The sequence below is a fragment of the Ochotona curzoniae genome, unplaced genomic scaffold (assembly GCF_017591425.1).
Source record: "Ochotona curzoniae isolate NIBS_2020 unplaced genomic scaffold, NIBS_Ocur_1.0 contig_523, whole genome shotgun sequence".
In the NCBI taxonomy this organism is placed as follows: Eukaryota; Metazoa; Chordata; class Mammalia; order Lagomorpha; family Ochotonidae; genus Ochotona; species Ochotona curzoniae.
Window position 1 is genome coordinate 7,620,659 of NW_024466459.1, and position 140,889 is coordinate 7,761,547.

The 140,889-nt window shown below is 56.6% G+C and overlaps 1 protein-coding gene across 1 annotated transcript; it reads right to left on the minus strand.

Annotated features, from left to right (window-relative positions):
- Positions 1 to 248: 248 nt before the first annotated feature.
- On the minus strand, positions 249 to 106,431 carry SDK2 (sidekick cell adhesion molecule 2). The gene is made up of 43 exons (XM_040989410.1): positions 106,276 to 106,431; positions 84,706 to 84,812; positions 75,497 to 75,644; positions 70,267 to 70,400; positions 64,251 to 64,362; positions 63,412 to 63,602; positions 63,220 to 63,303; positions 61,975 to 62,169; positions 61,369 to 61,485; positions 60,583 to 60,750; positions 59,825 to 59,927; positions 51,875 to 52,051; positions 51,584 to 51,720; positions 50,883 to 51,030; positions 48,582 to 48,722; positions 47,439 to 47,620; positions 46,801 to 46,916; positions 39,887 to 40,082; positions 39,644 to 39,742; positions 39,056 to 39,247; positions 37,097 to 37,218; positions 36,094 to 36,203; positions 35,849 to 35,999; positions 33,425 to 33,662; positions 32,726 to 32,841; positions 30,132 to 30,321; positions 28,970 to 29,068; positions 28,125 to 28,319; positions 27,148 to 27,349; positions 26,320 to 26,423; positions 25,840 to 25,910; positions 23,924 to 24,059; positions 22,016 to 22,117; positions 21,809 to 21,924; positions 19,830 to 20,016; positions 18,138 to 18,275; positions 16,935 to 17,096; positions 15,043 to 15,168; positions 11,609 to 11,773; positions 10,841 to 10,981; positions 10,413 to 10,551; positions 8,915 to 9,041; positions 249 to 798 (listed from the first exon to the last, which is right to left on the minus strand). Exons 1-43 carry the CDS (start codon positions 106,353 to 106,355, stop codon positions 442 to 444), a joined length of 6,321 nt encoding a protein of 2,106 aa, XP_040845344.1. The 5' UTR covers positions 106,356 to 106,431; the 3' UTR covers positions 249 to 441.
- Between the last annotated feature and the right edge of the window lie 34,458 nt (positions 106,432 to 140,889).

Here is a 140,889-nt window from a genome sequence, read left to right on the forward strand (position 1 = left end):
ATTCTCATCCTATAGTCCCCCCCCCTTCTGTTTTCTTTCCAAATGAACCAAATGCCTGGTGGTGGAGAGGTTGAGCAAGAGGGTGGGCAGTGGATGTGGGTGAGGTTGGACAGGGGCTGGGCAAGGGCTTCATCGGGGCAAGGGGCCGGTGGGCACCCTCTGGGCCAGGGATCCCACATGTGTGGGAAGGGAACAGTCCTCTAGACATCTAGAAGCTTCCCAGCAAGCTCCAGGCTGGGAAATTAGCCCCACACACATCCCTTCAGCACCTGCGTCTTGGCCTCCTCCTGGACTCCCAGCTTGGCTGGCCCTGGGATCCCTGGAAAAATAAATTTGGGAGGTGAAAAGTCGACTTGGGTTCTTGGTTGATTTTGCTTTCCGGCAGGTGGTGCAGGAAGCAGTGGGTCCCAGCGTTGCTCCTCCTTCGTTCCTCTGCCGACATCAAACGAACGATGAAAACCCCGCGATGGGGGCCCGGGAGCCGGGGGCCAGGCTGCTCGGGGGGCGGTAGAGGGTGCTCTGCTGACTCGGGGGGTTCGGGGCGTTCTGGGGCGTTGGAGTCCGGCTGGCCTTGGGCCGGAAGAGGCTGCCCTGTTGGCCAGCGCTGTTGCTGTTGGCGACGGCGGTGTGGTCGGGCTCGCCGGAGTCGCTCTCGGTGTAGCTGTAAGCCTGGGCCCGCGAAATGTCCTTCCGCTGGCGCCGCCATGAATTATAATAGGTGGGGTCACTGATGTAGTGGTTGACGAAGGAGTGGGCTTTCTGGGGGTTCTGGTCGACCTCGTACTCGCTGTCGCTTCCCTGGGGGAGAGATCCGGGGGTGGGGCAGGTTAGCTGAATGCTTGGGACTGGAGCCCCAATGTGGTGGGAGTTACCTTCTAACCAGGTCCTGTCCACTTCCTTGCAGAGGGAATCCTGGGGGTGGAGGGTCTACCGTAGCTTTGGAAAAGACCTTGTAGACACGGCAGGCCCCTTGCCCATGGGGGACTCCCCCCAGACCTCCAGGGGGTGTGTGAGCCTGCTCAAGTCTCCAAGCCCACCCGAAGCATCTGGTGTTAGTTACTCCCTTAGCATAAAGTGTAACATCTAGACCAGGCTGAGGAAGGGAAAGTGATAACAAAGAAAGACAAAGTGGCCCTGAGTATTCTGAGGTACTATGTTGGCGGTTACAGGAGTGTGGGCTCTCCATTTATTTTGGGCGTTTTCCATCTAATCCTTTTACCGGTGTGGTGACTACAGGTAATGGAAGGTGGGGGAGGGCTAGCATAGTTGATGTGGCAGAAGCTGGCCCCAGGGCTCAGGCCCTTGCCATCTGGAGTTCCTGGCTTCAGTACAGCCCCACCTAGGCTGTGTGGGCACTTGGGGCACGAAGCAGCCGATGGAAGAGCTCTCTTGCTGGGTCTCTCCCAGTCACTCTGCCTTTCAAACATCTAAAATCAATATTAAGACTTTCTGGGGGCTAAAGCCAATGCAATGGTTCTGCTGGCTAATCCTCCGCCCCTCCGAGTGCTGGGATCCCATATGGGCACCGGCTTGTGTCCAGGCAGCTCCACTTCCCATCCAGCTCCCTGCCTGTGGCCTGGGAGAGTGGTTGAGGACGGCCCAAAGCCTTGGGACCCTGCACCTGTGTGGGAGACCCAGAAAAAACTCAGCTCTGGATTGGCTCAGCTCTCTCTGCAAATTTGTCTTTCCAGTAAAAATGTAATTAAAAAAAAAAAAAAGAACATTTGGAGGGGATGATTCTGTGGCGTAGCAGGTAAAGCCACTACCCCAGACTCCAGCATCCTGGATTAGCCTTGGTTTGCGTCCCAGCTGCTCCGCTTCTGATCCAGCTCCCTGCTAATGCGTCTGGGAAAGCAGTGGAGGACGGCCCAAGGGGTTCCTGCACTCCAGTGGGAAACTGGTTTTAGACTGGCCCAGGTCCTGTGGTTGTAACCTTTCCGGGGATGGGAGATCTTTTCCTCCACTCCCCTTCCCTGCCCCCTCCCCCCAAAAAAAGACATTCCCATGGTACTTCAGGGTCCTGGGTACACTCTTCCTCCGCCCACGGGGCGATCAGCCAGAATCTCTGTTCGCCCTGGAAGTAGAAGCCTGCATCTAAAAATAGCACAAGCCCCTCCCCCAGCCAGGCTCCCAGCTCTGTTTAGAGAGGGAGTTAAAGACACCAGATGGGAACTTTCTGGAAGACTCTGTGCTCTGAGTGGAAAGCAAACTTCTGCGCGACCCTCCCCAGGCTTCCTGCCCGACTCATGTAGGGGGCCGGCATTACTTGCAAGAGCCCTGGGAGCTCCAGGTGCAGGAGCCTGGGGGGAGAGCTGGTGCGAGGTGACCTTGGCCAAAAGGCCAACAACGGGCTCAGAGAGAGGTGAGAGCAGAGCGGAAAGGCCCCTGGCAGAGTGTGAAGCGCTGGTTTGCTTGAACACCTCTGAGCACAGCGGCCCAGGAGCTCGCAGGCCTGCCTGTGCATCCCAGGAACGCGGGAAGGAGGCGGCTGGGCCTGGCCTGCTCACCCCAGGCTCAGGGACCCTGAACTTCCTGGCCCCTGCTCTCCTGCTCCTCTCCCCAGTGCACACCCACCTCCCAGGACCTCACCCCTCCTCGGGCAGGGCAGGGCAGGGCAGGGCAGGGCTGGCCGCCCAAGACAATGGAAAGTCCCTGGGCCGGTTCTCCCATTATGTAATGCAGCACAATGCCAGCCCCTTTTGCAGCCTGCTGCCCAGCTGTTGGCCGGCCGGCCTCAGCACACAGGGGACCTGCGGCGGGTGGGCGGGCTCCATCTGCGGAGAGCTGGGCATCCGGCGGAAGCAGCCGCATTAAGGACCAGGAGGTAGGAGCAGGGTCCTACCCTCAGGGAGCTAAGGACTTCCCATGGTTTTCCCTAAAGGATAGGTCTCTCTGGCCACTCCCATAAACTGGCTTCAATAGCTGCTGACAGCACCTCCAGGGGTTCTAGAATTTCTGCCCAGCCCCTCCCCCCAGGCCTTGGACCTAAAGTCTATGGGGATCTCTCCGTGAGTGAACCAGTCTTGGGGTGAAAGGGGATGGAGGCCGAGGCTGGTGCTGATGTTGGAGGGGGCAATTTAAGAGCCTCTCTCGGCGTCAGCATCTTGGTCCGTGAAGTGGGCAGAGTCCCATGGGTCACAGGGGAGACGCGTTAATAGTGATGCTGTAAAAGGTATTAACAGGGGAAGACAGGGGCTCAGCCTGTGTCCCCTAACTCCTCACCCAGGAGTGGGGCCTGACCCTCTTCCCACTAAATGCGGCTCCTGCCGGGACTCCTCTTCCCGCCCTCCTCTGGCTGCTAGGCTGGCCGCCCCTCCCCCACTGGCCCTAGCCAAGGTGGTGGTGGTGGTGGGGGGGCGGGAGGATCTCTCCACTGGGGACCCCGCCTCCCTCTCCCTGAACATCTGTTTCTTTTCGGGATGGGGGTGGGGTGAGAAGAAAGCCAGCAAGGGGGGCCCAGGGGCTCCTATTGCAGCTTTCAACTCTCCCGCGGCCTGGGTAATTGAATGCAGCTTCCCAGGGCCGGGCCCAGCACAAAGCGGCCCTTTCAGGGACTGCTGGGCAGGTCGGCCAGGGGCTGCCTGGGCTGCTCAAAGCCACTCAGTCAGCAATTAACAGGGACGAGGCAGGGGAAGCGCAGCCTGCAGGTTTGAGGACCGGCATGGGGAGGGAGCAGGAGGACCACTCCCCATCTCCAAGAGAAGACAGCAACAAAAAGGGGCAGCAGCAAACAAAGCCAAGGCTTTTTGGTTCACATCCTGTCCCAGCTGGTAACTGCACCGAGGACAGGGGGTCCTTATCTTGCTGGATCTCCCAAAACTGTTGCCCCAGATGGCAGGAAAGCCACCCTGGGTCCGGAGCCTGGGCGGGAGGCCCCATCCCCCATGTGTGGCCCCAGTGGCTCCAGCTTGGAGTCCTGCGCGCGCCTGAGCCTGGTTCCCCTGTACCAGGTGGGATATGGGTGATGCATCTCTGAATGACCTGGCTTGCTGTCCCCGGGCTGGGCTGGAGGGCACAGGGGCCCTGGTTTGGCACTCCTTGGGCTGGGACAGCTGGAAATCGCTCAGCTCAGGCACAGTATCACATGTACTCCTGGAGCCCAGGTAGTGTGACTGTGGCCGTGTGTCCTCCTCTCGGCTGTGGGAGGCTTCTAGGTGGGGCTGTGGTCAGGGATGGCTTCTCCTGTCCACCTCTGCCCACTGAGGGAGGCCAAACCTACACCTGAACCCCAGTCCTCCTGAGGGCTTTTGTGAGCCTCAGTTATCCAAGCTATTAAATGGAAATTATCCTGAGCTTCTGTCTGGGGGTGTGGGTAAAATCACTGCCTGTCATGCTGGTATTCCATATGGACACCGGTTTGAGTCCTGGCTCCTCCACTTCCAGTCCAGCTGGCTGCTATTGCACTTGCAGAAGCTGGCCCAAGTGAGAGACCAGGTAAAGCACCTGGCTTTGGGTCTGGCACAGTGCTGGCTGTTGCAGCCACCTGGGGGTGGGAGCAGGTGCTCAGTGTGGATCTCCGCCCTCCCCGTCTCTCATTTGGAACGGCTTGGGTAGCCAGGATCCCTGTGGGCCAGGCTCAGGAGAAGCTGGAGGTGGGCACCTTGGCTCAGCCTGCAAGAACGAACAGAGAATAAAAGGCCAGAGACTACAGGAGGAGGACGCACACAGCACAGGATCTTCCTTGCAGCCAGCTCTGTGCAGAACCCTAGCTTGTTTACTGTCAGCTAAACGCCACCTCCCCCAGGCAGCCCTCTCAGTCTCCAGGGGGTGGCCGGGCTTTCCTGAAGACTTCTCCCAATGTTTTCTCTGCCCCAGTGCCACAAGGTGCAGAACAAAACCATGTGATGACCCACTGCCACGTGGCCTGACACACTGCAGTGTCACCGTGAGAAGGGTCTGCCCCTACTGGAGCCACAGCATGCAAATGGGGCCTGCTACCACTGCTTAGCTGGCGCACAGCAAGTGGCTGTGGAACTTGCCGAACCAACACTCCAAGGAATGAACAAATGAGCCCTACGCTGGGGGGACAGACCCAATGCTCACACTCCCAAGTGCCCTGCGGGGCCTGCCCATGCAAGGCACATAGAAGGTGGCAGGACACGCGTGATGGGGGGAGGGTATTGCAGGTGGCTCCGTCATTCACTCTTCCTTGTCATCAGTCTGAGAAAGGGGCCATGACAGCCCCAGTGCCTCAAACACCGCCACTCACAAACACCCCTGGGGGTCTGTCCTGGCTTGTTGTTGACTGGGTGATGGATAAGTCAGTGGGCGCCATCCACTTTGTCCCCTCTCATCTTCTGCTGCAGGCTGAATTCCATTCTAATGAGCTGCGAGGGGCCCCACATCTGACACTGCCAAGGGCTGAGTATGGAGAGGAGCTACGTGCTACATACATTTATTCCCCTTCCAAACTTGCACTCTTATTTTGCAAGTGGAATCCACAGGCTGCCACGCTGCATGTCTGCAAGGTTCCATCCCTTAGGCCATAGACTCGCCGCCTCTCCCGCCTCTTCCTCCCCTCTGTCGGCAGCCCCCTTCCCCGCTGTCCCTCCAGCAGCCCTGCTATGGCCTATCTCCTACAGTGTGCTGTGCGTGTTTGTTTTGAAGTTAGAGGGACTGTGTTTACAGCCACCACACAGGAAAACAGCTGCAGACGGCGTGAGCTTTGGGTGGTCTGACTTGCAACATAAAGCAAGCGACACAGGCAACCCTCACTCTTGGGAGATCTGGAGTGTGGGGCGGGGGTGGGGCCCTGGCTTTGGGGGGCTGCTGACTTCCAGGGCCACTTCGTGCAGATGCCTGGCCACCCCCACAGATGCTTTGTTGCACGTGCAGGATTGACCATGTGTGTTACGGGGGCATCAGAGGGAAAGCCAGGCTTGTCTCTTCCAGCCCTCGGGAACTCCTGGGGAACAGAAGCCCTTCTCTGTCCCATCTGGGAACTCAGTACACTCAAGGAATGAGCATTGTTGCACAGCCCAGTAGCTAAATCTTAGCCTTGCAAGCACTGGGATCACAAGAGAGCGCTGGTTCGTGTTCTGTCTGCCCCACTTCCCATCCAGCTTCCTGCTTGTGGCTTGGAAAAGCAGTTAAGGACTGCCCAAAGCCTTGGGACCCTGCACCGGTGTGGGAGACCCAGAAGAGGCTCCTGGATCCTTCCAATCAGCTCAGCTCTGGCCCTTGTGGCCACTTGGGGAGTGAACCAGTGGATGGAAAATCTTCTGTCTCTCCTTCTCTGTAAATCTGCCTTTCCAATAAAAATAAAAAATCTTTAAAAGGGGGAAAAAAATAAGCCCTATGGAGGGCCAGTGTGGTGGCCTTACATGCTAATCTACCTATAACACCAGCATCCCATATGGGCACCGGTTCAAGTCCTGGCTGCTCCAATTCCCTGCTAATGGCTTAGGAACACAACAGAGGGTGGCTCGAATCCTTGGGTCCCTGCACCCACATGGGTGACACGGAAAAAAGCTCTTGGTTCCCAGCTATGGACTGAGCCAAGTCCATCCATCTGTAGCCATTTGGGGAGTAAACCAGTGGTTAGGAGATTCTTTTTTTTCTCTCTCTGTACCTCTAACTTTCAAGTAAAAATATCTATATCTTTCAAAAAACAAAGGAGCTTGGAGGAACCAGCATCTGTCCCTTCCCCCTACACCTTAAGAAGACATCCAGGCCCTGTGAGCTGTTAAGACACAAATTCCCATCTATTGCCACAAGCCCAGGGCAAGCATATCCAGCTGCAGCGATGTCCCAAAGCAGAGCCCCAAAGTTGCTGGATGGTGGTGCAAGCTACCCGGGATCCTCTTGGTGACGCTTGAGGACTCAGGGCTGGGCTGTCAACAGATATATGCAAGTGATTTACTCTTTGGACAGTGGCCTCCAAATGACAGTGCCCTGGGGTTGGAGGATGGGGTGGTCGATGCCATACCTATAAGCTGATGCTGTCCCAAATAACCTCCCGGGACCAACAGCCCCAAGTTATCCTACCGATTCCTTTGCATGGCACCCCACGTAATGCACTGCTCAGATACCCCTTGGCACAGATGGGCTGGTGTGGAGAAAGGGCTGGGGCAGAGCTGAGACACAAACCTAAGCCTCTTGCCCCAACCCACAGCCACCCGCTGCTGTGCCAACGGTGTCTCCCGGTCCAAGCAGCCCTGTGAAGATGGTGGTGAGTCCCTGGACTCACACATGGCTGCTGGGGGGTGGGCTGGGGAGTTCTTCAACAACAACTTCACTGCCAGGATCACTGTCCTCTGAGTGTGTCTCTGCTCTGAACCAACCCCCACCCTTCTGGGCAGAGCCTGTCCTGCTGGGATGGTCAGTGACCCCAGCAAGGAGCAGGTTCTGTTCCAAGTTGCTATGGAAACAGTCTCTGAGGGATGGACTCCCTCCCATTACACCAGATCTATGGCTCAGCCAGGGTTCCTTGCCCTGGAGAGTAACTTCAGAAATAAGAGGGTCTTGCCCAGGAGGGTTCCTTTTCAAGGCTGGTAGGCTCTGGCACAGCCTCATGGCCATAGGACAACTCTGGGTGCTCCCTGCCCCTGCAAGGGACCAGATTCACGGGGAGAGGTAACATGGAGTTCCCTGAAGGAGACAGATGAGAACAAGGCCCAAGGAGCCTATGCCACAGCCTGGAGGTGTGGGGTACCTGAGACCTCTGTTGTCTATGTTGAGTAGTATCTGCATGCTGCTACTGGCCATCTTGGGGAGAAAGAAGCATGCTTCTAGAAAGGACCCCAAAGGTGATGGGCCTGCACCATGGACCCCCACGTCACGGTGGTGCCGAGGGTCACATGCCCGGAACAAGGGGCCACCAGTGAATCCTAAGGGGCCGCGGCAGCTGTGTCCCACACCAAGCTCCTGGATAAGCTAGGTTAGGGGTTCTGCACATTCCAATTTAGGGACACAGAGAGTTGGGGCGCGGCTGTCTGGCTCTGCCATGCCCATCAGTGACTCTGGAGCTGAGCCAAACCTTAGCCAGCCAAGTCCCTCAGTCCACAGGGCCCATAACCAGCTCTTCGGCTTCCTGATACCTGCTGCCCACCTCAGCAGCCCCACTTCCTGCTGGCACCTCTTCCCTTCCTCTCCCAGCGAATGGACACAGTTCCCTTTCATGGACCCCTTCTTCAGCAACAACCATCCGGCCAGGGCCGAGGGCGTGGTGACTCTGTCTCACTAGAAAGTTCTCAGGCCCTCCCATGTGTGACCGGGGACAGTGTCCTGCCTGAGCCACCCACGGCCACTCTCTCACGCTCTGTCTTCCTGAGGCCTTAGCCCCGCTCGCACTAGGAAAGCTGATGTTTGCAGATGGGTTGCAGCACGCCCGGCCCTCAGCTCAGCCCCACGGGCCTGACCTCCGAGAGCTGCTTCCACAGCCCCAGCGCCAAGCCTGATGGTGCTACAGAGACACCGAGGTGCCTGGGACTACACATACCCAGGACACCCCGGCTCCCAGCAAGCAAAGCCGGATGGACCCAGGACTTGCTTGTGGGGTCCCATTCTTGGGGGTCCGAGGAGCTCTGCCCTCCATCTCTGGAGTGTGTTCTGATCCCATGTAGCCCTCTGCACAAGGTTGATCAGGCCTTGTCCTTCGGTGCCTTCCCCTGCACGTGCAGCTGCTGGGTGGCTGAGCACACGAGGGTGGCTCTTGCAGGTTCCCAGGGCCTCAGTCATCCTGAGCTGAACGAGGCAGGTGGCCCCAGGGCCCTGTGACTGCTGGGGGTCTGTCTGGGCAGCCCCCCTGAATCTTCAGGGCCCCAGGAAGGCAAGGCAGGGAGGAAGGCTGTGTAACACAGCCACCCCCTTACCCCAGTAGGCCCATGATCAGCTCGGGAACCATGGTCTCCACTGCCTTCCTCAGGGCCGGGCCAGCTCCCCCTCCTGCTCTCCTCTCCTGCTCACACCTCACCTGAGAGTCGGAGATTTCCGAGGGTTTCTCGGTCAGGCTGCTGCTCTCGGCCGGGATGAGGTCATTGTACTTGGTGACGTCTTCATCTGAGTAGTGGAGGCTGCCGGGGCTGGGCCTGGGGGGGGACCTGTGCAGAGTGGAGAAGCAGGTCAGGGGCCGGGGTCGGGGGAACGCTGACTGGGGAGGCCATGGCGAGACAGGGAGAAGCACCGCTCACAGCATCTCTCCAGCCCGTCTTCCTCCTCCTTCCTGCTTCCGCTCTGGAACGCCTGGGCCCTGCAGAGAGGGGCCCGGAGGAGGAGGAAGGGGAGCAGGGACAGGAACAGGGGCTGGAGGGCCATGGAGGGGGCCCTGCGGCAGTGCCTGGGCCCGGGGCTGTGGAGCCACACAGAAATTTCTTTTTGGAATAGGGAGTTTGCACAACCCACACATAGTTTTCCTCAACATACATTTTCCATGAACTTGTGGAAACCTCCCGGTACATGGGGAGACACGCAGGAGCCTCGAGAGAGGGGGCGATGCACAGGGGCTGGGTGTGTATGCGTGTGTGTGTACACGCACGCGCACACACAAGCAGGGTAGGTCATACTGCCCCCTTGTTCCATGCGGCAGGGCCCTGGAGCCAGCCTGGCGGGGCTGTTGTGACCATGCTGGGCCCAGCTGGCTCTGCCACTGCTGTCTCAAATGGCTCTTTCTTTCCAGGCTAGATTTGGCGGGCAATGAGAGCAAGCGCCTGCCCCTCACTCCTCACCCCTCCCATGAACACACACATCGCTTCCTCCCTCCCCGACCAGACAGAGGGCAGCTTTGTGAGTTACCCGCGAAGGCTCTGCTCGCTGGGAATGTTAATCAATCTCAGGCTGGAGATGCGAGGCCCTCTGGCTGCTGTCCCCCTGGGCCTTTGCAAACCCCGGGTGCATCCCACTGCCACCTCTGATCAGCCAGGGCTGGGAGGTCCCGACAACTGCCCTGGGTCCTTGGGAGTGGGCAGCCTAGTGGCCACAGGGAAGGGGCCCTTAGCAGGGGTGGGAAGGTGGGGGCTGGGCTAGGAGAGAAGGCAGGAGCAAACACGGAGGCAAGCACCCACCAGCTCCAGCATTCTTTGGCAAGCTGTCTTTGAGAATGACCATGGCTGAGCTTGTCCCCGCTGAGTATAAACAAGGACTACGGTGGCTGGGCACTTCCTGTACACACAGGATGTAGGGAGGACACAGCAGCCACCGGCGAGCACTTGGCCATCTGACCTTGGTCCTGGACTGCAAAGTAGCCATATTCTGTCCTTGCAGGGACACCTAGGACCCACCTCTCAGTGAATTTGTCCTCACGGTGGCCGGGTCTGGCTCGACCCAACCCAAGCAACCACTGGGTTGTGCTGCCTGGGCCGTGCTGCCTGGGCCCTGCCCCGGCTTCTCCAGGACAGCTGAAGGTCAGGTGGCACTGCTAGGTGCACCCCAGGACCCCCCGGCTTCTGGCCGCCGTGCACAGGGCCCTTCGCTACCTGGTGTACAGGCCATTCTTCCGGCAGAAGGAGTTCTTGACAGACAGGCGTCGGTTGTTGAGTTCCAGGGCAGGGAAACTGCTTTCATCCAAGCTCATCATCTCCCCATGGCCCAGGGCTCCAGACTTGGCACTGTTCCCTGGCAAGGGCGAAGGGAGGAATCAATCATACCTTTAGACCATGTGGCCATCCCTGTTGGCCCCACAATTCCTTCCTTCCTTCCCCCAACCCTGCTGGACTCTGTCCATCTCTCTTAGTAGAGCTGAGACCAGGTTAAGAGGTGGGGACTCTGTAGGTCTCCTAGGCTGGCCCACCTGCCTGTGTGTAGGCACCCTAGGCTGGCCCACTTGTCAGCGCAGCTGCATTGCAAGGGACATTCCCTGCTCAGCAGGGAGGCAGGCAGCAGGACTAGGGACCAGTTCACTCACCTGAGTCCGTCTTCTTGGAGTACTTCTTGCTCTGGCCACGGATGATGAGCATGAAGACGAGAAGCAGGATGAAGATGAGGCCCACGAGGGCGATGACCACCAGGAACCACCACTCCTCGTAGAAGGGGTTAGCTTTCTGGGCTGAGACACACAGGCAGGTATCAGAGCCAGGGAGTTCAGCTCCCCCGGCCCCCCCCCCCAGGTCCCCATCCTAGGCAGGTGGGGCCAAAATAAAGGTGTTTTTCTGGCCTCCAGTGGCCTGAGAAAGCCTTCTCCCCAGGGTCTGCTTGGACTGGACCTGGTGATAAGTTGCAGGGGCAGCTGGGAGGAAAGCTGTGTCTTTAGAAGGCCTCCCGTCTTTCAAGCCCCCATTGCTGGGTTTTCTACACCCAGCACAGCTAATCCACGTGGTTGGCTCTTCCATATCAGTGCTGTTTGGGCCCATCAATCTGGGCATGGGGGTAGAGGGTAGGGAAGGGACCTGTTCAATGGAGCAGCTGTTTTAGAGTTGCACCTGTGCCTTGGTGGTGGGGCCCCAGTAGGCAGAGTTAGTGGTGGAATTTGGGGTCAAGGGTTTAGAGAAGTGAAGCCTCTGAGGTGTCAGGAGTCCTGGAAGGGACACCTCAAAGATCTGAGGTCCCCAGCTGGCTCTGGTCCCAACCTCAACACTCATTGCTTCTGAACATCGGGGAACACTGCATTGGTGCCCCAATGTCTCAGCTGCTCTGGGGCCACTCCTCTACCCGCTCCCCACAGAGGCTGGTATACCTGGCACGGACTGGGATGGGCTGCTGGGGGTGCCAAAGCCGTAGTCGTTGACGGCGATGACCCGGAAGTCGTAGCTCACCCCCGGCTTCAGGATGTCCATGCTGAACGTATAGGAGCTCACCTCCTTGGGGATGTCTTTGATGAGGATGTCCCACAGGCCTTCATCTGTCAGGTCACAGAAGTGGGGTCTCGAGTCGCACCCCAAGCTTGCCGTTCACTGACGGCAGTGCTGCTCAATGCTGCCCGGCAGGACACCTAAACACTCGCTAAGCCTCAGGTCAAAAGTCAACACTTCTGCATGGTCCACTTGAGGCTTTTTGAGTATCTGTGTTGTATTTAAAAATATGCACCGTGCAGAAGATGCTATAACCGCCAACCCAGTCAGGGCTGAGCCTATCTAGCCTAAACGTCTGAAAGGACCACGCTGCCAAACCCATGTAGGCACCAACAGCCAATGCCACGCCAACGAACCGATTTCTGCGCTGTGTAAAGGCTGATGACCCAATGCTGTGTCCCCTCGCTGAGACATCTCCCCACACCTGCACATACTCGAGTCCCAAAGACTGAAATTTCAGTCACTTTTGGACATGTCGCAATGTGTCACGTGTCCACCACCCAGGGCAGCGGACTCGACGCTTGAGCTGCGCATGGTCAGCTCCGTGCGTTCCGCTGCCTCCTGGTGTCACGGAGAACAAATGGGAGGCTAAGTGGCTCTTTGTCCATCCCTAGATCGCTGGGCCTTGTCTGGGGGTGAGGTGTTGGTTGTGCAAGAGAAGATGTAGCACCGTCATCAGGGCATAGTAGTGTTGCCATGGTGACAGCAAGGCTCGGAGGGAGGGACCCTAACCAGGTGCTCCAGGAGGATCCTGGAGAGCCCAGCCCTGGACCCTGACAGGGGTGGGACTTCCTGTTGGTGTCAGCGGAGTTTAGGGTCAGCCACTCTAGGCCTGGGTCAGGGGTCTTCTTCATGGGTCCCAGGAGACAGGGTCCCATGGGGGCTGCGCCTTCATCACCATGGAGGTCCTTTCCGTGGGCGGCTACCACCAGGGAACAGAAAGTCCCTACCACCCTGCAGGATACACCCTCCCACCCCTTCCCCAATATGAGCCCTTTCCTCCATGAGCCCTGGTTTGAGTCCTGGCTGCTCTACTTCTGATCAAGCTCCCTGCTAAAAGCCTGAGAAAGCAATGGGGGTTAGCCCAAGTGATTGGGCCCCTGCACCCACATAGAAGAAGCTCCTGGCTTCAGACGGACCCAGCTCTGGCTGTTGCAGTCACTTGGGAAATAAAGCAGTAGATGGAAGATTGCTCGCTCGCTCTGTAACTCTGCCTTTCAAATAAATGTATCTGTTTTTATATGCACAGTACACCTATTACATACACAGTGAAAGCAGGTGTTTCAAGTCAAGGATCTTCCCAGAACGAAATGACTCCAGGCCCAAAAAGAGAATCGTTCAGGGGGATGTTTAGCTCCAAAGGGCAGGAACATGAATGCATTAATAAATATCTTTCAATTGTATTATATTGACCTTGCAAAAACAATTGTTAAAAAAAAAGGGAGGAATTATTGTCCCCTCTTACAGATGAGAAAGCCAAGGTCCCAAGAGCACCTAATGTCTTCCCAGACTCACACTGCTCCAAGGGGCAGAGCCCGCGTCTCCAAGTAAGGCTGGCCGGCTCTCTGAACTCTTCCTGGGTGCTTGGTCCAGTGCTGTGTACAATTGGGAGCTGAACTGGAATTTTCCAGATGAGCTCAGCCCATTGAAGACCCTGCTGCTACTTTCCAGAAGCTAGGGACTCCCTGCCTGCTGTTTAACAAACACCTCCCTGCTCCCACACACCACCCACACTCATTCCACCCCCCACAAAGGGTGAAGCCGGGGCAAGAGCAGGGCTAGGCCAGAAGCTGCTGGAATGCCCCGCTGGGGCCCTGGGGTTAGCTGATGTGTGGGACAGTTTTCACGGACCTGCAAATCCCAGGCAGATCCCTGGCTGCACCCCAGAGGGCATGCTGAGTTTGCTTCACGCAGCACCAAGCACAAACAACGCAGAACATGGAGCTGGACCAGAGCTCCTCACCCAGACATGAGGCTATGCAGCCAGAGGGATGGGAGCAGCACAGAGGAAGTGGTGGGGGCCCAGAGGGGACGGCCCACAGGCCCACCGGCCCACCAGCCTCTCCTCACTGCCTTTCTTCCCTTGTCCTTGTCGCTAACTCCTGGCCCTTCCTGGCTTGGTCCTTCCTTCTATGCTGTCTTGATCCCGCCTGTGTAGACCAAGTCATGGTTCCCAAGCTTGTTGGCACACACTTGTTGGTCTCACGTGGTGATGTGGGCAGGGTGGGGGAGAATAGGGGGAAAAAAAAAAAATCAAGAGTGCTGTGGTCTGAGGCCAACATTCCACAGCCTGCCACCTGCTCGGCCAGCTCGGAGCACGGGCCTGGCTGGGAGAAGCATGCGGTGGTCTCCTGGCCAACTGGGCAGCCGGGCCTGGGAGCCTGGGCAGGGACCATCTGGAGAGGGCGCATGCCAACCCTGCCCACATACCTCCGGCCACAACGAGGCACTAGGTGGATGAGAGATTTGCAATGGCGGGGGTTAGAGCAAGGTGCCAACAACGGCCTCCAGGAGTGACTACAACCATGAACTGCCATGGCGACAAGCAGTCCACCCCCCCCCCCAACCCGGAGAATCAAGCTGACACACACGGTTCTCCATCAGAACCATGAACTACTCACTGTTTCCCATTACCATTATGGTTTGTTACGGGGATTAGAGACATAAAGTCTTCTTTTATCCCCGCTCTACATCTCAATTGCCTAACCACAGAGCCGTGGAACACACGGACCACGCCTCCAGCTCCTTGCTGTTGGAGTAAGCGGAGCTGGGGAACAGGTGTCAGGAAGACAGGCTGGGGTGTGGGAGCAGGAGTGGAGAGTGGCCTCTGAGTGACTTATCGGTCACCCGGCTGCTAATGGCCTTGGATCTCTAGCGATTAGATCCCAGCTGTGACAGGGAAGGCGGGTACAGTTATGGAACTGTGTGGACAGCCTGAAGGCAGCTCGAGGCCTAAAGAGGCGGCTGACAGGGCCGGCTGCTTTGGGCATCTTGAGCTGTGCCCCCACAGCGGATGCGGCATGTACCACTCCGGGGGTTCCCTCTGGCTTCCGGAGTGTCCTTCACTCCAGCTGGCCTTCACCTGGCCCCTCCGGGAGCCTTGTGGGTGTGTGGGTGTGCCTTGACCCCGACAGCAGCCCGGGCCCGTTTCTCACTGCCTGCTGGGACCTCTCCTCCCATCTGCAGTGTTACCAGGCTTGCTGAGGCAGCATGCTCCACCCCTCCCCCACTCCCGTGTGAGGACTTGGGAAGCAGCGGGGGTTGGAGGGTGGGGAGTGACCAGGGGAGTTGCTGCCTCGCCAGGGTGGGGCACACGCACCTGAGGGCCGGGCCTCTATGACGTAGCGGGTGATGGGCCCTTTGCCGGGGTCTCCGCTGGACCAGTGGATGGCAATGGCAGAGCTGTACCGCACGATGATGGGCACTCCCGGAGGTCCTGGGGCCCCTGCACACATGGGACACGGTGGGCAAGACATGGGTAGGGATCCAGGAAGGCCACACCGTCAGTCAGCCTGTTCCTGACACGCCCAGAAGTGAGTCTCAATGGAGCACGCCTGGAGCTGGCTGTTGCTTCCTCGGGTCAATCAACAGTCTTTCCCAGTCCCAGGGTAATGAAGTTTGGGGTGAGCCAGGGGACCTGGAGCCCTTTGCTCCGGGCATGGGGACTTCCAGTATATCACAGTGTCCCCAACTGGGAGGCCCACTGGGGTGGCAGGGCTTGAAGGATGCACCACAGGACAGTGAGGTGGCTGTGAGGATAGCAGCTGGGCCCACAGATGCGGGACAGATTATAGGGGCTGCTGAAGGGTCCCCCCAATCTCTCTCCTGTCCTAACTGCGAAGATGAAAGCAGGGCTCAGGCCCGGAGAGCCTCATGGGAGCGCAGGGAGGCAGGCCTGGGCTTCGGGCCAGCTAGGCCAGTGGGTGTGGAGGCACGTGCAGGTAGCAGCCTGGGCAGTGGGCCAGCAGGGGAGCTGGGCATCACAAGGGGGCAGCAGAGGAAGTTGTGACGCATTAGCCTGGTTCCTATCTACAGAGCGACCTGGTCCCTTCTACTCTATGGCGGCACCTGGCCAGTGCCAGCCTGGCACTCCCTCCCCAACCCTGAACTCTTGCTGCCCCCAGAGCTGCACTTGCATGCCATGTGCTGCTGTTCCCGCTTCCCAGGACACAGTGGACATTCCCAAGGCCCAGCGCAGCAGGCGCTTCTGGAGCCAGTGGCCAGGGAGCAGGCAACCAAGCTGCCTTCTGGGAAGACAAGCTGCCCTCTGGGCTCATGGCCTTGGGAGGACCTCAACCTCTTTCTTCTCTCAAGATTCCTGCCCACAGGCCTGGGGCAAAGGAGGGGTTGGGTATACAGGGAATCCTGGAGGGGAAGGGGTGGCCCATTGTACCCTGGACAAGGCTCAGAGCTGGGGGGAAGGGGTAGCTGCTATCTCCTCCGGGACCAGAAGCCTCCACGGTGTCCAGCTGCTGTAGACCCCGCCTGGCTACACTTGAATGCCCGCTACTTCTCCTTCCATGCTTCCTGCCCCCCTCTCTTCCTCCCTCATCGCCTCCAGCCCAGCCTGGGACACTGCCAGTCTGGAGTGAGAACAGCTTGTCCCCTCGGCAACCCTCTCCTGTGCCCCTAGGCGCTGCCAAGGGCCAGCTCTCTCTTCCTGCTTTTGTCTCACAGGGAAGTCAGCTCAGGTGAACTGCGCAGGGGCAGGTGCAGGGCAGGCCCGAGGCAAGTTTCCCCGGCTTTGTTTGTGTGGCTTCTGTGCTCAAGCAGAGGCTGGCGACAGAAAGTGAGCAGAAAGGGAAAGTGAGGTGTGGCCAGCCCGGGGAGCAGGTGGAGGCGAGGAGAGGCATTTGAACCGGAGCTGAGGGGGTGTGCCCTGTGCTGCACGAAGAACCAAGGCCTGGGACTCAGGCGGAGGGAGGACTGGGGAGGCGGAGGGAGGACTGGGGAGGCAGAGGGAGGACTGGGCAGGCAGAGGGAGGACTGGGCAGGCAGAGGGAGGACTGGGAGGCAGAGGGAGGACTGGGAGGCAGAGGGAGGACTGGGGAGGCAGAGGGAGGACTGGGCAGGCAGAGGGAGGACTGGGCAGGCAGAGGGAGGACTGGGCAGGCAGAGGGAGGGGTGAGCTTGGCACACTCCCACCCACACTGTGCCCACTGCTGCTCTGGATGCCTAGGCCATGCCCCCCCGACTCACAGCATCCCCTACCTTCTCCTGGGCCCGTGGTGACGTTGGCCTCGACTTCCGGCCCGTAGGTGAAGGTCTTGGCCCTGATGCGGAACCTGTAGGTCATGCCCTCTGCCAGGTCCTTCACCTTCAGCCACAGAGGGCCGTTTCCCTTCACGTCCACGGTCACGATCTTGCTGACCCCTGGGGCAAACACAGCGAGGGGGTCTGTAAGGGAGGGGTCCTGGGGGAGGGGCCTCCCTGCAGGAGCCCACATAGCCGAGTTGTCTACACCGAGTGCAGAACAGGGTCCCAGAAGCTGTTTACAGGGGCGAGATGAGGGTCCTGCTGGTTATAGGGCTGAGATGAGCTGTGTCCTGGACACTGTCCCCCCGCCACCCCAGCTGCCCCTTTGCCCTGCACAACCAAGCTTACTCAGGCAAAGTGGGGAGAATCCCAACACCCAGTGAGAGGGGATTACCTGGAGGGCTTCCAGGAGGTGGAGCTCGCACTGTGCCTCAGGATCCAAACCCATCTTACCACAACCTCCCCTGGGACCGGGCTCTGTGTCCCATATCTGCAGGGTGCACGTGCCACCAGGGACAGACACAGTCAGGCTGTGAGGGTTGGGGGCAGGGGTGCTGAGGGGTCTGGATCCCAGGGGGCTTCAAGCATGGCTCTTCCTTCACCTCTGGCAGGTGGCAGGAGCAAGGGCATGGGTGACAGAGATGCTGCAGAGGCAGGGTGCCTGGTCAGCAGGGACTCCGGGCACCTGCTCCTTTCTGTCTCATCTCTCAAGGCAGGGAGGTGTCCGGAACTCTGCCTTGCCTAGTGTCTCTGTGACCTTGGCCCGAGGCCCTGGACCTGTCCTACTGCTTCTCGGCATGGGGAACTGAGGGTCATTGTTTCCGTGGGCCCAGGACGATGGCCAGGACCCTGGGACTCCGCCCCTGCTCTTGGGGACAGACTGAGGAGGAGAGGAGAGTCCCTGTCCCCAAGGTCAGGTCATCTTTTGCCCTCAGGGCACCCCTTGGGGCCTGGCTGCACCCCAGTGCCTACAGCAGCTCATACCCGGTAGCTATGGCTGGGCAGCCCTTTGGAGTAGAAAGATGGGGAACGCCTGATGTCCCAGGCTGGGAGCCTGGACGTGGGGACGGCCTCGAGGAAGGGGGCTCAAGGAAGGGAAGCCCACTTGACAGCACCCTGCGTGAGAGCTTTGTGGCACAGTGAATGATGCCAACTCACCATCCACGGGGGTGCACGGTTCGTACACCAGCCTGTAGCCCTCCAGGATGCCATTGGGGAACTGCGGGGCCTCCCAGGACACGTTCACGGATGTGGTGGTCAGCTCACTGAACTTGACTGAGCTGGGAGCACTTGGGGCTGCAGAAACAGCGAGGGATTTTTGTTAGTCTCTCAAAGAAAGGCTGGTTCTGCGCCAAGGAGCCAGCAGGAGTGTCCGGGCCTAGGCCCAGAATGAACAAGAGAGCAGATTTTCCTATAAGAGGCCAGTGGGAGGGGTCACTGCAGTCACGGGGGTCCATTCCCCCACTCCCGTGGGGTCAGCACACTCATGTCACAGTCTGTAGAGCTGGGAGACAAGGATGTGGCATTTCTCCACGAGCTGCGGGATTCAGACTTCCCACTGCTCAGCGGCCCTGGCTGGTGGGACAAGCTGTTATACCCCCAGGGTCACGGTGGGTCAAGGCCATTTCCTGGCTAAGCTGGAGTCCATCTTTGGGCTCCCCTGTGTGGGCAGAGGGAAGGCGGGAGGTGTCTGGACCGCGGAATGTCAGGTGGGCATGAAAGGAGTTGCAGGGAACGTGGCCCACACGGGAGCCAGTCACAGGCAGCCAGAACCTGCTGGGTGGTGTGGGGAGAGAGGGCCCTGACACGTGGGACATGGGGCAGGACCCCTCCTCGGGGTCCCACTGAGAGGAAGGGGAGGCGGCGGCCTCTGGCAGGGAGGCTGGCCTGTTCCTGCCCAGTTTTGAGCCTCTGCAGGGGACAAAGACGATCCAGACCAGCTTCCGGCTCCAGCCTGGGGGCAGTGTTAGCTGACTTTGAAGACCCGGGGAAGTGGGGGTGGGGGGGGAGTTCTTTCCTGCCTCCCCTGAGCCCAGGATGTGGGACAGAACGCGCTGTCCTGTTGCCACAGCAACAGAAACTTTCCGACTCCCTTGGGCTCACGGCCAGGCACAGACATTGCCGGAGTGGGCTCCCGCCAGCCCCAGCAGGACCCTGGTGGATGGGTGGGTGGGTGGCCCAGGAAGCAGAACTTGCTCGGCACCCCTCCTCTGCCCTCCCCTCTCCCCTCCTGCTCTGTCTTCTGCCACCAGATCCAGCTACTGGGTCACTCACATTCCGTTTAACCCCAGGCCCTCGGTGACCCGACTCCTGTCCCCCTTGCAGGCTCCCCGCCACCCCCGGCTCCAACTGACCCCGCTAAGCTCCTCCAGCACCCAGGCCTTGGGCACCTCTTGGTCCCACTGTCCAGAACATTCCTCCACCTGCATGTCATTCTAAAACTTTCCACAGCCAGCCTCTCCTCCTCACTTAAACCTCAGCTCTGAAATCATGGTCTTGATGGGGTCTTTGTGGGTAAACCTACCCCGAGCCACCCACCACCCCTCCGCCCCACTCCCTTCCCCTTCTCCGACCGACCCCCATGCTCTCACCATCTGCCCATTCCTTACAGTGGGATGTTGCTCAGTGCTCTGTCCCCAGCGTGAAGCTGGGCGGGCTCTCAGAGGACCCTCAGTAGGGTCCTGAGTAGTCAGGGAGGAGGTGGGCTGGCGGGGGGGGCAGGGGGCTGGCGAGGCTGGCCTGCCCGGGTGCTCTCACGCGCTTGGCCGTCCTGCCAGCTGCACTGTCCCTCGCCTGGGGTCTTCAGTGTGTGGAGGTGTGGGGCAACCGGGACCCAGCACCCTACTGCACCTGCTTGCTGGGTCTGGCCCCGGGCAGGGGCGCTCAGCGGCCCGTCGCCCGCGGCGTTGAAGGCTGCCACGCTGACCATGTAGGTGGTGTAGCCGGTCAGATTCTTGAGCTTGACGCTGTTCTCGGCTAGGAAGAGCGTCTTCACCCGCTCTGTGAGGTTCCGCCGCTCAGCCTCCCAGAAGTAAATCTGTGGGGACAGAGGGCATGGGGGTGAGTGGCATGGAGACCCCCCCCTGTCCATTCCCTCTTCCCTCCTGCCTCTATGCAAGCTGGGTCTTGGAGTCATCGTTGATGCTGTGAGGTTTACAGGCCCTTCCAGAACCTTTCTTCCCCCAGCCAAGGCCATGGGGCGATGCTCGTGGGTCAGCACAGTATGGGGCGCCATCAGCCCTCACCCCGGAGCTCCTGGGGGAACCCATAGGTCCTGTCCCATAGGACAACTCAGGCTCTGAACACAAGAAACCTGTTGGTCCCAGACCCGGTAGGGGATGGGAGGTCATTTGGCGCCATCTGCTGGCCATGGAGGTTTCTGCACGTTACATGCTTTTCAGTTTCTCAGAAGATAACCAGGGTGAGAAGTAATCCACCTTGCTTTCTCTCACTAACCCTGTTAATGACAGACGGCTCCTGTGCGCAGATGAGAGCTGGGAGTAACGCACTCATTTCCTCCCTTGGCTTTGGTGCACAGGAGCAAGGTCAAGGCCAACCCAAAATCTGGATTTGAGGGCGAGTGCATTCATTGAAGTTGAGGAGAGGGTCCAGGGTGGAATCCTGGGATCTCCAGCATGAGGGGTTGGAGGGAGGATGGAGACCCACGTGTCAAACACTGCCTCAGGTCAGCGGGATGGGGCCTGGCACCTGATGGTGGGCAGGTAAAGGGCAACTGATGACCTGGGCAGAAGCGGCTTCCTGGGTTGGGTTTGAGAAGAGGATGGGAACTGGCGAGCACGGAGTCTGTTGAGGAGCCGACCGCAGACACGGGGACAGCGGGAGGATGGGTTAAGTGACAAGGCTTCTCTGCTATGCTCATGAGAGGAATCCTCCACCAGGGAGGGGTGTGGTCAGGCCCCAGGAACCAAGGCAGCAGGTACGTGAGCAAGATGCTGTTAGCAGGTGCATCCTGACTGTCCCGAGTCCAGGAGGCCTTTGTGAGATGGTCATCAGCAGTTAGGGGTTCTGTGCCAAGTGCATGGAGGGGCTGAGCCCAGACCCCAAGCTGCCAGGGCCCAGGGCCCTGCAGCATGGACACCCGCCTGGCACACTGTTGGTGCTGAAGAACTGAGTATTTGCTGGGAGAATGATGTCCTGCATAGCATTACAATCACTACGTGGCATCCACTGCTGTCCACCCGCTGCCCTTCTTCCAGGACTCCCACGTGGGTGCAGGGTCCCAAGCACTTGGGCCATCCTCCACTGCCGTCCCAGGAGCATCAGCAGGGGGCTGGATCATTAGTGGAGTGGCTAGGATTTGAACCTGTGCCCACATGGGTTGCCAGCATCGCATTTGGTGGCTTAACCTGCTACACCACAGCGCCGGCCCCTAGGAGGTTTGACTGACCGATCTTGTCCACTTAAGGAATACCCCTTGGTGTTTGACACACATGCACGGGCACCACAAAATGACAGTGTGAACAAACTTCAGCCCCCTTCAGTCAATGTCTCCCCCGGCCCCCCAGACCCCCAGGCCCTCAGCAACTACCCTTTCTGCTCTCTGCCAGTCTGACTAGTTTAGCCCTCGCATGTACATGTCATCACCCCCCAGCTGCCTCTCTGGGTCACGGATAGGGGAGCGGCTGGTGGGGGTGCGTTGCTCAGACACGGCCAGGTCTCTGTATCCAACAGCCCACCTTGGCGAGGCAGGGGTGAGGAGGGGTGGCAGTGTGGCTACAGGTGCAGTCCTTCTGTGCCTTGTGTTCCAACAGCCCAGCCCGTCACCCACGGGCTCCTGCGCTGCCCAGCACCCCTGCTGGGCCCCATACCTTATACCCCTGGATGTCTCCATTCTGGTTTTCCAGTGGCGGTGGCTCCCACGTCACATCTAGCTGTGTGGCTGTGGCACCGTGGACAGCCACGCTGCGGGGTGCTGCGGTGGGGACTGGAGGGTGGAAGGGTGACAGGTGACTGAGGGACCCAGGAGAGAGGTGTAGGGGGTGGGGTGGGACAAGGGTCTTTCCTGCAGGACTCACCGGCTTCCCCAACAAAGACCTCCTGGGGAGCACTGAGGGGTCCCTCGCCCACCGCATTGTACACACTCATCCGGATCTCATAGCGTTGGTGTTTGTTCAGGTCTGTGGGTGACAGCGGGCACACACACAGGTCACTGTCTCAGCCTGCTCAGGCGTGAGCAACAGCGGGACACACAGACCACTGTCCATGCTGGGCAGAGCCACCTGGGAGGGCAGAGGTATTTGCTACGCTTGGGCACACGTGTGAGGATGCTTGGCAAGACGTTGGAGCGGGCAGCTGCACACCCTGGAGGGGCAGGTGGCAAGGTCCCTCCCATCTCTGCTCGCCTCTCTGTGGGCCTCTTCCTGCTCCTTCCCCTGGCAGGAGGGAGTCCTAACTAGGGGGTGGGGAGTCCCACCCCAGCTTAATCAGAAGGCATGTGCAGGAGGCCAAATGAGATCCAGCCAGTACAGCTTCTACCTGCGCACAGGGCCACATCTGGGCGCCAGGAGAGCTGTGTCTCATAAGAACTGGCACCAGATCCCCTGGGACAGCCAGGCTGGCAAAAACGGGGAGCCAGAGCCAGCCTGTGGCCCGCCCACCTGTCCTGTGGCACCGCCCCTCTGCCATCATCCCCAGTGACCCCCCCAGCACAAGGCTGCACTCCCACACTCAGGACCCTGGTCACCACCTGCTTCTTCATGCCACTGGGCAAAGTCCCATGGGTTAAGGCACCGTGGGGTGAGAACAGCTGGGGCAAGAGGGGCAGGGCTTAGGCGTCCCGGTGCCCGCTCTCCAGCCACACAGCGGCGGTGGGGACCTGGGCCACCATGCAAGGAGACTTACTGTCTAGCTCGTACTGGGTGAGGCCGGGTCGGCTCAGGTTCCGTGTGGCGTACAGGGCTAAGGGGCCAGGGAGGCGGAGGGGCCGGGAGACAGCAGACAGAGGAGGTTAGTGTGACACCCTCCCCGGCCCCCCCAACAAAGACCCCCAAGTGGGGGGGAGGGGTAGGCAGAGGGAGGCCTGGGCAGGAGCGGGGGAGGGCAGGTTACGGGTGTCTGGAGGCCCTGGGGAGCCTGGCATCATTGGGGTCAGCTCTGGAGGACCACTTGTTTTGAGTGGCACTCCTGGGAAAAGCCACCATGTAACACCGGGGTTGTGAACATCCTCCAAGGAGTTAGAAACCTCAAGGAGATAGTAAAGCTGGCCGCACGACTCACAGGCGACAGCAAGCCACTAGCACGAGCAGGCATTGTAACGACGCAGCCTGTGGACCGCTCCTGGAGCTGGTCCTACGAGCCCGCTTTGCATCCCTGCTCTCGGCTGCCTGCCGGGAGACCAGGCCCAGGAGGCGGGGGTGGCCTGGGAGGAGGCGTCAGGGGTACAGGAACGACTCCCTCTCGTCCCTGGGCACCCCACCTTCCGGACCCTCCCTCCATCCTGCTTGCTACCCTCTCTCCTCCACAAACCAGCAGGACGATGCCCTCTCCTCCCATTCCCCCTCACTGCCCTGCAGCCATGCCACCTGTCACCTCTGCCCAAGTGGCCCTCCTGACACTGAGTCGCTAACTCCGCTGTGCAGCCTAACCCTGGGGCCTCCTCACCCTTCGCCTTGGGAGCACTGAGGCCAAGGCCAAGGCCACAGAGGCCTGTCCCGACCCTGGTCTGGACTGTGCTATATTTCCCTTCTCTCCCGCTGCCTAAGGCCATGGGGGTCTGTCCATGTATTTTAGGGTCCAAGAGGGCAGGCGGGGGTCCTCGGGTCCCTCAGTGACTTGGGGAACGAGGGCGGAGCTCAGGCAGCAGCACCCAAGGGAGAGGGGTACATACAGAGGTTCAGGTTAGAGAATTCCAGCAAGATCCAGAGCAGGGAGGGGAGAGTGTCTGTCCCCACCCCAAGCCCGCCTTCTCCCCCAGTGTCACTCACAGGTGAGCTCCGCCCACTTGGCTGCCGGGTTGTTGATGCCTCGAAGTGTGAAGCCCCTCAGACCCTCGTAGAGCAGCTCCCGATACCGGATCCGGAAGCCCAGGAGGATGCCGTTGATCTTGTCCTCGGCTGGCGGCTGTGGGAGAAGCAGCAGGGGATGGCGAGGGGCCCTGGCCCAGCCGCTCTCCATCCCTGCACGCCTCCCGCACGCACAGAGCTGTGTGTCATGGCCAAGGACAGGCATCACGACAGAGGAATTTGCAAAGCACGTGGAGCGAGTGTTTCATCCATTCAGTGGGTATTCAGAAGCCCCCAAGGCCATCGCCCTGTACCAGGGGCACAGAGAGGTTAAGGAGCCTGTGCAAGGTCACAGAGCCCTGTGGAGGCCTGAAGCCCCATCAGGACACACAGTGGCCCCAGGAGTTCTGTTCTCCTCACACCTGCCTCCTTGTCCGGGATCTCAGACTCCACAGACCCTGCGTCTGTTGGGGGGGGGGGGCTGCTGTTCCCAGCCCCCTCATCACTTTGCCCTTGACTTCAGCTTGCATCCCCGGCTAAGCGGGAGAGCCCACCGGCTCTTTCACAGCTCTGCAGGACCAGCGTAGCCTTTGATGAGCTCTCTGCCCGCTGCCAGCGGCACCTCCTTGCCAGTCTGGCCCTGATCTGCCCACAGCACGTCTGGGGCATTTTCTTTTTTTTTTTTCTAAATTTATTTTTATTATTTTTTTCATTGGAAAGGCGGATATACAGAGAGGAGAGACAGAGAGGAAGATCTTCCGTCCGATGATTCACTCCCCAAGTGAGCGCAACGGGCCGATACTATGCCGATCCGAAGCCAGGAGCCTCTTCCGGGTCTCCCACGCGGGTGCAGGTTCCCAAAGCTTTGGGCTGTCCTCGACTGCCTTCCCAGGCCACAGGCAGGGAGCTGGAAGGGAAGCGGGGCTGCCGGGATTAGAACCGGCGCCCATATGGGATCCCGGGCGTGCAAGGCGAGGACCTTTAACCACTTGCGCCACCGCGCCGGGCCCGTGGGGCATTTTCATAGCCTGGGGGAGGGCCAGGAAACTGCAAGTGACTAAAGGCACGCACCTGCCCCTGGTCCCCAAACATCAGATGTGGATAGGGTGGCCTGCAGAAGCCCAGGCTAGACTTTGGTGAGCACAGAAAGGTGCTGAAAGATGAGGGGCCGCCTGGCCTCTGAGGGCCCCCTGTGGTGGTCCCAGGGCCACAGCAGAACATCTGGAGGTGCCGGAGTATGGTATGGCTCCTGGTGAAGGATGCATGGACTTTATGGGGGTCCCGGAAACCCTGGAGGCCCCACACAGATCAGAAGTTAATAAGCTCGCCCTGCGGCCAGTGCTGTGGCTCAACGTTCTAATTCTCCACCCATCAGTATCAGCCTCCTGTGTGGGCGCCAGTTCACATCCTGGCTGTTCCAGCTCCCTGCTTGTGGCCCGGGAAAGCAGTCAAGGACGGCCCAAAGCATTGGGACCCTGTCTCCGCGTGGGAGACCCGAAAGAGGCTCCTGGCTCCTGGCTTTAGATCTGCTCAGCTCCGGCTTTTGTGGCTACTTGGGGAGTAAACTAGCAGATGGAAGACCTCTCTGTGTCTCCTTCTCTCTGTAAATCTGCCTTTCCAATAAAAATAAATAGGTCTTAAACAAAAAGTAAACTAGACCGTGGCGCTCACGAGCTGCATGGCCACTCTTCCTGGGGCTTGGGTCATCTCTGCAGGAAGTGGTCCCTGGTCAGTGGGATGAGGGATGAGCATGTGTGTGCCTGGAATGTTCTGTGACAAGCACATGTCTAGAGCCCCTGATCTGTCCCAGGTGCTTCCGGGGTCAGAGGCAGACCTGGGGGAGGCAGGCGGCCTTGCCCCCAGAGCGAAGCTTACTGGGGGACCTGTGGGGGTCCTACCTGCCAGCGGATTAGCACAGAGGTGGTGGTGTGTGGCATCACCGAAAGGATGGTGGGGGCTTCGTCAGGAGCTGTGGAGAGAGGCAGGCGGGTGGGCTCCGGGATCCCGGGGAGCTCACGGGGACGGAGCCTGCAGACGCTGGAAGGCAGGGCAGGTGCTGCCTCAGCCCCCCTCCACGCTCACTGCCTTGCTTCTGCAGGCCCCAGGGCTCCGACCTGACCCAGTCCAAACCCAAGAACTAGAGTCCCCTCTGCTGTCCCCAGAGCCGCAGGCCTGCTGAACTGCTGTGACCCTGCCCCGTCACAGCCCCGTTCACCTCTGTGGTCTCAGCCTGGAGGGGACTCTGCTGCCTGGGCCCAGCCTCCCCTCCCTACCCCCAGGATGCTGCCTGGGGAGCCAGAGGTGCCTGCAGGCCTGGCGCTCCCTCTGAAGAGAACACCCAGGGGCCCAGGAGTGAGCTCCCAGGGAGAAGGACTGACCGGCCTGCAGGGTGGTCAGCGACTCCGACTCCTCGCTGAACTCGCTGTCCCCAATGTCGTTGGTGGCCTTCACTCGGAACTTGTAGGAAGTGAAGGGCTTGAGCCTGGGTGGGGAGAGGACGGCAGTGGGGATGAGGGTTAAGAACCGAGTGTTCCCCGAGGACCTCTCCCCGTGCCTCCTCCACAGGGCCTCACGGTCCAGGTCCATCCTTGTGTCGGAAGAGACAAGGTGCCAACCCAACACACACACAGGAACATGGAGGCTCAGACAGGAACTCTGCAATGAAGGGGCCGTCTGGGACCAGGCCTCCCCGACTCGATCCCCGTGAGGTCCATGTCAGAGGGCCAAGAAGCATCCAAGGCTCCAGCCTGCCCCTTTCCCAGCACGCTGCCCGCCCACCCCTAGCTGCTGACCCTTGTCCTCCCTGCCTCCTCTTTTTTGATTTGCTGGAGGCAGGGGAGGGGAATGGAGAGCCAAGTCACAATCACAATGGACAGGGAGGGCCACAGGATTCTTCTCCAGCCCCGCTGTCCTGTTCAAGACGAGGAGGACCCTCGAGGGACAACAGACTGCACGCTGCTCAGGGGGGTGAGTGGGGGGCTTCTGGGCCCCAGAAATAGGTGAACAGAGGCAGCCCTGCCAGAGTTCCAGAGGGAGAGAAGGTAGGAGCGACAGAGCTGGAAGGGACCAGTGGACAGGAATCTCCTGTGCAGCACCAGCTCTGGAAGACAGCTCTGGGGTGTTCTGTCCCCGTCCCCCGGCACCCCACCTGGGACCCCTCGACGGAGCTGCCCCAGCTGCGAGGGGCCAGTGCAGACCTGCCTCACCTGTCCACGATGAAGGTGGAGGCATTGTGGCTCACGGAGGCCGAGTGCAGCGCCCAGGGGCCGCTGGGCAGCTCCCGCGTCTGGACGGTGTAGTAGCGTACAGGGGACAGCCCGTCGCTGCCCGGCTCCCATGACAGCAGCACGCTGCGTGCCCGGACGTTCTCCTGCTGCACCACGGGCTTGCTAGGAGGTTGTGGCCGGTCTAGAGGGGTGGTGGCAGGAGAAGGGGAGTCAGGACCCTCTCTTCCAGGGTGAGGAAGGGTTTGCGGAGTGGTGCTGGGGGGCAGGGGATGGGCTGGGTGCTGCACTTTCTCAAGAAGCGAGATGCTCCGGGCCTAGGCCTGGTGCCTTCTGTCTGCCCTGATCCCATACTGCTTAGAGGCTCAACCTGGCACTGCACCAAGGGGCACAGACACCAGGGCGCCAGTGCTCCTGCACAAGTGTGGCCCAGCCTTGATGGAGTGGGTGGCACCCCTGCTTTCCTCTGTGGGCAGGTCTCTACTTCACCCAACTCCACGCCCGGGTTTTCTCATCTCTCAGCCTCACTTTCCATCTGCTCTCCTGCAGGTTTCCAATCCCAGCCACACCTCTCTGTTGGGGGGAGGTCCCCGTTACGGCCTTGACCTCTGGTATCAGCGGCACCACCCCCTCTCCCTGCTGGCTGCTGTGCTGGGTGCAGGTTCTCAACAATCACTTTCACACCTGTCTGTTGGATGGAGTCAGACAGCGGGTTGCTCTGGGGCAAGAGGATTGGACAAGGTCAAGGGCTGGTGGGGTTGGGGAAACCAGAGTGGATCAGGGTCCTTAGGAGGGTCAGCTCGGCTCTGCCAGTCCACTCGACCCCTTGCTGCTGTGACTTCAACAGTGGATGCCGCCCAGGCAGTGTGCCTTGTGGCTACTGTTCCCCTGTACCCGTCATGCCTGGTTGCCTTGGGGGGCCCCTGCCCTGCCCCTCGTCCCCTCTGGCAGGCAGTCACCTCTCTTTTCCGTGGTCACCACCAGGGCCTCGGCGGCTTCCCCCCAGCCCTTGCGGGTCTGGGCCGTGATACGGAACAGGTAGACAGACTCGGGCTTGAGGCCGGTGGCCGTGTACTGGCGGGCGCTGGGGGCCAGCACCTCCACCGTGGCGGTGTTGGCCGTGGTGGTGTTGAGCCGGTGTGTGATTTGGTAAGCTGTGGGGAGGGGAAGCAGGTGGGAGTGCTGGAGGGCCGGGCAGGCTGCCCTCAGCATTCCGAGAAGGGGTTGCCCATTCCTCGGCCCACATGGTACCTGGGCCATCTTGGCTGCCCCAACCCCCTTGGTCACTCCCCAGACCTCAGCTGCCATCCGGCACTGAGGCCCAAGGGATCCCAGCACTAGCCCCATGTGAGGAAACAGGCAGGGAGAGGCCCAGGTTTGCCTGGTCCTAAGGTCTTGTCCTTCCCAGCTTTGCTGTGTCTTGGGATGCATGGTTGTTTGGGGTAGGTGGTGGATGGGGGCACATGGGTGGCCTGAAACTGGAACTGTCCAAGTCCCCATTTTCAAAGTCGGGGGGCTGAGGCCAAGTTCATGCAGCTGCTGTGAAGCCTGGATGTGAAAGGCAGCTTCCTGTTCCGATGTCCAGCAGCGAGCACAGCTGTGCTGAGCCGGCTCACGCGCCCTCACTTGGCCACACTATGAACAGCAGCTGAGGTCTACTAAGCAGCTCTTTGCAAGTACAAAGCCAATCAGGGGTCCTTGGGGGACCTAACCCTCCCTGGGCCTACTGTGCCTCTTGCTGACACTGCATTTGTCTCGTTCACAACCTCCTGCAGCCAGGCCTCGGGAGCAGGTGCAGGCTTACCAAGGATGATGCCGTTGGGCGCTGCCGGGGGCTGCCAGATCAGCCTCACCGATGTGGTCCTCACTTCCGGGAACAGGATGCCCATGGGGGGTCCTGGGACTGGAGGGGGACAGAAGAGAAGGAGACAGTGGTAAGGGAGCCACGTGGCCGTGAGCCAGGGCAGCCCGGTGGGTGAGGAGGACGACGGGGCCAGGCAGCTCAGGGAGTGAGCGTGCAGGACCTAGCACCCGGTTGGGTACCAGGGATAAGAAAATGTGATCCATGAGGTTCCTATTTGCAAACTGTGTCCTCTGGCAGGAGTTGTCTACCTCAAAGCAAGTGTCAGTAGCACAGCTCTCCTTGGTGCGGTGTCTGTGGGCTCTGGGCCTTTTCTGGGGAAGCTCCCGGCTTCCTCTGCCTAGGGGACAAGGAGCTTCCAGGCAACAGAAAGGATACCCAGAGGTGTTCCCCTGGCATCCTGGAGAATCCTGTCTGGAGTCACCTTTCCAAGGACAGACTGTATCCCTGGGCCCTCAGATGGCCAAGGGATAGCTGTTGTGCAGCTATGGGGCAGAGGATGGGATGGGGTGGACGTGTGTGTGTGTGTGTGTGTGTGGTGCAAATGCTGGGACCGAATGTTGAGAAACCTAGAGATTTCTGAACTTGAATTCGGTCTTACAGGCCATGGTGGGGGCTACTTGTCCAAGCAGGAGGATGGAATGTATTTAACTCCATTAGCTCAATTTCTAACTGGAGGAGGTACAGAACATGGTATGTGGTGGGCAGAGGATGGACTGGGTAGCTCTGGGTGGGGTAGCAGGGGTGGGGGCTGGGCCCGGATGGTGTCGCTGGCGCCTGCAGTTAGGGCCAGGAGGCTCTGGGGAACAGCAAGACCTCTTTCTAGAAGTTTGCTCAGAACACCCTAGGGCAAATGGGAACCAGAGTCCTATTCATTCGGATTAAGAGCAGGATAACAGATTGGACATCCTGTGGCCCTCAAGTGTCACTTCTCCCTCAGGGACACCCCGGACGTGACTAGCATCCTGGGCAAAGAGGGGTCTAGAGTGCCTCCCGACCCCAGGCCAGCTGAGGCCATGGCTGGCCTTGCAGCAGAGGGAGACCCCGGGGAGAGTGAGGCTGGGTGGGTGGGAGACAGGGAGCACCCCCGGAGGTACGGACTCACCGTCATCCAGTGTACGCTCCAGGATGGGAGGGTGGCTGGGGCTGCCGTCGCCGATGCGCGTGAAGGCCAGCACCTGCACCTGGTACAGCACGTACTTGCCCAGGCCTGTGAGCTGCGCGCTGCGCGACGAGTTGCCTTCCACCAGCCAGAACCGGGGCTGTGAGTCCGAGTCCTTCTCCTTATACATCACCTGCCGGCACAGGTGAGGGCTGTGGGCAGGACTGGGCCTCTGGGGCCAGCACAGGTGAGGGCTGTGGGCAGGATTGGGCCTCTGGGGGCCGGCACAGGTGAGGGCTGTGGGCAGGACTGGGCCTCTGGGGGTCAACGCAGGTGAGGGCTGTGGGCAGGACTGGGCCTCTGGGGTCAGCACAGGTGAGGGCTGTGGCCCTGGGCCTCTGGGGGCCGGCACAGGTGAGGGCTGTGGCCCTGGGCCTCTGGGGGCCGGCACAGGTGAGGGCTGTGGCCCTGGGCCTCTGGGGGCCAGCACAGGTGAGGGCTGTGGGCAGGATTGGGCCTCTGGGGGCCAGCACAGGTGAGGGCTGTGGCCCTGGGCTTCTTCGTCCCCAGGGGCAGGCAGGCAGGAATGGGATGGGTGGGCCTGGGATCCTGGGAGTGGCTTGACCCCTAAGGGGACACAGGGCAATGAACACAGCTCATGTTCCCCAGGGCTGGGCACCCCAAATATGGACTTGATCTCAGAACAGGGAGGGTCCTTCGAGAGGACAGGCCAAGTGAGGGACTGTGGCTTGCTCTGGGCCACACAGCTAGGAACGACAGAGACTAACCTAATTCCTGACAGTGAGGCAATGCCTAAAAGAAAAAGTCTTTGGGCCAGCACATTGGCTCAACTGGCTAATCCTCCACCTCCGAGCATCAGTATCCCATCCAGCTCCCTGCCTGTGGCCTGGGAAAGCAGTCGAGGACGGCCCAAGGCCTTGGGACCCTGCCCCCGCGTGGGAGACCTGGGGAAACGCTTGACTCCTGGCTTTTGATTGATTCACCTCCGGCCGTTGTGGCCATTTGGGGAGTGAACCAGCAGATGGAAGATCTTTTTCTCTATCTCCTCTCTGTAAATCTGCCTTTCCAATAAAAATAAAGTATATATTTAAAATAAAGAAAGAAAAAAGAGAGGGCCCGGTGTAGTAGCCTAGCAGCTAAAGTCTTCGCCTTGCAAGCACTGGGATCCCATGTGGATGCCGGTTCTAATTTCAGCACCCCTGTTTCCCATCCAGTGTGGGAAGCGGGGGTGCCGAAGCCACTCCCAGGAATAGGAAAGGCTATCACAGAATGGTGGCTGGCCCAGGGCCAGGAGGCGGGGTTGGTCTCGCCAGCAGGTAAACAGGAAGTCACAGGGATAGGCTGAAGGCTCGCTGATGCGATTATGTCATTGCTACTGGCCTATCAGGTAGCGCCAAGTGGACCCACGGGGAGAAGTGATTGGTGGAGAACAGTATAAAAGCAGCCGCTAAAAGCTAAGGCGGGGGCCAACAAGGAGAAAGATGGAGAGAGAGTGACGGGAAGAATGGGCAGCAGAGAGGGGCTACAGGGGCTAAGATCTTCGGGTGGGAAAACTAAGGCGCATGGGGAGGAAAAGCGGCAGAGAGGGGCACAAAAGTGGTACGGAAGCAGTAAGACCTATGTGCGGGGACAAGAATGGGGAAAAGCGGCAGAGAGGGGTACAAAAGCAGTACGGAAGCAATGTAGACCTACGACAGGAACGGGCAGAAGGGCGACGGAGAGAGGGCTGGAAAAGCGGGAAGGAAAGCTAAGACCAATGCGGAGAGGGGCAGCGGAGAGAAGGGTGTAAACGCAGCCGCTTTTGGCAGTGGGGGTCCGGCTGCGGCTTCGGCTTTTCCCAGACCCTCGTAGGTAGTGTCACTGCTGGGCGGCGACAAGTAAGACCTACAGGGACAAGAACAGGGAAAAGCAGCAGAGAGGGGTACAAAAGCAATAAGGTCTACGGGGAGAAGAATGGGAAGAGTAGTGGAGAGAGGGCTAGAGAAGCAGGGAGAAAAGCTATAGACCAACAGGGAAAAAGGCAGCCGCTTTTGGCAATAAGGGGTCCGGTTGCGGTTCCAGCTTTTCCAGACCCTCTAGAGTGTGCCACATGGGTAGTGTTGCTGTGGGTTGGTGACAATCCAGCTCCCTGCCTGTGGCCTGGGAAAGCAGTCGAGGATGGCCCAAAGCCTTAGGACCCTGCACCTGTGTGGGAGACCTGGAAGACGCTCCGGGCTCCTGGCTTTGGATTGGCGCAGCTCCGGCTGTTGCGGCCACTTGGGGTGTGAAACATCAAAGGAAAGATCTTCCTTTCTGTCTCTCCTCCTCTCTGTATATCTGACTTTCCAATAAAAGTAAGTCTTTAAAAGGGGGAGGGAAAGAGAAAGTCCAGGAGCTAATGGAAACCCAAACTGCAAGTTTGGCTGGGGTCACCTAGGTGGTCTCCTGGGAGAGGACCCTGGGACTGCCGGACACCCTTCCACTGGAGGAAGAGCAGGACTCCCTGGTTGCCAAGGTGACTGTGATAGGAAGTGAGGGAGACACCGAGGGGGTGACAGGAACAGGGTGCCTGGGGTGGACAAGGCAGTAGGTCTTACCTTGTAGCCCAGCACCAGCCCATTGCGGTCAGCCTCTGGGACTTGGCTCCAGCGCACCAGCATGCTGCTGGATGTGGTGGCCAGCGCAGACACATTGGTGGGGCCAGATGATGGGACTGGGGTGGGGGGAGGGGAGAGAAGGCACTCAGGACCTGATGTGAACCCCGCAGGGAAAACATACGGCAGGTTGTCCTGCATGGTACCCCTGATTTTGGAAGTTGGCACCTATGCTGTTTCTGGTGTCAGGTCTGTTGACATGGCAAAGGGGGTGAGATGAGAAGGGGGCCCCAGGGAGGTCCCAGAAGGCTGTCTGTCCTTTAAGAGCCAGCGGGTAGCGGATCATGTGTGAATAAGGGTTTCCTGCCAGCCAGGGTTCCTGTTCTGTGTACATCCCTCTTTGTCTAGCCCTGGGAAGCTTGTTGACTGTTTTTAGAATGTTCCTAAAGCTAACTCCTTCCCTGAGCCCCCACTGCAGGCTCTCTTGGGGTTCCAGCATCAAAGCTGAGGGCAGGGGCCTGGCCATTTTGGACAGCTGAGGCTGCTTAGCCCTCCCACCGTGGCGGGACTCCAGGGTCACCCTCTGCCCCAGTCACAGGGCAGGGCAGGTGCTAGGAGAGGGACGAGGCAATGTGGCAGGTGCACCGTGATGAGGCTGAGCACAGACAGGATGGCGGCCCCAGCCTGCTGCGGGCAGGGTACCTGACTCCCGGGTCCGGCCCAGCACCGGCTGGCTCCAAGGCCCGCTCCCGATGGCGTTGAAGGCCTGCACCTGGACGCGGTACTCGGTCCACTCCTCAAGGCCCTCGATGGTGTATTCCCGCTCCACACGGTCCTGCACCACGTGGCTCAGTGTCTTGCCGTGGCCATCCGACCTGCTGTACTTGATCTTGTATCCCACGGAATCGGCGTTCCCGTTGTATTCCATCTCTGGGAGGGGCTGTGGCAAAGCAGGGGCAGGCCAGGTGTGAGGCAGAACTGCATCCTCTTCCAGAGAGCCCACCAACCAAGCTCTGGGTGCCCACCCCTGGTGGTGGCCTTGCCTGTCTGTACATCTGAGGGTCCCCATGCCCCCGTGTATTCACTCCCAGATCTCAGCCCAGGAGGAGGAGGAGCAGTGGCCATTCTTGATGGCGTACCTGCTCTGCTGGGAACCCGCCAAGACTATACCGCCGATCTGCCCACGCACGTGCCATCTCTGGCTCTGATTATATGCCTTGCTCAGTGACATCCCACGCTCCATTTAACTGCCTGCCACTCCTGGTCTTGGCTCATGCCTGCCCTTGGGGAAGCGAGCAGGGGGATGGATGGGGCTGCGTCTCCTGTCTGCAAGCCCCTCTGTCTCCAGCTGCAGTCCCCACACTTCCTCTTCCTCTCTGGTCTTCACTGAAAAGACAGATTTCTTTCCTGAGCCTTAGGGCTCTAGGCTGGGGGCTGTGTGTGCTGGTTCAAGGTGGTTTGGATGAACTTAGGCAACAAGACGTACGCATGGCAAGGCAAGTGAGGGCAGCTGGTGTTGGAAGCAGGCGTGAACAGAGCCCTTTGATTCCTTTCATGAGGGGGCTGGAGCAGCTATGGCCCCCACCTCCCTGAGTTTGCCTCCCATGAGGGGCGGCCCACAGTCCACAGCTGACCACAAGTAATCCACTGCAGCTGGCTCGCTCTCCTTGAGCTCAGTGCATGCTATAATGGGATCTGACGCAGGTGTCTCGCCTGCTAAGCAAGCTAGCCAGCTACATACCATTAAGCAGGCCAGAGAGAGGAGGCGTTGGGGCCCTACCTGGCCTGGTCACAGCCTTCCCATTTCCTTCTGCAGTCCCACTGGACACTGCGTGTAGCCCTACCTGGCCTAACCACTGCCTTCCCCTTCCCTCTGTAGTCCCCCGGACACTGTGTCCTTTGACCTTTCTGGTTTGGAACCTTAAGATGTGATGTGCAAGGGGGGGGTGGCAACACAGGGACTGAAAGTTACTGGCCATGGGCCCTGGGCTGGAGAAGGCAGCAGGGAAGACAGCTCCGTGTTGGCGCCAGCCTCTGGGAGGAGAGTCCTAAGTAGCCACCAAAGTACACAGGGCTGACAGTGTCACCTGCTTTAAGGCAGCAAGGGACTTGCTGTGTGGGCGACACTTCGCAAGGTGCATTTGGCGCTAAGTTTTCTCCCAGGCAAAGGAAGGAGGAGTAAGGGTGGGTGGGCCTAGGGAAGTGTTGGAGCTGGTGTTTTCTGCCACGAGATGTGCAGGGCTGTTTCCCAGCAGGCACTTGGGTAAGAATTCAAGCTTACTCTATGCCTTCCTGAGTTTGCTGCCTGTGGCATCTGCACTGGGAAGCAGCACCCCGGAGGAGTGGGCTTGTCGACTCCCCAGAGGAGGAGGGGCTGGTGTGCTCAGCGGTTAGGGTGGATTTGAGGGAAGGTGAGAGCAGAAGATCCGAGGAGTCCTGGCACACTGAGCACTCTGCACCCTCTCATTGGGCAAACAGGGAGCAGGGGGGCTCCAGACCAGGGCTTTGAGAACATGCAGGTCTGACGCCTGCAGAAAAGCCTCAGACGAGAGCCTGGAGGCTGGAAAGATTTTGGTGGGAAAAATTGTGTGTGTGCGCTAAGCAGGGCTGGGCTTCTTACAGGTCACTATTCATCGAGCACTACAATTTCGCAGCTGTGTACACAGCACTTTGATGGATTAGGGTTTGTAAGGCACCTGTATCCGGGAGAGCGTACAGATATTATATGCAATACCATGGTGTCTTATAAAAGGGACGGGAGCATCGGGGGATTTGGGTTTCAGCAGGGAGGGGTGGGATGTCTGGAGGGAGGATGGCTTACAACCCCGACCTGTGGGGCAGGACCTGGAGGCCAACCGACCCCTCCCTTGCCCCCTAGCTGGTCCCTGAATCCTGCCAGTGAGCCACAGGACCAGGGGCAAGATCCTAAACTGGGGCCTCAGTTTTCTCAGCTGTAAATTGGGATGAAGATGAGTCCTGTGAGGTTACCCAGAGGATGAAACGGGATATGAATGCCAAATGCCTGCTGCTGCCTCCTCCCTGGCTGCTCCCCAGCCCCCTCAGTACAGAGCAGGACTTCAGGAGGGATGTGCTGTCGGTACTGAGACGAGCCCTGGGGAGGCTTACCATCCAACGGAGCCACAGGCTGGTCTCACTGGCTGTGCGCAGTGTCACGTTGGCCGGGGCCATGTCAGGAGGCGCCTGCAGAGTCTGGATCTTCCTAGAAGGCTGGCTGGGCGGGCTGGTGCCAACAATGTTGACCTGGCGCATGCGGAAGCTGGGGGTGGGGAAGAGCATGAGTGAGACCGTGAGGGGCTGTGCCCCTCCCCTGAGCTTGAGTGGCATCGCCCACCCCGAGCCCGTCTGGTTACCTGTAATAGGTGAAGGGGTTCAGGTCGGGCACCTCCATGGAACGGGCATCAGGCTCGTTGGCGAGCTGGTGGATCAGGAGCCACTCCTCTCCCTCCCCGATCACACCCACCTGGGAAAGGGAGGCACCCTTGGGCTCAAGCCCTTCCACGACTCCCGCAAGGCACCCCAGGGGGCCACCATCCATCCAGGCCCTTGACCTTGGCTCCAGGGAAGACTTGTAGACGGCTTGTGTTAGAATGCCACCTGAAGGCCCCCGGCCCTACCCTAGACCCTGCTGGGCTGAATAGTGGGGGTGGTGCCGAGCAGTGGGGCTCCTCCGGTGAGGCTCATGAACACCCCCGGGTGTGGCTAACGCCCCCTGCTGGCACCCAAATCAACAAAGCACCAATAAGCACTGTGGGTGGCTAGGCTGCCCTCAGCATCCAGGGTGCGGGCACAACTTAGAACCGGGGTTTGCAAAGGGCTGCAGACACGGCCCAGTTCTGGGGCAGCCATTCTCCCCCCCAGCCCCCGGGCTCAGGAAGGCATGAGGGGAGGGCCCCCCCCCCCCATGCACAAGAGGTGCAGGGGAGCAGGCATTGCAGACATAGCCGGTCCCCAGCTTCCAATGTGTTTTGATTAAAGGACTTCTCAGACTGTGAAAATGATATGCACTTGGATTTGATACCTTTTTAATATTGACACTCCCCACCCCCCAGCAATACTATCTTGAGATTCTCAGCGTAGGCCAACGTGCATATTTCTGAGCACGGCTAAGGGAGGGGAGGCTGGGCTGGCTAGCTTGGCAGGTTGGGTGTCCTAATGTGTTTTGGGTTTATGATATTTTCGACTTACACGAGTTTTTTTTTTTTTAACCAAGTGGCCCGCATGTACTCAGCCCTCGATAGTTGTGTGTGGAAATGCACAGACTGCAACACGCATGGGACTCCGCTCTGGAGCGCGTGGGGCTGCCCAAGGTCAGCCTGGTGCCGGCCCCCTCACTGCCCTCCAGAGGAGTCTTACCTGGGCTTCCACCAGCCAGCGGGAGATGGAGGTTTTCCCATCGTAGCCGGGCCTGAACTGCAAGGTCACGGAACGAGGACCGATGTTGGAAATGCCCAGGTTGGTGGGGGCCCCTGGGAGTTCTGGAAGAGAAGAGGGTGGGACAGGAGGTCGGAGGCGGGGCGGAGCTCAGGTGAGAGCAGGGGCTGGGTGAGAATGTCTCCCCCGCTATCAGTTGCAAAAGAAAGCCTGTGAACAACAAGGGCCCGAGAGACATGGGGCTAGGGAGGACCTCAAGGGCCAAGTAATGGGCCCTGATTTCCTTGGGACAGGTGGGGACCTGTGTGAGTCTCCTGACAGCGTAGGCTGCTCCAAACCAAGCAGGGCTCAGCAGACCTGGGTGGGATTCAATCTCCCCTCAGCACAGCCCCCCCGCCCACCAGAATTCAATCCCCCCTTCCCTGAGCACAGCCCCGCACGCCGATCCCCTGCCCACCAAGGCTGAGGGAGGCCACGGGGGCAGGGACAGGGAACAGTTTTTGCTTGCCAAGCAGCAACTTGGGGCTCCCAAAGGCAAGGCAAGCAGAAAGAGCAGAGATTCTGGGCTCAGAGTCAGAACCCTGTCCTGCCTCTCTGTGGCTCCAGACCTCTGAACGTCCACACCACAGTGTCCTCCTTGGGGAGATGGACACGACAGTGACCACACCTGCCTCGGGCTGGTGGTGAGGCCTCATGAGTCCCTGTCTGCGAGGCACTCAGCTCCAGGCCTGGTGGGCACTACAGCAACTTCAGAAGTTTCTAGAAAGTTTCTAGAAGGTGTGTATTGGGAATAAGCAATGTGCAGATTTGAAATCTTTCCACCCAAGTAAACTTTTTTTCCCCTAATTATTTTCATTTTATTTGAAAGGGAGGGGAGGTGAGAGAGGCTAGTGGAGTGGTGTAAGTAAAGCCACTGCTTAAAATGTTGGTGTCTCATGGACGCTGGTTCCAGTCCTGCCTGCTCTCTTTAAAGAAAATTTACTTTTATTGTAAAATCATACATACAGAAAGGAAGAGAGGAAGATCCTCCATCTGCTGATTCACTCCCCAAGTGGCCTGCAACATCTGGAGCTGAGCCAATCCGAAGCCAGGAACCAGGAGCCTCTTCTGGGTCTCCCATGTGGGTACAGAGTCCCAAGGCTTTGCGCTGCCCTCGACTGCTTCCCCAGGCCACAGGCAGGCAGCTGGATGGGAAGCAGGGCCACTGGGATTAGGACCGGCTCCTACATGAGATCCTGGCACACGCAAGGCGAGGACTTTAGCCACTAGAGTACTGTGGTAGGCCCTGCTCCACTTTTGATCCAGTTCCCTGCTAATGGTCCTGGGAAAGCAGTTGAGGATGGCCCAAGTGGTTGGGCCCAGCAAAAGCTCCTGGTTTGGGTTTGGCCCAGTCTTGGTCATTGTGGTCATCTGCAGAGTGAACTAGCAGATGGACGATCTTTGTGTCTCTAACCACTGTTCAAATGAATAAATAAAGCTTGAGATAGGAGAAAGAAGGGGGACCAATTCTCACTCCCCACATTCCTGGGATAGCTGGGGCTGGATCAGAATGAAGTCACAAGCCTGGAATTCAAGCCTGGTCTCACATTGGGAGTCAGGGACCCAAGTCCTCAAAGCTGGAGCTGGGGGTAGAATATTGGGGTCTTCAGTGGGAGCTCAGCCCATGTGAAAACCGCCTGCCCTTATACTTAGGACTTCAACATTTCTGAAGCCTCCCCGTGTTTATCCTGTGACAGACTGGTCAAGCTCAGGGTCCCGAAACCTCTCGAAGGCAGGAGGAGGGAGGCTGGCCAGGACCTTCTCGGGAGCACAGCCTGCATTGGGCTACATGGCTGTCCGACCCAACTCCCCACGGATGTGGATGGGGAAACGGAGACCCTATTGTCTGAGGTCAGAGGAGCACAGCTAGGCCAGGAGCCCCGTTCTGAGAGGGTCACGCACCTGGAGGCACCCCCGAGGAGATGGTGGAGGCAGACACCTGGCCCTGGCCTTTGGATGTCATGGCGGCCACCTCGATGGTGTACGTGGTGAGCGCTGTGAGGCCGGTGACGCGGTACTCCAGGGTCACATTGGGCAGGTAGTGGGTCACGCGGGTGTTGGTTCTGTTGTACTCCTCCCAGGAGATCCGGTACCCTGGTGAGAGGCACACCCCACCCCCGGAAGTGGCATGAGCTTGGCTGGGATCACGAGCTGGCCTTGACCCTTGCTCTACTTCTCACCTTTTCACCAAGGCAACAGGTGAGCACAGGGAGCCAGTGGCCAGGAGAAGTGAGACCTGCAGGTCATGCCAGGGCTGCAGGTGTAACCTCTGTGATACTGCCTGCCCGTGGGCATCCTGGCTAGAGACCCAGGGATGTGGCTCAGCACAGGTGCCACTGGCACCCCGACAAGGTGCCTAAGTAGGGGCTTGTTGGAGGGTTGGGATGACCCTTGCTGGAAGGCAGGGGAATGGGCCTTCCTGTTCCCACCCTGTCCCACCCTTGGCTAGGAGCAACACTGCAGGGCCTGCCTACCTGGGAGGGTGCCCACCTGTGAGGATGCCATTCTTCTCGCCTGGCTCCTGCCAGCTGACCTTCAGCGAGGTGTCCAGGATGTCACTGAAGCTCAGGTGTCCCACTGGCCCAGGCACTGTACCCCAAAAGGGCCCCACCCAACACCAGTTAGAGCCTCAGAGACAAAGACCACTGTCCACAAGGCAGCTTGGGGTGATCCTGGGATGACTGGGTGCGGGAACCAGCAGGCCAGGGGCAGGAGAGGCGGGGTGCTGCCTACCATCCTCGTGGGTGCGCACCAGCTGGGGGGTGCTGCGGGGCCCGTCTCCCGGGGTGGTGAAGCAGAGTACGGAGGTGAAGTACTCGGTGAACTTCTTCAGGCCGGACATGAAGCCCACGTGGATGCTGTCTTGGAAGTTGGGCCTGGCGGTCACTATGGTGGCCTCCTCTTCCTGTTCCGGTTCCCAGGCAATCAGCTAGGGGGAGGTCGGCAGTTCAGGTAGGGCAGTGAGAAAGTTCCAGAAGAGGTCACACTGCTTTCTGCTGGACCAGTGGGCAGACTCCTCCCAGGGACGGGGGAGGCAGTGCAGGTGACGCAGAGTCCCTCCTGCGGACCCTCTGGTGTATGCCACGAAATGGGCACTGCCTTGATTTCCAGTGACCCCAGGACTGGCTACAACCTGGCAGACCCAGTGTCCTATTCATTAAGGGATGACAAGAGATGTGCATTTGAGCAAGCCCAAGCTGTGAGGGAGTCGGGATGCTGGCCCTGTATTTGACAAATTAGGAAACTGGCTCAGGCCAAGCCGCCTCTATGTCACACAGCTAAGGGGAGGGCGACTTCAGCCGTTGTACTTCTCTCCCTAGGGGCGGGGCAGCTTCCTAAAGACCACTTCCTATCTGCGTGGGGAAGCTGCATCCATGTACACAGGCTAAGTTAGCGCTCCTGGCTCAAACATGACCTCACGGTGGGCATGTGCAGGAAACCCCCACGTGGAAACTCGCTCCTTTTTCATGCTCACCTCTGCACACTGCTTCTGCCTGGTGGTCCAAGCCCCGCGCCCCCACTAGAGTCTTCCTCCTCCTCCTCTTTCCTGCCCCCATCATCTGTCTCCAACAATGACAGCTGGTCGTGGCGATTTCCTCATTTATTTGAAGTTGATTAAATAGCAATTAATGGTGAAAAGCAACACTTGATGAGTTTTAATAAGCATGGATATTTATAGCTATAAAACAATGGCACGCCAATGTTCCCTGATTAACTCATGTCCCTAACAATGCTTAATCTTCTATTTCTCATGGCCGGGTGTTTATAACGGATGTTTTGAAATTTAATTGGTATTGTGAAAAGATAGCCTATAGCAAGTTAATTAGGCACTAATTAGACCCTCAAAAATACTAATCAGAAATACTAAGTGGCATTTAATAAGTATGTTAAATATCCTCCTTATTTTGGTTATCTTGTTTCACAGCAATTAAATTGCCCAACTTCTTTGCAGTAGATTAAGAAACAAGTTTCATGTTTTCATTTCGTTTAATTAATGTAAATTTGAATTAATTATGCTGTTAGAATTAATTGGTGTGTTCCCAACAAGTATAAAAATCTGGGTAAATATCAGTGGTGCTTGGCTTAGGCCAATGACAATTGCTACTTTGTTTTAAAAAGCAAGGAGAAAAGGTATCTTGGCAGGTAGAATAATGTCACTAGAGTTTGCTGAGATGAGAGAAGCCCCCAACAGCTTACAATGCCTAGATGGGCACACACAGGACTCTGGCCATGTCACGTGCAAGTGCTGGGCCACGCCCCTCCCAGGCCACACCCACGGCTCCCTGCAATGATCACTGGCTAGTAGTTGCTGCCTGCGATCTAACCAGAAGGGAAGCTGAGCTCTGCAAAGTGGGGCATTTCTGCACGCGCCTGCCAGGAGCCTGCTCTAGCTCCATGCCGATGCCCTTGGCTCCCTCTGCATGGTACTCACAGCATGGCGTGCCCTCTGCTTGATGTCACCTTTGCAAATCTGTCTTGGATTCTAAGCTGACAGGGCATCACGGGGGCTGAGGTTTGAGGTTCAGCTCCCCTGCGGACAGCACAGGAAAGATGACAGCAAGTGACCTGGGAAAGTCGCCAGTTCTCAGGCTGTCACCGGGAGCAGCGACAGCAACCTGGCTGGACAGAGGTAGCAATGTGCCTCTTCCAGGGCAGGTAGCACTCCCAGAGCGGCGAAGGATGTGTGTGGCTACGAAGCCTTTAGTTACGGCAGAGAAAAACCACACCGGAATTGGGAGGAGGACTTCCTCCCTGACCGGCTTCTCTCTGCCCGTGGGGCTGGGGGAACGGAGGTGGGGTGCAGGCTGCGTTTCTGCTGCACAATTATTTATTTATCTACTACATGGTTCTGCTCTTGACTCACATATGCACTTTCTCTTTAAACCTAAATAAATGGAGAGAATGTATCTCTCGGGATTTGGCAATGTATAAAAATGACATATACACATATTCTCTGAGCCAAGAATGCCATGGCTAAGCAACATCTACTCCAAACTGCGATGGTGAAAATACAAAGACGCATGAGCCACCTCCTAAACAAGACTGGAAGAATGGCAAAGGGGGCTGCCTGACGCCATGGCGGGAGGCCCCCAAAGTGAATTATGACATGGACTGCAAGCTCAGCCACTGCTCTCTTTCCAGAGCTGTTAAAGTGAGAAGTACAGAAGGTCTGTGTCATTTCATGTGTCAGAGAGGAGCCACTTACAGACATGCACGAGCTGGCTTGCGGGAGAGACCTGGCAGGGAAAAGCAGTACCCCAGGAAGCTACGGGGGCTACAAGGGGAGTGGAGGGTAGTGGGATGGAGGGGAAGTTTTTATTATTATTATTATTGGAATTTGCTTTGCAGATTTGGAGCTGTGTAAATATTCTATGTAATTACAGGCCAAAATTAAATTAAAAAAAAAATCAATCCCTAAAAATTGAAAGCAGACGAAGAAAATGAACCTAATTGTGCGTTGAGCTGTGGCAAAATTACACCAAGAGAGAATCTTTCAAAGACTTCGGAAGCCGGTCACTGGCAGTTCAGCCCCAGCGGGACAGACCCATGGAATAGAACCAACTGCAAGCAAGCCACAGTGGCTGCCGGCCACCAGCTATTGACACTGCCACCCCCAAACCGGTGTGTGGCTTGGTGGGATAAAGTCAACGGGTAATTCTGTTGGCGTTGTAGGAAGTGAATTTGGAGGGTACAGAAAACAGACCAACAGACACGGACCCCGTGGCGACACTTGCAGGTTTGAATGGCAAATACCAATCCACTGTTGTCTTCAGGAATAGTATTTCTGGGGCTGCTGGCTCGAGTCCCACCTGCTCCAAATCTGAGCCAGCTCCTTGCTCATGTGCCTGGGAGAGCTTGGGCTCCTGCACCCACGCGGGAGTCTAAAAGCTCCTGGCTTCAGCTTGGTCAAGCCCTGGCCATGGCAGCCATCTGGGGAGTAAACTAGCAAATGGAAGATCTCGACCACTCTCCCTTTCAAATAAATAAACTCATTAAAAATGATAATACTTCGGAGCTGTCCGTTACTGGGGCCTGGAAACACCCACTATTCCTGGAGTAAGGAGTTATCTCCCTGAGGCCAGGGTGGGCAGTTGAACTATCGCTTTTGACGAGCAGGAGCAAGGACTCCTTCAGGGAACGGCTGATCCAGGTGCCGCAAGGAAAAGGCACCCAGCCTGGGACATCTGGTCACTCCGATGGTCAGGAAGCTACGAGCACTGCTGAGCCACGTTAGTAAGAAACGTGGGGCAGTGGGATAAGCTGCTGCCTTCAAGGCTGGCACCCCATAGGAGTGTTGGTTTACGTCTTGGCTGCTCTGTTTCTGATCCAGCTCCCTGCTAATGTGCCTGGGAAAGCAGCAGATAATGGCCCAAGTGCTTGGGGCCCTCTTACCCACACTGGCGACCTAGATGAAGCTCCTGGTGCCTGGCTGTGGCCTGGTTCAGTCCTGGCTGTTGCAGCCATTTGGGAAGTGAACCTGTACATGGAAGATTCTTTCTCTGACTGCAACTCTGCCTTTCAAGTAAATAAATGTATCTTTAAAAATACAAGGAAACTTGCAACTCACCATATTAACAAATCCTTAAGCATATGGTATAATACTAGCAGAACCCAATCAAATCAACCCACATCACCAGATCTCCAACCTCCACTGAGCTGCTCAGGCATGACATGACAGCAGGTGTGTGGAGGCCAGCACTGTGGCTCAACAGGCTAATCCGCCATCTTCAAGCGCAGGTATCCCATATGGGCGCCAGTTCGAGTCCCAGCTGTTCCACTTCCCATCCAGCTCCCTGCTCGTGGTCTGGGAAAGTAGTAGAGGATGGCCCAAAGTCTTGGGCCTCTGTACCCATGAGGGGGACCTGAAAGAGGCTCCTGGCTCCTGGTTTGACTGGCCCAGCTCCAGGGTCATTAAAATGATTTGAGTAGTGAACCAGCAGATGGAAGATCTCTCTCAATCTGTGTGTATGTGTAACTCTGCCTTTCAAATAAAAATCTAAAAAAAGGTGCCGAAGAATCAATTCTTTGGACTAAAAATTGCGAAGCCATGGGAAAGAACTCGGCATTTACCTCAATTTCCTGGATAAACTGGAGTGTCAGGTGACACAAAGATTGACAAAAAGAAACTTTTTTTTAAAGCATCTCCGCTAATCAAGGTGGAATGAAGATGTTCAGCCACCACCATTTCCAAGTCCTGTGGTGACAACGGCACACAAGGACTGGTGGCACCTTGGGAAGTGTGAGAGCCAGACCTGGCACCTTCTGACGGGAAACCATAGCGCCATCCAGGAAGTGATCTTTTGAGAAAAAACAAAGACCTGCGTCTGAGCAGCCTTTAGTGCCAGGTTCGAATTCACTGCAAAGGCAAGTGTGAGCGGCGTTGACGGCGAAGAGCAGAATGACCCCACGGGAGTGCAGTCAGAAAAGGCAGAGTGTGCAACGGCCCGTGGGACGAATGATGCTACTGCTTCACAGGGGAAAGAGAGGAAGGGGCCAGAGCAGCTGCAGCTCAACTGAGACCTCGCACAGCCCCGATGGCAGCGTGCGTGGGGACTTCATCCAGATCCTGGGGCAGACGAACCCAGAGTCAGCGAGTCAGACCGGAAACTGAGGGGTGCCAGGAGGGACTGTTGGGAGAGCCATAGAAAGAATCTTCCATTTGCTAGTTTACTGCCCAGATGGCTGCCATGGCCAGGGCTTGGCTAAGCTGAAGCCAGGAGCCAGGAGCTTTCTCTTAGTCTCCCACGAGGGTGCCCAAACTCTCCCAGGCACATGAACAAGGAGCTGGCTTTGGTTTACAGAAACATGTACAGGATCAGCTATAGAATGTTCCATGGGAGAGACAGAGGGCCGGGGATGGATGGACGTGTCTGCGCTGTCCTTCCTGGCAGCTGACGATGAAGTTGGTGCTCGTCACCATCCTCCCTCCATTTCAGCAGACAACTGAACATCCTCACAGTTTAAACGGGAAGAGGTAGATATTGTAGGACGGTGCGTTAACGAGCGTTAGGAGCACGGGTTTGAGCCCTGTCTGCTCTATTTCTGATCCAGCTCCTTACTGCTCCACTTGGAAAACCAGCAGAAAATGGTTGGGCCCCTGGTACCCACATGGGAGATGTAGGTGGAGTTTCACGCTCCTGGAACCCAGGTCTCTGAGGGTCTGCACTGCTAGGCTAACACCTGCTCTGGTTTCTCTGTGATGCAAGAAGCAATGCAGTCCTGTTTAACCTTGAGCAAGTGCCCTCCCTCCAGCGCCTTGGTTTCGCCACTGTAAGATGGGGCGGTGACGGGGTCGTGTGCGGGCTGCATGGGAGGAATGTGCACGAGGCAGCTCACGTGCTGCCTGGCACCTGCAAAGAGCTCCACCCTTCCCTCCCACCCGCTGCCACGAACAGCATCTGCACAGCCCTTTCCCTCGGACCTGTGTAGGGGTTCAGGGGACCCTCCACAGCCTCCTGGTGCTCTGGGTCCCGTGGGCCATTGTTCTAGCTGTCTTGGCCACTGACTGGCTTTGTCCCCTGCCCCCAAACTGGGGGAGGACTGACTGCGTTTGAAGTCCAGAGTGTAGTCCTTGGCTAGGCAGGGCATAGAATTGCAGCAGGCAGCTAACTGATCCTGGCTCAGCTCTGCTGCTCAGCCAGGCAGGCATCCTGCAGTCCTCTTTGGCCTCCCCATAGAGACCCAATTAGGAGTTTTTCCTAGGCAACCAGTCAGCTGTAGCCTGCCCTCATCATATCCCTCCCATCCTCTCTGGGGAAAGCTCAGCTGGCCTTGGTTTCTCGGCTGTGGTCAGGGTGAAGCTGGCCTGGACCACCACCCACTCCTGCAACATCAGCAGGATTATTCCCTGTGCCCCCCCCAACACACAGGGGGTCTGGGAGATGGCTCTAAGGCCAGTGAGAGGGGCTGTGGGAGGGGTCAGGCTGGCTGGCACCTGGATCTGGGCCTTGTGTGACCCAGAAATGAGAGAAAATAAATGCCCGTGGCTAGGTCTCCTGGGCCACGGGGTGGAATCACATGTGCTGTGACAATGACGGAGCCCCTTCTCTGAGTCCTCACTGTGCACGTATCCTCATGTTCAGGAAATTGCACGGAAGGGCTCTCGCCCTCACACCAGCCTCAGGATGGGGCTGTCTCCCTGTGCAGCTGAGGAAACTGATGGGTTCAGCTCCCGCTGCAGCATCCAAAATGTCATTTATCGATGGACCACAGCTCTGACAGCGAAGAACATGTCCAGGGCAACAGGAGGCGGCGGCGCTGGGACTTTCCACCGAGTTCTATCCCCATGTCCATAACCTCTGTGGGGTCAAGGGCAAGTTGCCTAGCAAGCTGTCCCTGAAAGCCAGTGTCACATGGGCTGGGTATTTCACACGAGGCTGGGGCCATACCCGGGAATCCCTGAGTCTGAAATCAGCTTGGTGCTGTTTAGACCTCAGTGCCCGAGAATGGCCCCTGTACTGTCTGTGGTTCCAGGAGTTGGACGTGGCCTTGGGCGTGGCTGTGAGTCTGTCCCCTTCGTTGTATCCCCTCTGTGTGGCTGGAGTCCCTGCCTGCTCTGCTCGCCCATTTACCCCTCACCTTTCTGCCCTTGCCAGCCTCCGGCCTCCCTTGGGGACTTTCCTGGGGCAAGGGCAGGTCCGAGGTACCTTGTAGCCCTGGTTGATGCCATTGATGAACTGGGGGCTGGGGGCGTTCCAGGTGAAGCGGATGGTGGTGGAGTTGGTGGCTTCTGCATGCACGTTGCCGGGGGGTACCGTGGGCACTAGAGATGGAGAGAAGGGGAGGGGAGGGGTGAGGTGAGTGCATTTCATCCGGGTTGGTAGAGAAATCTGGATGCAGGGGTCCAGGGCCTGTGCTGGCCAGTGCCCCTCGACTCCACCCTCACTGCCTTCTGTGGTGCATCTAGGTTTCACGGACTTGCCTGCCTCACCTCACAGGACGTGGTACGTAAAAGCAGGTGGATACAAAAGAGGCTTTTGTCGGCAGGAGGGTTTCTGGCGGAGCACTCAGTGTGAACTGTTTCAGGACCCAGCTCATGTGAACATCGTAGAAGGTCCCTATGTCCCCAGCTCAGCATCCTCTTCCCTTCTGTCCTCCCACCCTGCAGGGGAGCCGAGTACATGGCAGGGATCCTGCCTCCAAGGGCAAGAGCAAAGGGTCTGGGCGACACAGCACAGGCTGAGCCTCCCAGGACAGGACGGGTATCCGACCTGACAGGTGCAGGGCCAGTGGGCAGGCAGGGGACCAGGAGAAAGGTCCTTCCATGGTCACAATCTCCACCCACCTCCTTGTAGCGTCCACTCGGTGACCTTGCTGCTGTAGACACCCAGGCCTGCGCTGTTGTAGGCAGCCACCTCGATCTCGTAGTTGGTCCAGATGATGAGGTCTTCCAGCAGCAGGTTGTTGACGTCGGCGTCCGTGATGTTCTTAAACTGGTACCCAACTGGCAGCCCCGCCAGGCAGTACCTGAGGGGGAAAACACAGGGACATGTTTTAAATTCTGCGTGCACTGGCTCAGCCTTGGCCTCTGGCCGGCTGTCCAGCTGGGGGAGTCCCCGGCACAGGGGCCTGCTTGAAGCAGGAGCTGATGTACTAAACTCAGCAGTCACAGGTGCTAGAGGCTGCCTCGCTGGATAGCACGGGCCCAGGGCGTGCATGATTTTAATAGAGAAATGGGATCCAAGCAGGCCAGCCCTGGGAGTTCTGTGGGAGGGAGGGGGTGTTGGGTAAGTCCCTGAAGAGTCGGGGAAACGCCAACTACACCTCGACACCCCACAGCAGCAGTAGCAATTTTCTAAAACCCTCCCATGCTCATTCAAGCCCAGGGGCACTGCAGCATCCGCCGGGAGTTTGATCCTGAAGAAGCTGCATTGCTCACGTGCGTACAGGTACTGCTGAGGACTCTGGTCCAGGGACCACACTTGGAGAAGCACTACCCTGCAGCATGAACCATCAGCCCAGCACAGAATGAGCTAATCAGGAAGTGACTTCAAGTCTGGGGTGACCCAGTGCGGTGAGGACGTTCAGGCAAGGTCACGTGGAGCTGTCCCCAGTGCTTCCCAGCCAGAATTCAGAGTCCCTGAGTCCCTGCTCATTCCAAACAGCACACTGCTCATCCTATCGCAAGCATACCAAGCTCTCCAGATGTCTCGGTGCCCTTAGCGACTTTCAGGCCAGCGTACACAAAGGCCTGTCCATGGGGCCTGAAGGAGCCGATGCTGCAGTCTTTCCAGGAAGCATTCCAAAAGTATGAGGCTCTCGTTGCTGGAAGTTCTGCTAGACGTCTAGCCTAAGTCCTTCCTACTGTGGCACAGGCATTTCCTGGTGCCTGGTCCTCATGAGGTGGAGAAAGGCTGGCCGTGCGTGGACCTGCCCTGTGCATCCTCCGCCATGCCTCCTGCCTTGGGTTCAGTTTCCCCAGGCTCACCTGATGATATAACCTTTGAGCAGCCCGTTCTGGTGGCTCTCGGGGGGCGGCTGCCACTGGATCATGATGGATTGGTTGGTCCGGCCGCTGGCGATGACGTTTTGGGGAGGTGCGGTGGGGGGCTCCTCAGGGAGGGAGACCCTGGATGGAAGAACACCAAGAGTGAGCAGATCTTTCATCCCTGCTCTCTCGAGCAAACACAGGGAGGGGCCCTGCCCTGGCTGTTTCTGGAAGGTTCTGCACAGTTGCTATGTGCCTCCAGGTAAGGCGCTTGTACTCTCTGAGCCTGTTTCTGAGATGAGCTTCACTTGGCGGCCTTGCAAAACTAAAGAGCAAATGAGTGTGTTTTGGGTGCATCTGAGGGTTGTGGGGCTCTGTCTCCCATTTTTTCCAAGAAGCGGCTGTTGGAGCTGATGCTTAAGCATTTGAGTTTTTCATTCAAGAGGCAGAAGAATGAGACGCAGGGAGAGAGAAGAGCTCTCATTCACGGATTCATCCCTTGTCTGCAATGACTGGGCCTGGGCCGGGAGCTGGGAACTCAGTCCAGCTCCCTGCCTTGAGTGGCGGGGAACCTGCCAGTTGGGCCATCAGTACTGCCTCTCGGGCTGGGCATTAGCAGGAAGCTGGAGTCAGAAGCTGGAAGTGAGAATCAAACCCAAACATTCGGCCTGGCCTCGGGCTGGGGAGGCGCGGGGGCGTGCTGGGGCATGCGGGGGCGTGCCTTCTCCCGCAGCCCAGAGCACGCTGCACTCCAGCGTCTAAGCCTACGTGTTCACATGACGGACAGGCGTCCAGCAGAAACCGGAGTTAATGATTTCTGATGGATGACTTTCCCTTTCAGTCTCTTTTCCTGGTGCGTCTTTTCTGATGGACAGCTTTCTAAAACACACAGCTCACTCCCTCGTGACTGCGAAGGAAGACCCGAGGGAGGCAGATGGCGCCCAGCTCACGGCGGTGACTCAGGCTCGTTGGGAAGATGAGTCAGCACCACACACGAGCACCCACCGCCCCCCCCCCCGCCAGGTCCTGGGGATTCAGGGGCTCGGTGCTCTCTGTATGGGGGTAAGCCATGACCCCCTCCCTGCTCCCCACGCTGCCCCTCTCCTCTTGCTGCTTCTGCCAAACCCAGTCAGGCTCTCACTAAACCAGCAACAAAATCACAACGATTGATTTCAGCCTGCAGCGTCTCCTTATGCATCACAGGGAGTCTTTTTAGAAAAGCCGATCGCACATCAGATCGGCGCTGTGAGGCAGCGGCACCTGCGAAGCCAACATCCCCCAGCAGGGCACGGGTTCAGATCCTGACCGTGTGTCCTGCTAATTTAGCTCCCTGTTAATGGAGCCCAGAAAGGCAGCGAAGGACGGCCTAAGTACCTGGGCCGCTGCCACCTGGGCGGGGGCCGGGCTGCAGCTCCTGTTTCCCAGCCTGGCATAGCTGTTAGGACCGTGTGGGGGAATACATCAGCAGATGGAGTCCCTCTTTCACTCTGTTCCTCCCTCTTCCTCAGCCACTCTGCCTTCCAAGTCAATAAGATAAATCTTAAACAATAATAAAAGGCTGACTATACAATGATCTGTGTGGAAGTTATCCCAGCCCCTGACCTCCCTCAACACCTGCTTCTGTACGAGAGATGCAGCTGCAGTGTGGCACGTCTGACATGAACGGGTGATGCCAGCTGATGCCTTAAAACACCTTTTGCTTTTATCCAAATCTCATTCCTTTTATACAAGCATGGTGGGGTGGGGCTGGCACAACTGGGTAATCTTTGCCCTGCAAGCGCCAGAATCCCGTATGAGTGCTGGTTCGTGTCCCGGCAGCCCTGCTTCCCTCATCCAGCTCCCTGCTTGTGGCCTGGGAAAGCAGTGGAGGATGGCCCAAAGCCTTGGGACTCTGTACCTGTGTGAGAGACCTAGAAAAAGCTCCTGGCTCGGCTCCGGTCATTATGGTTACTTGGGGAGTGAACGGTGGATGAAAAATCTTTTCCTCTTTCCTTCTCTCTATAAATCTGTCTTTCCAATAAAAGCCCTAACAGGGCCTGGTGGGGGAACACAAACCCTGTAGGCTCTGGATTCCTCCAGAACCCTGTACCTATTTAACAGTGACTGTGACCTTATATGGCTCATGGCTGGTGAGCAGTTAGTTCTGGCGAGTGGTGAGCGGTTGGGGCATTGGATCAGTCAGGCCCCGTACCTGGCTAATCCATTATTCACTCAGGTAGCCCTTGTGCCTTCTCTCAGAGGGGATAGCGCTGTTATGCCCATTCCACAGAAGTGGAGACTGAGGCAGCTGGTGTCACTCACCTTTCTGTGTCCCTGCTGAACTGGCCTTTTCCCACGTCATTGACGGCACACAGTCGGAACTGGTAGGAGCGAGCGGGAACCAAACCCTTGACGGTGACTGAGGTGGCTTCAGGGTCCACGTTGGCCAGGAGGACGGTCCAGGGGGCATCTGCAGGGACAGAAATGGACATCTGCACTTCCCCGAGCGGGGAGCCAGCTGGCCAGGGCTGGCAGAAGAGTGCCCCACCGTTGCCTCCAGTCCATCAGAGGCCTGTCTGATTTTCCCGGATTCCTGCGGCCCACAGGATGCTGGGAAGCTGGGGCGGGAGTCACTGGAAGGAAGCAAAGGCTCATGGGCACGGAGATGCTTTCTTTCCCTCCCTCCAACTGATGAGCTGGAAGCTAAATGTACTGAAAACGTCATCCCAACTGCACCTGCTAATTTTGAACTTCTCAGCATGGGGACTTGGAGAATGCAAATACGAAGGGAAATAAGAGCTCTTAGGGGCAGCTGCTATGCCAGGCTCAGAGGGCCACGCCCCTTGGGCATGACCATCTTCAGGTGTCCCGAGGGCTTGATGGGCAGGCAGGAGGCAGCTGAGGCTGCCTGTGGGGCAGGATGAGACCAGGTATGGGGGGCTCGTGCCCAGGCCTGGCTTGCACCCCCAAGTATGCACCTGCTCAGCTGTGGTGGAGGCGCAGGATGGTGCGGGGACACTCACTGTTCTCAGACATCTCCAGAACGTAGCGGAGCAGTGGGCTGTTGCCATCGAAGGGCTTGGCCCAGGTCAGGTTGACGGCCCGCTTCTCTGCTGTGCTGAGGGTGGCCACAGGCCGCTCAGGGGCATGTGGCAGTTGCCTGCGCGAGAGAAAGGTCCAGTGTGTGGGGCCCTGGGCTCCCAGGTGGCCTGGTGCCTTGATGGAAGGGGACAGAAGTCACCCCAGCCTTCTCATTGTCCCTGTGGCCTCCAGCCCCTTCCAGCGCCCAGGCAGGGCAGGTTGGCCACCCTTACCTGACACGCAGGTGGGCCCCACGGGAGTCGTTGCCCCCGGCCGAGAGCACCCGGCAGGTGTAGGTGCCGATGTCCCCCGACCAAGTCTGCGAGATGTGCAGGGAGCCATTTCTGTCCAGGCGGATCCGGGGGTTGTTGTCCGCAGCCAGCGTGGCTCCATCCTTCTCCCAGACATACCTGAGAATCAGAAATGCCAGTTAAGAGGAGAGAAGGGGCAGTGGGCAGAGGGGACAGTGGGCAGAGGGGATGGGCTCAGCCCAAAGCTTGTCCTGAGTGTCCCAGGTGGGCAGGGGCGACACCAGGCCCCAGCGGGCTTGTGCAAGGCTGGCTATCTAGGCGTCCAGCAGATGGCACATCAAGTCACAATGGCTCCTTTGTGGCCAGGGTTCAAGGTCGGGGCACAGCACTTGCTTCTGGCCAAAAGCCAGCACCAAAACCAGGCATTGCAAAAAGTGTGTTTTAAAAGGGGTGAGAAGACCTGGGTTGGGAAAGGAAGCTTCCAACACAGGCAACATCTCAGAGGTTCATGAAGGGAATGACTCGATCGATGCAGCGCTGTGACAAACTGACTTCGATGTCCAAAATAAATAAATAAATAAAATAAAGGTGGAGGGGCCTGGAGAGGTCAGGCACAGCTTGCTGTTTGGTGTAGCTAGAGGAAACACAGGTGTGTCATTGTGGTCCCCCCAGGGAGGGCTGGCCTGCGTGCCCATCCCCCCCGTCCACCAGGGTGGCAGGGGACAGGGCAGGAGCCCAGGCCCACGAGAAGCTCTTAGGACTGCCAGGAGTTACAGGTGGCGACTGTGTCAGGGAAAGGGGGTTGGCAGTGTTCCAGCCTAAACCTGGCAAGAAAAGCCAGCAGAAAGGTGGCAAGTACCGGTACGGCAGGAGAACGCAGGACAACGGGAAAGGAGGAGAAAATGCTATGCTCTCCCTACAATCCTGCCCTCCCTGCAAAGTCGGGGCCCGGCATGAGGGCAGACCCCGGCGGGGCGGGGCAAGAGGATCAATGTGGCCCCTGCAGCTTCAGGTTCCCAGTCAAGTTCATCTCGCTTGGCCTGGCCTCGGTTCCTCCTCTAACTTGGGTAGGTGATGGTACCCACTCCTAGGGTTGCAGGATGGGTGGTGCAAGCCAGCTCCTCAGCGCCTTACTCACGGGGTGGGCTCAGGCGTTCCCCGCCGGAGCTGACACACATGACGTCACAGACACCCCGTTCCGGCTTTTCAAGCTGTCCTTTCCATCCGACACAACACTATGCACTCTTCCTTTGAAAGGAGGATTTCTGACTTTTTTATTAAAGACACACACACACACAGAGGGATCTTTCATCTGCTGGTTCATTCCTCAGATGAACAACAGCTGGAGGGGAGCCAGCAGCCCCGAACTCCATCCAGGTCTGCCCTGTGGGTGACAGGGGTCCAAGCACCTGGAGGGGCATCGCCCCTGGCTTTCCCAGGTGCATCAGCAGGGAGCTGGATCAGAAGTAGAGTAGCCGGGATGGGAAGCAGCACTTTATTCTAACACGGGATGCCAGGGTTGCTGGCCGTGTCTTAGCCACAGTGCTGACCCCTGTACGGCTTTTATCAGGTGCATGGCGTGTGAACAGTTGCCTTGCAATTAGACTCCTGCTGTTCAGGTGTCTGGGTCAGTTTCTCATTTTCTAACACTATGGCTACTGCTGCGACCGACAGCCGGTAGCCAAGCGTTTTACCTATGTTCCCCACCACTTCCTCAAGGACAAATAAATTCTCGGCGGCAAGACTGCTGAGCTAATTTTCAAGGCTTCTGATGCCTGTTTACAAATCAAGCCCGGCAATCACTGTCAATTCATTGCGCTAACAGAGCCATCCCTGCCAGGACGCACGGGTGGGTAGAGTTTTTACTTAACAGCAAGTCTGGCTGCGGAAAGCTATTCTAGCAGCTAGCCTTTGCTTCCGGCCGCAGGGCTTTGGGAAGCAGGTAGTAGCTAAGCTCCTATCTAATTAGCAGGCACCCAGGGATAGAAGAACACGCTAACTGTAGGAGGACATTGCGCCCCTAGAAGGTCAGCGAGCACAGGATTACAGTTGATTGGACAATATTTGTATGATAAACAACTGAATGGGTGCCTTTTGTGTGACTGATTGGATATACTTTGCAGGAGAACAAGCGAATGACTGCCTTTTGTATACCTGACGGTATCAATTATATCAATTATATCTTATACAAATGATACAACTATATCATTTGTATAAGAAGAGTTGAGTGGAAAGTATGTGTATGAGAACACTTGGTGGAATATACAAGACAAAAGGACTTTCCAAAACAAAAGCATAAAGAAACAGTTGGTGGGTTTGTTGATGAGCTAAATACCTCCACCCTAATCCCTCAGTGTATAAAGTCTGCTGCCACTAATAAATTCTGGCTATTGATCATCAGTCAGCAGTCCATGCGTGTTATTATCCGCTCCGTGCACCAAGTCCATCGCTGCAGGACAGTGACACTAACGACACCGTGAGACAGCAGCTAGGCAAATCCAGAAGGGTGGGACCATCTCAGGCAGGACCAGCATACGGTCCACTGTCTGCTGGTGTGAATAAAGTTTTATTGAGACACACACATCCATCGGTTGACGCATTGTCTGTGGTCCCGTTGGCACTGCAGCAGCAGAGCCGAGTCACTCTGAAAATGACCAAAGCCTAAACAGCCTAAAACACTCATGCCCTGGCCCCTTTCAGAACCAGCTGGCAGGGGTGAGTGCCTTGCTTGGCACTGAAGAAGCCACTGGGGATCCGCACGTCCCAAATCGGGCTCCACCCCGGCTTCCCTTGCAATACAGCTTCATGTTAACACACCCCCTGGAGGCAGCAGATGGCTGGCATCTATTGAAGCTATTGAAGCTGCCATGTGAGCTGCCGGCAAGTGTACGGAGTTCTTGACGCCCAGACTCTCAGCTGTGGCTGGCCTAATGGGAGAGCTCTCTCCTCTCTCAGCCTCTCCAATAACTAAAACACAGCTTCTCCGCTTGACCAGTAACGGGAATGGAGAATGGCCCTCATGCTTGCTACCAGCCCAACACTGCTGGCCTAGCTACCATTACACTGTGGAAGGAGGCACAGCTGCCACAGCTGACCTGGTCACCACCACCACCATGAGCTGTGAACCAAGACCCAGCAGCCGCGCCCTGTCCCCGTCCAACTCTAAGCACTCCCAGAACCAAGCCCTGCACTATGGATAGCAGCACGCATAGAGCTGAGACCCAGGGCAACCTCATGGCAGCACCTGCCAGCAGGGCCAAGAAGGTCACGACCACGATGCAACTGGTTCAGTCTCAGAAATAGATACGGCTGCTTTAACAGTCACAGCACCAAGGAAGTCATGTTTGTATATCAGACGGCCACTAAATGAGCGATAACCCCACCGAGTGTCTTCACAGCGTGGGAGATGGAGAGATGAGGGAATGATGGCACAGAAGGAAAAAGGGGTGAGCAGGGAGCCAGCTGGCCCCAGGGGAGCTGCAGGGCAAGGCAGTGACCATTACAGGGGTGTCACCATTACAGATGCTGTCCACGTCCTAGGGGTCTTCCATGAATGACCAGAATCGCTAGCATAATGACAGTGGGGGAAGGAACTGGGGGCGGGTAGAGAGCACCCCCAAAGCCAGGCCTGACACGCTGGCCCTACCACAGGCAGGCAGTCCCACCTTACTACCTGTGGCAGTGACCACATTACCCCCAGCTTTCCTTGGCAGCACTGCCCACCGCTGCTCTCTGCAATCAGGGTGCCAGAGAGCAGGCAGAGACCCTACTGCCAAAGACAGCCTGGAGAGGAAGGAAAATCCAGGACATGAGCCCCCAGGTCGGCAGCCACCTCCACATGGGCACAGCCCAGAGGGACCCTAAACCACAGGCAAAGAGACAAGAGCAGCCGATCCAGCAGGGGAGCATCCGTCCATCCACTCCCAAGGCTGCGCAGGGCGGGGCCAGTCAGTGCTAGCTTAGCATCTCCACTGTCTCAAGCGGCTTAGTCATCCAGCAAGAAGAAATGAAGGCAGGATTGGAGCTGAAGGCCTTAAGCGCTCGCTTTTGCCGGCTGACCAGATCGCTAGAACCAGCCGCGTTCTCAATGCAGCGCTGGCCTCCGACTACTGTTATCAGAGATGCCTTTTTTCGGTAATATCAAACGTGTTTTATTTTTAAAGCCTGAGTTTTCTTAGTGTGCCTTTAAAGGTTTTAAAAGTTGTTTCATATCTGGTCAAGTTTTTTTAAACTTCCCATTTAAAATTTTTAATTAAAGTTTACAATTTGCTTCCCCCCCAAACAGTAGACAAACTCTACACACCTATACATAAAGATCTTTAATAATAACACTAAAACTACCTTTCTGACCTCAGTCTCCTAGAATCTGGGTTCTCTAAGAAATCTACTCTTGGAAATCAAGCAAAAAAGGAAACATGAACCAAACAGATGCTGTTTTCAACAAAGGATGCCAGGACAAGTGGGCATCCGGGAACAAAGAATCCAGCTACCGATCCTAAACCCACCGCAAAAATCAACCCAATGCGACCATAGGCTGAGAGGTGAAACTACAGAACTCCAGGAAGCCAGAGAGAGAATCAGAGTGACCAAGGCTCGGTGATAACTTCCATAACTTCCACGTGGCAACAGGTGCAGGCCTCACAGAGGAAAGAGAGGATAAAGCTGCATTTGATTAAGATTAAAAAAAATTCTTCTCTTTGATAAGATACTACCAAGAAAATAAACACAGAAGCCTCCGGCTGGGGAGAAATCTTTGCCAAAGAAATATCTGATATAGCACTGCTGTTCAAAATATACAAACAACTCTTAAAAGTCAAGCAGAAGAAAAGCAACCACCTGATTAAAACAGGGCCAAATCTTTGATAGACATTTCATGGAAGCAGGTGCACAGACTGCAAGGAGGCTCATGGGAAGATGGCCCACCTCCAGTCAGGGCAAGATGCTGTTGCACAGCTAAGAACACACTCAGATCCACGGCACCCAGCACCCAGGGTGCTGCCGCACACTCAGATCCACAGCACCCAGCACTCAGCGCTGCCCACACTCTGCTGGGGCCAACCCCACAATGGTACAATCTTCTGTCGAGGTGGTGATTTCTTATAAAACCAACACGCTTACCATTATTTTTCCTAACAGAAAGATAAAAAAAGAGTCCACTCAACTCAAGGTAGAGATTTTCTAAAATGACATAACCTGCATACTAATTGTTCTTTTGATAAACACGTATTTCTTTGAAAGGCAGATTTAACATATAGATACAGGAAGAGATGGAGAAAGTTGAGATCTTTATCTGCTGCTCCACTCCCTGGGTGGCTTAAATGACCGGGGCTGAAGCCAGGAGCCAGGACCTCCATCTGTGTCTCCCACGTGGGTGGCAGGGGCTTAAGGACCTGAGTCATTCTCTGCTCTTTTCCCAGGAGTATCTGCAGGGAGCTGGATTGGAAGTGGAGCAGTAGGGACCAGAGCCAGCACTGATGTGAAAGGCAGGAATTACAGGCGCACAGTTTAACCCACTGCACCACAACACCAGGCCTACAGGTAACTGATTAAGCAAATCTTGATGGGTAGTTTTCAAGGTTCCTCTCAGCTCTATTTAATGTTAGTTCACAGACGATCGATGCTGGCGTTGTGGCATAGTGGCTAAAGCTGCAACCTCTGATCCTCTACTTCCAATCTAGCTAATGCCAGGGAAGAGATGTGGAAGATGGCACAAGAGCTTGTGCCCCTGGCACTCAGATGAAGCTCCTGGATGGAGCCTGGCCACGCCTGGCTGCTGCGACCATGTGGGGAGTGAACCAGCAGGTGGACAATCTCTCTGTTACCCTCCCTTTGTAACTCTGACTTTGAAAATAATTCAATCTTCTTAAAAGATTTGCAACATCTAACTGCAAGGACATTCATAATATTTCCGTTTTTCCTAGAATGAAATACAGTTCTGGTTTTGGACAATACTTGAGAAAAAATTGGATAGTCAATTCTAGAGAACTGGTAACATAAATGATGTCACACCCACACAGGGGACAGGCCCGAGCAACTGTGTAACTAAGTGTACAGAAAGATACTCAGTGACAGGACAAAGAGCATCACGGGAAAAAGCCAAGCAGGAAACAGTTTGCTTTTTGCCTGGCACCCACCTTAATGCAGTGGTCTCTAACGAAGGCAAAGAGATCTGTCCACATCTTTTCTCTTCTACCCATTTTGCCCATTCGCACCTCCTATGTTTTTCTTCCCAAACAGAATGGATTGGTTGTTCAACAGTGTAACAATGTTTATTTTTCTTAGTCACAACTGGAGATGAACGCTCAGCCTCGGTCTAGGTCTGAGTTCCAGTACCAAACACACACTTCCTCTGCACCTGCTGCTGGGGCCTCACCCTGGGCCCCCTGCTCTATCCTGAGAACCTGCAGCTGCCCGTGTGGGGGCCTTAACTTCAACTCTTCAACTAATTATGTATTGGAGGGAGGGAGGGAGGGAGAGAGAGAGCCCATTGACAGGACAGGAGACCCCTGAGCCCCTCTGCTCCTCACAAAATGCCCAGGGAAGGAATCAAACGTACAAGTCTTTCCCAAAAAGTCGGCGGCATTTTAATGAACAACACACTACTTTAAACTGCTAGGAAACTTCTTAGCTTTCCAGCTAAGGAATGCAGAGCATATGATCTGAGAATCACCACAGGGCTTGCTTCCCTCGGAGGACGTTCTTTCTAGCTGGTATAATTTCATAATATATTTTTTTTCCAGAAGAATCTTTAAAAAGCCCAGAAATAAGGCTATATTCTGCATAATTCCAAGGCTCACACGCCGACCACTGCTCTGCACGTTTAACGAGGCATCTCTTAAAACCCAGGCCGGTGAAGTTGTCACCCACAACTGGTAGAGAGGCTACAGACTCCTAAGCTCACCTTGGCGGGAGGGGGGGGGGGCGGTCTCGCTTGGTAGGGGTGCGTGTATTGATGGGGTGGGGTGGGGTGGGGTAAAGACGGTCATATGCCCGGTGAACACCAGATGGCACCCCAGCCTGCCGCTAAGCCGGGGACAGAGGCGTGCCTGCCAGGGAGACAGCTCAAGAAAGCAGCTACCTGAGCACCTGGCACTCCTGCAGTCCAGCGGAAAGAGCGAGCGAAGGGAGACCTGTGCGAGTGGGGGGCGGGGTTCCCAGTCGTGGGAAGGGCTGTGCTCTCCTTACCTTCCCCTCTACTCCCACCTCCCTGGAGGGGCGGGCATTACCCCTGTCCCATTCCTGCGGCTGCTCTTGACTCACTTCACCCACGTTAAACCAAGAAGCCTGTTGGGCTTAAGTGAATTCTTAATCCAAGTATAAAATCAGTCCAAGGGAGAAGACTTGGGTGGGTTGGGATGAGGCCAGGGGTCCTATTGGGGTGCTGGAGAGCAACCCCAGTGCTTGCGCCTCCCTCCTCTTGCCTCCCAACCCCTCTCTCTCCTCCTCACCTTCCTTTCTCTTCCTCCCCTGCACCCCAGCTCACTGCCTGAGCCCTTATAACTTATTAAATCATTTAATACTTGCATTTAATACTCTCTCTCTCTCTCTCTCTCTCACACACACACACACACACAGTTTTCATCCACTGGTTCCTCTCCACCAAATGCCAACAGCCAGGGTTGAGCTTGAGGCCAATGACACAGTTCTGTTCTCCCACTGGATGCCCCAAGACTCAAACCATTTCACCATTTCGCCTGCTGCCTCCCAGGGTGCACACGAGCGGGGATTCAGACCCAGAAGTGGAGCCAGCATGGATGTGGGTGTCCTGAGTGGCAGCCCCATGAGGTCCCTCCCCAGGCATGGAGTCCACAGCATCCTCTATATGTCAGCCTGGACATGGCCCCCTCCCCCCAGGACACACCCCATCCCTCCACAGCACTGACACCTGCCCTGATGTCATCCGGCTGGGCACCAGGGCATTAGAGCCAGTACCTGATAGTCACGCGGGGGTCGTGGGTCACTCCGCACACCATGGACGCCTGGGTGCCCTTGATGACACTCTGGTCCTGAGGGGGCTTGGTGATACGGGTCCGGGCTGGAAGACACGGCGGGGAAAGCCTGGTGAGCAGGGAGGTGGGCCCAGGGGCCTAGATGCCCAGGTGTGCTGCAGGTGCAGGGGACAGGTGCATGTGTTGGTAATGGCTGCAGAACACAGAGCTGGGCAGTGGACGGGAGACCCAGGAGGCTCACAGAGATAAGGGGGCTTCCCTCTGACTTCCAGTCTGCCCGCCCACGTGTGTGAGCGAAGAGAGGGTGGGATCAGGATATGCTCTCATAGGTGGACAGAGGCACTTCTGCCTCCTGGTTTATTGTTCCACCCTTGAGCCGTGCACCCTTTCAGGCATGCCTTGGGCACCTGAGCAGTGGTTAGTGAGGCAGGGGCCTGTATGTGGCAGATGACTGTTTAAGCTCCATGGAAGCCCTGCCAGGCCTGTGAACTCCATCCTGCCTACAACCGCCTCCTCTACATGACACAAGTCGGCTAAATAACCTCATAAACCCCCAAATACCTTCTATGCCTGGCTGATGTCATTGTGGCCATGTAAGCCAGGTCCCTGGCCTCTGAATTCGGTTGCCATTGATTCTGTGCTAAGAAGAGCACCTGGCAGGGACAGACCCATGGATGGGCAGGCAGGTAGGCAATGGCCAGGTGACAGTGAGCTGGCACCTGCACAGCCTCGCACACTCACCCCATACCACCAGGTCGGCTGAGGCTTCATCAACACCCCGTGAGTTGGTGGCTAAGCAGGTGTAGGTCCCAGCGTCCGAGATGTGCGTGGGGCTGACGAGCAGGCTGCCCGACTCGAGCAGCGTGAAGCGGGGCAGCTGCACGGAGCCACTGGCTAGGATGCGCTCCCCTGTGGGTCACACAGGATGGGGAGGGACTCACCCTGCGGGCCACCACCATGCTGCCCGCCTGCAGCCACAGAAGGCCACGAGCTGTCTCCTGGCGGCTGTGAGTGGTGACCAGGTACAGCCCTTGGGACTAGGTAGTGACAGGCCAGTCACCTACAGGGGAGGACTGGGGCAAAGTGAAGGGAGGAGGGCAGGTGGGGGAGAGTGAGCGAGCATCACATAGGCACAGAGGCTGGGCAGGGTAGGTTTTCCTTGCTGCATTTATGTTAAAGGAGCCCCTGTCTCCATGCAGCGGGCTCCCCCCCAGCTGTCTGCAGGTCTGTGTGTCCATGTGCCTACACACCAAGAATGAGCCGAGTGGACTGGACTTGTGCCTACGGTCACCCCACATACATGTGCTGAGTGCCTAACGTGTGGCTAACTGGTTTAAGTGCTGCTCTGGTGGACAGATGGAAAGTGTAACTCGCTCAGGGCTGCAGGGCTTAGATACAGGGCTGGGCTTCAGGCCCAGGGAGGCTGCCGGCGGTCAAGGCCTGGCTTGCGCAGTGCACAGCCTCTGCAGCTGGACCTGGGAGCTCCCCACTCCTGGCCACGCCTCAGGGAGCGTTCCTCCTGCTTACCTTTCTGCCACGTGATGGCTGGCCGGGGTGCGCCCGAGGTCTCGCACGCCAGCACCACCGACATGCCGTCGATCACGGTGCTGTCAAGGGGCCCCCTGGTGATGTTGGGGGCAATGCCTGCAGACAGACACAGTGGAGCCCTTTGGCCTCAAACCGGGAGGTGCTGCGGTTGGGAGGCCCGAGCCGTTGAGCCAGCAGCCTCATCCTCCTGCCCTGGGGTGTCATGGGATGGGAAGATGCCAGGGCTAGGGCTCCCAAACACCTGCCCTGCGCAGGGACAGGTCACAGCTCAGAGATTGGTTGGAATTCGTTTGTCCCGCTTCTTAGAGGGACAAGCACGGATGACCAAGGGGATTAAGGCTTTCCCTCCCGGAGGGAGAATCCAGTCTGATGGCTGCAGGATGGGGGCCCACACGAAACAAGGACCTATAGCCAGGGGACCCAAGATACAAGTCATCCTTTTCTGCTTTAGAGTAGGGACAGCTGGAAACCAGTTTTGTAAGGCTCCTTTCCTCAAAGCACCTGTGGTTCCAGGACATGGGGGAGGACCAGCGACCCGGGTCACCCAGATGGTACATGCGCAATTCCCGAGGGGGGCCAGCTTACTGGTGACGGCCAGGTAGGTGGAGGTTTGCGCCTCGCCAGCCGCATTGCGGGCGAAGCATTGAAACATGCCAGTGTCGTCGGGCACCAGGCCGCTGATCTGCAGGCCCCCATCCCCGCGCTGCCTGAAGCGGGCCAGCTTTTCCACCTCCACCACAGCTGCATCCTTGTACCACGTGATTGAGGGTGATGGCACGCCTGTGGGTGACAGGAGAGCATCAGCCGCCTCCGACAGGTGCTAGGGACCTGCGTGCGCGTGCGTGGATGCTGCAGCAAGAGGTGCTAGGTTCCCGGTGGGCGAATCGCGAATGCTGTGGGTGCTGGGTGAGTGTTACCAGGGAGCAAAGCCCCCCAGCATCACTTAGGCTCAGATATGCAGGACTGGACAAACCAGCTGTGGATGCTTCTTGCTGTGAGCAGCAGTGTGTAAGTGGGAACCTGCAAGTTGGGCTGTCACCCAAATGCACATGGTTCCGGCACTGTGTAGAGTGGGCCACATTCTCGTCCTGAATGGGGTCTCCCTTCACCTTGGCCCTGCCTGGGCCACCCTCAGGCTGCCAGGCTCTTCTCAGAAGGGACTTTCTCCCCCTGCCAGGTGTCTGCCTCCCAGCATGACACGGGGCATGGAGTCTCATGCATTCTGTGACAAGGGCACTCTCCTGTTGTGATGTCCGGCAGTACCAGTGCATCCCTAACTCGGTGGGACAAATGACCAGGCTGCATCCTGCAGCCCCAGCATTTGAGAAGACGGGACGAGGGTTGGCATCTGTCTGTGGTTTGCTCTTTGCCCGAGAACACTGTGGGTCCTCAGGAAGCCGTAACGAGAACGACCTGGGGTAGGGCCATCACCCAGCCCATGGTGTCTTGGTGGTCCAAGCATTCTTCATCCCACTCCATGTACCCCACTCTTCCCCCACTGTCCTGCATGCTCAGGGCTATGTTGGGCACCTTGGCTCAGTGTCAGGCCATCGCCCACGGCGGTGCACGTCCTTCTCTGTCACCCTAGATTTCCCCCAGCTGTGGGCTGTCCTCGGCTCAGTTGCAGCAGGAGAGTGGGTGGGTGGGGACACATGCTCCTTTTTCAGGTGCAGTGCCCAAGGTGGTGGTTGAGCAGGAGGAGCCAGGCCCTCAGGTCTGGTGGCCCTGACCCTGCTGGTGGTGACCAGGTGCTGCTGGTGCCCCACACCCGACAGGCCATCTGGGACTGCTTCCTGTCCGTGACCCCCTCTGCCCACTTTGTGATGTTACCTTTAGCTCGGCAAGGGATGTCCACCACCTTCTCCATCTCTGCCGTGATGTGTCTCTCGGGCTCCTTGGTGAACTGAGGCGGTTCTGTGGGGAGGAGAGCCCGAGGTGGGGGGTGGTCAGAGCCCTGTGGTGCATGTAGGGGTGCAGTGGGGTTCTCCAGGGGTGGGCCCCAACCTGTGCACCCCGCCTCACCCAACACGGAGAGGTAGGCGCCCCGCACAACAGGAGCCACACTGCTGCTGCGCAGGACGGCCTCGCACTCGTAGTAGCCAGCATCGCGGCTGCTGGGGTTGGTGATGGTGAGCCGGCGGTTGTAGTCGCTGATGCCACCCGACACCAGCACCCCATCCTTCTTCCAGAGCAGGTGCAGCTTGATCAGGGGCCTGTAGGGTAGACAGGGAGGCAAGGGTTGGGTCATAGGTACTCTCGGGGTCCCCAGAGTGTGGGACGCAGACTCCTGGGTAACTCTGTTCTCTACTGTCTTCTCACATGTTGGCTCTGCCCAAGGGGGTCTGTGCTAACCCCAGGAGGAGTGTGGAGGGACCCCCGGCAAAAGGGGCTTTGTGGTTTCAAGCATCTGGGTAGCCTAGGGCTGTGTGTGTGTCTGCTCTGCCACCTGGTTAGCAGTGGCAGAAGGGGAGGGTGTGCCAGGAAGGGGAGGCAGTGGCACCTGATCCATCACTGTCCTGTGAAGATGCTCATGGCCACGGTGTGAATCATTTCCCACGCATCCTTCCCTCTTACCTGCCTGTGTACAAGGGGGCTGTGCTCTGGAAGGACTGCTCAGGGTGCCCAGGGCGAGTCCAAGTGTCCTGGGCTGGGATCTGTCTCTCTGTAATCCCGACACCCACACCCATCCAGGGCCATGCAGAGTGAGGCAGCCCTGCCCTACAAGCACAGTTGTGTGCCCGCATCTCTCCTCTGCTCTCCCAGCCCCCGGGCAGTGTGATTTCTGGGTCTTTCTGGATCCTGACCCCTCGCCCTCCTCAGAGCCAGGAGTATTAGGGCCAAGGGCGGGAGGTACCACCCACCTGGCATTGGCCACACACTCCATGGTCACCTCGGAGGTCCCGGCTACCACGCTGGTGTTCTTGGGAGGGATGATGATGGTGGGAGCGATGGGGTCGGCAGGGCCCCCCACATCTGGAGAGAATCAGAGGTTAGAGATCCCATTCCTGTCTGGCCCCACAGAGGCTAAGGCCACGAGAGATGTCTGCCCTCACAGTGTATAGCAGGCAGCCACTGGACATGGACAGGGAGTGAGTGCCCAGGAGGACACTGCTGACCGTAAGGGCCTTCCAGCCACCTCCTCTCCCCACCTCGTCCCATTCTAGCACCTTCGAAACCCAGCCGGATGCCTGCATTTACTTCACTGGCTTGTATGCTGTTGGCCTCCTGTTCCACAATACAGCTCTCCTGCTCGGTTGGGCAATGCTCCCAGCCCACCCCGAGATGCCTACATTCCTACTACCGAGCAGGTGACCTTGTCTGAAACCAGAGCCTTTGCCGATGTGTCTAGTTCAGGCGAGAACTGGATAGGGGTGGGCTCTAGACTCAAACAGACACAGACGCAGGACAGAAGGCCGTGGAACACTAAAGTGGGGAGAGGAGGGGTGGGGTCTTCGCTGGTGCGTCCCGAGGACAGGATCTGGACTTCTGGCCTCCGGGAAAGAAAGTGCCATTGTCTTGCACCTTGTGGTCAGTGTCCTGTCACTGGGCCACGGCAGGCCGACAGATCCCAGGCCGGTCCTACATGCCTGCATGGATCCCCGAGCTGGACATTCCACAGTGGGATTTGTATCACAAGAGGAAGCCATCACAACCTGCCTGCCTCCCCCTCCTCACAGTGAGGACCCACAAAGGAGGTAGCCTGGAGGCCAAGGAGATGGCTCTCACTAGAGCCCAACCTTGGAGTCCTCCCAGAACTTGGAGGACAAGGATGTCTGGTGCTGAAGTCCGTACTGTGGGTACCCACAGGGTGGCCATGGCTGACGTCTCCGGCATAAAGAATGAGTGCTTGGTACCCCGCAGGAGCTCACGGGCACCCATGAAAGGAACAAACAGAACGCCCGCCCGCAGTCAGTGACCCAAACCAGGGAGCTGCCCATGGCCGAGGTGGGGGTTCATCTTGAAAGAAACTTGGGGTTGGCATGGCACAGTGGGTTAAGCCACTGCTGTGACACCCGCACCCCATATGAGCTCTGGCCAGGTCCTGACTGCTGCACTTGCAATCCAGTTCCCTGATGATGCTCCTGGGAAAGCAGCAGATGATGGTTCAAGCACTTAAGCCCCTGCCACCTGCATGGGAGACCCTGGAGTTCTGGGTTCCAGCTTTCAGCCTGGCACAGCCTGGGCTCTCACAGCTCTTTGGAGAGTAAACCAGAGAATGCACAAAAGCTCTGTCTCTCTCCCTTCCTTTGTCACTCTTTCAGACAAATAAGAAATCTTAAAAAAAATAAACAACACCCTCTTCTCACAGAGGCGATCCATGGCCCCCCTTTCTTTTTCGGTGAGCTCTGTAAGAGTGGCTATAATTTCGCAGCAGTGGTCAGCATGTGCCCAGGACTGGCTCTTAGTGCACCTGCTCTCCGGCTCTTGAAAATACAACCTCTGAGGACTTTTTTTCTCATGCCACAAATCTAGCCAGTTGGCCCATTTCCGGGTGGTGCTGCAGGGAGCCAGCCCAAATGACAGGCATGACCCTGGGGTGACAGCCGTTGGACGTCCTTGAGAGGCCAGGAGTGGGGTGGGGGTGGAGAGAAGCCCCCTTGCCGCTCTGAGCTGCCAAGGCTGGCCTTGGACAGGTCTTCCTACTTGGCTCCAAGAAGAATGAGAGTCAAATGTGAAAAATAAAGGAAAATGAAGGCAGCAGGAAAGGAAGCATAAAAAGTAAAATAATTACAACAATATAAAGGCCTCGTGTAGATGCCATAAAGAGTGATCGGATTGAAAGCTGCTGATATAGCCGAATCCATAAAAGCGTGCTCTAAGTTGTTTATTACATGCTGGGGCGAGCAGGTAGCATGGCCCAGATTAATGGGGCGCGAGGCAGAGGCAGACATTTAAGGCCCAAGCAGGAGCTGGGCTCCAAGGAGCTACAGGGTCCACAGAGGGCCCTGGAGGAAGGCTGGAGCTCTGGGCACAGCGTGTGACAAGTGAGGGCTGCCAAGGCCAGGGACAGAGGGTGCCGAACGCCTTGCAATGTCCCAGCGAGGGTCCTTGGAGAAGCGGTCTGTGCTGGGGAGGGCCCCACGCTCCTGGGTGGATGCACCCAAGGCGGCATGGAGCCTGGATTGGTGGGGAGGGGTGGGTAGCTCTGAGCTGTGAGCAGGACAGCCTTGTTCAGCCACTTGGAGACCGAGCAAAGGTCGGTGCTTTGTGGGGGTGAGGGTGGTGAGCTGGAGGGGGATGGCATGAGAAGCAGGAAGGGGCTCTGGGACCGACGCAGTGGCAGAGTGGCCCTCAGGGTACTGGGTCACAGGAAGGAGGCAGCTTAGGGGAAACGGTTCGGATTTTGAACAGTAGGTTGCAAGGCTGGTCAAGAGAGGAGGTGGGGCCCCAAACAGGTACAGGTGTGCAGGCAACAGCAGGACATGGTAGGAGAATGGGCAGGGACCAAGGGCTGAGGCCTAGATGCTGGGCTTGGTCACCTCAGCGACAGGATGTGGACGGGACCTGCACTGTTAGAATGGCAGGTGCCAGAGGGGCTGGCGGAGTGGAGTGCCCAGCAGAAGGGACACAGGACAGAGATGGAGAGGAAGGGGAGGGACTAGTAGCCCTGCCTGAGACCATGATGGCAGTAGTTGCTGGTCGGGTCTCTGCAGCAGGGAGTCCGGGTTCCAGTGCTGGCTTTACCAGTTACCAGCAGAGGCTGCAGGCAGCGAGGACATAACCCTTCGGGCCCAGTTTTCCCAGCTTTCCTACCATGGCCCTCCCATCCCCTGCCTGCCTTGGTTATTGCAGAGGTGGCCCTCATAGGCTCCTCAGAGGGCTTGTCCCGTGGGACCTCGGGGTATGTGTTAGAGTGGGGTGAGGCCTGAGGGCAGAAAGACACAGGAGCTGGCCTGGGGATGTTACAGCACCAATGCGCCAGTTGCAGGACACACCAGGCTGTCAGGTGCTCTCCGCTGTGAGCTGTGCACAGCCACCCACTCCTCTACGTCTCCAGGACTGGCCACATGCGTAGTGCGTGTTGCCCTGCACCTGTGCTAGCACGCAGTCATGGTCCTTGGGGCTGCCAGGGCCAGGAGGATCCGGTGGGGATGAGGGGGGGAGTGTTCAGAGAGCCCAGCGGAGGGTCCTTCTCTCACTCCGCCCCCTGCCTTAGGGTCCCCACCACCAGTTGCTCTAGGCTGTGGCCCAGACCCAAGTCAGTGTGGCAGGTCTGCTAAGAACGTAGCTTGCTTCAGCCCAGCCAAGGGGGATTTAAGGGACAATGAATCCCCCCAGGGGTCAATGAAAACCACAGGAAGCCACAGTGAGGGAGAGGGACAGGAGGCAGAAGGGGACAGCCCCCTGCTCCCCTCAAATGCCCAGGGCAGCTTTCATAATGGCCAATCTAAGGGGCGCTCATAGGCATCCATCCCCGCCCCCCCAATCACCTGGCTGACTCCTCTGGGTCACTGACAGCACATGACAAGTGAGCAGGTGACGTACCTGGGCCACAGGTTGCATGGGTAGAGGCAGGGACGCCAGGGACTGAGCTGCGGGTGCTCAGGCCCTAACACACCCGCATCTCTCACACCCGGCCAGGGTCACACGTGCCTGCTGGGCTCCTGCTGCCCTTCTGATTGAGTGTCATTTAATTCCCGCTGATTCACATTTAATTAAAAACAGATCCCCAGTTTGGTTATTAGAAGATTTTTTAGCGTGTGTGGGATGGCTTGCACGCTACCTTTTCAGCTGTAAATTTCACGAAATCTAAACACAGATCACGTCTCTGACGGAAGCTGAGCAATCAGATTGGGCTGGATGGCAAGTGTAAAATGCACACAGATTTCAAAGACTTCATAAGTGAAAAACCAGCATAACAGATCTCGGGAATAGTTTTTTAGATGATGATATGTTAAAGGAATGCGATTTGGGACATAGGTTGGGTTAATCAGAATGTATGCATAAAATTAATCTCACTTCTTTGTTTTGACTTTGCAAAAATGGGGGGGCCCCTGGGAGACTGAACATGACTTCCGAGGTTCACATTGTATTTCTAAGGCACACTGGAGCTCCGACCCCCAAGGTGTGGCTTTGTGAAGTGTCCAGGGCCACCCTGGGGCCACTGGTCTTGCTCCCTCCTTCTCTGTTTCCCTGTTACACAGCAGATGAGGCTTGGGGAGGTGAGGCTGGAGTCTGGCTCGGGGGCGACCAGGGAAGGACCTGGGGCTGGTGGCGGCAGCAGCGGCGGGCGAGGCTGTGAGGCAGCTTGCGCTCAGTGGCAGCTTCGGGAACAGGGTTTTGAAGTGCAATCACTCGTGGGAGGAGAAATTAGCTCCCAATCAGTCGGTTCTGCTCTTAATCCAGCACAGATCAGGGGTGGGGGAGAAGGGGTGGGAGAGGCAGGTGGCAGAGGAGGAAGTCGGGGACTGGATGGGAGATGGCTGGAGGGCTGGGGGCTGTTGCCAGCCAGGAGGGCAGTGAGCCTCACTCCTCTGCCAAGGAGCCAGGTGCTAAAGGAGGGGGCATAGGTTAAAGGTACCCTGACCTCAACTCACAGGGTGAACTGAGTCAGCCAGGGAGATGCCCCCCTATAACCCAGACCACGGAGCGCCCTTAGATCTCTGGCTCTGCCTCTTGCTAAATGACCGGACCTACAAGGTTCTTGGACAGCCCCCCCGCCTCCTCCCAGGAGAGTTGTAGGAGAAAACGTCTCCCTCAGATGCTGCTGTAATTCCTCTTCTGGTAAGAAACAGCAGCCCCAAGCCTTGGGTTGTACCTTGGGCTGTGCCTTGGGCTGTGTTTGAGACCCTGAGTTGGGGTTGGGGTCAAAGGTTGCAGAGGGACCCCAGTGGGTCTTTCTCAGGGATAGAATCCTCCCAGCCATCCAAGTTTGGGCATGAGAAAGACTGGGAAGATGGCGGGGCCCTGTGGGAGCTTGGTCAGCCCAGAAACGGCATGGCAGGGGCTGGGATGTGCCAACTGTCTGGGCACTGGCAGATGAGGCCGGGATCAGAGGCAGGAGATGGGCTTGCTGCCGGTGAGTGTATACAGGTGTGACCATGGATGATGGATGAGACAGCTGTGCAAAGATATAAACATCTGTTTCCCCTCCCACAGGGTGGCTCAGCTGCTACAGGAAGCCTGGCATCTCAGCCTGTGCTCTGGGTGATGCCTGCCCTGGGCTGCCACATCCCCAACCCCAACTCTCTTTCCTAGCCATAGAACTGGAAGGAAGAGGACAATCTAGCCAAGAGGGACAAACAAGCAGCTCTGTTACTGCTAAGCTGGCTAGCTCCAGGCTGGCTGGTCAGTATCTGTACTAAAGGACACCCAGGGGTCACCTAGCCACCTGCTGCTTCCCAGCTCTGTGCTGTGTAGGTGGGGGACATTGGTCTGGGGAGGGCTGGGAGCCAGGGAGTAGAGGCCACTTCTCAGCGGGAGCCTGTGTCCCCATCAGTGAGGGCCACCTGGCTTGGGGTGGAAATCATGCTTTTTAGATGCCCACTGAGCAGAGGTGGGCAACTTCCTGTCCTGCAAGACTTCAGTCCCTGCACCCAGGAGTGTCTACAGCCGACACCCGGCTCCAAGGCACTGCCTCTTTCTCTAACTCCTTGTCCAGTCCACACCTGCACACTCCATCTCCCTGCCGTCACCCCTCTCCAGTGCTGGTGGCCCTGTTAACAGCCATGCTTAGCGTCCCCTCTCCTGCTGCATGCTCTCACAGGAGTAGGCTGCAGGCACTCCCACCCCCAGCCCTGCCTATCTCTTCCTCCTCCCCCTTGGGAGGCTGCCCCCAGCCCACGCGTTTCCCCATCCTCCCTGACCCCCCAGGAGCACCGTTCTGAGATTTAATGACCCACTCCATGACAGTCCTGGACCCTGCTGCCAACTCACTCCCAACAGCAAGCGTGATGGGTTGGCTGGTCTTGTTATCCCCGTTCTTGTCGTTAACCGCCTGCACATAGTAGCGACCGGCATCGGGAGCCACAGTGGACAGGATGACGAGGGTATTGTCCAGCGTGATGGCTCTGTAAGGTGGAAAAGGATTCTGTTGGCTGGGGGCCCCAGGAAGTGGGAGCAGGTACCTGGGACAAGGGCTGGCTTACCCCCTCCTTTGCCATGCTCGGAAAGAGGCTACCCAGCCCCAACCTGTGACTCCAACCCTTGAGGGCCTGGCCCCAACCACATTTGATTTGCTAAGATTCTAGCACCTGCTGGCAGCACCTGTCACAGACTCAGCTATGAGAAGTGCCAGAGGTCTCAGGAAGCTTCCCTGGCCCCTCAGCGTTGCAGCCCCCACAAGGGATCATGGGACAGATGAATGAGGATTACCCCAAGGATAAGTGAAGTGACAGATCCAGAAAGAAACTCAGAAATCCGCCCAGGCCAACTCCAGGGTCACAGTTGCCAGCCACACAGATTTCCCCGGGCAAGGTCCTGTCTGTTTTGGTTCCCCTGGCCTGAAGCTGGGCTGGATCAGAGGGACAAGAGGGCTGGTTGTGCTGTGGCGAGTGAGGCTGGGCCAATTGCCTCTGCCCCACCTCCTGCCAGCTGGTACTCCTTGCTGGGACCCTCATTCTGCAGCCTGGGGGGAGAGAAGGGCTTGTCCAAGCAGGAAGCAAGGGTGCCCTTGGATATGGGTGAGATGGTGCTGGGAGCCTTGCTCACACTGCCTGGCATGCCCCCGCAGGTTCCCCATTCTCCCGACGATAAACAAAACCATTAGTTTGTCAAGTGGATCTCGGGATTGTAATACAATGTGCCCGGGACAGCTGTTAAACATCCTTAATGTTAGTTTAACAAGGACAAATCCAGTTGAATTCTTTTCAAATTTTCCCATTAGGTGACTGTTACACAGTTTCAACAGGCACTCAAATGAACATCCGGCAGATGCTGCTGGCCAATGCCAGCCAACCTGGGTGTGGCCATCCCACGAGAGCTCCTGTAGCCGCTTGGCTCCCGCCCGGCCAGGCTGGCCTGGGCGCTTCCTCCTCCTCTTTGGTTTTGGGCTTCATTCTCCCCCTGACACCCTCAACATAGTCTGGTTAGGAGGAAGGTGGGCCCTTCTGCCCCCCCATTTTTGGGTATTCTAATGATGACCCCTTTCTCCTGGAGAATTAGTTCTTTTATTCTCCAACTAAGGCTGGGGGACAGGACCCAGGCTGGGACATTTAAAAGGGACTGGATGGAGTAGGTGTGGTGATTACTTGGGCAGTCTCCTGCAGGCTCCCTTGTCTTCAGGAGGAGGGGAGCCTGGGCTTCCCACTACACGTGCAGGGAGGGCTCTGCTTGGGGGAAGCCCCAGGATGGAGTGGCCCGGGATTTTTCTCCAGCTCTTAGGCTAAGGGATTCTGTCACCGCCTTTCCATTGGTCAGAGGCAGCCCAGCAGCTGCCATCTTCCCCTCGTCTCCATTGTGTCGTTCACCTGACACAATGCCAGCTTCAGGATGGACAGGTTCCCACGAGCAGCGAGCCTGGGGGCTGTGCAGCTGCCAGCTTGCCCACAGGGAGCTCAGGGTGGGGGGTCACAAGCCCCCAGGAGGCCCGTGGTCTGTTTCATGCCAGGCAGAGGCTCCTGGGTCCAGCCTCGTCTTGCCTTTGCTGATACTTCATCCATTCTCCTGCAGCAGTGGGTCCCAGCCAGGGGCAACTTTGCCCTCCAGGGGATGCTTGACAATCTCACGGCAACATCTGGTTGCCACACTCGCCTGGATCTTGTGACAGAGGCCGCAGCCGGGCACTGTGGCCAAGCGGGCATCTGACAGTGTGATGGGGCCCCAGCTGGTAACAGTGGGCAAGAAAATTGCCCTTGGGGGAGTGGACCCTGGGGCTGGCAAAGGTGTCAGTGGCCCATGTCCGTATTAGCATCTTCTAAACCGGGCTGCTGCTGGGAACCGGGGCCATGCTTTACGGCTCCCTGCATCCAGGTGTTACTGAGCTGGTGGGGGAGAAGCGGGGAGAAGCGGAGACGTGCTTGGCCTTCAGCAGTGGGCCCTGGGCATCCCCTGCAGGACGCCCTGCTCCTGCCCTCCCTTAGCCCATGGGATGTGGAGGGCAGCCTTCCTCCTACCCCTGGCCTGGCAAGGGGATTTGGTGGGTAAGCAGCCAGCCTCCTGGGTGTGCCATCAGCAGACCTGAAGGCTGACATTGCCCAGGGCCTGAACAGAAACACAGGGAGAGGCAGAGAGATCAGAAGGGAGAGTGTATGTGTGATGACTGCCCCTCTGGGTCGCAGACACGCCTGCACCCACATGCAGAGTGTACCCAGCTTTGTCTGCAACCCAGGAGGGCTCCCTGCCGGCGGCACCTACTGAACCTGCTTGGAAGAGGGATTCCTGGGTGGTGTGGGCAGCCGGGCTGGGGGCTGTGTCCCAGAAGCCTTTCTCACTCCTTCGATTCTCCCTCCCCACCTGCCACACATGCTCGCAGACATGCATGCGCAGTTCCTAGGCAGCCAGCCAGCCCCCTTCTCTGAGTTCCACAGGCCTCAATGGCTAATTCAATTACAAATAAAATGAATCACGCGCAAATGAGCCCAAAGGCCCCCAGCATGCATCTCTGTTAAGAATCTTGTCTCCTTCCCAACAATGAGCAGGAGGCCTGGGGGAGGTGTCGCTAATCTCCCCCACCCCGCCCGCTCCCCGCTCCAGCCTTCTCTACTGCTAGCGCTCAGCAGCAATTATGCAGCTCTGGCAAGCAAGCACACCGGGAATCTGCGTCCAGGGGTCCTTGCCATGCATATTAATGTGCTGTAGTTGCCGAGCTAAATCCACCCCAGAGTTCTAGTGTATATCGGAAGAGTGTGGCAGAGGTGTGTGTGTGTGTAAGAGACCGATCTGGGAGAGGTGCAGGTGTGTGTGGGTGAAAGACAGAAAGACAGACCTGGGAGGCGTGCAGGTGTATGCACGATGTACTGTTCTGTCCTGGAGCTAGACGCTGTTGGGAATGAGGGCAGAGGCTGGAGGTGAACAGAGGAAGGCAAAGGATTATGGGTGTGAAGCTGGGGCCAGGGTTTCAGCTGCCCCAGCTAATGCAGTAGGGAGATGCCAACTGGCCCCATCCTGCTCCATGGCAGGCATTGCTAATCGATCCTGGTGTTTTTCCCCCCTTGAGTCTAGATGAAGTGTCAATCCTTCTGAACACAGTGTTCTGGGCAGCCACTCTCAGTGATGACAACCCCAGAGGGAGTAGTTCGGGCCTCTCAGAGGTACGGCAGTCACCCTCTAGAACATTCTCAGTGTGCACGTGCAGGGGGCACACTCTGACTCCCACAGCCCGAGTCTCCCTGTTGGTCAGGGTGCCCCTGCCATCTTTCCATCCACTATGGGCTCACACCCTCCCTCCAGGAGCAGGCATGTTTCTCTGCCTGTTATTCTGCTTCTGCCGTGTCCTTGCTCTGGCCAGTGGGCTGCTAGCAGAGGCCTGACACACGCTTCTTCCCGTGTGGCAGGTGGATGGGGACATGGGGTGCCCAGCTGAGACACCCAGTCATGCAGCATGAGGCCACTCCCATCCGCCAACAACCAGGTGACCGCAGCCAGTCTAAATCCCCACCCTGCAGGCTCAGGAGCAGCCTAGCAGTTTCCTCTGGTAAGCTACTAGGATGTTTTGTTACGTGGCAGTGGGTCCCGACCATGACATGGCTGCATGTCAGAATCGCATCTGCTGTCGCAGACTTTGGGAATTAAAAAAAAAAAAAATCCTGATGCCCTGCAGGGGTGTCACGGCATAGTAGGCTAAGCCTCTGCCTGCAATGCCAGCATACCATATGGGCTCCTGTTACAGTCTTGCTACTGCATTCTGATCCAGCTCCCTGCTTATGGCCTGGGAAAGCAGCGAGTCCGATGCTTGGGCCCCTGCATCCACATGGAAGACCTCGAGGAAGCTCTTGGCTCCTGGCTTTGCATCAGCTTAGCTCTGGCTGTTGTGGCCATCTGGGGGGAAAAACTAGCAGACAGAAGGCTTCTCTCTGTCTCTCCTTTCTGTGTAACTCTGCCTTTAAATACATGTTTAAAAAACACCTAAATGTCTGCATCACGCCGATTTGAACAAGATGGGCACAACTTGGGATAGTCCAGGTCAGCATGTTTCAAAACTCCCAGCCAACGTTCAGCAGGTGAGAATCTGTCAGCAGAGCGAGCCACGGTATGCTCACCACGCCCCGCCTTGGTCTCCGCTCTCACAGATGGACAACAGCCTCACTGCTTTCCTGCCATTGTCTGTAAAATGGGCTGACCCCAGCCACCTCTCAGTTACCGTAAGGACTGCACAACGATGCTGTGAGCATGTGCTCTGGGGACAGGGAAGAAGGATACAACGAGTGTCTGTCCCCCTGGGTTGGGGGAGGGGACACGTATAGTGAGTCTGGGGCCTCTGGAGGACCCGGCAGCCCCTCTGTGCCAGCAACTCCCATCAGCACGATGTCTTTGTGCCAGAGCTACCACGTTCCTCTTGCCGCACTGAATGTGCCCAAAGGCCAGATCTGCCCATCTGCTCCTCCACTCCCTGTAGAGGCCAGGACAGACCCGGGCCAGCGTGCACGGCTGGTGGGACGAGTGGGTCGGTAGAAGGCTGGCCGGCTGGGGTCACAAAGAAAAAGCACTGGAGGGCTGGGGGTGTGGGCCGCTGGCTGCCTTGTTCCTGCCCACCAGCCAGCTCTTGCATGTCACACCCAGGGTCTTTGCACACAGGGTAAGGGGCTGTGTTTTTCTCATGCCTGTAGACCTCCCCTGGCCACATCTCCCTGTGGCTAAAACACGCATCCCTCACACCCCAATAGTCTCCGGGGTCTGTCCTGTCTACCTGAGTCTTCGGCTTGTCACCATGTGACAGTGCCCCTGTAGGTCCCTGTTGAGGTATTGGAGGTAGTATTAGTCTTTAGTGGAAAGCAGAAGCTGTGTCTCCTGGACTTCCCCAGAAAAGGGACCTAGCTACATGGCACTTGGCAAAGGAGCCCCTTATAAGCCCAACTTTGCACCCACTCTAGGACAGCTCCAGGCTGTCTGTGTCCCCAAAGAGCTGCAGGAGGCTTCTGCAGACAGGGCAGTGCCCTCCCGCTGTCCCGCCCAACCCCGTCCCACCCAGGGCAGGCCTCCCTCCGGTGTTCCCGGAGCTGGTGCTCACATGCGGCTGCTGGGAGGGATCTTGCGGCCATCCCGGAACCACGTCACCTGCGGCCGGGGGAAGCTGGCAATACGCGGGGCGCGGATGACGGCAGCTTCTCCGTGGGAGACACTTTGGTATTTCTCTCCTTCCTCGAAGCTCCCCATATCTGCAGGGGTGAGAGGGTGGGTAGGGCAGGGCAGGGGTGGTCAGCCTAGCTCCAGGCTGGGGTGTGGTGGCAGCTGATGGAGGAGGGAGGAGCAGACAGGGTGACCAAGGGGAGGGGCTGCCATGTCAGCCATCACCTACCCTCTGACCCGGCCCTCGGATCTGCCCAGTTTCAGGCTTTGGAGCCACTGACTCCAACAACCTCACACTTTACAATCAAAGCAGCTGCACACAGGTGCTCCAACAGGTTGTTTCACTTAGCCAGGAAGGGTCAGAATCAGGATTTGAACTCAGATCTCAAGCCAGGCAGGGCTGTTCCTCCTTTGCTGCCCTGTAGACACTACAGGGGTTTAAGTGTGAGGTCAGGGGCGCACCTTGGGTCCACGATGCTGTACCCTGAAGGAGAGGCCAGTGTTGGCATGCTGGAGAGAGGGGTGTCATGGGTACCTGCGAGCAGAGGGCCATTCCCTCCTGTGTGATTGCGCGGCTGCAGGTGGAGGAACGCAAAGCCCACCTGCCCCTCGCCCTGCCCTGCTCCAGGTAGAGCATGCCCACCCTTCGGCAGGTGGCTTTGATGTTTCGCCAGTTAGGGAGGTGGAAAGCCGGGCGGAAACTTGCAGGAAACCCTGTTGGCTGCCGGCCTGTGTGCTCGGCTGGAGTGGGGGGTGGGTCGGAGGAGGTTCTGAAGCCTAGAGCAGCAGCTTGGAGATGGGATTCAGGACGCAAACTTGCATTTCTTTCACAAAGGGTAACTGCACAAAATGAAGGTAGTTGCTGGCAGCACCCCTCAGGCAGTCTTGGGCCCAGACCACCCCAGATTTGCTAGATCAGAAACGGGGTTCCAGCAAGACACAGGGCACAGTTAGGTGTGTCCACGCGAGGCAGCCCTTGCTGCCAGCTTGGTTGGAATCCACTGAAGACTTAGTTCACATGTTAAGGCCTGGGACTTCACCAGTGCAGGTGTGGGGAAGGCAGACAGCATGTTCAGACCACTCCTCCTCTCACCTACTGCCCTGGGTGGGTCCAGAAGGCCCTAGGGCAGCGAGGCTCTGGGCCACTGACTCACAGGCCACAGTGTGCCCCCTGCCCAGAACACCTCTGCCACATCCTAGGCCACATGCACTCCACCGATAGCTGTGGCTCTCATGTTTCAACACTGGCACCCCCACATCTCCCCCTCCTTCCAGCAGGAGCCCTTAACCATCTGCATCTTGGGAATCCCTCAGGAGCCTTAACCCCTGCCCCCTCCCCACGGTGAGAGTGTTTCAGCTGGGGATGGAACCTGTCCTGTGTCTGTAAGGCTGCCCAGGATGCTCCAAGGGGGGAGCCCAGGTTGCAAGCTGCTACCTGCAGATGCCACGGCACACGGCCGCTATGCCTGAGCCCGTCTCGGGTTGTGCCCGGCCCCATCCCGGGTACAGCAAGGCCCTGCTTACACACACCTGCTCTCCCGACTTGGAGCTTCCCGTGCACACCCACTTTTAGACCCATGCACTGCCCTGAGGCCTGGGCTGGGTTCTTGTTTGGGTCATACTCTAACCCCATGGCCTTTGAACATAACCCTGCTACAAGGAAGCCTCATGGCTGCAGGGCTGGTCCTTCCCTGAGCTCCCAGAAACCACTTCCCATAACCTTTGAGGGGCGTTTCTGCCAGGGGGGACTCTGGTCGAGTCCTTGCCAGGTCCCCTTGATGACATTGCCATCCTGTCCCGACCATCTGAGCTCAAACCCTTGGGGTCTTTGTGGTACTCCCCTTCCTGTCCAGTGTTGTGGCTCTTGGGACTAACATGCTCCGTTATCAAGGGCTCTCTCCTCCCACAGCCCTATGCCAGTCCCCATGCCTGGGCTGCTGATGGCTTGCATGGTCTCTCGGCTTGGGTCCCACTCCATCATTCTCACACTGCTCGTGCGACCTTGCTGAGCCTGAATTTCCTGTCCTGCAAGATGGAGCAGGAAGAGAACCTTTCACTGCACCGGGCCGAGGGTTATCTGCATCTTCCAAGGATGTCAGGGTCACAGTTTCTTGCTCTGGTGCAATTGGCACTCCTCCCATGACAGCTCTCTATTTCTAAAGATTTATTTATTAGCAAGTTCTAGAAATGGAAAGACAGAGAGGAGAGGGAGGTAGGGAGGGAAGGAGAAAGCTCTCCCTCTTGAATCTGGGGAGCTTATGCCAACAGGACCAATAGAATATCCTAGAAGCTATGCCATGACAAGGTAGATCATCAAAGGGACGCAGCTACCCTTCGGCTCTCCTCCAGATTTGGGAGGAAGCCCAGTGCAGCTCAGGCAGAGAGGGGAGCAGCCTCCCGCAGGCAGGAACTAAGGCTCCCGCCAGGTGACAGCCAGGCCCAATCCAAGACAGACATGTGTGCGTGATGGAGCACCCGAGTCGCCAGCTCCCACGGGGTCTTCCCCTGAGACCTCAGCCCAGACATACTCTCTCTCCATGCCCTGGGCAGTTTCTAAAACCACAGGGTCTGAGAGCACAGACCCTGCACTCCACTGTGCTTTGGGGGTGCTCTATAGCTACAGAACCCAGAGGAGCACACGGGAGTGCCGAAAATTCTAGTAGTTGCAGTCTTAAAGCACTGGGATGGTGCACATTTTTCACCGTTTAGTTTAAATATCACCTCCTCAGCCAAGATTACCTCAGACCATCCAAACGGAGCTAAGGAAACAAAGATTTGTTGAAAATTGACTGCAGCCTTCCCGCCTATTATCTCACTTAATCCTCGTCATAACACAGCGAGCTCAGTTTTCATGAATACACATTTTTCATTGTTTATTAATTTCTATTACTTGGCTCTGTCTATAAAAAATTACATCAATAAATCACCTGGGTTTCGGTCCTTACAATAATTTTTATCTATTTCAAAGATTTCTTTCCACAGAAGTCAGAAGATGTATTTGAACAATTTAAAGCAATTTCATGGCAATCGTGTTTATTTCTCCCCTCTCTAGTTTTATTAGTTTCATTTTGCTGGGGAGGAAATTAAGGCTCATGAAGACAGAGCGGCATAGCTGATGCTAAGCAGCTAGGGCTGGCCCTACACGCGACCTTGCTCCGCCTTCCTCCCACCCTCTTCCCAACCTAGGCCTTGAATGAAAATTACCTCCTGCTAGGCAGTAGGCCTTCGGAGGCGATGCCGTTCAGTTCTGTAAGACACCTGCTGTCAGGAGGTCCCCTCTGAACCTGCACAATGCCACCACCATTGCTTAGCTCCCTGTTGAAGCCCGTCCATGGAGCAGGCACTGAAGACAGACCTGGTCTCTGTCCCCTTGGGAACTGGAGTCTGGCCAGGGGACAGGCAAACAATGAGCATGGGAACGCTCCGTGACGTCTGGAGGCACCTGCTGAGGAGGCCAGAACAGGGTTTTCCCCGGAGAAGCAGCCAGCACAAGGGGCTGCAGCCTGGGAGGTGGGGAGGCCTCCTGTCAGCGCCCACGAGCGAGATCTGTGTGGAGTTCTGGCTGCTGGCTCTGAACTGGCTCAGCCCTGGCTAGGGGGAGTGAATCAACAGGTGGAATACATACGACCAGGTCTGTCTTCAGTACCTATTCCAGAGCCTGCCTGCCCATGGTGGGGCTTCAATAAAGAGCTGCGGGGCCCCATGCAGTGGCCTAGTGGCTAAAGTTCTCACCTTGGACATGCCAGGATCCCATATGGGTGCCAGTTCTAATCTCGGTGGCCCTGCTTCCCATCCAGCTCCCTGCTTGTGGCCTGGGAAAGCAGTGGAGGACGGGCCAAAGCCTTGGGACCCTGCACCCGTGTGGGAGACCTGGAGGAAGCTCCTGGCTTGGATTGGCACAGCACCAGCTGTTGCGGTCACTTGGGGAGTGAATCATCGGATGGAAGATCTTCCTCTCTGTCTCTCCTCCTCTCTGTATATCTGACTTTGCAATTAATAATGATAAATCTTTAAAAAAAACAACAACAAAGATTTGCGAAATGGTGGTGCTCCTGGGTGGACTCAAAGAGGTCTTGCTGCGTGCAGGTTTCTCGCAAGGAGCTGCTGGGTCTGTGTGGGGTGTCAGGGCCGTAGGGAGGAGCACATGTGAAGGCCGGTGGGTAGGAGAGAAGGGATGGTCAGAGGAAACAGAAGTCCTTCAGGGCAGTTGGGAAGGGTCGTGGGTGTGCCTGGTGGGCGGCGGGAGGGATGGGTTGTGGAGGGAGGGGTAGTTGTTGATGAACCTCGGTGGTTTCTGCTTTTGTGGTTTCTGCCTTGCTTGCTTGGCTAGGGGCTGTGTGAACCCCAGGCCTGACGGCCGACGTGACACCCGGCAGGTCAGGAAGGAGAGCCCTGGTGTGCTTGCTAGATAAGTGGTTCACTGCCCTATAGCCCACCAGCTTGTACTTTTTGAAAGTACAAACCCACCAATAGGAGCCTGCCAAGTTGTTCTTTTTAAAAAGTTAACAGTTAAACTGGCCAATCATGACTGTATAATTATATGGAATTGGCCTGAAATGTGTAAGAACCCTGTGCTGTTCGGCCTGGCTCTTTTTCTGTTCTGCCCCTGCTGTTTCTGCTGCAGCCTCCGCTGCAGCCGCGCCCCACCCCTGCCCAGCCCTGCTGGGCTGGAGTGGTGGCGCTGAGTGATGGTGGTGGGTGACGGCTGGGAGCCTGGGTTAACCTGAATAAACTGCCCTTATACGTATGCACTGACTTCAGACTCCTGATGATTTTCTGGGGATTGCAAAATCTGGGCACAGATTGTGTGTCCTTGAATGTTTATGCGGAGACTGCCTGATGGGATCCACGGGGAAAGCAGGCAGAGACGGCCTCGGTCCAGTCTCTAACTGATCTCCTCCCCCTTTGCAGTGTGGCTCTGAGGTCCCCAGTGCTGTCCACTCTCTCTGTTCTTTGTCCCAGGGCTCTCTGGGTGTTCCCAGGGAACACAGTCTGTACTGCCTGTACTGCGTGGTGAGCAGCTGCTAAGAGGGAGCCCCTGCTGCCAGATGACACAGGGAGGCCCGTGGTGCCAGGGGGTCCCGGGCGCCCTGGGGAAACTCAATCGTACTGCAGCAGCAGAAAGAGATGAGAGTTCACTCTGACACTGACAGGTGCATGCTTTGTTTCATGCGCCAGGATATGGCCCAAGGACCGAGACAGCTTTTCGAAGAAAATTCGACCTGGAAACCAAGAAGGCTGGGCCTGGGGGCAGAGTGGTGGCTTAGAGAGGCCCGGTGTCTGTGTCGTGCCCTGAAGGTCTCATTCCACTTCTGGATGGAAAGCATTTAGCAATGAGGGGAGGTGTAACACATGCAAAAGAGCAAACATAAATTACCCAAAGATGACAACGAGCATTCTTGCACTTGCCAGCCAGCCAAGGCCCGGGCACCTCCCACCCCGTGCCCTCCCTGTGGCTCCTCTCTCCCCCTGCAGTCAATTTCCCTCCTGGACGCTGGGGGTGGGGGGACTGTGCCACTGTTCCTCCACTAACTCTCCTTTTGCATAGATGCAGCTCTGCAGGATTGGGGGACCTTTAGTCTGTGGGGGCCTTCCGACCTAGGCCTGCTTATTCTTCAATGCTTCTTTTTTTTCCCTGTGCAGCTTCATCCAGGTATGGCTCGTCATTTAGGCGCTCTCGGGGCTGTGTAGAAGGTTCTGGATGTAACAGCACAGGGCTGCCGACATGGGGGTCTGTTCTCTGTCCCTCGGTATCCTGCCGAGAACAGCCTCCCGAGGACCTCCTGACACACAAGGCTAAGAGTCCCACCCAGGGCTTGTGCTGAAAACGCAATTGCTGGGGGGCTGGCACCACGATGTAGCAGGTTAGGCTGCTGCCTGTGGTGCCAGCAGCCCATAAGGGCGCTGGTTCACGTTCTGGTTGTTCTACTTCTGATTCAGCTCCCTGCTCATGTGCCTGGGAAGGCAGCAGAAGATGGTCCAAGTGCACTAGGATGGAGTTCTAAGCTTGTGGTTTCATCCTGGCAGAGGGGAGACCCTTCCTTCCTCCCTCTCTCCTGCCCTTCTTTCTCTTTCTTGCTTGTCTCTCCTGTATTCTGTCAAATAAACCTATTTTTAAGAAAAGGCAATTGGGGGGGAGGTTCCTGAGCCGCAGGTTATGCACATTAATTTTGACTAAGATGCCAGCCATTTCCAAAATCTGGACCAGTTTCCTGTTTTTGCTTCCATCAGCAGGGATCTGGGCCCCACCAGCACATGATCTGGTTACCCCGTTGGTTCCAGCCACTCTAGGAGGTTTGGAAAGGCATGTCTTATGTCTTCTTACCGTGACAACAAGGCCTCTCCCCAGTCCCCGACAAGCTCATAGTGACCCTGGCCCACCTGTGACTTCTGTCGTATTAGGAGTAACATCCAAAGTGCCCACTCCACGGTCCTACCTCCCGACCCACCTCTTCCACTGTCTACTTCCCTCTTGCTGCCCCAGTCGCCCTGGCCTCAGACACCCAAGTCCAATCAGCAGTCCTGGCCCACGTACCTGGGGCCCTGCACCCACGTGGAAGACCCAGAAGAAGCTCTTAGCTTCTGGTTTAACCATGTGCCCAGCTGCGGAGTGGACCAGCGGATGGAACATCTCCCTGGGTCTCTCCTGCTCTTTCACTGTAACTCTGACTTTCAAATAAATAAGAAATAAAAATCTTTGAAAAAGAAACCAGCACTCATTAACACCCCACACTGTTGTCCTGAACAAGCCTACACTTGCTCTCCTATTCCAGGACTGGAGAAAGCCACTCTCACTGCTAGCCTCTCAGCCGTAAACCCCGGCCACATGACTCAACCATATGTTGCAGGCATGGCTGCCACGCTGTCTGGTTGGCCGGTTCCAGGCCAAGGCAGGGCCCTTCTGCTGCCCTGTGGTGGCTCATGGGCGTGTGTGTGCCCTGCTGAGGGCTGGAGCCCTGCAGGACCCAGAGGAGCAAAGCTGGTGTGGGGCGTCTGATCGTGGCAGGCTCTCCCAACCCTCCCAGCTACTCCTTCCTCTCCCCTGATGCCAGAAACGTACAGTGACTTTAAAAACACACATATTCCTGGAGGGGAAAGGAAGGGCGCTGGGTGTGGGGGGCGGGTGTGTGTGTCTTATTGACTTCTCCCTAATTGCTGTAATTAAAAACACGTAAAGAATCTTTTTTTAACGACTTTGTCGTTATCATTAGCTAGTAGCACAGCTGCCGTATTAATTTCTCATTAGAACCCAATTCACAGCCCCTCTATGGGAAGAGGCACGGGAAGCAGGGGTGGGCCCGGCCTGGCTTAGCATCCCTGGCGAGGGGATAAGAAGGCTGTGTGGGGCAGAGAGGGCTAAGGAGGGGAGGGGTGCAGCAGAAGCAGTGTAATGGGGGTTCCCCTCCCCACATCCTTCCACCTGCAGCTTTGTCTCAGTCATGGCCGGTGCCTGAGCCTCACTGGTGCGTCTGGGTAACCCCTCCCCCTCTGGGGATGCTGAGCCCAGGCAGAGTCAGGGTGTCAGGCACCACTAGTCCCCTCCAGCTGCTTCTCACCCAAGTCCCAGACTGGGTGTCCTCAGAGGGCAGGCCTGCGGCAGCGCACTGCCTTCTCAAGGAAGATGCTGGGTGCCCCCGGGGGTCCTTACTTATTGAGGGTTTCTGTTCATGGCAGGTGCGCAGGGCTCCGCCATCCTCATCCTCCAGCTCGGGGCAGGAGGGTATGTATAGGGTGGAAGCAGACATCGGCTGTCTCTTAGCTGGCGTCAGCAGAGTCCCTCCTGTGCAGGGTCTGTGTGCTATGAGTCATCAGGGGCCCTTGAATCCCTGTCGCCATCTGGGAGGAAAGCACCAGAGCCACGCGGACACTGACCTCCCTGTCCTTTTTTGTGCAATGCAGGGAGTCAGTGTCGTCTCACCTTGGGGTGTTCAGCTCCCCAAATTCCTTGTTTAGCTGAACCAAATGCCCCCCCATTTCCTTCCCCTCTCCCCAGCTCAGTTGGAGAATGGGATCTGTAGTGCTGCCTGATGTATGTACATGCTAAACTCGCACACACACGCTCACAGGTGGGCGAACAGTAGACCAATCCAGACAGACACATCTGTGTGAGCACACACCTAGACATGTGAACATGTACAACCCTTGTTCTCTCCCCTCCCAACATGGACAGAGGCACAGTGACTCGGGCACGCACTACTGCACACAGGCGTTCACACACAGTCTCTGCCTCCCGTTCTGGGCTCTCACGCCCAGCTACGAGAAGCTCCGCAGGAGGCTTCATTGATGCTGATGTGCCGGAAGTCCCTCCCCCGCTCCAATTATAAACACTCTACTTCATTCGAGATTTCTTTTCAGCTCCTTTCTCACCTGCCTCTCCCAGAAGCAAGCTCACTCCGTCCTGAGCCAGTGCCTGCCGAGAGGCCTGGATAAGCGTGAAGGTGAGGGGCTTACAGAGGGTGCCCATGCCCTCGAGACTCAGCATATCTGGGCCCTCTCCCTGTGGGAAACCCTGCAGGGAAGGGCCCACCGTGGGTTTTATTTCCAGCACACGCAGCTACAATAAAAATGGTGGTGGACAGCTACTCTGGGGCCCTGGTATCTCCTTATTCGGATAGTCCCATGTGGCGACTGGGGCCACTGGCAGAGCTCCAGGAGGGTCTCCTACATGGCTTTCTGCCCAGGCGGCCCCACAGACAGGCATCATTCCCCTTTCACACTGTGGGCTCTGGCACCTGCCGAGGACCACGGGACCCTGCACATTCAGGCTGAGGGGGCTGGAGAAACCAGGGCATGAAGCTCCAGCAGGCTGATGTGGCTGGGGAGGTTGTGGTTGCCGCGTCAATGTGTGACCTCAGAAGAGACTCTCAAGACAGGTGGCAAGACTCCCTCTGAGACACAAGTCACCCTCTCCTGGAATGAAGGGTGCCTGGGTTATTCTAGCCACGTCAGAGACACAGAACCATCTGGCCAGCTGGTGACCCTGGTAGCTCTTGCCACCTCTGGGTCTTGGTTCCAGCAACCACAAAATGTGGGTGAGCAGAAGGGGCACCCAGCGGTGTGGGTGGTCACAGCTGGCTCTGGCTTTGCTCAGGGTGTGACCCGTGCCCGGGCCCCCTCCCGCCTGCATGCTCAGGGTTCCACAATACTCACAGGCCACCTGCACTTCGGTTTGCCGCTGCAGTAGCGCCCCCATCCGGTTCCGCACGATGCAGCGGTAGAAGCCGGCGTGGGTGCGGTCCAGGCTGGAGATCATGTACCTAGGAGACAGGGAGCAGAGGGCCAGTGAGCAGCGTGCAGAGGTCAGCCTGGGTTCTGGTGTCAGAGGTCAGGAAGTCGCCCCCTTCTGGAATGATATCATCATTGTCTACATCCTCACATCATGATATTCACTTTATTGGGTACTGACACAATTGTCAATATTCTACTGTGCCAAGATCATTAAAACCAACCAACCAAAAAGCAAACATCTAAGCAACTCAAGCTGAGATTTTTTTTTTTTAAAGACTAAAATGAAAAAATACCAGGGAAAGAAGAATACATAGAAATCAACATTTTATTTAAAAAGAGCATTTTTGAGAAGACAAAAAGAGACCTCATTGCGGCACAGAGGCAATTTTACCGATCTGCTAAAATCAAATTTGATGCAAAGCCCACTGCGAGGGCCCGACTCTTCTCATTTTAGGTGCATGGCTGCCAAGTGTTGAGCTTAGCATGGGAGAGAGCCTATGGCTTACCCCCTGGCAGAGTTTCTTTCTTGGAGGTGCAGAAGCTGAAGCTGAGAAATACCCTGATGTTGAACCTTAGTTCCCTTCCCTACTCTTCCCCTCTGCCCTGGGGAAGATCCCAGCTGGGCCCAGAGTCCTTCTGATAGCCAGACTGGTGGCAGGCCACTTTAGACTGGGACCACACCCCCCAGTCCCTACCTGCCTTCTTGGCCTGCATGTGTCTTGTGCAGAGCTGGGCACATGTGTGTCCTGGCCTGACTCTGTGATCCAGAACCCGCTGGTAGCTGGGTGCCTTATCTCTGCTCAGGATGGCAGCTCTTATCTTCCTCGTGACTGCACGCAGCGTGAAGATGCCAGGATAGCAGGTGCACCAGTCCTGAAACCCTGTTTCCTCTTCTCCAGTCCTCCTCAGAGCCAGCCCAAGTGCTCCTGTCTTTATCTTTCCCCCGGTGAGGGGAGGCAACCTGGGGGAAACGGCTTCTTTGAAGCTGTGCTGGTAACCTGAGAGAGGAGACGGAAGGTGGGATGGGCTGGGAAATCTCGCTAGCTTTGAAGAGAACTCTACTAGGTGTTAAAGAGAAGAAAATGAATAAAAATGGCTGAAAAAAAAACCAGGAAAAAATGCACAACTTCTATCTTCATGAAAGCATACTTGCATGTCAGACTGCTCAAGACTTCCAGGTCTGGTCAAACCTGGGTGTTGGCAAGCAGGGAGGGGGACTGGAGCTCTCCGCTCTGTTGGTGGTACTGCAAATTGGTCTAACCCTGGGGGAAAATCTGTCAGAATTAGAATATGCATGCTTTCTGACCCAGGAGTCACACTCTTGGGAACTGGCCTTTTTGATAATACTTGCAACAATGTGGGAAAAAAAAATAAGATACATTCCAGGATGTTCACTGTAGCATTGCTTGTAATTGCCGAGGTCAACGGATTAAAAACTGGGATCAACGGAAAAGTGCATCAGAATGGGACTGGATCAATACATGATGCTGCCGCCACAGACTGAGGCAGAAAGCCTGCGGGGGTGGAAGAGGATCTTCTCTGGGATACAAAGAAAACGCAAGGCGAGTCCAAGGCCATGGGGGTGGCGGGAGGAGGCGAAGAGGGAGAGAAGTAGGAGGGATAAGGATGGGGGGGACAAGGTTTATGAATAAATACGAGGTAGCCAGAGGCTGAACAGTATTATAGCAGATTGCTCAGGCCAAGAATGATAACACAAGCTGTTAATGATACAGGCCACCAAATCCTTAGCTACGCTTTAGAGCACGCAAATGAAGCCAACCCAAATCACTTGCTTGTTGCAACAAAGGCAGTGTCTGTGGCTGGTGTGATGGCATGGCAGTGTTCGGTATGCTGATTTGTGTAAACTGAGATCCTATATATACTTATATGTGTAGGTACACAAAGTCACATGTGCAAACACATAGCAAGGTGGATTCGTACACACATTGGTATGTACAGAACATGTTTTAAGAAGACAGATGGATTTATTGGAAAGGCAGAGTTAGAGGGAGACGGAGAGAGAAAGAGCTCCCATCTGCTGGTTTACTCCACACATGTCCACAGTGGTCAAAGACAAGGTTAGCCAGAAACAACACCCGGGTCTCCCACATGGGTGGCAGGGGTCTAAGCACCTAGGTCATCTTCTGTTGCCTTCTCAGGTGCATCAACAGGAAACTGGATGGGAAGTGCAGCAGTGGGTAGGACCTGAACCGATACTCCAATAAGGGATGCTGGCGTCACAAGCAGTGTCTTATCCCGTGGTGCCACAACGCAGGCCCCCCATGTAACATTTTTGGGGACAGACACTCCAGAACCTGATGTCCTCTCTGGGAGAGGAATCGGGCTGGGGAGGGTGGGAGACATCTGCCTCTTGAGTTTATGCCTTCCTGTGCCCTCAGGATTTTCTTTATTGTATGCATATATTGCTTTTATTTTAAAAATAAAAATTTAAAAACTGCACGTTGTGCATATAATTTAAGTACACATTCTAAAGAATGCTCTAGAGACTCATCAGATCTGAATTTGTTTGCAGATGTTAGCAGCATGTCGCGAGACAAAAACTTTAATAATCAGAATTCCCATCTTCTACATAAGACTCCTTGCCCGTGGGCTCCAGCCAGGGTCCCCTCCCCCCTCAGACCCACCAACGGGTCACGAGCAAGGCTGCTGGGCTGCTGGCCTGACCCTACCCTGGGCAGCATCAGGATGGTCCTTGTCGTCTGTCGGGCTTGTCCTGGGCTACCGCGGGCCCTCCTGGGAAGACCTATTTCTGGCGCGTAGGCAACATTATTTAAAGTAACAGTTCTGCCCACTGCGATTCTCTCAGGGAAACCCGCTCCACTCCACCCAGCCTGCAGCCCTAGGCTCCCCTCCTCCCAGGCCCCCCAGACAGTGTGAGAGGCAGTTGGCTAGCATCTCGGCTCGCGACTCCAGCCCACTGTAGGCTTCCCCGAGGGTGACAGTCACAGCACTCATCATTCCCACGGTGGTCTCTATCTACCAGGACACACTTGGCTCTCAGCTCTGCCTGCCCCACCCACCGTGGCTGCCAGCCCAGCGGGGAGCCAGATGAGCCCAGCCCTGGCCAGGTCTTCACCAGGGACAGAACAAATGACTTCTGGAGGAAACACGGGCTCATGCCTGCCTCATCCAAGAGCAAGTGTGGTGTTGGAGAAAGTTCCTGGACTTGGCAGCCGGGGAGATGCAGACTTGACTTCTGCTCGTCCTGGGCACGTGTGGGAACCTGACCAGCCTTGGTCTCCTCCTCTGTCACAGGGAGGCCATGATGAACACCTTGGATGCCAAGTGCCATACGAGGCCCTGGTCCGCGGCAGGTGCCACAACATGCTTGTGCAAATGGGAGCAGGTGCACAAGGCCGTGGGGGAGATGTCAGGAGACCCAGTTAGGAAGGTAGAAAGGCACAGCTGAGCCTTCCCCAGAGTGGGCACACAGCATGGGCTGCCAGTCAAGCACCAGAGAGCAGGGACTCCCTTCCCTGGCACATTTTTGCACCTCCCCACCTGCAAGGCCCCTTGCCTTCTGCACCCTGCAGGTACAATGGCCCAAGCCTGGATTTTTCCCAGGGATAACGAGCAAGGAGTGGGGACACAGCAGCCCCTGCCTGGTTAACCGCCCCAGTGAAGAACAGCTGCAGGGGCTGCTAGTGCACATGGGCACTTGTGCACATCCAAGTCCTTTGTAAAGAGCCACGTTATTTGCATAGTCACTGTAGGACATACAGTCATGTGATTGAAAACATAAGCCATCCAAGAAGGACACAGCAGCCTGGCTGCCTCCTTAGTGCCTCCGCAACCTTCCCAACCTCCAACACACCTGGGGATACCTCTGCTCTTAGTTCCCTGGATATCTTTCCAGAACCTTTTTAAAGACTTATTTTTATTTTAAAGGCAGAGTCACAGAGAAGAGACAGATAGGTCTTTCATCCGCTGGTTCATTCCCTATATGTCCACATCGCAGAAGCTGAGCGGATAGGAAGCCACGAGCCTGGAGCTTCCTTCGGGTCTCCCATGTAGGTGCCGGGCTCCAAGGCTTTGGGCCATCCTCTGCTGCTTTCCTAGGCGCATTAGCAAGGAGCTGGGTTGGAGGTGGAGCAGCTGGGACTCAAGCCAGTGCCCGTGTGGGGTGTTGGTGCCACAAGAAGAGGCTTAGCTTGCTACACCATGACATCGCCCCCCAGAGTTTCTTTATGCAGATGCCAAGCAAGTTCAAATTTCTAATTCCTCCCACTGGCCCTTTACAAGCAGGGGATAGGGCCTCTGCAAGCCGGGCTCTGCACCTTGTGCTCTACAGTTATCTCGGAGAGCCTTCCTAGGGCCACATGGGCTTTCCTCAGCTCTCTGACAGATCCAGGGAATGTAGAAAGGGTGAAGGCGGCTCTGTCCAATGGGCAAAGAGGCAGGAGGCAGTGTGAAGCCTTAAGGCAGGGCTGGGAACTAGGGCAGCCAGAGGGCAGCGAGGGATGACACCGAGAGCCCACACCATCCTCCCTACTCCCATCCCTTGGCAATGGCCCCACCCAGTGCACTCTACCCAAGCAGGAACAGGGTCCATGGGCAGGCTGTGTGGGGAGACTCCCCTCACAGACTCCCTGGGACAGATAATTGGGTTTTTAGAGACAAGAGGAGAGCAGGGGAGAAAATAACTGCCTAACAAATGTGGCCTCGTCTGCGGCACCCGGGGAGACACGTACTGCCCTTTGTGGTTGGAGTCCTTGAGTGTCACAGTTGATATTTAAAATGATTCTTACTCACATTAAATAAGATATTTCAATTCCACAAAGCTGTCAGGAGCTGATGCGGACACCAGAAATAATAGGCACCCTCTCCTTGTGTTGTCCTCGTTAATAAATCAGATGCCTGGAGACACACACGGCGATGCTCATGTGGACAAAGGGGTTTGGGGACACACACACACACACACACACACACACACACACACAGCCCATGGATGCACACCACCCAGGTGCACATTCATGCACACTTCTGTGCATACACACGTACACTCATAAAACCTACCCCATGCAAACTCACACACACGAGGCATGTGTGAACACACCTACCAGCAAACACACAGGCACACAGAGCCAACATACGCACACCACTCTCACACACACACCACGACATACACACACCAGCCAGCCTGCACATGTGTGTACACATCACATGGATGTGTACACACCCACATGCATGCATGTGTAACACAAGCACACACATGCCCTCACGAACACACATGCACATATGTGTACAATCCACACAAAGGCATACACCCAGATACACAAGAGTACACACACCTGCACCTGTGCACACACACACACACGTGCTTGTACTAGGCTTCTCTTCAAGTGAACTGTGTTAAGGGACAGAAGACAGCAGAGTAGCCACCTCCCCTGGGGGCTCTGCCTGCTACGTGCAGGTGACACACACACAGCTAAGGCCATCACAGAGGTAGGCCATGGGTACAGGCTCCCTTCTCTCGTCCCCTGGACTCTCTGGCAGCCAGTGCGAGGGCGTGTGCGTGCCCACGTGTGACACCTGCCATGCCCTGAACTCCTTCCTGCACCAGCACACCTAGGTGGGGCTCACAGAACTGGCTGTGTGGAGGTGACTGGTAAGAGGATGCGTCTGCCCTGTGTGTTGGCTTTTACTAAGGCCCTTCAGAGAGATGTCAAGGCAAAAGAACATGTGCCAGATAATAAATAACAGCAATGATATACACGCCCGGAGTGAATGTAATCATTATTATAAGAAACGGCATCCATCCTAAGCGCTTTGACATACAACATCTCGCAGATGAGAAAACCGGTGCTCAGAGACAGGAAGTAACTTGCCCAAGACCCTTCTTTAAAAAGGCAGCTTGCACATGTACTCACACACTGCCTGTGATGGAGGCCACCAGGGGACTGGACGGTCCAGTCACAGTGGGTGGAGACTCCGGAAGAGAAAGCCCAGACCTAATCTGCAGTGGCTCCTTGGGTTGTGGGTGGAGACAGGTGCGCCTGTGGCACACCCCCCTTGCGGCAGCCCTAAGGAGCTGAGTTTACAACAGATGCAGAGAATGCCAGAAGGGGCAGGGACGGGGAGAGAAAGGGAGGGCAGGCAGGGGTGGTGGTGAAGAAGGCCACCCATTGGCACAGGGAGTCTGGGAGCCCCAGGGATGTCGTCAGGATTCCCCCGTGGTGCGGGGAGTCCAGGAACAGTGATTTCTGCTCTTGTATTTTCGGCACTTCTTGTCCTGAGCTCTAATTTCCTTCCCACACCTCTGCTGAGAGTGTGACCTGCACACAGCTGACTTCGCTAGCTTGGGCCCTGGAGAGCAGCCGGCTGAGAAGGAGGAGGGGCGGGACTGAGAGAGGACTGGACAGGGATGCTGGAAGGAGACAGGGTCGGGGAATAGTGTTGTGAGGGAACCCAGCAGAGAGAAGCAGCCTCTCCCAGAGTCCCTGCAGGGCTGGGAAGGGGGTGTGGGCATGGTGAGCTCTGCACTCGGCCTCTTGGTCGACTGCAGGCTGCAGGGGTGCCCTTTGGTGAGCAGAATGGAGAGGAGCCTGGGGCAGCCAGTTTAAGGAATCAGCCTGGTTGGGCTCAGGGTGCCCTGAGTGCTGCTGACAAAGGATGTTTAGTGTATCTGAGAGCGTACTTCTAGCAGGTGAATCCGTGGGCTCAGGACAGCACTCTCGCAATGTGTGGGGGAGGTACCCTAATCTGCTGCACACCTTGATTAAACTGAAAGGCCCACAAAGGAGGAAGCTGTGCTGTCCAAGGCTGGGGACATCCATCTTCTGCCCTGAACCTGGGCCTTGGGCCTCTAGGACCTCAGCTTTGAAAACACTGGGCCCACTGACACCACTGGCCTTCGTGGGCCCTCTGCTTGCAGCTGGCACCTGGTGAGGCTCAGGGCCTCTGCAGGCTTGGGAGCAGTTCTCACAACCAGCCTCGGACCTGTAGTCTCCACGGGCTGTCTCTCCTGAGAACTCTGGCCCCTGTGCTGACTCTAGGACCTGGAGGGCCTAGCTGTGTAGCTGTCCACACGCAAGCCTAGAGGAGCCAGAGTTCTGAGTGCTGGCATGGATGAGAAGGGAGACAGTGTAAACACAGTCAGGATGTTGCATGGTGCAGGGACTAGGCTGCTCAACTATTTCACCCCTCAGCTCTACCTAACTTCTGGCAAGCCTTTTTTTTTTTGAATAAACAATATTTATTCGAGAGGCAGCAGACTAGAGTGAATGAATGCCCATTACTGTTCACCCCTCCTATGCCCACAAAGTCTAGGACTGGACAGAGGTGCAAGCTGGGAGCCAGGAATACAATCCAGGTTTCCCATGTGGGCAGCAGGAACCCAACAGCACGAGTCATAGCAACAGCCTCCTAGGAAGTGCACTGGTCAGAGCCAGACCTCAACCCAGGCCTCTGATGGGGGGCCTTGTGTCTTTTTTTTTTTTTTTTTTAATAAATCTGACTTTCCAATAAAAATAAATAAATCTTAATTTTAGAGAAAGAGACAGAGAGAAAAATCTTCCATTCACTGGTCCACGCCTCAAGTCATCACAACTGCCGGAGCTGTGCTGACACAAAGCCATGAGCCAGGAGCTTCTTCTGGGTCTCCCACATGGGTGCAGGGTCTCAAGGTTGTGGGCCATCCTCTGCTGCTTTCCCAGGCCACAATCAGGGAGCCGGGTGGGAAGTAGAGCAGCCAGAATGTGAACCGGAGCCCATATGGGATCGCGGTAGATGCAAGGCGAGGACCTTAGCTCCTAAAACAGTGAGCCACTGAATGTGGCATTGAGCACAGCTTGGAAACAGTCCAGGTGAGATCAGGACCTCGGACAGTTCTCATCAGCGGGGCCGGCAGCCTTCTAGAACTAGGCAAGGGAGGAGGTGGGGGTGGCACCAGGCTGGGGTTCCTCCAAGGACCCCAAGGCAAGGCAGCTGAAGGCATTGGTAAGACAGTAGCTGAGCCAGTGCTGCCCTGGTCCACTAGTGAGGGAACAAGTACATCCCAGCTGGAGCTGACATGGGTCATTGAGTCAGCGGGCTGGTGGCTTTCCAAAGCTTTGCCAATGAAAGTGTGGCATGGGGGCTGCAGGCTGGGATCCCCGCAGAGAGCAGGCAGAATCTTGGGCCCCTCATCGGCTGAGCTAGGATCCGTACTGAACACACTGCTATGTGCACCAACAGGATGCTCTTGCACACACGTGCGGGTCTGGTGAAGGGGACACTGACGGGGGGTGGGGACCCTAGGGGTGTGGTCAGAGTGAGCTCAGAATCAAGGTTTCCAGGTGATGACCTGGGGCAGGGTGCTGGCCCTTCCCCCACAGTGCTCAGTTTCCCTGTCTGACACGACAGTGATCACGCTCAGCACAGGGTCAAAGCCCCAGAGAATCCACTGTGGCCTCAGGTGGCCTGCCAGCTCCACTGGATCCCAAGCAGGGGGCCTCGGGCATTTCCTCTGCGGAATGGGCAGAGGGAGCGTGCCTGCCCTCCAGCCAAGCCAAGCATAGGCCTGTCCGCTGGGACGCTTCACTCGTAAACATGCCTTTGTTCAGTGTGACGGATGTACCAGAGAATGGCAGGCGCATATGTGAATTTTGCCTTTGCTCTTGCACAATGTGCCTGCTGCAAACCCAGGTCAGGGCAGAAAACAGCATCCAGATGGACAGCGCAGCACAACAGGTGGCAGGGAGTGAGGGGGTGATCGGCACAGAAGGCCCTCCCCCACCCCCGCAGTGTCCCCTCCGGCCCTATGTCACAACCGCTTTCTGACGGCAGACAAACCTCCTCTTACTACCACTTAACAATCATTCACAAGTGGCAGTCCTTCCCACGCGCACTTCTGCAGGCGGGCGGCAGGCCTCTTCCACAGCGGAGCGCCGCAGGGACCTCGGTGTTCACGCACTTGCTTGCCATGGGACAGGCACCCAATCGTGCAACCGTCATTGTATGTTCCTCTCTTCCTTACGAATCACCAAAGAAGTTTCTGGGTAGTATTTCTCTCCACAAGCTCTCAGAGGTTTATAATTTACAGAATTTATTTATTTGAGAGAAAGAGAAAGAGAGGAGAGTACGTAGGAGAGGGAGGGATGGAGCGAGGGAGACAGAGAGAGAAAGAGAATACCCATTAATAGGGACTGGGGGCCAGGGCAAAACTGAACGCCAGAGATGCAATCCAGGCCTCCCCCCTGGATGGCAGGGACCCAGCTGCCTGAGCCATCGCTGCTGCTGCCCAGGGTGTTTTTGAGCAGGAAGCTGCAGTCAGGAGCAGAGCTGGGGCTCCAACCCAGGCACCCCGATACAGCACCCGAGTACTGCGGGTGGCGTCTTAACCGATAACCTCACAGTCCCCTACCCCCTCCCCCTGCCCTCATCCCCACTCTTCCCTCCCTCCCCCACCCACGGCTCTGAGGTTCCCACTGGTGTGATGTTGCATAGTTCGGTGACATTTGTGAACGTATGTGCCGCAGCAAAGCTGACTGCCAAAGTACTGAGCATGTGTGGCATGCCTCCGGGTTGTGTGCTTAGATGTCTATGAGCGATTGGCTCAGGGCAGGGGCGCGGGCGGCTGCCATGCAGTAGGTACTGTGTCAGGCTGTGAGTCTCAACGGTGACAATGACAGCGCCTGCACCATCAGCTCCATGGATGGCAGTGGGGAAGGTGGAAACATCGGGCCCCTCAGCATCTCCAACCCAGGGAGCTGCAGAGAAAGAGGACCTGGGCTTGTCTGTGCAGCAGTGACCTTGGCGTGGCCCCTTGAATGCCCACACAGCATAACAGCTAATTAAAAGGCGGGTTTTAGGGGTCGGACGTGCACTGGAAGCGAGCACTTGGAGGCAGGTAACAGGTGGGCACTTAGTGAGCTGTGATGGTTTGGATCCAGCCAACCCCTGCCCAGCTGGCCTGAGCTTCCTGTTGGCTAACTTCTACTCCCTGGTCCACCCTGGGCAGATGTTTGGGGAATTTATGAATACTAATGAGGCAGTGGGATTTCCTGTATCTTCATGACTCCAGCATGGTTCCAGCAACCTGCCCTGGAGGTCAAGGGAAGCTGGGATGAGCACCCCCATTTCCCGCAGGCTGCCTCGGGAGGCGGTGTTGTGGGGCTGTGCCAGGGGACGCTCCTACCCTGTCCGGGGCGCACCTGACTCCACATTAGCTCTGGCCCTCTCTATGCAGCTTCATGTGTGGCTGAGTTTGTGTCCCCTGGAATTTGGCAGTGTATATCACCTGTGTTTACATGTCAGCATCAGCACCGTCTCTACGCTCTGTATGTTTACATTCCCTATATCCGTGCCCAAACCCATGCCATCTCTACAATGCACTCTAGGTCTATCATAGAATCTACAAGGCCTGTATCATTTACACCTGTCTGTGTCTATTCCCATGCCAACTGGATTTATATATCCATATCATGTATATTTATATGCCTAGGTCTCTATCATCCAAATCTACATGTGTACATGTCTATTGTCTAGCTCCATGTGTGAATATCTCTCTATCATCCGTATCTTTATGTCCATCTACAAAGCACTTCAAAAGTTCACACAAAAGGAAACTGAAAGAAAACTTTGAGTGCAAGACTTGTAAAAATCCATGCATATAAGGCGTCTTCAAAAAGTTCATGAAAAATCTGTAGTATGCAGAAAAAAAAATTGTGGACTTCAATTTTTTTGCACCCAGATAAATTGATTTTTGAATTTCACTTTTTTGGCAAATTCTTGACGCACCCTCATCTATCATCTAATTTACATCATTTATATCATTTCACACGTAGGTAGGGTGGTTAGCTGTAATTTGGCCAACACAGATGCAAAACAACAAAAGCCTCTCATGTCGATTCCACGTTCCCTTTCCAAAAAGGCATTCCTTAAACCAAAAGGGGCCGAGAAAGCAGAGTCTGGTGGCTGAAGGGGTTAGGTTGGTGGGACCTGGCTCACGGCCCAGCTTTGGCCCACTCCCAGCAGCCCTGTCCCAACGCCAGCCCCGCAACTGAGCACCAAGTTCTGGAGACCCACATGCTCATTCCAAGTACCTCTCTTGCTGGGGTCCTGGCTCTCCTGGGGGCCTGTTGTACCCTCCCTAGGGTGGTGGCCTGCTCTGTATGCACCTTGGCAAAATGATGCTTTGCCAAACACACAGCAGGTGGACAAGGTGGCAGCTTGCACAGTTCCAGGGACCTCAGGAGAGCAGGAATGGGGTCACATGACCCAAGGAGGTGTGCCCCAGGCATGGATGCAGGTCCAGGAAGGAAGGCCTGGATTGTGTGTTTTACATGCTGAGTGGCGTTGGGCAGGCTGGGCTGCCTGCTCTGTCCATCTCATTTCCTTCTGTATCAGACAGGAGTGATATCCACTAGATGTCCATATGGGCCAGACATTGTTCTTCAACACCTCTCATTTGATGATGCACTGCTTTCTCATTAAACACCATGAGGTCAGATTTAATTATCTCCAATTCTGGTGGATGAGGAAATAAAAGCACAGAGGAGTTCACGTGCAGAAGGTCACAGTCAGTAACTAGTACGGCCCCAACCGGCTGCCTGTCAACTTTGTGCTCCCAGCTTCCATCTGATGGGTCCTGCCTGCAGGCCTGTGGTGAACCTTAACTGAGACCGTGGAGATGTGTGTTCAGGCTCTTGGCAAAAGGCATGCATGCGGCACGCGCTCTCTGCATTAGCTGCTCCTGTTACTGCCAGTGTCGATGTTCGCCTGTTCATCTAACCTCTCCAAACAGAAGCCCCTGACACCATACCCAGGGCCCACTGATCCAGGAAGGCCCTTGTCCAGAAAACCAGCCTGTGGGCAAAGCCTGGGCTTGGGCAGCCTTGGGCACAGGGACTCAGATGGAAGATGCAGACGGGAGCCTCTAGAGCCAGGGCAGGCTCCGTTCTCTGCTCCTCTGAACACCTGCTCGGACCCTGGGTGGCCACGCCCCCTGCATTAGCCGCACCAGCACTGACCTTTCAGGTCTTTGTCCTGCACTGCCCTTACCTCCAGCCCCTACCCATGCTCTCCGGAGCGTGCTCAGCTCCTCTTTCCAAAGTCACCCAAACAGGTGACTTCAGACACCTTGTAGGAGAATGAGACTAGAACAGCGCTAATGAGGCCCTGGGGAGCCGCCATCTGGAACAGGTGATGGTGTGGGCAGCTGGATACTGGCCAGACCGAGTGCAGCCCTCCGTTGGCAGCGGCTACTGTCAGGATGTGGTACCTCTTCCATTCCCTAAACTCAGGCTGTCCTTGTGGCTCACGTTCACCCAGTGAGTGTGGCAGGACCTTCTGAAGCCCAGGCTGCGAGAGCTTTGCTCCTTCTATGTTTGCCCTCTCTGGTCATGGGCCTGGGGACTGCCAGCCATGAAGGGTCCTGCCCGTGCTGGCTGCCAGTTGGATGTGACCATGAGAGCCGTCATGGGAGGTCAGCAGGGAGGTGGTGCATTGTGGCCGATGATGCTATTGCATTTCAGGGTGGTTTTCCAGGCAGCGCTCAGTGACTGACCAGCGGCTGCACCTGACGCAAGGTTGGGCATCCCACTATGGTTCTAAGGGTCAAGAGTGAAAGGTCAGCCCTGGTATGGGAGCATGTGGAGGTGCTGAGGCAGGCCGCCAGGGCTTGTGTCCTAGCTTCTTTGGGGGAATCCTTCTTTGGTGGCTGCTCCCCATTCAGCAGGAAGCAGGGCCTCTCCATTTGCGGCCATGGTGCACCTGCACGTGCTCACGCCCCACCTGCACTCCCTGCTCAGGCTGAGGGGGTGACTGTCTGCTGTCCTCCAGCCCTCAGAGGCTGCCAGCAGGAACCTAAAATCCTTCTTGCAACCCCACTTCTCTCTGTCCAACCCCAGGGGTCTCTGAGCCTTGGACTCGGGGGCAGCTTCTGGGAGAACATGGAGTTGTGGGGTGGGTGAGAGGATTAAGAATCACAGCCAGCCAGCAAGCCCACAAGTCAGAGGGCAGTAGGGAGGGTGGGCAGAGATTCCTTTGAGGGGTCAGAGACACAGGGAAGAGACATTTGAGCCCTCAGAGGTCTTGTGGTCCCGGGAATGGGCTTGAGGGGTCCCCGTAGGGGGAGGGGAAACCAGCATGAAGACAGAGCTCCCAGGGAACAGGAGGTCACACCCCACTCCCCAGGCATCTGTCTCAACCATCTGCCTGCCCAGTGGGCAACTGAGTCAGGATCTAATTAGGCTTTGTGTCCTGGCTGGGAGCCAGGGGCTGGGGGGCACAGGCAGACCTGGGAGGAGGGAGGTCCCCAGGCTGCACATGGAGAGAGGAGAAATATGTCACCACCACCCCCTTGAAATGGCCCAGAGGAGAAGCATATGGGCCTCTGACCAGGCCCACCTCTCCCGCCTCCCCAGGCACCGGGTGCCTCGTGCGCCCCACGCCCACCTCTGTGCACGGCTTATGAGATCCAGGCCAAATGCGAATATGTCAATTTCAGGTGATGAATGATCAAAGCCTTCCCAATTTGCATGTTAAATTTCCTCACGGTGGAAATAAATAGCCTCTGTTCACCAGGGAAGAGCTTTCCTCCCAGCCCTTCATTACAGGCAGCAGCGAGTACCTCGTTTGCATGTCCCACGCATCCTCCTTGGAGTCTGGGCAGACTCAGCTTGGCTGCTGCTCCCCAGAGGCTGCTGGGACTGGCGAGTGGGAGGAGTTGAGAGACGAGAGGGAAGGTGTACCGGGTATGGCGGAGTGGGCACATCTGTGCGTTCCGGACTGTTCCATGCAGTAGAGCTGCTGGCGGATCCCCATCTCCAGTGTCATCCTAGTTTGCTGGGTCCCCTTATGTCTCCAGGCCTCAGTGTGTACATCTATAAAATGGGGGCCTAATTGCCTGTCAACTTCTGAAGCTGCTCTATGGGAAGAAAGTGTGTTAGCACTAATCACGGGGTCCTACAGGGTGCCCCTGGTGGCCTCTGTGTGGACACGAGGCTGTTCTGTGACCAGCAGCAGCTCCCTGGCCTCGGTGCCCCTACCCTGAGCTGGGTTCCAGCCTATAGGCCCGTCCATGCAGCTCGGGCTTCCTCTCTGGCCTGGGCCCATGAAGGAATGGTGGTAAGGGGTTGTCATGGAAACAGCCAGAATTTCGGAGGCGTGGCTTCCCTTCCACTTTGGACCTACTGGTCCTCACTGACACACTCACGGCTCACCAGTCACGGCCCGGGAGCCAGCCACACCTTGGTCTCTCTGGCACTTCATGCCTCCTGCCCACCTATGGATGCTGAAGCCTGGCCTGGCCCTGCCTTTTTTTTTTGGGTTAGGTGGGGAAAACCTGTGCTTAAGTGGGAGGAGGCCTCCAAAGCTGTGGGGCCTTCTGGGCTTTAGGACCGAGGTGGGAGAAATATCTGTGGGAAAGAGACGGGGCTGCTGCAGGTGGCGTTAGGCACACCTTCGTCCTTTACCAAGAGCCTCCAGTTCTCAACAGCACCTCCCAGAGGGGCTCAAGAGAATTACAACTACTTGGGTCTCTACTAACCCACACGGGAGATACAGATGGAATTCCAAGTTCCTGGCTCCAGTCTGGCCCAGTCTTGGCTGCTACAACCATTTGAGGAGTCAACCAGTGGATGGAAAATCTCTCTGTGTTATTTTGACTTTCAAATAAAGAAAACCTTTAAAAAAGAAAATCAGGCAAGAGGGAGCAGGGGATGGCCAGCCAGCCAGTCAGCTTTGCTCTCCACTCCTCCCGGGTGAGGCCAGTGGCGCCATGCCACGCTACACCTGCATGACGCCCAGTCTGGCAGCACAACTGGGCACAGGAAGGCATCCTCCAGCTGGGAGATTCTGGGGATGCCAAAGCCACAGGACATGGGCACCTGCAGCAGCTGATGCCCTCCCAGCCCCCTCGGCCATGTCTGAGTGGTCACATTTGGAGCAAGAGGCCTCGCCCCCAACAGCCCAAGGCTAAGGGTCCAGGGCACAGTGGAGCCCTGACAATGTGGTCTTCCGAGGCAGGTGTCCCAGGACCCTTTCTGCTGCATGGGCAGATGGAGGCCTGCTTGGGGGCGTGCTGCCAGACCTCTATGAGCAGGCCTGCCTTCCCCCAGAGCCTCAGGTGCGGGAGCAGGTCAGAGGAAGGACAGTTTACCCTGTGTGGGGGACCCCTTCCTCCTCCTTGGGCCCACCTCCTCCAGCCTCCCCGAGGACTTCACCATTGCTAAACTCGTTAACTTTTAATTACTACCTTCCCTCTGCCTGAGTACACTGGCTCCATGCCACGTACATCTCTATTAAAATTCAATTTATGCCCATCATAACTGATGCCAGCACTTCAGCTTCCTCACCGGCAGCCTTCACTTTGCAGACAAGATGTCCAAGCTTAAGCCAAAGGGGAGTCGGTCTCCACAGAGGCCGAAGTCGGTGGATGGGAGCTGGCTTCATGGAGGAGGCCACGGAGGAGGAATCGGGTCTTCATGGAAGGCAGAAATGAGCCCATGGTCAGGGACAGGGAATGAGGTTGGAGAGCCTGCTTTGCAACTGGAGAACATTTGGAAGTGTGAAGTTCTCATCTTGGTGGCTTTCAGACCCGCTGTGCACTTGACCCCGCAGGACATGCACAGCCTCCCTGGGAGAGAGCTACTGGCTTCTGTCTTCCCATTTACAAATTAGGAAACTGGGGCAACGACTGAATCATTTAGCCAAAGGCACTCAGCAGGTGAGGGACAGGAGCAGGGCCAGGCTGGTGCTAGACCTTGGGAGACACGCAAGCGTTTGCTAGATAGCACAGGTACATACGGACAGGGCAGGTGGAGGAGGGAGGAGAGGCTGGAGGGCAGCAGACAGCCTGTTCCCCTGGGAGCCAAGGGAGTTGGCAAGAGAGGACCAGGAGAGAGAGAGAGACAGACAGACAGACAGACATGTCTTATTATTTGGTTTACTCCCTAAATGACCATCAGGGCAAAGATGGGCATCAGCGGAAGTCTACCTGAATTCTACCTGGATTCTCACTCAGATGGCACAGGCCCACATGTCTGGGCCATCCTCCGCTGTGTCCCCAGATGCATTAGCCAGGAACCAGATCAGAAGTGGAATAGTCACCACTAAGACTAATGCTCTGCTGTGACATGCCAGGGTTGCAGGTGGCGGCTTAGCCCTCTGTGCCACGATGCAGTCCTACAAACCCCACCTCCCTCTCTGTCTTCTGGCTTTGCTCTGAGGGGCTGCTTTTCACCTGCTCTGTGTATTACCCATTGGGCCCTTTGCTTAGTCACCTGCCTTGGTCATTCTGCCCACGCCAACAAGGTGAATGGACACGTTGGTATTGGGGGCTCCTACATCAAATAACACCGTCTAGATTTTGGAAAAGCTTTTGCACCAAAATCCGCTTCTGTCTCAACTCCATTCTCCCTGAAGTTGTGGAAGCACCATCTCCCGCTCAGCCCAGACCTTCCTTCCCCTGCCTGCTGCACATCTGCACCCACACAGCCCCTTTTGCACAAAGCCCCTTCTCTCCGCCCACCCCTCACCCCTTCCTTCCTCTCTTCACCCAAGGCCAGCTGACCACCAACTCTCACTAATCCTAAATATACCTCAGACCCACCACCCTCCCATCTCCACTCTCCCCAAGATGGACCCAACCCTCACTCACTCCCTGCAATTCCACCTCATCCCTAGCTGCCCCCCAGGACCTATTTTTGTTTAAAGTGCATCTGATCCTGTCTTTTTCCAAGGAAAAGCAACTCAAGGCCCTACAGAGCTTTTGGGAAAAACCACAAGATCCCAAAACAACCTCCGAGCCTCCATTTGATGGGCCCCCCCACAGGCGTTCTAGCTCCTCCCACCCAATGCCTCTGCACACAGCTTCCACCACATCCTCCTACCCTCCACACAGCTCGGTTGGACCGGACCTCTGGGACTTGCCACCTGCTGTCTGGATGATTCCGGCATGTTCTAGAACGTCCAGCTTCAAGGCCTTCATTTGCAAAATGAAGGTAACACCACACTCTCAGTGTGACTGCCACGCAGGATGGACAGTGCCTGGCATGGAGCGAGCCTCCACAGGCACGAGTCTTCTGCTGTGTGTGCAGGTGTGTGCTCCACCTGCCTCCCATGAATGGAGGCACACGTGGAGAGTGATCATGGGAGAAAGTATTTCCAAAGCAGCCAAAATAATCTGCCTGTTGACTTCACCTGGACATGGTGATCACAACAGAGAACAGTGACCACAGCAGCCCTCGCCAGGGCATGAGGTATAAAATGAGGCTGCACTGGTTGCCTGAACATGGGAGGCATTGCCACAGGTGGGGAGAGAGCGCAGAGGAGGCTGCCTAAGCGCGTGGTCTGATGGAAGCAGCTCCTAGGGCAGCTCTGAGGAGCCCAGCCTTAGGCATGTTCCTGCCAACTTAGAAAGTTAGCCAAGGACACCTGCAGCTGCACACAAACAGGCTGGTGACCGCTGAACATGGGCCAGGGCTATAGGGACACACATATGCTTGTGCTCTGATCATCTCCGCCGACAACAGTCACCATGTGAGACTGTGCCCTGTTCCAAGGCAATGTCCAGACCTTGGTAGGGTCCTGTAGTGGCCCACCCCCGTGGGATGAGGGACCTAGAGCTTGCATTGTACCCCATGTGCCCTCCCCAACCATCCCAACTGCCACAACCTCTTAATTTCTTAAATCGGAAGTGCAAGGCTGGGCTCATAAGGGATAAAGCCTTGTCACTTGCACAGGGCTCTCACAGCACTTGCCAAAGAGGGTGCTGGGCTACAACAGGGCCGTTGGTACATGTAGGCACAACTTCAGATGGCAACGGGGAGGAGACAGGCTCATTTGCCCAGGTGGCTTCTACAACCCTTGTTATCCCCATAGGCCTAATGATGCTGTCCTAACAGGTACTATTCACTTCATGTCTGTGGCACCAGGGACTGGGCTGGACCCACAGACATGTCATCCTTAGAGTAAACCCTCCCCATCCCGGGCCATGGCATGGGCATTTCTGTGCTAGCTCCAAGTATAGGAAGCAAACTCGAGGTGCCAATCATGCTGCCCAAGGGTAACAGTGGAAGCTGTAGGGGACGTGACCCTATGTGAGTGCCCCAGGACCGGGATGTTCTGCTCTGCCCCCAGCAATGGGTATGAACCACACCCACCAATGTCATATGTATCAGAAGGATGTGTGGGCTGGTCTTTCTGTAGCTGTGGGTGCGCGCGCGCACACACACACGCACACCCCTAATTGCACAGCCCACCCTTAGACTAGATGTAAACTTCTTTGGAATCCAGAGGGGGAAACATGCTGGAATTTATGACCGTCCTTCTAATCTGATTTCCTCTCAACTTGCTGAGTAAATGGAGCCATTTTTCTACCTGAAAATCCGATATAATCACCCTATTCAAGGCCTGGAGTTAGAGACAGTAAGTCCTCGGTGTCAGCCACACTCCTTCATAAAGCAATATCCAGTTTGCATTTATTTAAAAAGGTGAACTCGGGACATTGTGTGACGCCAAAGCCAAGGAATGCTTAAAACCAACAGGGATGCACTGAGAGGACCCCAGGGTTCAGCTCGAAAGAGCGAACATTGGCCACACCTGGGTTCACGACCACTGGAATAAGCGACCGTGCGCATGGAGAACAACGTGGAGCAGAAACGCCACCCGTGAGTTCACACTGGCGTTGAAGGATCTTAGCCAGGGCAGGAAGCAGGAGCTCTTTTTAAAAGCATACCAGCTACTCTCATTGGCCCCACTAGGGTGATAACAGCCAGGCAAGGCTCACACAAATGGAGGTCTCCCTGGGAGGGAACTTCTGCAGAAGTGGATGGCCCACAAATGCTCACGCCAGAAGTAGGGGGACCCAATGAGAAAGGGTTCTAGGCTGCAAGAGTAGACACTGGGTCATGGCAATGAAGTGTAATGTTGTTGGATGCTGTGTCCAGTGAAACACTGGGCCGGATACATCTCCACAGAGACGAGTGGGGGGCTCTGAATATCGACTATGTCCTAGGTAGCAGTGCGGCATCAACTCTGGCATTCCAAGTGTTAGGACCCAGCTCTGTAGCTTGGTAAGGAAAGCTGCTACCTGCGCCACTGGCATCCCATATGGGCACTGGTTCTAGTCTCAGCTGCTCAACTTCATATCCAGCTCCTGGCTAATGGCCTGGGAAAGCAGTGGAAGATGGCCCAAGACCTTAGGCCTCTGAATCCAACATGGGAAACCTAGAAGAAATTGTTGGTGGGACCTGGCCCTGGGTCTTATGGCTGGCTGGGGAGTGAACCAATGGATAGAAGATATCTCTTTCTCTCTCTCTCCCCACCCCTCTCTGTAACTGCATTTCAAATATATATGTATTTTTAAAGCAAAGCATTCCATGTGTGGAAACTGCTGTGGTTCTGCGGGCAAATGTGTGGTTCTGAAGGAATAAAGGCGTATGTTGTCTGAACAAACACTTCTTAGCTTCAACAAAAATAGCACCTGGATAATCTGTACCCATGGGAAGAGTAAGCGAAAGTGAAAACAAACAAAATGATAACAACGGGGACGGCCAAATGTATGGGTATACCGATGTATCCTAAAATGTACTATCTAGTGTAGCATACTGAAACATACAAATTCTGCTAATAGTTGCAAAGGAAGTAGGGGGAGGAGAGAAGGCCAAGGTGCCTTAGACCAGGCCTCCGGGGGTGGACAGGGCCAGGCAACCATGGACACAACGGCTTCTCTCCAGCCACCTGCCTTCCGCCTTCTTCTGGTAACAGTGTTGGCCCTTCTGCTTTGTCATGTGACTGTGGGGTACAGGTTGGCTCTGGAGCAGACACCTAATGCCAATTTGGCCAATCAGGGTGCTCCTGGTGGCTGCTCATCTGGGATTGGTCAGGGATGACCTGAGCTGGGCCAATCCAAATCCTTCCCGGGGACTTTCTAAGGGAGACTTCCCAGAAGGGTCAATCTCTGGGGGAGTCAGGGTCAGCCATATCTGTACCTCTGTTTCACTTGCCACAAGAGAATGAGGTCTGAGTGCAGAGGAGGCCATGGCTGAGCTGCCTGGGTGAGATGCCAGTGAGGGCTGGCCCTGGAGCAGATACGTGTTGCCAGTCTGGCCAATCGTCGGGGTTTCTAGTCTGCATATCTGTGCGAAGGAGGGAAGAGAATTGATTCCTTCCCACTGCCATGGGGTTGCTGGCAGCGCTGAGTGCCCTTACTACACAGCACACATGGTGTGCAACTTTCTCATTATCACCACAGTCCACGGCTGGATCCTGACCTAGAGGCCCCCAGGGGCCAGAGTCAGCAGTGTCCAAAGACTGAACTGGGCCCCTGTGAGCCTGCTGTGGGGCCAGGCTGCCTCTCTGTGTCTTGCCCATCCCGTACCCTGGTAGTACAGGGCACCAAGAAGTGGCTCTCCCTTCTGGGTCTTGCCAGGCGTCAAGGGCAGGCAGCACTGGGACGCCATCCACCTGCTCCTGAAGCCCACTGAGGCATGACCATGGTTCAAGGGGACACAGGGGCACTTCAGACTCTGTAAACCGCTGCCCCAGTTGGCATTGGGGCAGGTGGCTATCTGCAACGGCTCTGGGTTGCCAGCTGAGCTCAGGGTGGTCCCTCTGGTCTCCCTGCCTGCACCTGCTCCAGGTGTCCCCTGGCAGGAGGACAATGTGACCACACCAGCCAGTGTGGCCCAGAGTCTTGGGGGTGGGGTGGGGGTTATTCTCACCTCCCTTCCAAATTCTGGCCTTTCTGTTTCCTAAAGGAAAGGAATGCTACTCCCTGGAAGGACAAATCCTGCAGCAATTAAACGCCCCTCCTCTCATTTGCATTCCCTTGGTCCCTGGCGGCAGATTGGTATCAACATCCCCAGGGCAAGACAATCTTGTTTCCCCAACAAAACCGATTATGCACAACAGGCCCAGGGATTAATCACCAGCCACAGGGCTGGGAGCCAATAAAAAAGGCAGAGATGGGAGGATAAGAGGGGAGGGAAGGAGGCAGGGAAGAAGGGAGTGACAGGGCTCCACAGGGCTGGCCTGGCTTGGGGAAGCAGCTGCTGCGGCTTTGGGCTCACACTGCTAGCTCTCTCCTTCCTCTACCTTCCTGGTTGGCAGTGGACATGACCTGGAGAGGACAAAGCTGGTTGGACTCAGTGCTCTGGCATCTGGGTATCCCCACAGAGCAAAGAGAAGCCCTGGCTAAATTGACCCCCAAAGAGAAGATGACCCTCCCTTATGCACCCCAGGGTGCCGTGTGTCTGATCCCTCCTCTGGGCCCAGAGACTTCTGGGGAGTAGGTGGGAAAGAGGCTCCAGTTGCTGGGAGATAGTGGGCCCCCCTGCTCCGAGCCTTCACCTGTGGCCTGTCCACTGTGTATGGGTGGTGCTTCTGCCCAGCTCCCGGGAACCTTGTGCAGAACAGGGCCATCTCAGGGCACTGGAATGGGAGCCTGCAGCTGAGTCCTTATCTCACACCACACATACACACACCAGGACTCCATCAGGCAGGGCAGTGGCCCCAGCAGCCAGAACAGGGAGGGGTGTGACTTGCCTGTACTCCAGGGAGAACTTGGTCAGCTCCCTGTTGTTGTGCAGCCACTTGAACTCCAGCGGCCAGCTGCCCTCAGCCATGCATGTAAGTACCAGGCGATTCCCCTCCAGGTGCACCTGCGTCCTCACTGGCTCCGTCTTGAAATATGGGGGCACATCATCTGCAGGAGACAGGAGGGGTACAAAGCTTTTGGTTACAGTTGGCCTACCTACAGGCAGTGGCCAGTTTGGTACCCCAGACAGACAGGGCAGGTGCAACCAGGTCCGCTGCCCAAGGCCAGGGGGAGCTTGGGTCAGAATGAAGCCAAGAGCTGCCCACCAACCAGAGCCCTGCTGCCCTCCTCCCAGCCTACACCAGACTCCTGCCTCTGCTGCCATGCTTACACTCTGGCACCTTCTCTCTCTTACCCCTCCACATCCCTGTCCATTTCTTACCCTTGTGGATGGTGCCTTTTTGTGCCTCGGCCAAAAACATGTACATTTCATAAGTAAACAAGCAGGCAAGGTCCCCACGTCCAGCTCCCCACGGCGTAAGGGACCCTTTGAAGACATCCTGGGTGGAGTCCAGTGGCAGTTGGGAACTCAGACCCCGGATGGCTGGATCCAGTCCACGCACCCTCCGTTAATCATACTGCGCTCAGCGGTGTAGACAGACTTAAAGGCAGACATGAAGCTGCTGGTAGGGCAGGCACTGGGGATCCTGCACTTCCAGGCCCATGGTGGGGATCCCAGTGTCTGCAGACCCATTCGTGTTCACATGGGTGTGGGCACATGGCACCTTTCCTGAGACTCATGTCTCTATGGGTAGTGAAGAAGAGTTGCCTCAGTTGTCATAAACAAGAATGAGAGGACCATGGTCAAAGTGCCAGGCGCTCCTCTGCCAGGGAACTAACTTCCCCCCGGAATGTCTTTTGGTTTAAGACTGGGAAGAAGTCAAAGGAAGGAGATGATAAGGGCCAGGGTTAGGGGGGTTGTGCTGACTGACAGGTAGACAGGGATCCCCCAAGACACCATGGCTGGCAGGTCAGCTGGCAGGGGCTTGCGTGCCCAGGGACCCCCCCCCCCCCCAATACCCTAGGTTGAGCTCTGGGATCGTGGGGGGAGAGGGTGTGAAGTCCAGGAGCCTACACCTCCTTTGTCCCATAGATCCCCCAAGTCTGGGCACCCCCATCTTCGGACGGGACTGGCACTGATTTGCAGATGTGGCTGGGGTCCAAGCAGGTGTTCACAACAATCACGTGATCATCTACTCTCAGAATCCAGCCTACTGATAAGGCACCAAAGCACCCTCCCACTGTGTACCCCACTTCCACGCCCGAGGCATCCATCTCCCAAGCGCATAACTTGTGGGGTGATTTGGGGGGCCTTCCTTCAGCACCCCTTTAATCCTGCTCCCAAGCCTCCCCAGTGGCTGTCAGCTGAGGCTGCTGGGAGCTCTGAGAGCCAGTGTAGGTTCTTTCTGGTCTGAGGTTTGCTGGCATTTGCTCGTGCTCCTCTGGCTGCTTGCATGCGCATGTCTTGCCATAACTCTTAACCACCGTCATGTCAAGAATCCTGCCTTTGCAGCAGAGAAAAAGGCGCCGCCCTCTTCAGGGCACGCACTGGGGACTAACCTTCACCCCATGGTCCCTCTTCCCTTGAGGGTTCCCAGCTCACCTTCCACAGTGGGCCAGGGGAAGGGATGGGGCTGGTGGGCACCCATTTGCCAAGGAAAGCAACAGGCCGCCCCTGAGAGCAGCCAGCCCGGCCCTCAGCTTAACCACCAGGCTGGCTCCCTCTTCAAAAGCACATTCAGATTCTCTAATGGCTTTCAAGAGCCCTCTGCATGGCATTGTTAAAAACCCTATGTTCTGAGCTGTCATCGCTCATTTGTTTTGAAACAATAACATTCCCAGCCCCCGAGTGATTAAATCTCTTTCTTGGATGTTGGGCTGATACAGAGTCACAGCAGGCAGAGCAGTGGGCGTGCACACGCACACATGTATGCACACACACACGCTCTGCACGCAGACCTCCCCAGCCCTGCGCCTGGCTTACGGGTAACCGGCTCCCTGGACTGCACAGACCAGACCATTCCCCAGCTTCCCCAGATGCCAGCCTGGAGCCCGTTGGCTTCCCCTTGGATGAGTTTCTTCCAGAGGTTGTGGGAGACACTGATACTGGAAAGGAGGGAAGGAAGGGAGAGGGGATGTGACCCTGAGCAGGGCGCTCTGCACCTGTTATCACATGTCACCTCGCAGGGTGGTGTGGGAGAGACCGAGGCACCCAAGCCACTTCCTCCTGCATGTCCCTGCCCTCAGATGCAGGGCTCCTGGGAGGGAGGCTGCATCTGGAGTCACAGTTGAGGCAGGATGGCAGCCAGTCAGTGTCCCTGGATAGGCCAGCATGGGAGCTGGCAGGGGCCTGGGGCGTGTGCTGCAGGAGGGAAGGAAGGAAAAGGGGAGGGGGAAGATGCAGATGGACATCACCCTGAATATGTCTGTGTATGCATGTCCACGTGTGTACCGTGAGTGCCAGTGTGTGCCTGTGTGCATACCCGTGTGTTCAAGTGTGCACATCTGTGGGTCTAAGTGTGTTTACATCCAGGAATGGATGCTTGTGTGACAGGTGCACAGGGTAACAGAAGTCACCACTTCAGCTTCTCAAACTGCAAACTGAGAACACACATGTCACGGAGGTCACGTACTGACGTTTGGCAGCAGATTCTGACACATGCTATGCAGGCGTCACTTTTACTGCCGCTGCTCATATGTGTAGATGGGCAGATTAACCAGTGAACAGGAACCAGCAGTGCTGGAATGGTGCAGCCCTGGTAAATGCCCTCTCAGTAGGATGGGGCACCTGAGAATGTAGAATTGTGGCTAGAAGGAACAATTTCCTTAAACTTGTCCTCGTTTCCAAAATAAATACACATAGAAGATTTTTTTTTTGACTAAACAGTAGCTTTGAAGTGCACATAAAAAAAACAATGATCATGAAAGAACAGCCAAGAGAATTCTGGAGAAAAATGGCCAATAAGAGAGACTAGCATAGACACTGAAGTATATTCTAAAGCTACAACAGCTAAAACAATGTGTTCTTGTAGGAACAGGTGGATGAAGGAATCATCTACAAGTCTGTAAATAGATCTAAAGACATATGGGGATATTTATTACGTGATGGAAGTAGAATTTCAAATCAGTGAGGAAAAGATCAATTATTCAACAAACAATTTTGGAATGGCGGCAGAGCCATTTGGGGATTAAAAAATAGAGTTGAATCTCTTCCTTACGCTTTGCCTCAAAATAAATGCTGGCTGGATCAATGTTTTAAACATGCAAAGTAAAATCCTGAAAGGGCTAGAAAAAATATGCAATCTTGGCAAAGCCGAGACCTCGCCAAATGCTTTCTAAGTATACAAAACCTGGAGGCCAGGACACTGTCTCCAGCTTCTGCACGGAAAAGCAAACAACCCATCAACATGAAGCTACAGAGGACAAGCTGGGGGGCACACATTGGCACCTCTTATCACGGTTCGCAAAGAGCTAATTTCCCTGCTGTACGAAACGTTTCCCCAGATCAATAAGAGAAAGATTAGCAAACCAACAGAAAAATGGGGCAGAGGATATGAACAGTTCACAGAAAAGATTTACAAATGATGCTGGAACGCACGCAGCCACGCTCAGCCTCAAGATAAGAGAAAGGCAAGCGGAAACTCAATAAGACACCGGTTTTGTGGCGTGTTATTCTTTTTTTGTTCCCTATCGCATCGGCCAAGATGCAGTGTGATAATTAGGGTGGCCTGCCTGCCAAGCAGCCGGGATGCACGCACGTAGCTTGGTGGAGCTAGAGTTTACACACCATCTACAGAGAGCAATTTGGCACACTCGCCAGTCCTCTGTCTTCAAGGAACTAACCATCCTCAGGCACTCGGGGACGCGTGCCAGACAGGAGTGCTTCAGGGTTGCACGACTTGTAACAGCCAAGCCTTGAAAACCACCGGAACACCTGTCGCAGGGTCTCTGCATCTCTGGGGGACGTGGATGCACCCCGCCCCACAACACAGACCGCTTTAGAAAAATTGCTGAGCGCAGCTGTGCAGTGACAAGAGCAAGACACGGAAGGGAAGTGCAACCTGTCACCTTTTGTGCTGAAGTTTTCAGTTTTTCCTCAAGCATAGAACGGTACGAGGGGACTTGAGAAAATTCACGTAAAGTGGTAGAGAAAGATTTGTTTATTTTGGTGAAAATATTGTGAAATCCGGGCATCGTGTTTTCAGCGAGCACATTTCCCGTAAGCCTGTAGATCCCCTGTGTCTGTGGGTAGCGGCTCTTTCTACAAGATGACGCAAGAGCTGACCCTGCGGCTGCCGTAGGGACTGTGGGCTGGGGGGGGGGCACCTTTTCATTCTATACCTCTGTACTGCTTTTATTTAGTATTTTATTTGGTTATTTTTTATTTTATTTGAAAGACAAACAGAGCATGACAAAGAAAGATCTTCCATCTAGTGGTTCACTCACCGAATGTCCACAGCAACAGGGCTGCCCCAGGTCAAAGTCAGGAGCCTTTGGTGGGGCAGCTGGGACGCCCAAGTGGCATATGGGTGTCTTAAGTGGTGACTAGAGCCATTGGCCCACATGCACCGTCCCTGAGCTAACTTTATCCTGTGGGCTCTGGATAGGAATTGGTCATTGAAGTCAGACCTGCAGGGGTACTTTGCCTTTCAAATAAAATGAAAAACCAAATGGCCTCCAGAAGGTTCACATTTCCCGTCACGGGTCAAGGGTCACTGATTGCCATCTCCCCCTTGTTGTGTCCCCTGAATGTCCCCCATTGTTAGCCTGATTCTGGCCTCCAGGCTAAACTCTGAACTTGAACTTCTCCCCCACCAGGCAGAATAAAGTCACCTTTCTCCCTGTTGCAGCCAAGCTCCTTGTGTCTCCAGAATGGGAAAGGGAGAGGGGCTAACTTCCCATCAGCCCAGCCCTGGGAACATGCTTGCTGAGAAGACCAGTCAGGGAGTGGAGGCTGAGGGGGAAGGCCTCTGCCAGCTGTCTAATTGACCAACGTGCACCAGCTCTGCCAGGGCTACTGCGCCTGCACCAAGTCCCTGCCTGGCTCAGAAGCCTCGCCAGATCTCCGTTTCGGCAGCTCCCTCCGGAGCATCTAAGAACAGTGCTGCCAACTGAAAGGCCTTCTCTGGAAGGCTCTGGAAGGTTCTGCAAGGGGCTGCAATTCTGGACTCCCAAACTTCTCCCCTCCATGTCTCCTACACCCTTCCAGCACCCCCTGCTTTCTTTTGGATGGATCCCCACGGCCTCCCAACAAGTGCTCCACTTAGTCTGTGCTCCCAACATCTGGTTGGCCACACCCCTGAGTGGGCCAGACCCTGGAGAGGTGGGAGTGGAGATTCAGGGCACACCCCTTCAATAACCCCCATGTCACACCCTGTCCTCCACACTATTTATAGAGCCCTCTATCTACAGAGCACTGCATATCCCTCGTCTCAGTTAAGCAATGTTAGCATTTCCATGGTCGCCAGGTACAAAAATGGACACGCAGGTGGCTCTCTGCAAGACCCTGCCATGCGTACATGAACTGGGCTGAATGGCACTAAGGTCTCTGTGCTGCTGACCTAGGACTCCCTGAGGCCGTGTGCCCATTCATGCCCTGAGTTGTAGCACTGCAGGCGTGGGCCTCAAGTGAGTGCTGGCCAGGGCAGAGGGAAGAGGCTTGGGGGACATTCCCGCTGCTCAGGGGGCCCCTCCTGTGGGTCTGTCCCAAGCAGAAGCCACAGAGCATCGCCCTCCTTAACCTGCAGATCCAGAGCGGAAACGAGCGGCAGTCGGGGAAGGGCGGGAGGCAGCTGGGAGGAGGGTGAGCAGGGGATGCAGGGCTCGGAGGGTGGACCGATGTCTGCGGGGAGACGATCCTTGGAAGAAACAAGTCAAAGGTACAGGCGTCAGGATGGGGAAGGAACAGAAAAAAGGAAGCCAAAACTAGAGGTGTGGCGGTGTCTAGGGCAGAAGACCCCACCCCATAGCTCTATTCAGCCTGAAAGCTCCAAGGGACCACCACTCTCAGTGGGCTGGCTTGCAGTCCCCGTGGGAGACAATAGATGGGATGGTATCCCACTGTCTGCTACTGCCAGCCTGACTTGTGCGTCCAATGGGATCCCCCTCCCCAGAGGCTGCTGGAAGATGTGAAGAGCTGCACCTTGGTGCCAGGCAATCCCAGGGGCAAGAAGATGGGGGAGGGGCGCAGGCACCACTACGGTCCTGCACCTGCTTCCTGTATTTCAGGACCACCCGTCCAGGAGCTCCCAACCTCTGGAATCTTCTTGGCTCAGCTCTCTCGACACGACTGCTGGCCACTGACCTGCCCAGGGGGGGCTGTGAGCACTCAGGCTGGAGACAGTCCTGGCTTCATGAGGGTCTGCTGGCTTCTCTGTGGATCTGCCCCACTGTGTTAGTGGCACCTGCGGGCTCCTCCGGACCAAACTTGTGTGGGGGATGGCCCTAAGCCTGGAAAGCTGTCTGCGGAGGGGACTTGGCAATACAGCACTGCAGGCTCAGACAGAGGCGGCCAGGTTCTTGCTCTGGCCCCACCTTCCAGGAGGAACATTCAGGATTGGGACACACAGACATAGATGACAGCCAGCTTAGCAGGTGCCACCCACACAGGAGCCAGGAAGCCCGCCTGGACCTTCTCCCTCTTATCCTGGAGGGATCCTGGCCTGCCTGCTCCTGTCTCTCCCCTCCTTCCTCCCTAGCGAGCCTTCTGCCCGCTAGCCCCCTTCCTCCTGCCCCTCTCCTCAAGGCGGCTCCCACAAATGAGATGCTAATTTATGCATCTCCCCTGCCTCCAGTCTCCTGGCAGATGCCTGGCCCAGCTCGCCCGCCCGGTGCTGCCTGCATGCCAAGTGCTTCATTAGCCAGCAAGGGAGCCTCTCGCCCTCCTTAATCTAATCCCTGCCAGTGACCTTCAGGAGCCAGGCCCCTTCTGATGTCGGGGTGGGGGTGGGGCCCCTGGAGGTGCAACAATCAATTATGCGGCGGCCTCCACAGCTGCTACTGCTAAAACAGATTTCTCGCTCAGAAAAGCATGTTCAAAAGCGTCTCATCGAACGGATCACCAATTTGTTTGAATACACGTCTAATCTGATTGGGGGGCTGACCATGAGGGCAGCCACTGCAACTGAGCTTCCACGTGGCCCTGGGGAATCAAGAGAGTGATGGTGAGGGGGGCCAGGCCTGGGGAAGGGAGCATGTGTGTGCCCTGAGCCCACCACCACCGCCATGCCTGGCCTTCTGCAGGCTTGGCCCAAGACGTGCAGGTGTAAAGGCACAGAGAAAAGAGCAATGCACCCACAGCAGCCAGGTGGGCTGGGTCCTTGTGCCTTCTGTCTTCCAGGAGCCCTGGCACTGGGCACAGAACCTAGGGCACAGCTGGGGTCATGAGACATGGGGGAAATATATGACAAGAAGGTCATGTCCAGATAGGACTAGTTGGTGCCCTTTGGATGGTGTCCCCTCAAGAATGAGGGCCTCCTTGGAACCCTTGAATGGCTCAGAAACCGGTCCCTGAGGATGCAACTTGGTGCCATGAGGTTCTACTACAGCAGACACAGCTGGTGTCCTTGGAAGGGCAGGAGAGATGAGAGAGACCCATGCAGATGGTAGCGTTGTCTCCATAAGCTAAGAGTGCAGGACCCACAGGGAGCAGCTGAAGCCAGCAGGAGGCAAGGGCCGTCTCTTTGGGTCATCATAGAGAGTAACCTGAGAGCATGTGCGGGCATCATGAGCTCAGATGCATGGCCTGCAACCGGCTGGAGCTGCTCGGGCTAGAGGGACTCATCACTGGCCACCCGAGGACACTGACCCAGTGCTTCTTGGAGTCTTCATTCTTCCTTCCTAGGAGGGAGCTTGGAGTGCAAGTCCTTCCTGGCTGGACCACAGAAACATCCTGTCTGCCAGGCCCAGGCCCCAGGACCTCTGCCCAAGCATTCCCTTCCCCTGGGAAGCTGGGACAGTATAGGCATCCCAGCCTTGCCAGCTCTTGCTCTGCACCTGCTGGAGCATAGAGGCTGTGTCATGGCTGATGCTTCTCCCAGCATCCTTCTCCAGGTCATCTGGCTTCCAGCATAGCACGTAGTAGGCACATCACAACCACAGGCGCAGTGACTCGCATGCTAGTAGGTCATGTGCTACAGCCCGTCTGGGGATCCCTCACTGCACAGTACCCACTCCATCTACCCATCCCCCAGCCCTGCCCAGGCATCCAGGATGGTCCAGACCCATGTCACTGCAAAAGAGGACAAGCAAATGTGCTATGGAACTCAGTCACTCGCACCCTTCTTGAGTATTGATCGAGGCAGGAACCATGATGTTAATTCCTTTCGTGCTCTGATGCGGAAAGATCTGAGTGTGAGTGATGACTTCATTGGGGCTGGAATAGGACCACGTGGGTGCAAATCCAGTGAGTTCTGTCACTCCCCAGCTATGTGACCCAGGGGCACCTATGTCTCCTCTTCTGAGAAATGGGACAACAGTGGTGCCTGCCCACCATTCAGGCCCGTGCCTGGGCAGTGCCCAGTGAGGGGAAGAGCCCACGCAAAGCAAGCAGCTGTGTTGACCCTTTCAGCATGCTCGAGGCTGCCTCTGTGAACCTCCCCCAGCAGCTGGGGTCTCCTCCTGAAGTGCGCACATAAACAATACCAAGCCTTGCATGGAAAAAAGATAGTTCTCATTTCCCCGGGGTTTATTTTGCAATTAACAGGGGCAGGGAGCCCTTCCCTGTTGCAGTTGGAGGGCTCAAAGATTAAACATATACCATTGATCAGAATGTCTTTGCCTAACGGTGCTATTATCAGTTTAGCATATTCAGATTCATTTGCACTATAAAAGTGGTGAGAATAAAAATAAAATTCCCGCCAACTCCTGCCACTCCTCCCCAGCAGCTAACCGACCAAGTCCGCTATCCCTTCTCAGGACGACCCACTGGAAGCAATTCTTTGGTTTTACAGCCGGAACCTGAGAAAGGAATGACACACCTGGGGCAAAGGCAATCTCTGGGGTAAGCTGTGTGGCCTGGCCTGGACGTGTCCCCATCTGGCACCTGCCATCCTCCCAGCTGCTGGTGCTCCTGAGGGCTCCTGGCAGGTGAGCTCATGGCACCGCACCTCAAACCCAGGGCCTGGACACTCTGGAAAGGATGAATGATGGGGTCTCTCACAGGACTCAGAGGCCCAAGGATGCTTCTGAGGCTCCACAGCCTGAGGAGTGGTCTCCAGGGTTCACCGTGTTGGTCAACCATGGTACTGGGTCAGTAATCCAGGCTGTGGCCAGCAGCATTAGCAGGGGTGAGCCCTTTGCCTCCTCTTGTCTAGCCCAGGAGGAGGGTCCTACTGAGCAGAAGATGGTCCGTGGAGCTGGATGAGAGAGTGGAAGCACTGGGACAGGAGGAGGTGGCTCTTCTTTCATACCACTGGTGTCAGCAGGTGTCATCACAGGCTCCCTGCCAGGCTGCACTTCCATCGTAGGGCAGAGCCTTGCACCCGAGTTTAGGGGCCTTTTCCTCACTCCACCCTGGAGTGGGGCAGCTGGACCCAGGATGCAGGGCCAAGAGAGGGAAGGCTGTGTGGGTGGGCCAAGTCCCAAGCTCTGTGGATTTTCTCCTTTACTGCCCCTTGGCAAGGAGTGTTGGTTCTGCTTGTCCGTTTTCCTCATCTGAGCTTACAGAAGGCAGGGTGGGTTAAGTCCTGACACCTCTGGCCTCCACCTTTTGTTGGTGGGTGAGGTTGGGGAGGCGGGGCGAGAGGAGGGAAAGCTAGCAGTTGTAGCGGAGCCAGGCGCAGGGAGCCTGAGCAATGCGGCTGCCAAGCAGGCGCACGCATCCATCAGGCAGCTGACCCCACTGTACCGGCGCTTTGTGGCGTGTAACGAAGACTGCAGAGCAGAAAATTGGAGTTCAATTTGCCGTCCATCCCGTGCACAGTGTTCAGCCCGTCTCAATCCCCGGCAGGCGCTTCTGCGCTTTATCATAAATAATAACTGTGTGACTCTGCAGCCCTTCCCGCAGCTCTGGTTCCAAACAACTAAGTCAGGGCACACACATGCACACACGCACGCAAACTGCTTGCACCTACCACTGCCACACCCGTCCCACCCTGGGGGGGTCACCCAAGCCCAGTGGAGAATGGCAGCCTCTGTCTGCCCACTGGGCAGCTCCTGCCCCACCCAGCTTGCTTGCCCCTATTCCTGGCACAGCAGGAAGCCCTCCTGGTTTTGTTCCTTCCATATTAAGAAAGAATTTAAGGGGGCTGGTGTTGTGGCACGGGGAATTAAGCCACTGCTTGGGACACCCACATCCCATATGAGTGCTTATTTGAATCCTGGATGCTTCACTTCTGATCCAGTTCCCTGCTAAGGCATCTCGGAAAACAGAGAAAGATGGCTCAAGTGCTTGGACCACTGTCCGCATGTGGGAGAGTTGGAGGAACTCCTGGCTCTTAGCTTCTGCCTGCAGCTGCCGAGGGAGTGAACTGGGAGTTGCAAAGTTCTATTTGCCTTTTGCATAAATAAATGAATCTTTAAAAAATAAGAGTTTCCAGCGCCCCCCACCCCCCGGATCCACAGGTCCCTCTGTCACTTTCAGAAGCCACATCTTTCTCCTCCCAGATTCATGGAAGACTTGGGGTTCTATTATGGCCACTGCCACCAGCCATCTCAACTCCTCACTTCATGGAACAGCTGCCCTAAGAGTCTGCAACAGCCAGTGGGCAGGGACAGAAGCCTAGGAGAGCCACGACGGGTGACAGGTGGGGACAGACTGGGCCACAGCTGGCCTGGATACCACCCCCCCAAACCCAGACGGGGGCTCTCAGGGCAGCCTGTTGCCCCTTCTGCTGTCAAACAAGTTCAACCAAGGTCGTATGCTGCAGACAGAATGTCTGCAGCACGTGCACTCCCGGAGACAGATTGGCAGCGGCCAGGTGGTTGGGAGAAGGTGGAATGGGCAGTGACCGCTTAATGGATGTGGGGACTCCTGGGGCCATGAACGTGTTCCAGAGCCAAGCAGAAGCCAAGCTACTGTCATTCAACTGTTCAAACCAATGTGTTCATTTAGGTCACATGATTCTTGCCTCAATCCAAAGCAAAAAGCAAAATTCGTGCAAGCCTTTGTCCTGGCTGTAGGGTGGGGTGGGGGGAGGTTTGGAGGACGCACCCCCTTCTTCGCCCCACAGAGTTCCTAAGAAGTCCCCAGGGCACCTTCTTGTCCTAAGAGGTGATCTGGCTCCGGCCTTAATTGCCTGGAGCCAGGAGGGTTTCCCAAGAGTCAGGTTCTAGATCTGCTCCGAGATCTCTCACCAATCAGTCCCAGGAGGCACAGGGCTAGAAGCCCATTGCCGTCCAAAGTGGAGGTTCCCCTTCTTAAAGCTACTGCTTGAGTGGACATTGCATTTGGGGGGAGGACAAGGCCTTGGTTTTGCAGGTGCACAGTAGGGCTCGATGCTGAGTTGGCACCTAGGTGTGCTGAGACACAGCACACCTGGCTGATCTCCTGGCTGATCCCCGGGGGCCTGCCACTCCTCCTGTGATGGGCTTTGCTAGGGTTCAGTGGTAAAGAATACCAACAAGACAGTCAGGGAGCAGCAGACCTGACTATGAGCCTGGCACACAGAGACCACGTGAACCCTACTCCATTCCAGGCCAGGTGCTGGTGCCTTGGAAACGAATCTCTGAGTCAGGCTGCTCTGGAGCGAGGTGGGGTAGCAGCTGTCTGTGACCACTTCACAGAGCGGGATGAGGTCTGCACAGCGGAGTCAGTCCCGGGTCGCAGAACAGGAAATGATCTTGGTAAGAACTAGTTTTCCTGTCTCTCCACAATCCCAGTGTCTTCGAGACCACTCAGAGCATGCGACCCCAGGAAGAAGCACGCAACAGAGGTGGGGCTTTGCTGTTGCAGAGCCCCTGGGGTGGGCAGGTGGACTGAACCCAGCCTAGCCCAGCCTGCACCTGTCCCGGCTGCCCACTTTGCCCTGGTCATGCTGTCCCTGTCCTCATGCCTTGGTGGCAGGTGCTTTTGTACACAGCAGCCTAGGCTGCCCACATGGAGAAGGACAGGAGGCCAGCTGCAGGAGGGAAGAGGGTGGGGGCCTCTCTGGTCCTGGGGGCTGCAGTTATTACTGTTACCTGGGAGCCTCTGTAGCATCATGCCCGGCTGATGCTGCAGAGAAGACAGCAACAGTCCCTGGACTCTGCTCCTGGCCCTCAAGGGTCAGCTGTCCTGCCGTGTCTCATGATCTAACAGGCTCCTCTCTGTGGAGCAGCCTAGGCCTGAAGGTTACCACTGGGGAAAATGAGATGCAGGCACAGGAAACAGGTGCAGTGAGTAAGCAGGCCCAGGTTTACCTGGACCACATCCAGGGGGCTGCAGGGGGATGTGCTTCTGTCTCTGGTCCCCAGCCCAGGAGGCAGTGGCTCAGGCTGCACATCGGGGAAGGCTCTGGACTGCAAACCAACCCTGGGCTCATCGTTGGCTGTGATGGCTGGGGCACCGGCAGGCCCCAGAGTCCCTCATCTTCTCTAGTCCTGGAGATCTAACCCATCTCCTCTTGTTGAACGATGGAGAAACTGAGGCAGGGGGGCTCAGAGGAAGGATTTGAAGTCAGATTTCCTGACAAGTCACCTGGTGCCACTGGAGAGTTCCTGACTTGCTTATTTTGCCTGTAATATGGGCTAAGAGTTTTATGCATGGTCCCTACCCTCATTTGAGTCTGTGCTCTGAACCAAGGTTTCCTGGGGATGCTTGGATATTCTCCAAGAGCCTCAGCTCCTCAAGACAGCTCCTCCCAAGGGAGGCGGGACTGCCCTTCTTGGTGGGTACCGTGGGGTCCTACTGTGGCTGTATTGTGGATGGTCTGTGTCCATCACAAAAATATAGCAAAGTCTAGGCCCTGGGCATCTGGCAATGTAGCCCAATTTGGAAACAAGGTGTTTGCAGACATAATTCAGTTAAAGCGAGGCCACAGACGGGTTGGGGAGAAGGGTCCTGTCGCCATTGTACTCACAGGGGAGACGCAGAAGATGGCTTGGAGATAGAAGTAGAACACGGGTTGCAGAAGAATCAAAGGAATGAGCAAGCATGGCCCTGCCCACACCTTGATTTGGACCCCAGCCTCCTGGAAGTGTGGGACAGGACGTTTGTGCTGTGGGAAGCCACCCAGCATGTGCTACTTCAACACGGCAGTCCAGCCCTGCAGACTGTCGCACGTCCTGGCCACGTTTCCAGACACTGAGGCTGCACCATGCAACGCTCCTTCCCCCGGGGAGGTTTTCCAGCAGAAGCGAGCCCCTGCCCGTGTGTGTGCCTGTCTGTTGCCATGTTGACTTCTGAGTGCCCCTTGGGCACATCCTGAATAGCTGTGTCCCGCTGGGCCCTGACTGGGTTTCCTGTGCAGGGTGGGAGCCGTGGAGGTACCATCAGAAGAAAAAGCAGGAGTTTTGTCATTTCCAGGGGTTTCCCTGAACTCTACCCCCAGCCTGTCATTTCCTATCCTGGCACCTGTCAGCTCCTGCATGCCAGCCTTGACTTACCCTCTCTGGCCCAAGGGGTGTGGAGCCTGGCTAATGGTGACTGACGATGTGGGGTGTGACATGGAGCCTGTGGGCGGTGTGATTGGCATGTTGGCAGAAGGCCCCGGCGTGATTGATGGCTGTGCAGGGCAACAGCCCATTTCCAATTCATTCCCTTTCTGGGAAGCAGCAAGCCTAGCCCCACTCCCCGGGGCCGTCCTTCTCCCTGTGTCCTCTCCCTCCTTCCCAGGACTGAAGCCCCGCCCCATCCTTCCCCTGCTGGCTTGGCGGTGGATGAGGGTGGGATGCTCCATGCTCCAGGGTTCAGGATGTGGGGGACAGGCTGCTTCTGTGTCCCCTCTCTTGCATCAGAAACCTGGAGAGGGTGACGTGAGAATCTGGTGTGCACCTGTCCCCCCTGGCTCAGCTTTGGATGTGGTCCAGCTCTCTCCTTCCTAGGGCCTCTGCCCAGGGTCTGAGGGCCCAGCTGGCTCTGTGCTCTGAGGCCAAGTGGCAGAAGGTCCCATTCTACAGATGAGAAAACTGATGCACAAGGAGCACTCTAACCCAGGTGGCACACGAGCCCGGGTGGGGGGTCCTGGGTTTGCAGGCAGGGCTGTGTGTGTCTACAGGCAGACCCCTCACGGCCATCTCTGGGTGCTCCTCCCCAAATGTACCAGTCTCAAAGAGGCAAAGATAGAGTATCAACCCCACAGGGACCCAGAGAGCCAGGGCAGAGCATGCCTCAGCAGAAGCCAAAGCCTTAACCCCAACACAGAGCTGGGCCTGGATGGCTCTCACCAGAGGCTGGGCTCCCTCTGGGGCCGCATTTCCCTTGTAGGTCACGGCCAGACTCCACCACTCAACCATGCTGGGCACTGAGGCAGCTGGGAGGTGCAGGGTTCCTGTTCCTAGCACTGCATGCCTGAGACATGGCACTCTCCATGGGGCATCAACACTGGGAGGGGGCAGAGGCCAAGAGGGCCCTAGGTCCCTAAGTTCAGCCTGCAGCCTGGCCCAGGTGTGGGGGGCAGAGGGCAGGTCTTGAGGCTGTGGTTTGGCAGGGGGCAGACCAGCCTGGGGAACGGAAGAGAAGGGTAAGGAAGGCTTCCGGGAAGGCGCTCAGTTCCTGGAAAGGACAATAAATTCCCCGAACAGGGCTTTTTGGCTGGTGACAAGGGATGAAGCACGTGGTTCAGAAACAGCCCCTGTGAGATTGTCAAAGCGATGGATGTGGAGCGAGGGAAAGAGCAGAGAACGGCTGTGGATCCACCCAGGCAGTGGGGGAGGGCAGCTGCCTCAACTGCACCCAAACCACTTCGCCCCATCCAAGAACCTGCTTCTGTTCTCATGGGCACCTGCATCCCCACCTGCCCACTTGGTCCCTCCCCCCTCACAAATACCGGCTCCAGGTCCCGAGCTCTAACACAGAGCATGTCCTTGCTTCATTCACTCCCTCCCACTCAGCTCACGCGTGCCTTGGCAGTCCCTGGCGCTATGATGGGTGCCTGCCCTGGGGACAACCCCAGGGACACCAGGGGTGCAGAGAACAGCCGAGGGATGTCAAGGGTGGTCGGGGAGGGCACCCCTAAGCCGTGTGCTAACAGAGAGGCTACAGGAGCAGGCCCAGGGAGGCAGCGACTCTCAGGCCGGAAGGTGCCTCCCGCACAAAGCCAGGATGCATTAGTACCAGGCCTGCTGGGTCGAAGGGTGCAGAGAGGGGCCACATGGTCGGCAGAGGGGGTCTGGATGGGGTGGACGGGGGCTCGCTGCCTGGCTTCCCCAGTGAGGAGTGACACAGACTGGGGCAATTCCGCTGGCTTCTTATAGCTCTTGGGGCAGAGAATGAGACAGGGACAGGAAGAGCGGCCTCACAGGACCGAGGCAGGGGTGTCTCCCAGGAGTCTCTGGGCTTTGAATGAATGTGTGAACAAGGGAATGAATGTGAGAGTTGGGGCTTCCAGAGAATAAAGGGCTTATACATTGTGCTAAGGGGCTTTGCGACCACGTGGAGTTTGTGTATCAGTATGTGTAGGAGTGTGTGTGTGTGTATATATGTGTATCTGAGTGTATGTGAACATGTATGTATGTACACTAAACACACACTCACACATGTATATATGAACATGCACACACATGTATGTCTAGGTATGTATATGTGGCTGTGAGTGCATACATGTATGTGTGTGAGTATATAAGCATACACACAAGTACACATGTTTGTATATGTGGTGAGTGTGCACATGAATGAATGTGGACACAGAGGGCCTGTTTGGGTGGCAGGGTCAGCCTAGGACCCTACAGCTAGCTGGCTGTTGTCCCTCCAGGGAGTGGCAGAGGCAGCTGGAGGATGGTGGCATGGCTGGTAGGGACGGGGCTGCCTGCCTGGGCTCTCCCATGAGACTGGTGGCTGGGGCTAGGTGCTCCCGCCCCTCCGTCCCTCCCCCACCCTCTGTGGACTCGATGCTGCAGGGCAGTCATCTGCAACAGAGGATCAATCTCTCAGCAGTTTATCCACTCACACTGCATTCATCCCCTGAAGGTCAAAGCTTTTATTTCCGGGTGAGAAGAGGGGTGAGAGGAGAGTGCCTCGGCCCATCACCAATCACGGATAACTTATGAACCAATCAATATATCCATTACCCTTTGGACCATGACTCTGGTGCAGGTGCAAGGAGCCAGGGCAGCTGGCCTCACCCTTGCACCTTTGCCTTCTCCAGGGGTCCCTGAACTCTCCCCCTCACCTCTAGCTTCTTTAGGGGGGCCCTCTGGGGCTCTCAGCTCCCTTCCTTTTTCTTGAGTCCTTTTTAAATCATTCTGGTGACTCGAGCTTTCTGTAAATACCTCCTGTTGGGGATTTAGCTTTCTTTTCAGTCATACGGGGGAAAATATTTCCCTGTCCAGAAGAAACATGGTTCTGGGGAGAAATGAGGCGGTTTAGCTGGTAGCAAACAGCACTTGTGAGCAGGCCCCGGGGAGCCCCAGGATGAGTAATGGGGATGCTGGAGGCCACAGCGCAGCAGAGGGAGGCTGGGGCTGCAGAGCAGAGACCATGCCTGCTCCAGTAGGCTGATCCCAGGGGTTCTGGAAAATCCTCTGCACCCGCCCAGGGCCTCAATTTTCTTGTCTGAACAATGGGAGTGGTTGTAGTGTCGGTTTGAAGAGGGGAAGGCTCTTCGGCAAGACAGGTGACAAGGCTGGCACTGGGCCAGCTTATCCTCAGGAACAGCTGAGTGAGGTCAAGAAAAAATTTATGGTGTCCCCACAAGTTCATGTGCACCTGGAGCCTCCCAACATGGCCTCTGGCTGGAAACAGTGTCCCTGCAGGTGTAATGGGTTAAGATGAGGTCCTAATGGATCGAGATGGGCCTGGCAACCTCACCTGGAGGTCATGTAAGGACACAGACACACGGGCAGGAGGGGACGAGTGGCAACGGAGCACATCAGGGGTCCCCAGCTGCTCCCATGAGCCGCCCCCCCCCCCCATGAGGTCTAGAACAGGCTTCTCCTGGGCCCCAGCAAGGGCCTTCCCCAGTGCCTTGATGTGGGCTTCTATAGTCCTCAGCTTTAAGACAGCACAAGAACAGACAGCACTAGGTCTGAGCTCCCACTGGGCCACGTGAGAGCTAAGTCAGGGCGTGGACTCGGTGTGGCTGGGCTGTAACACCAAAAAGTGAGAATCGGATCGGGTGTGGGGCATTTGGACAGGCTGCTGTTCCTGGCAGGACAGGAGGAAGACTAAGTCAGCCAAGGCCAAGGACCCATCAGTGTGTGTAAGATCTGCCCCTGGGAAGAGACCCAATAGAGGAGCTTGGGGAATTCCTCTGTCAGGACGTAGTCCCTGCAGGTGAGCACAAGAGCCAAGGCAAGAAGCAGCCCAGACCAGAGCAGGTTACAGTACCTGCTGGCATTCGTGTGACTCAGGTATGGGGGCAGGCCAGGCTGGACCAGTCCATAACACCCACTAGCAATTCTATGAACACATTGGTTTGCACAGGAAGGAGGGCAGAAGAAATTGATCCACTACCCTAGGGAAGCTTGAGAGCAAACTTCTGGGCAAATGGAGACAGCAGTGGACTATGTCAGCCAATTGACCTTGGAAGGATTTTCTCATCCTTGGAGCAGCGATTACAACAGCATCTCAGAACTATGGAAAGCACTTGAGTGGAACCCTCAGAACATGCTCCACAACAGTGGAGTGAGACATCCAGTACGGGGGAGGCTGGGCGTGGTCTCTCCCATTGCATGCCTCCTCCCCTAGATACAAGAAGAAAAAAAGCAAATGGGTAAACAATGGTCTCGCCCATTTTCCACTGATCCTCGACCCTTCCCATCCTGATCAATCACGTAAACATCATCAAAAGTAAAATTAAAAGAAAAAGATTGCACAACAGCCCCCAGCAGAGGTGCCCCAGGACCCTGCGTGACTGCCTCTAACCACACACATACTGAACTCCGCAGCGTACACTGTGTTTTTCCTTTAAGATGAAGTTCAACTCCCAGATGAGACACAGTGAGAGAGCCACAGCAACCAGCAATAGGAAACAAAAGTTACATGCCATCTCCCTGTCTAAGGGTGCTGTGGTATAGTGCGTGAAGCTGCCACCTGCAGTGCCTGCAATCCCATATGGGTGCCAGTTCATGTGTGGGCCACTCCACTTCCAATTCAGCTCCCTGCTAATAAACCCGAGAAAGCAGTGCAGGGTAGCCCGCCCAAGAAAGCAGTGCTTGGGACCCTGCACCCAAGTGGGAGACTGGAAGAAGCTCCAGCCTCCTGGTTTGGCCTGGCCCGACCCTAGCAGTTAGACATTTGGGGAGTGAATCAGCAATGGAAGTCCCTCTCTCCCTCACCCTGTGTAACTGTGACCTTCAAATAAACAAACTTTGCTTTTAAAAGTCAAGATCAACTTTAGCATTTGTGAACTAACTACACCTGACCATGGGTAATCCCACTGTAGATTTGTGAAACCATGGAGATTAGAGCAGTGGATTCGGAGAGGCGACCGCAGGAGTGGCCTTGGGAGTGCGCGGGATCTGCCTGGTGTCTGTCCCCCTGAGCACGGCACACATCCCTGCATTGTGAGCCCCAGCAGGTGGTCATTTGCTACAGCAACAAGAAGAAGCTAATGATCAGGAGACATTTTTCTAACATTGAGCTGGGACCCTGCAGCTGAGCGAAGGCGACAGGCTCAGGGATCGGGAGCAGGGGGCAGAGGCATCCCTCCACGTCTCGTTCTTACTGTACCTTTGTATCTTTAAAAAAAAAAAAGATTTATTTTTATTGGAAAGGCAGATGTACAGAGAGGAGGAGAGACAGAGAGGAAGATCTTCCATCCGATGATTCACTCCCCAAGTGGCATCCGGGTCTCCCACGCAGGTGCAGGAACCCAAGGCTTTGGGCCGTCCTCGACTGCTTTCCCAGGCCACAAGCAGGGAGCTGGATGGGAAATGGAGTGGCCAGGACTAGAACCAGCACCTATATGGGATCCCGGCACGTGCAAGGTGAGGACTTTAGCCACTACACTATAGCGCCGGGCCCTGCACCTTTGTATCTTACAAAGAGGGGAGAGGCAGGCTTCTCTACACATGGCAGTGGGCACTGTGTGCCAGCAGGGCTGGTGTTCACGGCACCACCGTGTGGCTGCCTTTCCCTGGGTCTCCCACTCTCGTTCCCATTTAGTTTTGTGGCACTTTCCTCCTATTATGGATTTAACAAAGGTAATGGTGGTATATCTCCTACCAGGAGGGAAGCAATTTCCACAACCGTCAGTGGGACCAACTGACTTCTATGATCCCCTCAACATGTTCCAGCCTCCCCTCGCCCCCTCATAAATAAATAACACCATGGACCAAGATGCTTCTGTCTGTTCTCTGACAAGGTGTATCAGAACTTTTTTTCTTTAAAAACTGTTCTCTGGAGCCTGGCACGGTAGCCTAGTGGCTAAAGTCTTTGCCTTGCACCTGTCGGCGATCCCATATGGACACCGGTTCTAATCCCGGCAGCCCCGCTTCCCATCCAGTTCCCTGCTCATGGCCTGGGAAAGCAGATGAGGACAGCCCTGAGCCTTGGGACCTTGCACCTGTGTGGGAGACCTGGAGGAAGCTCCAGGCTCCTGGCTTCGGATTGGCTCAGCTGATGCTGTTGCAGCTGCTTGGGGAGTGAATTATTGGATGGAAGACCTTCCTCTCTGTCTCTCCTTCTGTCTGTATATCTTACTCTGTAATAAAAATTTAAAAACTATACCCTGTACTTCGCTTGAGACCACTGGGCAGGGAGAGCATCTATATGCTGGTTCACTCCCTAACTGCCTGCAGCAGGGAAAGCTGAGGCAGGCTAAGCTTCACTTAGGTCTCCCAGGTGTGCACAGAGACCCAAGGGCCCTGCTGCCTTCCAGAGTGTGCACACCCAGGAAGCTGGCGCCGGGAGGAGAGCCAGGACTCCGGCTCTGGGATGGGAGGCTCCCAAGCAGCATCGTAACCACCACGCCAGACTCCTGTCCTTAACCTGCTTTGTCACCAGCCCCATGGATGCCTGCTGGATCCTGGGAGAACCCTGGCCTCTGGATTCTGGTTTCAGCAGCAGGTGCATGCTCGGGTCTCCCAGGTCCTTCACACTGACCCCTGCACCTCCACTTCCACATCCACAGTGCCCCCCCAGACCCGGGTCTCTGCAAACCTCTTGGGGTCTCCTCCTCTTCCAGTGCAGCGATGGGCACTTTTCAGTCATCCCAGCCAGGTCCAGCAGGGGCCTTCCTTGGTCTTTCTCTTCCCTTGCCTGTCGCCCCCATCCCCGATGCCTGTTCCAGCCCTGGTACTTCACACAGCGTCCAGGGCACAGTTGGCAGCTGGTAAATATTTTTTTTTTTTAACAAATTAGTCCTGCTAATACCTCCTAAGCAGTCCGTCAACTGGCGAGCCGCCCCCCGCCCCCTTCTCCCCTCGTCTCTGATCGGGATGCCATCTGCCAGGCTGGCTGGTGTTGGTCTCTGGCCATCCACCATGGGTCTGATCTCCTTAAGGAAGTGGATGTCTTGCCACGTGCTTTCTGTCTGAATTCCTTCAACGGCACCGTGTGGTACACGGAGAAAGTCCTCCTCGGCAAGCTGGGCATTGCCCTTTCGGTCACTACATCAGTCAAGCAATGGATGTTCATAGCTCCACAAAACCATTCAACCTTACCCTGGGGCCTCCTGCTGACTCACCTACTACTGGAAGCCTCCTCCAGACACTGCCAACCGAGCCACAGGTGCTGCACCACCAATTTCCACATCCACTTCTCCTCTCTGACATGGGTTCTCAGCGGACTGATTTTGGACCCTTCCTACGCCCGGGAAACTGTCATGTTTGGGGAGGTTTTTGATAATCATGATTAGGGAGATGAGGATGTTATTGGCATCCACTGGGCGAGTGGGAGGGGGCACCGACGCTGCTAAACAGCCTACAGGATATGGGCCACCCCACGCAGGAACACCAAACAGCACAGGAAGTGAACATTGCTGGGGCTAAGGCACCCCGGGTGGGCCTGTTCATTTCTGTATTCCATCCGGGCCTTTGCCACCAGCACCACCACTGTTTGCAGAGTGGCTATCCCACCTGGCTCTGGAAGGAGAGCCTAGCCTTTCTCCAAACAGGAGGACTGGGTTGCTAAGACAGAGGCTGTAGGCCATCCCCTAGGACACAGAGGCACATGACGGCGCAGGTACCTGACAGCTTCCAGCTGAAGAGGAACCTTCCAGCTGGTACCTTAGAGGAGCCAGGGCAGGCACGACCACTTTGGGCTCCCAGGTTGTAATCGTGTTGCCAGATGGGGACATCGCCCTTAGCACCAACCCTGCTGGGCCGATCAGACAAACAGGGCTGTTTATTAGGCCCGGACGGGAGCAGACATGTGGACAGTCCTCTCCTGGGGTGGGTGGAGGAGAGGGACTGAGGCCTCCCCGCCCCCCCTTCTCTTAGTGGTGAGGCTAACCAGACGGGAAGGCTCCAGAGTGTCAGTGTTTCCCATCGGGCCTGGCTTCTCTGCAGCCACAAAGCTCCCCTTCGGAGGTTCTTTGTGTTCCTGGTCAGCGACCCTTCTCCTGGAGCAACCCCACACCGAGTAGATCGGGGACTCGGCCCAGGGTCAGGCTGGAACCTCCCCTGCAGACTCCGCTGTGCCTTTGGCAGCAGGGCCTCCTCCAGCCGTCCTCCAGCTCCATCAAGGAAGTGCCTGTCTTTGCAACGCTGCCCCTAAAGAAGGGTCATTATTGCTGATGCCTTTCCTCCCCCATCTGTTGTAATCGTTTACACTCCACTTGCTAATTAGAGACTAATTAGCTGGTGCCGAAATTCATCACTTTCCAAACACAACGCGGCAGCAGGAAGCGCACAGTGAGGCGGCCAACAGCTGCACCTCCGTTTGCTGGGAGCCAGGCGCCACTCTGCCCCTCCTTCCCTCCTCCTCCTGCCCGCCTCTTCCTCCTCCTCTTCTTCCTCCTTCTCCTCCAACTCCAGAGCACAGACCCAAGGCATCCTCACCGAATGAATGAAGAAGGCATAAGAGTGAATGAAGGATGACTGGTCCAGGAGCACCTGCAGCGGAAGCTGTGTTGCTGGGGAGATGGGAGTGGATTGTATGAGATACAAAGCCACCCATCAGCTGGGGGAGCAATGCGTTGGATGGGTCACTCCCATCCTGGGATGGGGAGGGCAGGACCAAACAGGTGCCCCAAGCACAGTGACTGATGTGGAATGGGGCCTTTGGGGTATGGGACTCAACAGATGAGACAGTAAGAAACAGAAAGCTGGGAGATTGAGGGAGACAGGCCAGCAGAGAGGAGGCAGAGGCCTTGACAGAGCCCAGGAGGTGACACTGGCCAGGGTGAGAGGTGTGATTGCAACATCGAGACCCTCTGTGGCCCTGGATTGAAACCATCCATTTGCATGACAGCTAGGAGCTGAGCAGGCCCCAGGCCCTGACCTTGCACCTGCGTATCAGGGAAAGCCGCTGTGATTACCCAAAGCTGCGTCTTCTCATTAGGCCACGGGCAGCAGTGCTGGCTGGCTACACTCCCGTGTCCATGTTTTCAGCCTGGCACTGGGACCTCCGTTTGGATGTGTTGAATGAAAGGAAGGTGTGCACCCTGTGGTCGGACAGCCTCCCGGGGACATAGGTGGCCCCTCCTGCTGCCCTCCAGGCCTAGTCTGGTGTGTGTGGTGAATATTTGCCATCTGCTTTTCAGGAAAGATGGGGCAGTCTGATTGGCTGCCTCGGTCGAGGCCCCTGATGTAAGCACTCCAACTCGAAGGGGTGATAGGAGATGCCAGACACCCCTGATGGGAAGACAAATGCATCCACTGCATGCACTGGCATCAGAACCTCTGGCTCCAAATGCAATGGCCTGGTTAAGAACTGGGAACACAGGCCTGGCACGATGGCTCAATGGCTAAATCCTCACCTTGTGAGCACCAAGATCCCATATGTGTGCAGGTTCATATCCCGGCTACTCCACTTCCCTTCCAGCTCCCTGCTTACGGCCTGAAAAAGCAGTGAAGGATGGCCTAAAGCCTTGGGATCTTCCACCTGCATGGAAGACTCGGAAGAGGCCCCTGGCTTTAGATTGCCTTAACTCTAGCTGTTGTGACCATTTGGGGAGTGAACCAGCAGATGGAAGATTTTTTTCTTTGTAAATCTGAGCTGCTTTTCCAATACAAATAAATACATTATATATAAATATACACACACACACACACACACAGAGAACTGGGATCAGGCCAGTGGAGTTCCTAGGACACGAAGCTACTGTGTGGCCGAGTGGTCCCTATTCACTGTGTGGGCTGAAGGGGTGGAGTGCGGGCAGCTGGGGCAGCCACGCCCCCTGTAAGGACTACAGCACCCCCACAAATTCATGGACTCTTCCTGGTCCCTCCTTTCCTATTTTACCACCTTCCACCTGCCTTCCTTTCTCAGTGGTGCTGGGCCCAGACTGGCAAACATGCCCAGTCACCGCCCTGAGGGGTCACAGCACACCTGGTCTCCCGTGCTCACTGCGTGTACACCTGACAGCCAGTTCCCCCAACCCCACCCCGCAGGGTGGGCTGCTGCTGGGATGGCATTTTAAGAGACCTAGATAGAGAGGCTGGCTCAGCAGGCCGACACTGGGATGCAGAGGTGGGCATGTTACCGGGGTGCTGGGGAGTGGGGGCTCTTGCCCACCCCCCAGGCAGGGCTGCAGTGGGGTCACAGTTGCCATGGCACCCAGACACCCTCCCCAATCTGGTTACAGTATAGTCCTGCACCTCGGTGGGGGCGGTGCAGGAGTAAGGTTTCCACTCCCCTCCTCTCTCCAAGCTCCCCAGCTGTTCACCTGGGAGCACCCCCAGCCTGTTTTTCCAAGGGCTAACTGTGCCAGCACCTTTGAAGTCAGGGGAGGCAATGGAGACACAGCTGGGGCTCTGGCTGTTGTCCTGGGGCCACAGAACTCCCCTCAAATCAACTCCGCCCCAGACTTCCACCCTCCTGACTCCTTCCTCCAGCCCCACTGAGTGCCCTCCACATACCCAGCAGCGGTGTAGGAGGGTGAGGCTGCTGCACAGCCCCCTCCCCTCACTGGGGCTCACCTCCCCTTGCTGCTAAGATTCTAATCTCCCGCACATTGATCCCCTCTAATAGGATCCCTGTCTGTAGTCCCAGCTCTTTATTTACAGAATGGGGACAGGGCAGCTCTGAAAGGCCTGGAGAGAAACCAGGGGCCAGAGTACAAGCAGGGGACCATTCTGAGGCTTTGGGGATTGTGAGGGCTCATTCGGGTACATGCTTATGTGTGGCAGCGGCCCAGGACACCGACACGTGTGCATGGGGTGTGCACGCACACATGTGCATCTCAGTGCTCCGTGGGTATGTAGTCACAAATATTAATCCCTTTTTATGCAAAGAGATGAGGGATTGTAAACCTGGGGAAATCAAGCTGGAAACTGGGCCAGGCCTTCCTTCCCCTCCTCCCTGCCCCGCCCTATGCTCCCCTCACCCCTGCCAAATGGACCTGACTGGTAACCAGTCAGAGCTGGATCTCAATGTGGCGAGTTCGCTCTGCAGCCTTCAGAACCCAGTTTCTGGCCTGCCCCTCCTGCCCTGGCTCCTGCCTCGGGCTTCCCTTTCCTGCCTTGTGCCTCAACCCCCATGCTTTTATCTTCCAAGCTGGGTCTATTGACCCAGCTCCTAGTGGCACTTCTACTGGGGGTTCCTGGGCTGCTAATGGAGGGGCAGGCAGCAGGGAGACACGGATAGAGGCGGGCTCTGCAGGGGAGCAGGGGTGGCGGGCCGGAGGGAGATATCAGGGCCTGAGCAGGTGTGGACGGGCATGGGTGGCACTTTAGTTAAGTGGAGGAGCAAACAGCCTTCGGGTCTCCTGAGGAACAGGCTCCAGCGAGGTTGATGCTGTGCCCGGCCCACAATGGGCCTTCGAGGAGGGGCAGCTCTGCCCTGGCAGGGGAAAGAGGAGAGGAGGGCAGGGAGAGGTATCTATCAAGCACCTGATGTATGCCACAGCCATGGCTTCTCAACCTTAAAGGGCTCAGAGGACCTCAGCCACGATGTCCCCACTTTGTAGAGGGGGGATGGACCAGCTGGGAGCAGGTGCAGTGGGGCCGGGCACCTGTCTTGCTACTTGGTACTCTGGAGGCCATGCCCTTACTGGCTGATGTAATCTTCTGGGACTTTCTTCCTGACCTAGGGATTGTCACCCAACCACCTAGAGAGGGCAGGTAAGGTGGCCGCCCACATCCTGAGCAGGACCCCACTTCTCTGCAGCCGCATTCTTAGGGAGGAGAGGAACCAGCTCCCACCGGAAGCCCAGCCCAGCAGCAAGGGACAGGCCGAGTGTGGGTCTGGGCACACAGACACAGCACCAGGGTACGTGGTGAGTGTTTGGCATTCGTGGGCACGAGATCTGGTTATGGGCAAAACTGGCATCCACCAACAGCCCCGTGAGTCTTCACCCTAGTACCTGCAGGTGGAGCCAAGCTGGGATGAGACGGTGGAGGGGCCCTGATTCCAGCCAGCTGCTGTGCTAAGGAGAGGGCACCAGGGACCCGGACACACATGGAGAGGGTGCTTGGTGACAGAGGCAGAGATGGGAGTCATGTGGCTGTAAACCAGGGACTGCGAAGATGGCCAGCAGAGTCAGTGAGGGCCCTGGCTAGGATTTCAAAGGGAGTGGGGCCGTCTTGGACTTGGACATAAGAGCTCCAGCCTCCAGGACTGCGGGTCTGGCCTGGTGCTTCCTGCTATCTGAGGCCAGTGGCTTAGGACGCTTTGTTACTGCAATTCTCAGACATCAATGTAAGTCTCTGAGTGAATTCCACCCTGGGGCTCCCTAGTGATCCCCATACCTTTTCACATGCATGCACACACATTCTCTTACAAGGGCACACATGTACAACACACACACATACATACACACAACTCACACAATTCACTTTCACATGTACATATTTGTGCAGGGCATGTACTGCATATATGTACACACATGTGCACAGTCATACGCGCATGCACAATAACATGTGCAGGTGGGCACACACACCACCCCATCTGCCCTCATCCCCCCATCCTGGGTTCTGCATCTGCAGATTCAACCAACCTTGAATTAAAACTATCTGACACAAAGTGAGCAGGCTCATCTACAGGATTCAGAGCCCTTCCATCACATGAGGCACCCAGAGACATCCAGAGATGGACCAAAGTACCCAGAGCATGAGCATGGGTTCCGTGCACACACACTTCACATAGCGCTCAGGGGGCTTGGCATCTGCAGGGGGACCCTGGGTCCAGTCCCCCACAGATGCAGAGGGACGGTTACCTAATCAAGTTCCTTTGTGTCTAACTTCAGCCCTTCCTGCTTTTATGAACAGAGCTTGGAGATGCCACTGATTTTGTAGCATCTCCCTGATGCTCCTGACAGAACACAGGGGAGGCGTGGCATTTATTATCGTACCCATTCGGTAAACAGGGGGATCTAGGCCAGCTGGGAAGGCCAGAGTAAGGACATGCATCAGCCAATGGTGCAGTCCCTTCGGGGCCTCTCCCCCGCTTATGTCACCTGTCTGGTGGGCAGGTGAGTGACCAGATCTAAGCTGGTGGTCCAGCATTTGCACTGAAGGAGGGCGAGGGCCAGGCCCGTAAGGGGCGCCAAAACGGCATGCCCCAGCCTCCAATACCAGGCTTCAGGCATTCTTGCCCTGCCAGGGCTCATCTTGCAAACATGGTCTCCATCAGCAAGCAGCTGTGGGATGGGCCAGGTGCCCTGTGAGTCAGCCTCTGCCAGCTGCTGCCCAGCCCTCACTGTGGGAATGTGGCTTTCCATATGCAGGCACCCTCAGGGCAGCAGGGAGGGGGAAAGCACCAACTGGGGGGAAGCAGCTGGGCCTGGGGGTCTGTAGGGGGTAGGCTGCATCGTGTGGACAGGGTCACCTGCCAAAAGATGGCATGGCACCAGCCCTTGGCTCTCCCTGCAGGCAGCAGAGATAATCCCCAGCTCATGCGTGACAGCAGGAGGACTAAGGCCAGCTCTAAGACTGCATTTGGCATGAGGGAGCCGTGCTGAGTTCCATCTTATCAACTCTGGGTTTGCATAGTGCCCATTCCACAGATGGGAACGCTGAGACCTATGGATGGGCAGGCCACCTGTTGCTGCGGACCCCCAAGTCCCCTTCAGGTTGGAGCAGTTGCAGCCCCACTCTGCCTCTCCCTGCTGGCTCTCCATGTGTCTCCTGGCATGTTTGCCTTTCTGATTTGGGCAGCTTTTGTTTGGTTTGATATGAAAATGACCTATCCAGAGAGCAGAGCAGCAGAAGGAAGGGGCTGCAAGGTAGAGCTGCACCCGGTGGGGGCGGGGGTGGGCAGGGGCATCACCCATGGAAAAATCAGACTGCAGACAGATGCCTGGGTTAAGATGCTTAACAGCCAGGTCTGCTGTTTAGGGGAAAGGTGTGGGGCTGAGGCCAGGCTGCTCCTGTCTATGCATCCCCCGGGACAGCCCCCAGTCTCTCTGAGCCTGATAGACAGTGACCAGCACACTCCCTGGCCGGGGGTTAAACCAGGCAGTATTGCTGTGTTGTGTGCTGCACCTGTCCAATATCAGCCCATGGGGAGGCTGCAACTTGGGATTCTCAGCTACCAGAGGCTCCTAAAAGGCCCAGAGTAGGCCGGGCCACCACAGTGTAGGTACAGAATGGCCCCATAACCAGAGCCAGAGCCTCCTCGGATTTTGAGACCAGCAGACTAGGAGGAAGGCCTGGCTGAGGCTAAGACTTGAAGCTGTTGATGTAATGGCTGCCCCATGGGGTGCAGGTGGGAGCAGGCCAGGCCAGGGACAAGGGGAAGCCACGGGCAAGCTTATGGCAGTGGGCGGAGGGGCCCCGGGGAAGCGCCAGTCAAGGCCAGAGATGCTGGCTTCATCCTCATGTCTGAAGCTTACGGGATCAGGATGCCTTCCCCAGAAATACAAATATCTGCTGTTTATCCAGGACAAGGGTGGTATGAGCAGGAAGGGTTGGGTGAAGAGACCCCGATACTTCATGGGTGAGCCCCAAAATGACAGGAAGTGACTACAGTCCCACAGATACTACCAAGTCAGGAAACACATCCAAAAGCCCTCTGCAGCCCCAAACGCAGGACTCCGGGTCCAGCCAGGGTGCTCCAGCTAGGCCACAGCCTGCTCCTCCTCCTCCAGAGATCCGTGGAGAGGCTGAAACACCTGTCGCTGTCCACTGCCTGAGCCACTTCAGGGCTGGAGTTGGCTCCCTCCAGAGAGCCCCTGCCACTACAGGAATATGGACAAGAGCTAGCAGCCTCCCATTTCCTCAGCGTGCTGGGGGTGGGGGGGAGGGGAAGGGACAAGGTACAGGGGACACAGGGCTCTCCTCGGGAGCCGAGGCAGGGACTGAGCCCTGAGGGTCAACTCCTGCTTCTCTCCCAGCTACAGGGTACGTCAGCGCAGGGGCCACTGGCCAGGCGCCTGCATGGTCAGCCCTTCCCCTGCCCACCCAAGTCCGTGCTGTAGACCAGGATGTTTCAACAGCTCCATTCTGTCTCCCCTGTGCCCCTGCACAGAGATTGCCCTCCGGAGGAAATCAGCAGTCCCTCGAGCCGACCTTGCCTACAATCAGTGCTGGTGTTGTGATTGCACAACTCTGTGAGGCTCGGTGAAGTACACCTTGCCATAGAGGCGGCCATGAATCCATGCCCAGGAAAAGCTGGTGACCCAGGCATGAGCATGCGCAGAGGCTATGGATGGCAGAGGCCAACCTCCTGACCTCTTCTAGGGTCCAGCCTGACTAGCTGCCAGCTGGGAGGGACATGACGCTGGGTCTGTCCTCAAGGAAGGGGATGCTACCATTTAGCATGTCCTGGCACCCTCAGAGGGCAGCTTTGGTGACTTGCCCTCAGGAAGCAGGTAGGAGCTGTCTGGGTGTGTGCTCTCAAAGCTCCTCTGCTCCACAGGGCATCACTGCCATCGCCTGCCCGTGTCCCTGAGCCGCTCTGAGCTTCCCCAGGGCAGACCCCTGCCTGGCTCGTCCTTCACTGTGTCATCATCGGGGTCTGTAGGAGAACCTGGCACATAGGCAGTGCTTTATTTACAAGATGCATGGAAGAAAGGAAGAGAGGGAGGAAGGGCAGATAGATGGATGCATTGGAAGGATGGATGAGCACATGGATGGATGGATGGATTGGCGGGAGAATGGATGGAGGGACAGATGCATAGAAGGATTAATATATGGAATAATTCACGGATGGATGCACAAAGGCAGGGGTAAATGGATGATGGATGGATTAATGGATGGATAAGTGGCTGGAACAATCGACCAGCAGAGGGATGGATATGCGGATGTCGGGTGGATTAACGGGTGGATGGATGGATGGATGGATGATTGACACACCTGGCAGCCCTAGAATCATCATTAGACCAAGACACATCTCAGCAAGCATCTCTGCTAACCCATCCACTGCCTCGGTGGGGAATAAAGGCTCATGGCAGGGAAACGGCTCCCAGACTTCTGAAAAGAATAGGAGAGTGGTCAGGGTCGTAGCATGGCCTGGCCATCACCCAGGCTGCTGGAAAGCAGGTCCCTGGCTGGCAGGTCCCTGACTGGCAGATCACTGGGGCCTTCCCACACTTTTGTTGAGGTACTCCTCCCTGCCCCCCACCTGGATGTTGCAGCCTCTGTCTTCTAGGACTTCCCAAGGCACCCTGTCCCTGGAGCGTCACCCAGTATCACTCTATCCCTCCTCCGGCTGCCCAGCCTGTGCCCCCTGGGCTCCCCTCTGTGTGCAGGTTGGGGGACACTGTGTAGAGCTGATTTGCCACCCTCCCAGTGAGACTTTTGTCTTTAATCAACTAATGCAAGTGCAGGAAAGGCAGTGGGTGAGGGGAAGTGCAGGAATAGGCCCTGGGCAAGAGACAGAAAAGGGATGCGATGAAAAGGCCTTGAAGGAAAGACAAGTGTGGACATCCCCCTGCCTGGCACCATCTGACACCCCTCTTCTGCCAGGGCTGACCATGCACATCATACTGGCAAGGGTCATGCTGGCAAGCGATTGGGGCAGCACTGCCACTCCCAACTGCTACCTAGCCTGATGGATGGCAATTAGTGGAAAGCCCACTGGGCTGGACCGGGCACCACCAGCTGCTCTCAGAGGCATCCCTGCAGCTGCCCCAGAGCTGCCCGGGCTTTGCTCTCACACTCCTGCCTGCCTGCCTCATAGTGTGCACAGGGCAAGAAGCTGCCTCCTCCCACAGGGCCCCCATAGCCCCCAGCTGCCTCCTGCCTTCTCACATGGCTGGGGGCTTCCCTAAGAGCCTCTCGGGGAGTGGACAGGGGATGCCCACCTGGGGGACCCTCATGAGGTGATATTGGGGGTCTCTGTGCTGTCATTTAGAGTTGGTGTGGCAGGGTGGGAGGATAGAGAGGCTGTGGAAGAGCAGGCTGGCAGAGCTAAGCAGCAAACTGATGCCAAAGGCCACAGGAGACTTCCCCATACTCCAAAGAGGGGACTGGGAGAGGTGGGGGGATGCAGCCCAAAGGGCGAGGGTAAGGGGAGGAGCACAGGGGGAGAGAGAGAGAGGAGGAGGGGGAAGAGGAGAAGCCTGGATGGGCTCTTGCCCCCTCTGCCACTGCCCCCCACCCAGGCTAGGGCAGGGTAGGCTGAGGCCCACTCCTGCCCCCTCCTGCAGGCCGAGACAGAAAGAATCAATTAATTCATTAGGCTGCTGTGGAGGGACCATCACTCCCGGCGCTGTGGCGGGCCTGGCAGCCGATGGCGCTTTAATGGGCACTTTTGCTCTGAGATGACACCTGGGCCAGCTGCTTCCTCACGGCGTGGGATGCACTTAACGATGGAGGAGCCACAGGCGGGCAGAGAAGGGGGAGGAGCGGGGACAACCTCCAGCCTGGCTGGCGGCTTACCCTGGAAGGACTCTGCATGGGCCGCAGCCCTTTCATTCTTGTCTGACCTCTCGGGGTCTGCAGCTTAGCTCAAGGACAGCAGGTGCGACAGGCATGTGTGGTGAGGAACCCTCGCTTCCTGTTTCCAGGGTTGGGGTCCCTTGTAGCTCTGTGTAAGTGTGGCTAAAGGCAGGGTGGCTCTAGAAGGGGCACAGCCCAGCCCCAGCAAGGCAAAGACACAAATGCAGATGCCCTGGGCCCCACAGGTGCACCCAGCAACACCCCTGGGGTGCTGGGGAAGCAGGGTTCGGCACAGGACCAGACACAAAGGATGCCGGGTGCAGGTGCCAGCTCCCATTCCTGCACGTGCTTCCTGGAGGCAGACTCCAGGGTAACACGGTCAGTACCCACATGGTGTCCAGCCCCTAGGGGCCTGGACAGGTTGTGGGATTCTGGACTATGAAGCTGGACTGGCCACTGTGCCCAGAGGACCATCCCATCTGTGCCTGACACTGATTGAGGGGAGCAGACAAAGGGAGACGGAAAGAACTCAGCAGGTCCAGCACCCTGCACCTGCCTGTGTGGAGAGGGCTGAGGCCATGAGGGCGTCGGGGAGATAGCAGGAGACTCTCAAGGTCTCTGGTCAGCAGGTGTGTGTGTGCGTACTCGTGCCAGGTGGGGGCTTTTAACACATCTGATCTCACTGGATCAAATCAACTGGAGGATTACTGCCCCAGTTTGCAGACCAAGGAAACTGAGGTTGAGAGGAGTGAAGTCCAGGCACAGTGCGATGACTCAGGGGCTAAATCCTTGCCTTGTATGCTCTGGGATCCCTTATAGGTGTTGGTTCACGTCCCGGCGGCCCCGCTTCCCTCATCCAGCTCCCTGCTTATGGCCTGGCAAAGCAGGAGAGGACAACCCAAGGCCTTGGGACCCTGCACCTGCGTGGGAGCCTAGATGAAGCTCCTGGCTCCTGGCTTTGGATCAGCTCAGCTCTGACCATGTGGTCACTGGATGGAAGATCTTTCTTTCTGTCTCCCCTCTTTATAAATCTGCCTTTCCAATGAAAATAAATACATCTTAATGTCTCTCTATTCGTTTTTTTTTTTTTTTTTAAGTCCCAGGCCTCAGGTCAATCCATCCCAGGGTTTGTGTCCTCTGCTCCTGTGTGCTTCCCCTGGGGTCAGAGGACCTTGTTAGAGTGACCTGGCCTTGTCCCTCCAAGGGGATCCCAGTACCACTGCAGTACCAAGAGTGACCCGGTCCCAGCCCCTCCCCACAGCGTCCCTGGGCCGAGGGCACCTGGTCCACTTTGAGCAGGCGACCAGTAATGCTGGTACAGTTTTGATGATAAAGCCGAGGTCCAGCAGCCATGCTTGCTGTGGTTCCTAGTGCCTTGCTCTCCATGCAGTTTGCTCCCAGGAGGCCCTGCACGTGGGAAGGAACACGACCCTGGCCACTGCCCAGGCTTTGGCCACTGTGAGGAATGGCAGCAGGGAGTGTCCTTGTTCTGTGTCCTTGTGTTCTCTGGACAAAGCATTAGTCTCTGGTGGTTTGCAGCCATGACCTGGACACTCGGGTGTGTCCCCAAAAATGAGGGGCACGCGCATCCAGCAGGTGGCTTCCCTGAGGGACTGTCCAGGCTCCTGTTGTCCATGCTGCTGCTCTGGTGCCTCCAGGCACAGCCTCTGTCCACTACTGCCACTGTCAGCATATCCTCTGCACAGCTCTGAGGTTCAGGAGCAACCCCAGCTGCCTCCTAAAGAGATGTGTCAAGGACTCCTGTCACTTGTCACTATGACATTGTTGCCTTTCTCCCCTGCCCTGGCCTGCTTCTGGCTGATAAAGGCACTGCTTCCATGCCAGAGGCAAAAATCAGCAAGCAGCCATTTCGACTTGGAGGTTGACAAAGCAGAGAGAAGCCGGCTTTAGCAGAGGACAGGATTGGGAAGGGAGAAGTTGACTTTCTCCTCCAAGCAGCCTTCCGTGGTTGCCTCTAAGCAGGTGCCCAGTCCCCGGGACTGCTCCTTGTAGAAGAAAGCTAGTCCCAATTTCCTCTTTACTATGGCTCAGAGGGTGCTCTGTGCCCTAGAGTTGGTACTTAACTGCTAGTTAAATCTGCTAGTTAAATTCTTCATCCATTTACCTAGAAATCCTTATTTAGATTCCCAGCCCCTGCCAAGGGTCTGGTCATAGACCAAGGGACGGAACGAGGACGAACCCAGGGCTTGCCTCAGGCCCTAGGAAATCTGCTCAAAAGGAGCAGGAGGTGGGACAAATCTGGCCTGGAGGGTCAGGGCAGGCTTCCTGGAGGAGAGGGCATGTGAACTGAGCCCTGTAGGGAAGACAGAAGGGTAGGGGACACACATGCCATGTGATCTGGAGGGCAAAGGTTGGGGGAGAGGGGAGGGTCAGGCCCAAGAGATATGCAGGGGATGGGCTCTCAGCTGGGGGCTCTCAGCGGGAGACAGGTGCAACTTTGGGGTCCCTGAGATCAATTTGGCTGCTGGAGGAGGAGGTGGCAGATGAATCAGGGACACTGCTGTCCACATATCCCCACCTGCCTGGGCTCTGTGGTCAGCAGCTGTCAGGCTGCACCCCCAAGCCATGCTATCCCCCCTGCTCCCCTCCCCTCCCCTGGGGCTGCCCCATGCCCCTCGGTGGGGGCAGGGCAGGGGATGGCAAGATGGAGGGGCAGGCAGCCCTGGCTCCCCGCCGGCGCCTCCCAGCCTTCTACAGCAAGGGCCCCTCACCTGCTGACCTCTGTCCCGCTGGGAAAATGACTCAATTACTGTAAAAATGAGGAGCCGTCCCGGCTGGATGGGTCAGCATCAAAGATGATTAGAACAGGCAGGGACAAGAGCATCCACCTGCTTGCAGAGGGGAGAGGCAGCAGCAGAGACCTGCTGGGCACCGAGTGCATAATTTTCTCCCAGCCTACTCCACACCCAGGCAGCAACTCTTTCCCCAGGCCCTCAGCATGACAGGTGCATGGCCAGAGTCCAGCTAGGAAAAGACAAACAGCCTGGTGTCCTAACACAGAAGGAATCTGCTACAGGTGATAACAGCCAGGTGTCCCAGCGTTTAGCCACTCAGCAGGCTCTACCACACACCTAGGCTGGGGGTAGGAGGGGCACCAGGGAGGAAGTGGGGTTCTTAGAGTCCAGACAAGTGGCTTGCCCACTGGCAGCCTCTTCCAGGGAGGACCAACAGAGACAGCCACAAAACAGAAATACTTGGACAGCTCTTCTCTTCCTCTCACTCCCATCTCTGGCCAGTGCCTCCTGTCGGCCAGCCTGAGCCAGAAGCCGGCTGAGCTGGAAGCCTCCTCCCACAATACAGGGGGACAGGCTGGCCTGTGAAGGGGGGGAGGGGAACACGGGGATCATCCTGCAAGCTGGACAATGGTGTCTGGCTTCTGGCGCCCGTGATAAATGCCTGAGACTCTCCCTCCCGCCTGATTCATCAAGTTCCCAGCGGCATGCTGCACGGCCCGAGACCTTGCCTGCCGGGGAGCTTAATCTCCCAGCCACAAAACAGACACGCAGCAGCGTGCAGAGAGGCGTGTAACACACCAAAGGCAGCCCCTGATGGGCTAGGTCAAGCTGGAGCTCTGCCTTAGCGTTGCTTCCGTCTGC

Excerpts from the sequence above, each read along its gene's own strand:
- SDK2 (XM_040989410.1), bottom strand. The coding sequence starts at position 106,355 with ATGGCTGAGGGCAGCTGGCCGCTGGAGTTCAAGTGGCTGCACAACAAC. Across the intron at positions 40,083-46,800 it reads GCATCAACCAGGGCTACAAG|CTGATTGCCTGGGAACCGGA; the intron begins GTACCTCGGACC and ends ACCTCCCCCTAG. Across the intron at positions 21,925-22,015 it reads GGTCTTTGTTGGGGAAGCCG|TCCCCACCGCAGCACCCCGC; the intron begins GTGAGTCCTGCA and ends TCCACCCTCCAG.